At 44.6% G+C, this 144,179-nt stretch overlaps 1 protein-coding gene and 1 long non-coding RNA gene across 2 annotated transcripts; both read left to right on the top strand.

The window, feature by feature from the left end:
* Positions 1 to 4,395: 4,395 nt before the first annotated feature.
* Positions 4,396 to 108,411, top strand: LOC136614393 (leucine-rich colipase-like protein 1). The gene is made up of 6 exons (XM_066594110.1): positions 4,396 to 4,532; positions 27,621 to 27,743; positions 39,491 to 39,610; positions 71,743 to 71,865; positions 106,658 to 106,786; positions 108,217 to 108,411. The coding sequence occupies exons 1-6, from the start codon at positions 4,452 to 4,454 to the stop codon at positions 108,316 to 108,318; spliced, it is 678 nt and encodes a 225-aa protein (XP_066450207.1). The 5' UTR covers positions 4,396 to 4,451; the 3' UTR covers positions 108,319 to 108,411.
* A 27,878-nt stretch (positions 108,412 to 136,289) lies between these two features.
* LOC136614409 (uncharacterized) lies at positions 136,290 to 140,421 on the top strand. Its single transcript, XR_010790955.1, has 2 exons — positions 136,290 to 136,820; positions 140,141 to 140,421. It is a non-coding gene; the product is annotated as an uncharacterized lncRNA (long non-coding RNA).
* Positions 140,422 to 144,179: the final 3,758 nt, after the last annotated feature.

Here is a 144,179-nt window from a genome sequence, read left to right on the forward strand (position 1 = left end):
AACGCTCTGCACGCAGCACACACGTACCCAGAGCCCTGAGGACTGTCAGAGGCAGGCGAAATAGAATTTTTTCCCTTGTTTTTCAAAGGACAAGCCACACTGCGTCTATTCAATGAATAATGTATGTCTTCTGGCCCTGCCTACACAATTCTATCCCTGTAGTATTAATGCCGGGTGCAATGGTCTGCACAGCCGGTTTTGAGAAAAAAAAAACCAAATGCAACACTGCTAACAGCAGCCTGGACAGTACTGCACACGGATAGATGTGGCCCTAGAAAGGACTGTTGGGGTTCTTGAAGCCTACACTCACTGCTAACACTCTCCCTGCCTAACCACCACTTCTGTCCCTATTGCAGGGCGCAATGCTCTGCAGATCCAATTTTGAAAAAAAAAATAATACTGTGCTAACACAGTACTGCACACTATTAGATGTGGCCCTGAGAAGGACCGTTGGGATTCTTGAAGCCTACACTAACTCCTAACGCTCTCCCTACAGCAGCTCCAGCACGATACCACTGTCCCTCAGCTAACTCACAAGGCATCTGAGCCGAGCCGCGGGAGGGGCCGATTTTTATACTCGGGTGACATCAGATCTCCCTAGTCACTCACAGCAGGGGGGTGGTATAGGGCTTGAACGTCACAGGGGGAAGTTGTAATGCCTTCCCTGTCTTGCAATTGGCCAGAAAAGCGCGCTAACGTCTCAGAGAGGAAACTGAAAGTAACCGGAACACCGCGTGGTGCTCGTTACGAGTAACGAGCATCCCGAACACCCTAATATTCGCACGAATATCAAGCTCGGACGAGTACGTTCGCTCATCTCTAGTCACAACACATATTCACAGGCTTTTATACATGCATCTGAAACAAACAATTACAAACTATGACATCGACTATCAGCAAGCCAAAGGAGAAATGCATAATGACAATTTTTTTCAAAATTTTCCCAATTTTGGTGCTTTTAATAAATACACACAATTTCTATCAGTCTATTTTTACCACCTAAATGAAGTACAATATGTGACGAAAAAAACAATGTCAGAATCACTTGGATATGCAAAACCTATACAGAGTTATTCTGTGTGAAAGTGACACGTCAGATTTCCAAAATTTGATCCGGTCATTAAGTGGTTGATTACCAGTTTGTTTGGTAAAGTTTGTGTGTGTGTACGTGTACACTGTATCACTGCCGCGCCATCCTGAACCTGTGTCACACATGACGCTTGCTTCTCTCTCCCTTCCCATCTTTTCCACTCCTGCCTTTGGCTTATTCTTCACCACACTTAGGGCTCATGCCCACAACCGTGTTCTCACCACATATTAGGCATGCGATGCAGGCATTATACATGGTGAATGGAGGAAATGAAAGTCAATGGACTTACATTGATGTATGCACCCCGGCGGTGGACACTGCGTATCGATACACAAGAGAAATAAATGGCAGCATGCTCTATATCTCTGCATATATACGCAGCGTGAGCCCTATCCACTTGTATAGGCTGTGTATGATATGTTCTCCATACTCAATAAACGGACAAGTGTTCTCATACACATCCAGCTCTGAAGCAGCAAGCCATTAAATAAAAAAGAGAATCACACTGCGCATGTCCGTGTGATACCTGTGCATGTGATATGTGGGCATGCGTAATGCCATACGCAGCCGTACGCGGTCGCTGCCAGTTCTCTGCTGGCAGAGCATATATTTGTCAAGTGGGTAAAATGCTGTGTGGAGACCCACAGTACATTACACATACACCCGTGGGCATGAGCCCTTACTTTGCTGCTTGCTCCGACTTGCCACCGGATTTTACTGTTATGCAAGATTTCCACCTGCTGTGCCCTCGCCTCTGTCATATGACTATCCGTGACAGGAGGTGAAATTTTAACTTCTTTACTTATGCCATTAGATAGCGGCGATCACGTGACCAGGAAATGTGTACTGCGGCCCCCGGTCAAATCTTCAGGCTCTCGGCTACATTTGGTGGCCAGAAGCAAGGGGATCCGTTGCTTTTGTGCATGCAGCCGCCATTTTGGCGACATGCACAGAAGCTGCAGTAAGGTCTGCGAATAAATCCAGGGGCCTTAGGTACGTAATTTCATCCTCCCTCACAGATTTTTATATATATATATATTTTTTTTTACTTTACATAATCATTGTTATCCATTGCATAACAATGGTCATGTGACCAGGAACCGCATACCGCATATGCTAGCTGAGAGCAGAGAGACTTAAAATTTCCTGGGGCGCGAGCCCTTCTCTGCAGAAGGCGACACAAGGTCCTGGAAGGACCATATCGCCGCGGGACATCACGGAGGGTAGAGGTGAGTACTTTTACCTCCCCTCATGGATCCAATCCATGAGTGAAGGTGTATCTTTAAACTTTATTTTACTTTTACAACTTTTCCAGCAGCGCTGGCTGCGTTAAAATCAATGGGAGAACATCTCGTTACTTTGGCACAGGGGTGGCAGGGGATTCTTTACTCCCTGCGGGGAATGCCATCATCACTGTTCAGTGATGAGGGGACTCCCTGCGGGGAATATCTACACGCAGCATGGACCTATGTGGTGTAAGCATGTCCTGTCTTTTGCAGGTGCGCACATTTGCACACCTATAAACCACGGACATGTGAACACTCCATAGGAAACCAGTGGTTCTAAAAGATGCACTGTTTTGCACGCACATACATGAATGCAAAACAACGCTCATGTGAACGGGGCCTTATGCAGGAATTCCACCTGCTGTATCCTCGGCTCTGTCATATGACCATGTCTCCGTCTACTCCTCCAATATAAAGTTATGGTAACCCTGACCAGTTAGTGTCAGCTGCATCCTAACAGAGACTACTTCTAGGGTAACAGATTATGGTTGCATGCAGTGAAGGCTCGAGCTTCATTGGTGGAGTTAAAGGATGAAAACCAGAGAACATCGGGCGCTGCCCCTCGATTTCATCCTAGGCTAAATTGGTTTTGTGGCCCAGCAGACCCACATCCAGTGTCTGAGCTGAGTTAATCTGGAATTCACATCAGCATTTGGTGGCTCCTCTGGTAACACCTTAATATATGTAAATGGGAGCAGGGATGAGAATGAAGGGTTCATATTTTCGTGTGAGTGCAGCCCAATAGCCAATGATCGGCACCTAACTGAGAGGATTATCCAGAGAGATGATCTAGGAAGACATGGATTATTTTGATCTGCCGACTGCCATTTGGTTAAAGCAACCCTCCAGTTTCGGGACAAAATTTTGTCCAGGGCCCAAAGGGCGGAGGGGTATCTTACCTGTACTTTATCTTCTCTCCCTGAGAAACTGACCAGATTATTTAGGATTGTAAGTAATAGGTATATGGGATTCTTATGTAAGCTTACATTTCCTGCCATACTGACAGCACATGTGATCTCCAAAAGGATCTCCCTTGACCCCTTCCAATTCACTGTCTGACCTCTGAAGACATTACGATTTAAGGCTGTACAGCTCCGATGTTGGAAGACATCCATCGGGGTTCTCTTACTGTATATTGCCAGCCTCTCTGCTGTCGGAGCCTATCCAACGTGTCGCCTCATGCAGTACTGGCTTTAGCCAGCATATGACGCCGTTGTATAACGGCAGAAAAAAAGTAAGCCCCCTAGAAAAACCAGGCGACAAATTGGATTGGAAAGGGTTAAAAATAAGCCTTTCCCTGATTCTTTTTGTTTTGTTTTTTTGAAAGGCTTGAAATATAAGCCCTAGATGCATTACATAGAAAAAGGGAATGCTTACCTAGCTGGCTCAGTCCAGGTCCTCCTGCTGCTGTCCGGAGCTCCGCCATGTGTTCTGCAGTCCTCGTTCACCCACTGATCACTTCCTGATACAGGATTCATAAATCCCACCTCCAAGAAGCGATGGCTCTGAATGGCTGAGCAGCACTCGAGAACCAATCAATGCAGCGCTATCGAGTGCTGCTTTGATTGGCTGAGCATCGGTAGAAGAACTAATTACGACCATCGTGCTGTGGAGGCTGGAATTTTAAATTGGCCAATCAATGCCGCTGCTCAGCACATCAGAGCTCCGGAGAGCAGCAGGAGGGACCTGGACCAAGCCTGCTAGGTAAGTATGATAAGACAACCCCTGAAAATAAGACCTAGTGCCTCTTTTGGGGAAAAAAATTAACATAAGACAGGATTTTATTTTCAGGGAAACACTGTATAAGTACACGTGGCCATAAAGCTTCACGTGTTTCTGTTTGCTCAGTACGTACATAGCCAAGACTCTATTAAATGGAGGAGCAGGCTGGATGCAGCGTGTGACAGTAAGCTCCAGGCGTTTTACCTTCTTCCTCATCATAAATCTTTGTGACGTGTGACTGAGGGAACTATATACGTCCCATCTGCACCCAGCCTCCTCCAGTCTCCCTGTCTGCCTGCCGGCTCGCTGGGTAAACGCTCCAATCTTCTGCTGCAGCTTCCATCACTACAGATATGGCACAGCATAGCATTATGTCCATCCTGCTGTTTGTGTGCCTATCGCTCTGCTTTGGGGTCGCACAGTCTCAATTACAGGTAAAGTGAATTCTTTATATCAGATTATGTATTTCCTACATAGTATATTTGTATTTATGTAGATATTTCAGGCTTCTATATGTAGCTTCTCTCTGTTAACAAAAGGGGATATTTCTTGCAAAAAACCTATTTTTCATTTCTCTACTCTACCAGCTATAAACTTTCCTGAGCAGATGACCATTTCTGCATGGAGCAGATCCCTCCACTTGTAGCTGCAGGACATTACATTTGCTAATATGGTTTCATTAGGAAACCTGTTATGTTGGTAAACAATAGTCCACTGAAATAACAAATAGTACAACATCTTCAGAGTGAATCTGGTACAAGTGATGTTATGGGTCATGCTGGATGCTTTCGTGTTGTAATCCGGGTTTTTACCCGATCCGGTCCCGTCCACCTGTCCTGGATGCTTTCCAGGAATATGTTGAAGGGGATCTAATATGGGTTTATAAAAGCACTCGTGATCAGGGCTTCAATGATAATCTGTCTGCTGGGAGAGAAAGGCACTTAGTGAACTTAAATCTATGCAGGACATAGTCATTCCTCAAGCAGATAAAGGGGACGCTGTGGTAGTTCTTGACACCCCTATATACAGACGTCAGAATCTCCATATGCTATCTGCTGAGTTTACTTATCATGAGCTCCACGGGATCCACTAAAGAATATCAGAAAGTGTCATTACCTCTAATATATGAAGGTGTTGGTTTGGGTGCACTTACACAAAAGCAAGCCAATGGTCTAAAGGAGCAGCACCCTGTCATACCCATTCTTCACTCATTCCCCAAGTTACATAAGGATGGTTTCCCCCTCCTTTCTGTCCGGTTGTGGCCGGTATAGGGTCATTGAATGAACCCATTTTTTCATGGACTGACTGCTCCAACCCTTGATTCCCTCATTACCGGGATACATACAGGATACCAAGCATGTACTTAGGGCACTAGCTGATGTGTCGTGGCAGGGAAGGGGGGGTTCATGTGGATTACAGCTGATGTTACCTCTATATATACAGTTATTCCCCATTGTTTAATGGACTTGGCATTGCAGTGGTTCTTGGAGATCTACAGCTCATACTCCCTGAGCTCAGATATAACCCGGGTACTGGAGTGCAATATTTGCTCAAACATCATTTTTTTCCCTTTGATTCCAGGTTCTTCTTGCAGCTGACAGGCACCAGTATGGGTGCTAAATTCCCTCCTTCTATTGCCATTATTTACATGGCATAGTGGGAGCGACATTACCTATTCAATGAGGATTGCCCATTTCAGCAACATTTAGTTTGGTATGGCTGTTACATTGATGACCTGCTGTTCATATGGTGCGGCGGTGCGGCAGCCAGACTGACTCTGGTCTCAATAATAATCCATTTAATCTTCAATTCACATTTTTGTATGATCCAATTGACATGTCATTTCTGGAATTGAAGCTGTCAGGCAATGCAATGCAGTCTCTGGTGGAAACGTCCATTTACCACAAGCCGTCTGCTGGTAACACTATATTATATGCTTCATCCTGTCATCCTATTCATGTGTGTAATAGTGTCCCAGTGGGAGAATTGCTGTGTGACAAGCAAAATTGTTCCTCTGATTTGGCTTACCAGATGGAGGAACAATAAGTTATGGAGAGATTACAGCATCACAATTCCCCACAATGGATGTTTTGGGGCCCAAATATTTCTTCTGAAAAAATCGTACTGACTTGTTAAGAGTTAACTCTTTCCAATCCAATTTCTATCCTGGTTTTCCTAGGGGGCTTACTCTTTTTCTGCTGTTATACAATGGCGCTATATGCTGGCTAAAGCCAGTACTGCATGAGGTGACATGTTGGATAGGCTCCAACAGCAGAGAGGCTGGCAATATGCAGTAAGAGACCCCCGACGGACGTCTTCCAACATCGGAGCTGGTACAGCCTTAAATCATAATGTCTTCAGACGTCAGACAGTGGATTAGAAAGGGTTAAACCACATCCATATAGTAATAGGGCATGGCGAGCTTTTTACCCCCATATAGTGTAGAATACCCCTCTATCTGTCAGATTATGCAGATATATCTTCTTTATTGCGTGCTGACGAGGGTTTTGCCAGAATTCTTGATTTAGGCTGTAAATTTGTAGCTATAAAAGCCCACAGCGTGCGACACTTATTATCAACCAGTATAACTATTGACCATCAGAATGAACCTTCCTCCTGGCTTTACTATTCAGGGTGGGTTCACACGCATACGCACGCACAAAAACATGCTTGTATTTACAACAATGCATTCCCTATGGTGTGTTCACATGTCCGTACTTTGCAGGTGTGTGCCTGCAAAGATAGGACATGCGTGCATCATTGGGAATGCATGCATTGTTTTCCATGGAGCTGCGGCTGCTGCCGGCGGGTCCATTAAAAACAATGGTCTGCCGGCACCCCTGCTTTCTTTTTCAGGAAAGGGCTTTACGTATAAGCTCTTCCCTGAAAAAGTAACATTTTCGTGTAAAAAAAAGAACTTACCTCTCCGCCACTGCCGTGACCCTCGCGGGCATGAAGAACACATCTGCTGCATGGGGCAGATGTTTCCTTCACCTCGCTAGTGAAAAGAATTCCCTGCTGCTACATCTGCCACTTCTATGGCAGATGCAGCAGAGGAATTCTTCAATTCTCAACCGCACATGACAGCTGCGGTAGAGAATCCTGCTGCCAGCATCCCCGTCAATGGCTTTTCAGGGAAGGGTTTCATAAGCATTTAAAAAAGTGTATAAAAAAAAAATCAATACTCACCTCTCTTCAGCTGCCGGCTGTTCTCGTCTCTGTAGTTCTGAGCTAATCCCTGCGTGCTGGTAGCTCTGATTGTGATTGGCTCAGCAGTTCAGCCAATCACAATCAGAGCTACCAGCAGGCGGGGATTTTAAATCCCAGTCTGCTGATAGCGCAAAACAACAGTGCAGAGTCGGGGACAGCGGCAGAAGCCGCGGCTGAGCCCCGGCAATTGAGGTTGTTTTTTTTTTACAGTATTCATAAGCCCTTCCCTGAAAAGCCATTGAAGGCTATCGGGGCTTAGCGGCGACGTCTGCCGCTGTCCCAGACTCTATAGTTCTCAGCTATCACTGCTGTTTTGCGCTATCAGCAGCTGGGGACTTTAATTCCTGCATGCTTGTAACTCTGATTGTGATTGGCTGAAGCGCTCAGCCAATCAAAATTAGAGCTACCAGCAGGCGGGGATTTTAAATCCCCGGCTGATGATAGTTCAGAACTACAAAGTTTTGTATTATTAATTTTTTTCCCAACTATTTTAACAGGCTTTTCGGGGAAGGGCTTATGAAGCCAACTGACAACTGCCATGGCTCAGCAGCGACTTCTGCAGCGCTGCTGAGCTATCCACAGCCAGGGATTTAAAATCCCCGCCTGCTGGTACCTCTGATTGTAGTTTGGCTGGCTTATGAAACCCTTCCCTGAAAAGCCATTGACGGGGATGCCGGCAGCAGGATTCTCTACCGCAGTTGTCATCTGTGACACCTGCGGTTGAGAGTTGAAGAATTTCTCTGCTGCATCTTCCACAGATATGGCAGATGTAGTAGCAGGGAATCCTTTAACTAGTGGGGGTGAAAAACATCTGCCGCATGCGGCTGATGTGTTCTTCATCCCCGCAGGGGACACGGCAGCGGCGGAGAGGCAAGTTTTGTTTTTTTTTGCACTAAAATGTTTCTTTTTCAGGGAAGGGCTTATATGTAAAGCCCTTATCTGAAAAATAATGCAGGGGGCCAGCAGAGCATTGTTTTCAATGGAGCCGCTGGCAGCAGCTGCGGCCCTATTGACAACAAGCACGCAGCTGTGTTCACACGTGTTTTTGCTTGTACCTAGGTGCGCACATATATACGCACCTAAGTACGCACAAAAACACGCTCGTGTGAACCCACCCTCAGGCTGTGTGAAATGTGGCCAGAACAGATGGATTTGTTGCTCCGTTGTTCACACTACAAAACACTTTGTGTCACGATGAAACCTTTCAGCATAACTCAATATATAAACTGTAATCCGAGTTCTGTGGTTTATCTCATCACGTCTGTGCTGCCAAGTGCAACATGTGCAAAACTAAAAACTAGGATAAGGAGACACAGATCTGAACACGCTGGAAGGAAGAATGGATCGGCCGTTTCATCACATTTCTTTTTGGTTCATAAAGGAGATTTTTCCTCTCTACCAGTCTGCGGTATTGAAAGAGCTAACCGCCCATTATGGGGTGAAGATCATCTCCCCAAGCTTCTTGTCAGAGAGGCATTTGGATGCATATTTGAACCGCCGACTGGACTTTTCATTGTTACTTTGTTTCCTTGTAATTGTATTTTGCCTCTGGGGTCATGTGTTCTTGTTCCGAGCACCCCATTGGCTTTCTATTGTGACATATGCATTACTCACATGTGCCTTGATTTCTTTGATTAAAGGCAACATGTCGTTATACGTCCCGCTTTATACGTTACTGTATGCGATTCCCAGTCATATGATCGGCATTATTCATCACGTAAAAGTAAAGAAAAAAGTGTAAATGCAGAAAAAAAAAAGTTTAAAAAGTTTAAGTTTCATCTCCTGTCACGGATCATATCCATAAGGGGGAGATTAAATTCCTCACTTAAGGCCCCCAGATTTATCCACGGACCCTAACTTGGCATGCGCAAAAGCCATGGATTGCCGGAGTAATTTAAAATCTCCCTGCTCCTGGTTACCAAACGTAGTCAAAAGTCTGAAGATTTCATGCGGGTCGGCATCATGCAGTACGCGGCCCTTGGTCACGTGATCACCGCTATCCAATGGATAACAGCGGTCACATAAAATTAAAAGAAGCTAAAGTTTCATCTCCCGACACAGATACAAACCGTGAGGAGAGGTGAAATTACTTACCTCAGGCCTCCGGTGATGTCCCCCGATGGGATCCTTATCAATAAGGACCGCTGTGAGGGGTCTCTGATCACGTGATCGCCGTTATCCAATAGATAATGGCAATCGCATGAAAGTTAAAGAAACTGTTAAAGTGTAATGCTCCTTTTGGTTTAGGTCCCATTGTGCATATGGACATAAGATTAGGGCCACAATGGGGAGGTCTCTGAACACAGGACAAACAGGGGTATCCATTTTGGGGTGAAAGTCTTCATTCATACATGTTCTGTACAAAGAAAACTATTTTTAAATGACTCAATTGTCCAAAAAATGAACACAGTAATTTTGTCCTTCTGCTTTGCTTGTAGTCACCGGGGCAGTAATTCTTCAAATAAATTTCAAAGTAATCACCATGAAGAACTTATTAAAATTTACTAACTTTATTAATGAAATTTAAAATGGGACAGAAGAAAACATATATAGTGAAACGTGAGGGCCTTTGGAAATGTGTCTTTTTTGATGAGAAAAAGGCAAATTACTCCTTGGCTCCTCAGTCAGATAAACCGTCTTTTCATGACCTCACTATTGAATGGGTACTGGGTATCCAAGCCACTTAATGAGTATTTATAGTATATGTGAAACAATGTCCTCGAGCCATTAGTCCAGCAGGGTCATAGAGATGGATAAGGCAAAGCCTTTTATATATAGTCTCAAGAAATTCTCCTTAAATCAAGGAATCCAGGACTTAAAAAAAAAAAAAAAAGTTTTTTTTCTGGAGAGTCAGAAAATAGTGTATTGTGGTGTGTTATAGTTCTCACAAAACTGCACTTTTTTGATCTAGTCAAAGTCACCTATCCATGAACTGTAGAAGGAGAACCAGATGTATTGTGTTCCCACTTTTGGTTCAATCACTTCATTGCATAGTGACCCATCAGGAACAATAAGCGCACTTTATAGATATCCAGTGCCCCAGTCCTTTGAGGGTGTGCTGGAAAAAGGAGAGGGTTACAGGAGTATTAGTATTCTTATAGTATGGTGTCACTAAAAAGGGCCATACAATTGCGTATCCAAAGAAAGGTATAATTAACCCTTTATAAAATTCAGTATGCAAATGGCTAAACAGTCTTTATGTCAATTAGGCAAAAATAGAAATCAGCAATATTGAAAAAAGAAAACTAGTTTCCAGAGTCCAACATTAGATTTCCTCCTTTAAGGCAGGTGCTATTTTGCCCCAGGAATGAAAGGAAAGGGTTAATCGTAAGTTGTTGGGCCCCTAAAAAGGAAACATCCCTGGCCCAATCAAATATCCATAGTAAAGGCTGATAGGCCCATGATAATTGTGCATTTGTCAGCTCTGTGCAGTCCAGCGCATAAAGGGTTAATTCTCGGTATGTTAGAAACTTTTAGTGCGCTGGTGATATCCTTCCTTAAGCTTAGAGATCCCCTCAAAGGAGTGTAACTTTATATTACAGGAAGGTCCCTGTTCCCTCTCACAGCCCTAGCCGCTGTAATATAGATGTGACTAGATCGGCATCGGTGTAGCTGCCCGAAGATGGTATCGGGCAGACGACTGATACTACACTAGACTGACTGAAAACAGAGTAACTACCTCACTACACTACGTCATCGACACGTTTCTGCAGCCATATAAGTGAAAGACTGCTACATGAGGATGTAAAATAGTAAAACAGGGAGCGGCCGTGATTACTGGCGGCATCCCAATAGTAAGTACCATGCGTCTCACATAGACAGCGCTTATACATGTAAAGCTCCTCCTTCCCTCATTCCCCTCTGCCACTCCCAAATCCAGGTTGGGATCCCGTCATATCCCTGTTCTTCTTGCTATATACGCTGCTCATCAGCCCAAGCAGGGAGGTTCAGCACTGGACAGCTCCTGCTATTGTGATCCTGAGCGGTGGTGTTTAAAGGGGTTGTCCCGAGAAAGCAACTGGGGTTCAGCACTTCTGTATGGCCATATTAATGCACTTTGTAATATACATCGTGCATTAAATATGAGCCATACAGAAGTTATTCACTTTCCTGCTCCGTTGCTGGCGTCCCCGTGTCCATGGTGCTGTCTAATTTCAGCGTCTAATCTCCCGATTAGACGCGCTTGCACAGATGGGTCTTCTCCCTTCTCTTGGGTCTCAGCACGAGCGGTGTTCTGGCTCCGCCCCCTTCTACACGTCATCGCGTAGCTCCGCGCCGTCACGTGTGCCGATTCCAGCCAATCAGGAGGCTGGAATCGGCAATGGACCGCACAGAGCCCACGGTGCACCATGGGAGAAGACCCGCGGTGCATCGAGGGTGAAGATCCTGGCGGCCATCTTAGTAAGGTAAGGAAGAAGTCGCCGCAGCGCGAAGATTCGGGTAACTAAACGTTTGTTTTTTTTTAACACATGCATTGGGTTTGTCTCGCGCCGAATGGGGGGCCTATTGAATAAAAAAAAAACCCGTTTCGGCGCGGGACAACCCCTTTAAGTGCTGAACTCAGCACTGGACAGCTCCCTGCACACAGCAGTAACGCTGTAGCACAGTGTTCCCCAACTCCAGTTCTCAGGGACCGCCAACAGGTCATGTTTTCAGGATTTTCTCAGTGTTGCACAGGTGATGTAATTATTGTCGGTGCCTCAGACATATCCTGAAAACATGACCTGTTGGTGGTCCCTGAGGACTGGAGTTGGGGACCCCTGCTGTAGCACACTTAGAAGCCTTGAAGCAGGGGATATTAAACATGCACATATAATCATCAATCCCAGCATAATTGGGCTCTGGCTATGTTATGAGGTGGGTGGATGCCATAGAGGGACAGTTTTAGTTAGTAATGTCTGGAAACAGAAAAAATGTGTTTCTCAAGGTTTGGTCAAAAGAAGGGGAGGCGGCATCTCTACTAAAACACTAGTTCTATGGTGGGTGGCGGAGGGCATCTTTATAAGTCCTGTTTTGTAATTAAATAATTTAAATAATTTGGGGGAGGGTGCGGCCTGGAAACAATGTGCCGGGTGAGATTACCGCATATATATATATATATATATATATATATATATATATATATATATATATATATATATATATATATATATATATGTACTAGCTTACCCGTCGCGCGTTGCTGCGAAGGCAGCCAGACATACATACATTTGTTTTTATATATCTAGATAACAACCAATCACAGCGCAGCTTTCAAGTTACCTCAGCGATATAATATATAACAACCAATCACAGCACAGGTTTCATGTTGCCTCAGCAGTATAATATATAGCAACCAATCACAGCACAGCTTTCATGTTACCTCAGCGGTATAATATATAGCAACCAATCACAGCACAGGTTTCATGTTGCCTCAGCAGTATAATATATAGCAACCAAGCACAGCACAGCTTTCATGTTACCTCAGCAGTATAAGAAATAGCAACCAATCACAGCACAGCTTTCATTTTACCTCAGCAGTATAAGAAATTGCAACCAATCACAGCACAGCTTTCATTTTACCTCAGCATTCTCAATTTCCAGCAATTGTCTTGCGAAACATTCAGCGGATGCATCGTTTTGTAGTTAAACACGCATCCCGTTGCTCGTAATGCCTTTTGCCTTTGTGCTTGAGATGGAAATCAAACGGTCTTTGTCTGGGAGGCATAACTGTCGACGATGCTCACACGTGCGCCACCTATCGTAGGATAGTTGTACTATGCCAGTAATCTCCCCAGGAGTGTACTCAGCAACTTCCCAAAGTTTCATGGCGATTAGATGAATGGTGTATTAGCGCAAAAAGGACAGACAGACATACATTCCTTTTTATATATTAAGATATCAGGAAGTGAGAGAATTAGATTCCGTACGTAAAATTTGGACGCTAATTCTTTTGCGCTTTGAATTGAATAATTGAGTTGGGACGCATTAACTTTTCCTATTTTTTACATAATCAATGCTCGTGCCAAATTTCAAGTTTCTATGACATTGGGAAGCGAGAAAATTAGATTCCGTACGTAAAATTTGGATGCTAATTCTTTTGCGCTTAGAATTGAATAATCGAGTTGGGACCGATTACCTTTTCCTATTTATGACATAATCAATGCTCATGACAAATTTCATATTTCTACGACATTGGAAAGTGAATTAGATTCCGTACGTAAAATATGGACGCTAATTCATTGGCGCTAAGAATTGAATAAACGAGTCGGGACCCATTAACTTTTCCTATTTATGACATAATCAATGCTCGTGCCAAATTTCACGTTTCTATGACACCGGAAAGTGAGAAAATTATATTCCGTACGTAAAATTTGGACGCTAATTCTTTTGGGCATAGAATTGAATAATGGAGTTGAGACCCATTAGCTTTTCCTATTTATGACATAATCAATGCTCGTGCCAAATTTACGTTTCTATTACATTGGAAAGCGAGAGAATTCGATTCCATACGTAAAATTTGGACGCTAATTCTTTGGCGCATAGAATTGAATAAACGAGTTGGGACCGATTAGCGTTTCCTATTTATGACATATTCAATGGCCGTGCCAAATTTCACACTTCTATGACATTGGGAAGCGAGAAAATTAGATTCAGTACGTAAAATTTGGACGCTAATTCTTTGGCACTTAGAATTGAATAATCGAGTTGGGACCCATTATATTTTCCTATTTATGACATAATCAATGCTCGTGCCAAATTTCATGTTTCTACGACATTGGGAAGCGAGAGAATTAGTGGCAGTGATGGAAATCGAACTATCTATGTGGGGGGGGGGGGCGTAACTGTCGACGACGCACGCACGCGCGCCATTTATCGTAGCATAAATGTACTATGCCTATAATCTTCCCAGGAGTGTACTCAACAACTTCCCAAAGTTTCATGGCGATCGGATGAATGGTGTAGTAGCGCATAAAGGACAAACAGACAGACAGACAGACACACAGACACGCATACATTCAGTTTTATATATATATAGACTAGCTTACCCGTCGCGCGTTGCTGTGAAGACAGACAGACATACATAGATTTGTTTTTATATATCTAGATAACAACCAATCACAGCGCAGCTTTCAAGTTACCTCAGCGGTATAATATACAACAACCAATCACAGCACAGCAGCTTTCATGTTACCTCAGCAGTATAATATATAGCAACCAATCACAGCACAGCTTTCATGTTACCTCAGCGGTATAATATATAGCAACCAATCACAGCACAGCTTTCATGTTGCCTCAGCAGTATAATATATAGCAACCAATCACAGCACAGCTTTCATTTTACCTCAGCAGTATAAGAAATTGCAACCAATCACAGCACAGCTTTCATTTTACCTCAGCATTCTCAATATCCAGCAATTGTCTTGCGATACGTTCGGCGGATGCATCATTTTGTAGTTGAACACGCATCCCGTTGCTCGTAATGCCTTTTGCTTTTGTGCTTCAGATGGAAATCAAATGATCTTTGTCTGGGGGGCATAACTGTCGACGATGCTCGCACGTGCGCCACCTATCGTAGGATAGATGTACTATGCCAGTAATCTTCCCAAGAGTGTACTCAACAACTTCCCAAAGTTTCATGGCGATTAGATGAATGGTGTAGTAATGCATAAAGGACAGACAGACAGTCATTCATTTATATATATATATATATATATATATATATAGAGAGAGAGAGAGAGAGAGAGAGAGAGGACATCAGGAAGTGAGAGAATTAGATTCCGTACGTAAAATTTGGACGCTAATTCTTTTGCGCTTAGAATTAAATAATCGAGTTGGGACCCATTAACTTTTCCTATTTATGACATAATCAATGCTTGTGCCAAATTTCAAGTTTCTATGACATTGGGAAGTGAAAAAATTAGATTCCGTACGTAAAATGTGGACGCTAATTCTTTTGCGCTTAGAATTGAGTAATTGAGTTGCGACCTATTAGCTTTTCCTATTTATGACATAATCAATGCCTGTTCCAAATTTCATTTTTCTACAACATCGGGAAGTTAAGAGAATTAGTGGCAATGATGGAAATCAAACGATCTACGTGGGCTACGCTCGCACGCGCGCCATTTATCATAGCATAAATGTACTATGCCTATAATCTTCCTAGGAGTGTACTCAACAACTTCCCAAAGTTTCATGGCGATCGGATGAATGGTGTAGTAGCGCATAAAGGACAAACAGACAGACACACAGACTGACACACAGACAGACATACATTCAATTTCATATATATATATATATATATATATATATATATATATATATATATATATATATATATATATATATATATATATATTGTTATATATTGTTATATATATATATATATATATATATATATATATATATATATATATATATATATATATATTGTTGTTGTTTTAGGTCTGTAACATTACTGACTCAGAGATAGCCCGCATATGTTCTAGTGGCAAGTGCCCTGAATAAGGGAGAGGACCAAAGTGGGGCTATTTCAAATGAAGGATGTGTAGGATATCTGCTCATTCAAGCCCGTAGGTGAGCAGGTTCTGAGTCTGTGGATCCACATACATTCTTTCTGTAGCAGCTTTCTATCGAGGTTTCCCCTCCTCCCATTGTGCCTAATTGATTCGATGCCCTGAAATTTAAGGACACTGAGATCATTTGTTATGGTGATCTCTCATGTGGGTAGCGGGACTAGTGTGTTCACCCCACCATAAGTTTCCCACATGGGCCAGTATCCTCCCCCTAAATTGCTGAATAGTTTTACCCACATATTCTAAGGGGCATGGACAGGTTGCCAAGTAGACCACCCCTGATGTTTTACAATTGATGAATTCTCGGATTTCATATGTTTTTCCGGTGTTCAAGCTTGCGAAAGTAGGACCTCTCCTTATAAATTCACAGGCTTTACAACCCGAGCAGGGGTAGGTGCCCCTTATTTTTCTTGAGGTTAGCCACGTAGCTCCTGGTATTTCCGGGGTAAGATGACTATGAACCAGGCGATCCCTCAAGTATGACATGTGAACATACATTAACCTCTTAAGGCCCTTTTCATTTTTTCTTTTTGTTTTTTCTTTCCCCCTTTTAAAAAATCCTAACTCTTATTTATCCATCACTGTAGATGTCTGAGGCTTGTTTTTTTGCATTATGATTTGTATTTGTTAAAGGTGCTAATTAATGTGCCATATAATGTACGGAAAAACTTTAAAAAAACTCTATGTGGAGTGAAAAAAAACAAAAACACAATTCCACCATCTTTGAGTGCATCTTGTTTCTACAGCACACAAACTCCAACAAAGATGACCTGAGAACCTTATTTTATGTGTCAGTACAATTACTAGGATACCAAACTTATATGGTTTTGTTTTTCGCTGTGCAATTTTTTTTTCAAAGGTATTACATTTTTAAAAATTATTTTCTGTCACCAACTTCTGCGCGTAATAACTTTTTTAGATTTCCATCAACATAGCTGTACGACGGCGCATTTTGTGTGGGACATCCTTTAGTTTTGATTGGTACCATTTTTTAATACATAGGAGTTTATCACTTTTTATTACATTTTTTCTGGGGGACAGGGTGACCAAAAAAACCACAATTTTGGCGATCTTTATTTTTTTCCTGACGACGTTCAACATGCGGGTAATAATGTTGTACTTTGATAGATCAGACTTTCACAGACGCTGCAAAACCAAACATGTACTTTTGTATAATTGCTTAGATTATTTTATAATAAATATGGCAAAAGAGATTTTTAAAAACTTTTATTGCTTTTTTATTGTTTTGAATTAGTAGAACTTTAAAAAAATTATTTTTACTTTGCTTTTTAGTTCCCAGAAGAAACAAGAACTTGTGATGACTTTATCATTCCTGCATTATGATGTAATGCCATAGCATTACGTTGTATTAAGATCTGACAGACATTCTGCTATGACAGCCCTAGGCCTCTCAGAAGGTCCCCAGCTGCCATGATACCCGCACGGCAACCCGCAATCTCATCGCAGGGGGGCCATATAAAATCTTGGAACATTGGCCAGGGGATTTAAATGCTGCTGTCAGAACTGATACCATAGAGCTGACAGCGGCATTTAAAGGGTTAACAGCTCTGATGAGCCACGTGGCTTATCAGAGCTGCTGTGAGCAGGCGGGTGTCTGCTGTTAACTATGGAGATACAATTTTTTTCAATTATACAAGTGGCCAGAATCAACTCCATTTTTCTCCTTCTTCTTTGTTTTCCTTTCCCCAACATCTCAGGGAACCCTAACTGCCACCTTCCTTTTACCAATTCAAAAGTGTTATTGAGATATGACTGCCGAAACATAAACGGCATGGAGGGGGCGGGGGGGGGGGGGGGTTGTCGGGTCAAGACACAAGGGTTGTAGGGAGGGGGAGATGGTTTACAGTTGGGCGTCTTCATGTCTGCCTGGCCTATGGAATTCTTCCAACCTCATGGTTTCTCTTGAGTCACTTCCTGTTAAACAGGAGGTGTAGAGGAAACACTAAGAGTCGGTTTTTCCACTTTTGCACCTTAAAGCCCCTTTTTAAAAAAAAAAAAAAAAATCTATATATATATATATTATTTTTCAAACTGAGCTCCTTGTAGGCTTGTTTTTTGCGTGACCAGCTGAAGTTTTTAATTGTACCATTTTAGGTTACATACGGCTTTTTGATCACTTTTATTGTGTTTTTTTTTGTGAGGTAAAACGAATAAAACTAGGAATTTTGCTGTCCATGATAAAAAAAATGTGTTCAATTTATAGAACAGGTGATTAGGAACATCATAATACCAAATATGTGGGGTTTTTCTTAAATGTAATTTTTTTTTACAACCAGGGAAAATTAGCAAAAAAAGTTTAGTTTTTTTACATGTTTTTTTAACACATTTTTTTTAAACACTCTATGTTTCTGTAGTGGACCTGAACCATAGCAGCTATGATCGCTATGATAAGGCATTGCAGGATTTCTGTTCTGCAATGCCTTATCGCTTGTAATAGCTATCATAGGCAATTGCAAGCAGGGACGCCAGTATCTAGCGTCCTGTTGCCATGGCAACCCATCAGCCCTCTGCGATTATGCCACTAGTATCCAATGATGCGGCATATGGGGGGAGGGTTAACAGCGGGCATCGCTGTCTTCATGTGCAGTGGGAAGCTGGCTATTGGTAACAGCCAGCTCCCGCAGCGGGATGGCACAGGCTCAGCTCCTGAACCAGCGCAATCTACAGGGAGTAAGTTTACGTCCTGTTGTGTTAAGTGCCTCACGGCCAGGACGTAAGCATATGCCCTGTGGCATTAAGGGGTTAATATCTGCTCTTACCATCCTTACCTTCCCTCCCACTCTTCCCAATTCAGCGGAAGGAATGAAGCTGTATTTAGCACTATTGTGATTGTGATGGCAGGGTGATAGCGGGGCGGTCTCACACTTAGTGAATCTGGTAGCTGAGGGATTTTTAATTTGTTCTCAGTGCAGAGTATCCATGCATTCCATGACATTAAGGCCTCATTCAGACGAGCGTGTATGATTTAACGCTGGCCGTACGCAGCCAAAAATCATAATAAAGAAGAATAGCCACAATCTAATCCTGAAATTAATTAGTGTTTTCTTGTCCACATCTCTGAGTGTCTGAGAAGCAAGGAAACTATTAACCCTCTCTAGTCAGGGCTCTATACAAGACTGTATTTCCACCCATCTTTGCAAATATACAGTTATTCATTCTTAGACAAAAAAAACGTGGTCATCTGCAAAGTTCTCATGAAGGAAAATGTCAAAAATATGACAGACCGATGTATACAATATAGAGGATAGATACAAAATGGATACATATCTGTTGCTCTTCCCTCCCTTTCCTTACATTATCTAGCTCCACCCCTTGGAGTTTGGCTAATTGTTTAAGCATATTATTCATACTTCAGATCAAGAGCTCCCACAGTACACATCTCATATCTATATATATAAAATTGAATGTATGTCTGTGTGTGTGTCTGTCTGTTTGTCCTTTATGCGCTACTACACCATTCATCCGATTGCCATGAAACTTTGGGAAGTTGTTGAGTACACTGCTGGGAAGATTATAGGCATAGTACATTTATGCTACGATAAATGGCGCGTGTGCGTGTGTCGTCCACAGTTACGACCCCCCCACGTAGATCGTTCGATTTCCATCATTGCCACTAATTCCCTCACTTCTCGATGTTGTAGAAACATGAAATTTGGCACGAGCATTGATTATGTCATAGATAGGAAAAGCTAATGGGTCCCAACTCGATTATACAATTCTATGCGCAAAAGAATTAGCGTCCAAATTTTACGTACGGAATCTAATTTTCTCGCTTCCCAATGTCATAGAAATATGAAATTTGACACGAGCATTGATTATGTCATAAATAGGAAAAGTTAAATGGAAGTTGTTGAGTACACTCCTGGGAAGATTACTGGCATAGTACATCTATTCTACGATAGGTGGGGTGCGTACGAGCGTCGTCGACAGTTATGCCCCCCAGACAAGGATCGTTTGATTTCCATCTCAAGCACAAAAGCAAAAGGCATTAGGAGCAACGGGATGCGTGTTCAACTACAAAATGATGCATCGGCCGAACGTTTCGCAAGACAATTCCTGGATATTGAAAATGCTGAGGTAAAATAAAAGCTGTGCTGTGATTCTTTGCTATATATTATACCGCTGAGGTAAAATGAATGCTGCGCTGTGATTGGTTGCTATTTTTTATATTGCTGAGGCAGAATAAAAGTTGCGCTGTGACTGGTTGTTATTTCTCTTACTGCTGACGTAACATTGCCATGAAACTTTGGGAAGTTGTTGAGTACACTCCTGGGAAGATTATAGGCATAGTAGATTTATGCTATGATAAATGGCGCGCGTGTGAGCGTCGTCGACAGTTACCCCCCACATAGATCGTTTGATTTCCATCATTGCCACTAATTCTCTCACTTCCCGATGTCGTAGAAACATGAAATTTGGCACAGGTATTGATTATGTCATAAATAGGAAAAGCTAATAGGTCCCACCTCGATTACTCAATTCTAAGCGCAAAAGAATTAGCGTCCAAATTTTAGGTACGGAATGTAATTCTCTCACTTCCCAATACCATAGAAAATTGAAATTTGGCAAGAGCATTGATTATGTCATAAATAGGAAAAGTTAATGGATCCCAACTCGATTATTCAATTCTAAGCGCCAAAGAATTGGTGTCCAAATTTTACGTACGGAATCTAATTTTCTCGCTTCCCAATGTCATAGAAACTTGAAATTTGGCGTGAGCATTGATTATGTCATAAATAGGAAAAGTTCATGGGTCCCAACTCGATTATTCAATTCTAAGCGCCAAAGAATTAGCGTCCAAATTTTATGTACGGAATCTAATTTTCTCGCTTCCCAATGTCATAGAAACTTGAAATTTGGCACGAGCATTGATTATGTCATAAATAGGAAAAGTTCATAGGTCCCAACTCGATTATTCAATTCTAAGCGCAAAAGAATTAGCGTCCCAATTTTACATACGAAATCTAATTCTCTCACTTCGCGATGTCATAGAAACTTGAAATTTGGCACGAGCATTGATTATGTCAAAAATAGGAAAAGTTAATGGGTCCCAACTCGATTATTCAATTCTGAGCACCAAAGAATTAGCGTCCAAATTTTACGTATGGAATCTAATTCTCTCACTTTCCAATGTCATAGAAACTTGAAATTTGGCAAGAGCATTCATTATGTCATAAATAGGAAACGTTAATGGGTCCCAACTCGATTATTCAATTCTAAGCGCAAAAGAATTAGCGTCCAAATTTTACGTACGGAATCTAATTCTCTCTCTTCCCGATGTAATTTGGCATGAGCATTGATTATGTCATAAATAGGAAAAGTTAATGGGTCGCAACTCGATTATTCAATTCTATGCACAAAAAAATTTGTGTCCAAATTTTACGTACGGAATCTAATTTTCTCACTTCCCAATATCATAGATACTTGAAATTTGGCATGAGCATTGATTATGTCATAAATAGGAAAAGTTAATGTGTCCCAATGTAATTATTCAATTCTAAGCGCAAAAGACTCAGCGTCCAAATTTTACGTACGGAATCTAATTCTCTCACTTCCCGATGTCATAGAAACATGAAATTTGGCATGAGCATTGATTATGTCATAAATAGGAAAAGTTAAAGGGTCCCAACTCGATTATTCAATTCTAAGCACCAAACTATTAGCATCCAAATTTTACGCATGGAATCTAATTCTCTCACTTCCCGATGTAATTTGGCACGAGCATTGATTATGTCATAAATAGGAAAAGTTAAAGGGTCCCAACTCGATTATTCAATTCTAAGCACCAAACAATTAGCGTCCAAATTTTACGTACGAAATCTAATTCTCTCACTTCCCAATGTCATAGAAACTTGAAATTTGGCACGAGCATTCATTATGCCTAAATAGGAAAAGCTAATGGGTCCCAACTCAATTATTCAATTCTAAGCGCCAAACAATTAGCGTCCAAATTTTAAGTACGTAATCTAATTCTCTCACTTCCCAATGTAATAGAAACGTGAAATTTGGCTCGAGCATTGATTATGTCATAAATAGGAAAAGTTAATGGGTCCCAACTAGAGATGAGCGAACGTACTCGGTAAAGCACTACTCGTCCGAGTAATGTGCTTTATCCGAGTATCTCCCCGCTCTTCCTGAAAGATTCGGGGAGCGCCGCTGCTGACAGGTGAGTTGCGGCGGGGAGCAGGGGAGAGCGGGCGGGAGAGAAGGAGAGAGCGATCTCCCCTCCGTTCCTCCCCGCTCTCCCCTGCAGCTCCCCGCTCCGCGGCGCTCCCCGAATCTTTCAGGACGAGCGGGGACGTATTCGGATAAAGCACATTACTCGGACGAGTAGTGCTTTACCGAGTACGTTCGCTCATCTCTAGTCCCAACTTGAATATTTAATTCTAAGCGCAAAAGAATTAGCGTCCAAATTTTACGTACGGATTCTAATTCTCTCACTTCCTGATGTCATATATATATATATATATATATATATAAATGAATGTCTGCCCTTTATACATTACTATACCATTCATCCAATCACCATGAAACTTTGGGAAGTTGTTGAGTACACTCCTGGGAAGATTACTGGCATAGTACATCTATCCTACGATAGGCGGCGCGCGTGTGAGCATTGTCGACAGTTATGCCCCCCAGACAAAGATCGTTTGATTTCCATCTCAAGCATGAAAGCAAAAGGCATTACGAGCAACGGGATGCGTGCTCAACTACAAAATGATGCATCCGCCAAACGTATCGCAAGACAATTGCTGGATATTGAGAATGCTGAGGTAAAATGAAAGCTGTGCTGTGATTGGTTGAAATTTCTTATACTGCTGAGGTAAAATGAAAGCTGTGCTCTGATTGGTTGCTATTTCTTATACTGCTGAGGTAACATGAAAGCTGTGCTGTGATTGGTTGCTATATATTATACCGCTGAGGTAACATGAAAGCTGTGCTGTGATTGGTTGCTATATATTATACTGCTGAGGTAACATGAAAGCTGCCGTGCTGTGATTGGTTGTTATATATTATACCGCTGAGGTAACTTGAAAGCTGCGCTGTGATTGGTTGTTATTTAGATATATAAAAACGAATGTATGTTTGTATGTCTGTCTTCGCAGCAACGCGCGACGGGTACGCTAGTATATATATATAATATACATATACACACACACCATGGTCCCTTCACACTAACACACCCAAAGTCACGAAACTAACTATTACATCCTAATTGTCTTGTGCAGCAAAAAGCGCACATTTTCAATTCCCATTGTTTATATACGGACAACTTTTAAATTACTGTACATAAACATCCTTTCAATTCCATTTCCTTGTAGCCTCCATCATACACATGCTGACACTTTAATTCACTGTCTTTTCTCAAACATGCTTATTTCTTCACCTGATTCATTGTACACCATAAGCTCCCGCTTTTTTGAAATTCTTATGAATTAATTGTAGATTTAGACGGGTTAAGACGAATTCTCCCATGCTTAGTTATAACCTCAAGATATAGACAGAGTAGGGTGTGGTTATGGAAATAATGTAAGAGGGTTCGCAGGGGGGTCCGGAGTGAATATAGACATACAACAACCGGACACAATTGTAACCATAGAATGTCTGTGTTGATAACCCAAGAACAACAGATGTTCCTTATTGCTATGAGAACACACGACAAAATAGGAAGACAAACATATCTCTTTTACATAGAAATAACAGTCTTATTATGACATTAGTGTTTAAGCATTAAACCACCACAAGTAACTCAATACACTGCACAGCTCTATTCAGCTTAAGCAAGCAGTGTATAGTTCCCATGGGAGACTCATACATCACACTCCCACTACAACATTACTCTCTTTCCCCTCCCTTAAGAATGTGGAGTCCAGTGTTTCACCAGTGGGAATGTAGTAAAATGTAGATGCATTGCAGGAACTTTTAACTATCTACATACAATAGCCTTTTCAGCACTGCTACATCTGCACAAGCAATTAGAGAGGACACAGAACTGATACAGCAAAAAACATTGCACGCCATATAACAAATGCAATGACAATGCTGGACAATCCCCCATCAATGTTGTAGAGTCCAATGACACCAGGCTGTTGCTTCAGAAAGCATAGACACTTTATTGCATCCATATATATATATATATATATATATATATATATATATATATATATATATATGTGTCCTGTTGGAATAGTTTACAAAAGACTGAACCAACAACAAAAGGAATCCACGCAGAGACATTCTTCCATCTAAAAGCAAACTAATTGGTTACATTTCACTAGAGTGTTAAACAGGCGCAGTAATTTTTTAACTATACAATTGCTGTCATCTCCTACTCTAAAATAGGCATACTTCTGCCCTCCTGCATTAACTCTGAGCTGCCGTAGCTCAGTCAATCAGAAGTGGCGCAGGCTGCTCAATGCCGCCAGATGGAGAATGGAGGTTGTGCTGTTAATGTCACCAGCAGCTGCAGAGTGTGAGAGAAAACAAACAGGGCGCCTCCGCTATAGGAGGCCGAGCTCCATGGTCAGGACTCTGAGGGGGCTCAGTCTCTCCTGTTAGTGTTGGGGAATCAGCCGACCAGGATGGGGAGCAGTCAGAGAGCCGAGCGGGATCACAGCAGAGAGAGGCAGAGGAGCTTGGTGAGGTCACTTCAGAGTAAAAGACCCCACCACTTCTAGTCCAGAAAATACAGTGTATGTCACACACACATGTATACATATCACACACTGTATATACCATCTAAACACATATACCAAATAGATGTTGTTAAACAGCACTAAAATTGTATGAAAATGAAACTATAGAGAAATGCACACGTTTCATAGGAGTCATTTACAGTGTTTAACTCTTTCCTGACATTTACCCTAATGAAAAATGTCAGATTAAAAAAAAACTGTGCTGTCAATAAGATCAAAGCAAGCTGCGAGAGGAAGGAGTTAAAAGCTAAAAAGAAAAACCTGCAAGAGCGAACAGGCAGCGTCACACACCCTTTTTGGAAGCATTTCTGACCCTAAAAACACAACTAAAAAAGCTTGAAATTTCCTCACTTGTGTTTTTTAGGCGGCTTTTTTGGGTGTCTTTTTAAGGTCACATTTTTACATGCTTTTTTTTCTACAGAGAAGCCTACACGAAAAAATACCAGAAAAATCGGTAAACCTGCAGCCTGCTGTGATTGCAAAAAATGCGTCTGACCCCTAAATTAAAAATGAATGGTCACAAAGCATGTAGTGTTTGTAGTACATTTCAAATTTCAATATTGACCTACAACTAACAGGTACTGTTGTATCTTATCTCCACCAGAAATACGGATGGAGACATGGGTTGGGTGACAGGGAATGGGCAGGTAACGCAGATGTACTTCCCGCCCTTGTCAAGCCTCCCCGCCCATGTTCTGTGTTTCCCCAGCCAGCTTTGCAATCTCCAGTGGCGAGGCCGCTGGCAATTTGCCTGGTAGTACAGCATAATATCGCCCCTTTCCAGCTTCTGTGACTGTCCCTGGCCTAGGTCTAGCATAATCTCTGTTTCCGACTCCTGTAAATCTCACTGTCCTGTCCTACTAGTAGAATTTCCCCTCCTGATTCCTGTCAATCATGCCACTGCTCTGCTTTGTGCCATTGCGGCTCCTGCGATGTTACTGTCCCTGCTGCTCTGCATTGTGCCATTGTGGGTCCTGTGCACTCGCTGTCCTCGTTGCTGTGGTCTGGTCACTCTGCAGTGCCCCATGAGCCTGCCCCGCTATCACCATGGTTGGATGGATAAACGGCTCCACCGATGTAAACTGCAGGAAGATTAGCGGCACTGCGGTCCCCCGCTGTGAATCTTCGCGCCGGCCTCCCTTTTCCCCTGCAATGTGTCCTGCTGCTATTCTCCACTGTCACTCTTGCTGTCATTGTCTAGCTTCCCCTGGACCAGATTACCTTCAACCTCCGGCAGAGCTGGGACCTGACATAGTGCCACAGAAAGAGACACAGCCGCAAACAGGTTGGGAGCTGAGGGGGGCATTATCAGGGCAGTAAAAAGTCATTACCTCTCACTAGGCAGTTCTCCACCCATATTTTTGGTGGAGACAAGCTACAACAGTAGCCAACTAACAACTGACTGCAGCAAAATGGGGCATTTGACATCCCGTTTCACCAAAACACACTAAAAATGTGGCATTTGATATCCCGGTTGATAATGCGACGCGCACAGACTGTACAATTATTGTAATTATTGCTGCTCTATGCAAAAAAAGTAATATTGCTTAACTGGAAGCACCCCAAAAATGCCCCTAAAGCATCCCGATAACCAGTGTCACCCCTGTATATAAACTGACATACAAGGTTAGAAGTTGCCCTGCTAAATTTCATAAGATATGGGAGCGGTGGATTGAACGCGATAACACTGCATCAAATATGTCTGACTGATTCCTCTAGGGAAAGTTACGTTTTTTTTCTTCTCTTCTTGACTTTTTAAGCATGGTGGGGTAAAGTTAGAGTTTTAGTATGTTTGTATTTTAAATGTTGTATTTTTTATTTTAATAAAGACAAGAGGGTGTTATAAGCTTTAAGGGATTGACACAAATATGATGATTCAACACTGAAGTATTACTGCTGAATCTCTTTCTGCTCTTTTTGTATAGTAATGTATAAAACACCCAATAAAATAAATGTTGCATCTTCCATAAAATACCGTTTGTAGGATAACCCTCTCCCATGTTTTTGGTGGTGTTTTGGATGATGGTTTTCTGTCTTTTCTCCATAGCTTTCTCTATAGAACTTCAAAAATGGCAAGTAATGCAGAAAATGACTCTAGATAAAAAAAAGCACCATAGAAACGCCTGAAACGTCAGATAGTGTTTCATGTGTTTTACAGTGGAATCATACATTTTGTGAGAAGGAGGCCTAATAGCCCAAACCCTTTCAAAAGGCTTGGCAATTTTCCGGAGAGTCTGATAGGTCTCCTTTTTTCCCAAGAGCCTCCTGGGTTTTCTGGTAGAGTTGGCGTCTACAGATGTAGCAAAGTTTAACTTGTCTGTAATAACTTTCTGCTACAAGTTATGTTGTCTTCAGCCATTAAAAAGCTATTGTTCTCTTATAGACGCCGACACTTGTGTCGGTTATTATATGTGGTAGCAGCAGCTCCTATATTGTGTTATTATGGGATGTATGACATGTTGGATAATGACAAGCGTCATCAACGATGTAATTAACAATCAAACTACTAACAACCACTTGTCTGTTTGTATGTATGTATGTCGCCCCTGGTGACATCATAGCCTTGCTCCTGGCTACGTCATAGCTTCGCTCCCTGGTGCCATTACGGCAGGTCCTAAAACACTGAGAATACAACTAAGCCGCTATTATGTCAGTCACAACTCAGCAGTCTTGACAGAACACACTGACCTACCTCCACCATAGAGATCTGGTAGGCTGAAGTCACTGCTGTGGGAGGAGCCAAGTTGTGTTTGTCTTGTGTGGTAATCAAGCTGCTGTGTGTGTGATGTGCCATCAGAAACACTGGTACTATAATGTCCTAATAATTACTAGTCTTTTATAAAAGGCTTCCTTCCAAGAGACTTCAGCAACATGCGGTAGATTTGACAACCGCGAATCCCGGAGATCTCCCGTAATCCTGGAAATCTTAAGGATATTCCGGGGTGACAAGTATGAATCGTCTTTACTTCCTCATGTGAAATAAATGTGAAAACTTATAAACAAATTCACTGAATATTTATTTCCTCTGTTTTACATTTAGCCCGTGGGAGGTCCATGTATGACTAATTCTCAATGTGGGAGCCGATGTTGCGTCAGATCTACTCCTCAGGGCTCCGGTCAATGTGCTGCACGCAACCCACCTTTTCAGAGCTGTTATGGCCCGGTGAGTACCTGTACCCGGTTGTTATATGGTGCGCAGAGGACATACTAGTACGATTCCCCGTTCATGCCGGCCTTAGGCCACTCTCACACACGTGCTTTATACTGTTATTAATGCAGTGTTTTGAACGCCCCGATAATTGAGATACAACACTCCCCTTGATTTCAATGGGGCCCTTCAGACCTGCTCTCGAATACATTTTCTAAAACACGATTTTTGTGTGCTGACTGCTCCATTTTGACGCGTTTTCAAACTTTTTGATTCAACTGGTTTTATTGAGAAATAATATGCAAATTATTACGAGCTGTTCAGCTAGAAAATTCCCCTCGCAGGGGGTGCAATAAAGAAATATCACAATGAAAACAAAACAATTAAACAATTAACTTCCACAGGTCAGTTTATACGAAATCTAAAGTATTTCTGTTACATTTTTTTAAATTCTTCTTTCTCTTCTTTTGAGGGGAATGTGAGACTAAAACTAGAACTAGTAAAACTATGAAAGCCAGAAGGGGGAACTAGGGTCAGAACTACGTTTTTACGGCATATGTCCCGTTCTACACATTCCTTCTGCTTGTTTTCTATCCCATAGTGAGTACTCTGGGAAGCCCAGGTACAGCCAAAGAAAAACACCATGGTTGCCAGGTTTTTAGGAACAACTCCATTTTGTCTTCTCTCATGGCCGACAGTTTTCCATATAGCATCATTCTTGAAACCCTGGCGACAATTGGGTTAACTAGAAGAGTGGGTGAAAGCCATTAAGAGGCAATGTATATTCCAGCAGCCATACAGGTGTACTGCGAGAGTTAATGCTGTTAATTATTAAACCCCATGCGTTTGTCAGCAAGGAGACAAGGGGATGGAGGGGGGGGGGGGATGGTTTGCCCAGGACTCTAGATATAAGGTTAGGCATCTGCCTCCAGAGGAACCTCACCCCCTGGCATGTCCACCATATGTGAGAGGGCATCCCCAGGGAGTTATAGCTCCTGAAACAATTTGGTGCAGTACTTGGGGAACACTTGCGGATTATCGATGGAACCAAATATGTCCTGTGAAGTATTTTTAATGATGTTTCAGCAAGAGTTACCTGATGGCTTCTCTTTGATATAAAGGTGCAGCAGTGATGCCATCAAGGTAGGGAGAGTGAGATGTTTAGATCTGTTTCCCAGCGTAGTATAAATGGAAGCTTATTTCCCAGTGCTGGCTGGTTCATATTGGTGTACAGGGAGGCTATCACGCTGGACTGAAGGGGGGACCATAGACAAAGTCTTTCAAAGCCAGTGGGCTTTGCAGCGGGGTTGTTGTTACTTTTTAGGGTTCAAATGAAACTGTATATTTGTAATAGTTTCATCCAGAGACGTCCTGGGATGCAGTATTTATCTAGGAGTTCTTGTGGTGTAAGGAGTTTGCCCCGTGGCATGTAAATGAAGAATAAAGTTAGGCCTCTGTTTCGCCACCATAGGAGGCTGTTTTCTTGGGAGCTTAAGTCAAATGCTTGATTGGGGATAATGGGTAGCAAGGGGGAAGATTTGACATCAGCGAGAACTTGAATCTGCACCTCCTCCAGATGAGAAAGAGATGGTATGTTAGTGGTGATAGGTGTTGGGTGGCTGAAGCTCTTTGAGGTGGATTGGGGCTATAAAAAATGGTTCTATTTCTACCCATAGAGGAACCCTTAGGCCAGAGGACATTGGGGAATTTGTGACAACTGGGCTGCCAAGAAGTATTTTTGCAGATTAGAGACTGATAGACCTCCAACACTTTTATGGAAGTGCATAACTTTTTGTTTGATGTGGGGTCTCTCGTTATACCAAGATTGCCTGTTGCATTTCCTTTAGGTTGGCGGTGGGAACAATGATGGGGAGACATCTGAAAAGGTAGAGGAGGCGGGATGGTACTGTCATTTTGATGGCATTTCTCCTACCCAGAAGAGGGTGGGTTGGTCCCATTTTTTCATACCAGCTTTGAGTGTGTGTGTGTGTGTGTGTGTGTGTGTGGTTCCATTTATATAGTGAGTCTAGGGAGAGAGATAGTTTGATACCTAAATAGGTAATGTAGTGTGGGGGGTGTCTGAAAGCCGAAGTTAAGCTTTATGAGTTTTTGCGTGTGTGAGGGTAGATTATTAAAAAGGGCTTTTGTTCTATCAATATTGACTACTAGACCAGACGTTTCGGCAAAGGTATCAAGTGTAGCCATTAAGTTTGGGAGTGACGTGAGGGGCTTGGTACGGGTGAGGAGAATGTCATTTGCAAATAGATTAAATTTATAATTTTGTTTCCCTATTTCAATGCCTGAAATGTTTGGGTTACTTCAAATAATACAGACCAGGGGTTCCATTGTCAGGGCAAAGAGGGCTGGGGACAGGGGGCATCCCTCTCATATACCTCCTCGTATGGGTATTGTTGGAGATTTTGAACAGGGAAGTTTCAGCTGTGCAGAAGGAATAGAGTATATGGCATGTAAGGCTGTGACATAAGCTCCATGGATACCAGCTTCTCTAGTACCACAAAAAGATAGTCCCAAGAGAGACTGTCAAAAGCTTTTTCGATATCCAAAGCTAGGACTACCAGTGGGACTTTTTGCAGATGCGAGGCATGGATGACATTTAGTATGTTTCTTACATTGTCTGGGGCCTGGCAAACTGGGATAAAGCCGACTTGATCTCTATGTATCAGAGAGGGGAGATAGCAGTTAAGTCAGGAGGTAAATATACTTGTGAGGGTTTTATAATCTCGATTTAGCAATGAGATTGAACGGTAATTTTTAGGGGAGGCAGGGTCTTTATCCGGTTTAGGGATGACCGTTATGTGGGCGCTCAAAAGTTCCTTAAGGGTATCTGTTCCAGATAATATGTCATTGTAAAAGAGTGCTAATGAATGGGATAGAAATGTACATTTTTTTGTAGTAGAGGGCTGTCAATCCATCAGGACCAGGTGCCCTGCCTAATTTGAGATTTTTAACGGTGCCTTGCCAGGTGCCTTGCCTAATTTGAGAGTTTACGTCTTGGCAGCGGAGTACTTTCCGCAACAGGGCATAAACTTACATCCTGGGGATAGTCGGTCACAGACAGCGTCCCGCTGCAACAGCGGGGGGGCATTGGAGAGTTCACAGAGGGAGGGAAGGAGTTCACAGAGGGAGCGCGCTCCCTCTGTGTCTTCAGCCGGCTCCCGCGATGTTATCGCGAGAGCCCGGCCTGTCGCCATGGCAACAAGACGCCAGACACTGGCGTACTGTAGTGCCAATGCCTATGTTCGCTGTATAAGCGATAGCAGTACTGTGGTCAAAGTCCCCCAGGGGGACACAAGTTGTGTGAAAAAAAAGATTAAAAATGAAAAAAAAGTTAAAAAAAACCCTTTTTTATGCTTTTTCTCATATTAGCATAAAAAAAGGTTAGAAAAAATGTAAACCCCACATATTTGGTATTGTCACGTCCGTAACAAAGCGTACATTAAGCTGCACATGCTTTTGAGTGTGCATGGAAAAAAGCGTAAAAAAAACGCCAAACAAACTGAGGCAAAATGCAAATTTTTAGCATTTTGCCTCCCTAAGGGTGCATTCAGACGAACGTATATTGGCTGGGTTTTCTCTGCAGGGGGGGGGAGGCTGGAAGAGCCGGGAGCAGTGCTCTGAGCTCCAGCCTCCTCTATGCCCTTCTGCACTATTTGCAATGAGAGGAGAGGAAACGGGAGCGGGGCTAAGTTTCGGGAATTAGCTACACCCCTGTCCCGCCTCTCCACATTGAAAATAGTGCATTGGGGTGGAGAGGAGGCAGAGAGGGGGCGGGAGCTCAGAGCACTGCTCCTGACTCTTCCAGCCTCCCCCCCTGCAGAGAGAGATGCTGTATATCGGCTTGGCGTGAAAACCCAGCCGATATACGTTCGTCTGAATGCACCCTAAAAACGCAATAAAAGTGATCAAAAAAGCCATATGTACCCCAAAATGGTACCAATAAGAACTACAGCTCGTGTCGCAAAAAATAAGCCCTCATACAGCTCCGTACGTAAAAAAATAAAAATGTTGCAGGATTTTGAATGCAGTGATTTAGAAAAAAAAAGATTTCCAAAAAAAAGGGTTTTTTATTGCAGAAAAGTGGAAAAACCTAAAAAAAATGTAAGAATTTTGGTGTCCTTGTAACCGTACCGGCCCACAGGAAAAACAGATTGTGTCATTTATGCTGCATGATTAGCGCTGTAAAAAAAAAAAATCTATGGCAGAATTGATGCATTTTCTCTCCCTGTTATCATAAAAAAAAATAAAAGTTTTACAATATAGTCAAATGTACCCAAAAGTGGCATTGATAAAAACTACAGTTCGCCATGCAAAAAACAAGCCCTTATATGGCCGCGTCGACGGAAAAATAAAAAAGTTATGACTTTAGATAAATGGAGGAGAAAATCTGCCAAAAATCATTGCGTCCTTAAGCCCAAAATAGGCCATTTCATTAAAGGGGTTGTCTCGCGCCGAAACGTTTTTTTTTTTTTTTTCCATAGGCCCCCCGTTCGGCGCAGGACAAACCCAAGGCGTGTGTTAAAAAAAATATATATATATATTACTTACCTGAATCCCTGCTCTGCGACTTCTTCCTTTACCAAGATGGCCGCCGGGATCTTCACCCACGATGCACCGCCGGTCTTCTCCCATGGTGCACCGTGGGCTCTGTGCGGTCCATTGCCGATTCCAGCCTCCTGATTGTCTGGAAGCGGCACACGTGACGGGGCGGAGCTACGATGACGATGCGGTGACCAGCTCTCCAGCACGAGCGGCCCCATTCACCAGGCAGAAGACCGCACAGCGCAAGCGCGTTTAAAAACGCCAGAAGACAGCGAAATTAGACGGATCCATGGCGACGGGGACGCTAGCAACGGAGCAGGTAAGTGAATAACTTCTGTATGGCTCATATTTAATGCACGATGTACATTACAAAGTGCATTAATATGGCCATACAGAAGTATATAACCCCACTTGCTGCCGGGAGACAACCCCTTTAAGGGGTTAATAGTCTTCTCCACCTCCCTCAGTGATTGGATGGTTAAGCTGTTTGTTTTGTTGTGAGGTGATTTTTGGGAGTGAGATAGTTTTCAGTAAATCTTATGCAGTAGATGGAGTTTTTTGAGGTTTGTATTTATATAAGGCGCTATAGAAATTGTAGAATGTTTCAGAAATTTTATCTGGGTTCGAGGTGGAAGAGCCTTTTTCAGATCTGATGGAATGAACTGTGCAAATTCTCTCTTTTGTCCTTAGTCTTGCTGCTAAAATTTTGTCTGTTTTTTTGGCAAATCTGAAATAGGTAGCTTGGGTCCAGTGGAGGGCTTTTTCTGCCACGGAAGTATACAGGAGGTTAAGTTTTAATTTTGTATCTTTAATGTCTTTTATTAATGATATGCTAGGTCCTTGCTGGTTGGCTAGTTCCAGCAGAGCGACGCGTCTCTCCGGCACAAGTTGAGTTTGTTTTTTTTCTCTCTTTTATGGGAAGCAATTTTGGAGATTTGACCCCTCATGTAAGCCTTATGGGCCAGCCAAATCCAAACTGGTTGCCAGTTGCCATTACTGTTTGTTGCGAAATATGTTACAAGCTGATTTGTTATCTTTGCAAGAGATATGGGGTCTTTCAGCAGAAATTCGTTGAGCCTCCATCTCCTGGGGGAAAATGGGGTACCTTGGTTCACAAAGTGGGATATGACCATGTCATGATCTGGCCACGCACAGGGGATGTGAGCCACTTGTGCTAGTGCTGACAGAAGGTGGGTGAAGCGTCCAGTCGATACGAGAATATGATTTAGGTGGGGCTGAGGAAAAGGTATAGCCTCTTTTAAGACCGCGTGCCTCCATACATCAGCCAGATGTTCCCCAGGATGGAGGCCAGTGTTGACCTCTGTGATGCACTTAATTTGTCTGGACTGGAAGAGGAACGATCCAGAGCAGGGGAGAGTACAGTGTTAAAATCACCCATCACAGGGTATCTTGTAAGATGATGACTCTGCCATGTGGGTCTATCTCTGCTTTGTTTATGGTGAGGGGGAGTGAGTTGTGTAGGATGATAGAAACAACCTGGTGCTTCTTGGTGGCTACTGATGAGTATGCTCGTGTGTATTGGGAGTGGAAGTATTTAAGGGCTGAAGTGGTGGATAAGTGGGTCTTCTGTAGACAGATGATATCTGGCTTGTATTTAAGATACTGAAAGAAAGCCTTTCTCCTTTTTAATGGGGAATTAAACCCTTTAACATTATGGGAAAGTATTAAGACCATTGTGGCGGTAAGCGGGGAGCTGAGTAAGCCTAGTTTTCCCAGAGAAGAGGCGAAGGTCGTTCGCTACTTGTGTGGAAACAACATCAAACATAAGTAACTCAGCAGAATGAAATATGTGAGCAAACTTAATAAAAAACAATATTAGGTCTTTGGACCCAAGGTAGCCCAGGCTAAGTGCACCTCCAAATAAATATGTGAGGCGCATCTAAATTCTGAATGGGAAGGAACTTCAACTGTTTCTGCCTCGTCCTAGCAAATTCTTAAAATATCTAAGAATTAAACTAAATAACCAGCTAACTGGAAGAGCTGGTCAGTAAACCATTTAACCCCTTAAGGACGAGGCTGTTTTGTACCTTAAGGACCGAACACTTTTTAGGAATTTTACCCATGTGGTGGTTTTACTGCCGTATTTTTTTCCCTTTAGCTATCAAAATTATTTTTGCTGTGTTTTTTTCCTGTGACATACAAGGCTATTTTTTAATATCTTTTTGACTGACTTTTTTTTCCCGTTTTTTTTTTGTTTTATTTGGGGTAAAAAGCTAAAAAAAATGATTTTTTTTTTAACATTTCTAGTTTTTTTTTTAAATTAGTATATTTAAACTAAAATAAAGTATGGGAATAAATTCCTCATTTTGTTTTTGGACGTTTTGATATATAATATGTATGGTTTTGGTTTACAGGCCGCATACAGCGATGTTTTTTGGGCGTTGGCTTTGTGTTATTTTCTTTCTTATGTATATATTGCTGTTTTATTCTGTTATTTTGTCTTACTGATGTATATAATCATGTTTTTTACTATCTATGTCCCCCATGACGTCATGTAAGACCTCTGGGGGACATTCACATGTTTTTTAATTTTTTTATTGGATACTTTTCCACTGTAGCTGGGGCATGCATAGGAGCCCCAGTTAAAGGGGAAAACAACCGCTGCAGTGACATTAGTCACTGGCAGAGCTGGCCAGTGTCTAGTATGACTCTCCAGCTCTGCTGTAGCAGGGAACCATGGCGGTCATATGGCCCCCGGGCTCCTGTAGTGAAAGTGACACTTTACTTTCACTTTCTAGTGCACAGTGCTCATTGAGCACTGTGTACTCCGGGAAGCAGAAGGCAGAAAGGGTTAAATACCCCTCCTGCCTTCTCCTCCGGGTTATCAGCTGTCACTAACAGCTGATAACCGGTTCCTGCCTCTGATTGATTGCAGAGCCAGGAGGCTTAAAGTGCAGCCGTAAATTTACTTTGTCTAGTCCTAAACTGGTTAACTATGTTCGGGATTTAGTAAGCCTAGTATTAGAAAACTTAAACCTTTAAGTATTTAAATAAAGTCTGTTCATACGTATCTTGTTTCAGAGGTTCTGGTTGCGTTGCAGTGGAACTGGCTCATTTCAACGTGGCCTTCTGACTTTTGTCCAGGTGCGGGTTGGCCGTTGAGGTCTAGGCAGTGGGTTACTGCCAGGATCGTAGGGAATTCCTTCCTCTTCTAGCATACATTTCCCTTCTTCCAGGTTGATGCGAACAGATAGTGCAAACGGAAAGTTCCATCTATACTTGATGTTCACCTGTTGTAGTGCTGAGGTGATGGGTTTTAGGATCTTCCTTTTTGCAAGGGTGGAGGGAGCAATGTCGGCGTACAGCTGGATCGAAGGTGGAACGCCTGGAAGCGAGACTGAGTTGCGAGCGGCGGATAGGATTTGATCCTTCATCTCGGAGTAGTGGAGCTTTCAGATAATGTCTCTTGGGAGGTCAGAGTTGGCAGGCTTAGTAAGGAAATGATGAATTCTGTCCATATGGAGGGTTTCCTTGTAAGTCTCCAGAGGAATTGCAGAGAAGAGGTTGGTGGCCACTTCTTTTAAGTTAGTGATGCTCTCGGGGATGCCTTAAATCCTTAACTTTGCCCTTGTGCTCCTGTTTTCGAGGTCTTCACATTTCAGCTCAAGAGCTTCAACCCTTGTTGATTGTTCATCCCATTTGGCTCGCTCTTGGTCCAATGCGTCGATTAGCTCATCCATTTTTTGTTCAAGGTCATTTGTACGATGGCCTACGTCAGAGATTTGCTTAGAGATATCATGAAATGTTCATTGCAGCTCGCCCTGAAACATTTTTTTGATGTAGTTAAAGAGCGTTGAGTCTGCAGTGCAGAGATCTGTAATTTGGGTGTTTTTCACTGGTTCACTAGCTTGCCAACTTGCGGACTGATCTCTTGATTCATTGGAATCAGAGTTTTGAGGAGAGAGAGCCATAGCGGTGGAAACAATAGGCTGAGATCCTGAGAAGAGTTCTGGAAGGGTACTTTGAGCTGACATTGTAAGCAATTTTTTCTGTTCGCTGTTTGTTTTTGTCATTCTGAAGCCATAACCTGGAGGGAATAGCTTGGGAAGTGAGGATTGAAATATTCCAGTCAGCTGTCTAGGACGGAGTCAGGGCACAGCTCAAGGGAGGACGGCAGTCATCCTGAAGTCTATGTATGAGCTCATCCCACAGGGTGGGGGGTGCTCAGGCCAGTTACAGCATGGCTTCCTCTATTATTCACAAGATTTTTACTTGTTGCTTTGCTGAGTAATGGGCAGAGGCGGGAGCCTGATTTGTCCATGGTGGTTATTGGATTATGTTTCTGGGGAGGAAGGGAGGAGGGGATCCCACTGCTTTTTCAAGAGACAGTCCTGCACTGATTTATTTATTTATGTCCTCTCCTGTACATGCTCGTGTGTGTTGCAGATGATGGGGGTCTATTCTTGCAGGCCACTTCAGTCTAGCAAGAGTATATTGTAAGATGCTGTTCCCATAGTTGGCCACTGGGTGACAGCAGAGAACAACAAAGTCCTGCCAGCTGAAGACCGGGTTTCTATTTCTCCCCTCACTATTAGGGGGAGGCCAGGCAGCTTCACCCCTCTGGGCTATGGGTGTTGTATACTTAGGGGCACTTCACTGAGGACTGCCCTCCTTCCCTAGTTCCTCTCCCCTGCTACTTCCTTTCACTTTTCATGCCCCTGCAGCTGCAGGAGTACAACAGGAGGGATGCTGTCTGCAAGATTGCGGCCGCCTGACGGGGAGGGGGTGGGGAGTGTCTGATCCTCCCAGGGTCAGGGTTTTCCTGAAGATGCAGCGATTTAAGGAATGCCGGTCTTGCTTTGCAGGGGGCCCGCTGCAGCAGGGGGCTCACACTAGATGGCGGCTGCCCGGCTGGGGATGATCATCTTAGCTGCATGGGGTGCAGGGTTGTCCAGGAGGATGCAGTGGGCTGCACAGGGGGCCCGCGGTGGCCGAAGGCTCACAGGGCAGAAGCTGTCGGATGGAGCTGCCGCTGGTGGCAGTGTCACCCGGCCACGAGGAGGTAGGAGCAGGCTGCAGCTTCACCACTCCTGGAGCCTCCAGCTGGTCCCCGCTTTGGACCACCTGATGAGGAAGGCTTAGGCCGGGTTCTCCTCGGGTGTTAGCACCCGGTGCTCGCCCTTGTGGAGATGTTCGGGCCTTGCAGGCGCAGTGGATCTCCGGTCTGTTTGGTCCCCAAATGTTCCCCTAAGGCCTCATGCTCACGGCCGGGTCGGATCTCCTTGTGAGATTCATGCAGCGGGATGCGACCTGTGCCCTGGCATTGACCTCATACTCACTCGTCGGGCGTCTTTTCCTCCGCTCTGCACCTTCTTTCGCACAACCGCGCATAAGCAGAGCCGGCGCGTCATCGGTGACATTTCTGTGCCGGCGTCGCAGCATAAATAGAGCTTGCAGCCATTTGTTTACCGCACGGCTTTTTACACGGTCAAATCACGGCAGTGAGCATAGGATGGCATTAAACTAATACCATCCTCTGTACAGCGTGCCATGGCGGAAAAAACACGGCAGAATTTCCATCCGTGGGCATTGGGCCTAACGCTGGAGGGTAAGATGTAGGGCTTTGGGAGCCTGGCTCAGGTCCAGCAGAGGCAGGATGCTGATAGATCTTGTAAGGCAGGGACAGAGCTCTTGGAAGCCCAACTGTTCACCATTGAGACTAGGCCACGCCCCCGTTCATTTTCACTATTTTTAGCATACCTCATCACCCTCACAATGGTGGGGTGAGTTCAGAAATTATGGTAAACTATCCTGGCAAAATGCGATGCCGTGTGTGAGAGTGACCTTAAACTGTCAGATTGGTGCCATATTTTCCTGATGCGGCTCTGACAATTTAACCCACGAAAGATCTCTGAGACTGAGCTCTAGAATTCTGCTGCAGATTCTTGTGCGTGTTCGCACGTGGATGTAACCTCTGTTACGGGGCAGATCCATGTGCGGCCGCCTGACGTGGTTTCATCACCAAGAAATGACGGGTCAATTATCTTTCCCGCAGTGCGGACTTAAAAATCTGCACAAGGAAACACCTGAATTATTTGCCCTACAGACGAGATACGCAGAGCGATCAATAGAATCCTAACATGGCGCAGATTTCACCCCGGATTTTGTCGCAGATTCTGTGCCCAATTCTGTGGAGAACTCCGCCCTGTGAATGAAGCCTGGAGGCCCTCTGTCCACCTCCTGACTGGTTAACAACTAGTTAAATTGTCCAAAAACCATAAATCCAGGAGTGTCTTATCTTATAACCCTACAGCTGTTCCTCCTTTACTCCTCCTGGAATTGTATGATAAATACCTCCTCGGTGCTGGTACACATAGCAGTAGTGCGCCGCTCTTTACTGCTAATCATGTTTTGGGACGCACGGGTTCCACAGGTAACCTTTACCGCCTTGTGTTTTATCTGTACGAGCCTCACCGACAAACTGCATTAAACAACTGATACAACTTGAGGTAAAACCGCGTGCGGCGGGAGATGTAGCGTCAGACAGGACATTCTCGGACCCTGAACCTCCGGCCCCACGCTGCGTCTATTTACAGATAATTCACTGAAAAGGAATGAAATCCATACAAAGATCCTGGTGGCAGTGATTATACACTTCTATTATAGGAATCCCTACTGCAGCCCACAGAAGTAACTACTGGATGACAAGAATTCTCCCCACTTATCTGTCATGGAGATAATACTCCAGCCCGGGGATCAGCTGATGCCTTCACTTACTGACAGGTGTTTGCCCAAACATGGCATAGAAAAGGCACACTTCTACTGCACCTGTGGACACATAGCTCCGCCTCCTGAGGGCCTCTGCCTCACTCCTCACTCATCATGATGTACTGGTGTTTCTATGGGATCTGCCTGCAGGGGCGCCGCTGATCTCCAAAGTGAGGGCAGGATTTATGAGCAAACAAGGTCAGCAGGATGTCAGCATGCCCCTGGCTGCCTGACATACATGCAGTGGCCGGGGGAGAGGAATATTTTTGTATAGGGTCCCTTCCATTAGACTTCAGTGACATACGGCAGATTTGACAACTATTCCGGTAATCAGGTCTCCCTTCTGCCTGGGAGTCTCCCCGATGTTACTGGAGAGTTGGCAAGTCTGTAACAGTCTTTACTTCCTCCTGTGATGTAAATGTGATGCCTTAGAAACAAATTCACTAATCATTTATTTCCTCTTTTACATTAAGGACATCGGAGATGCATGTTCTAACAGCAGTGAATGTGACAGCGGGTGTTGTGTCATTGACCTTGGGACTTCCAAAACCGACTGCGCACTAAAACAACCGAAATTGAGATGCATCGGCCCGGTGAGTACCTGCATGCCGCTGCTGTCCTGGTTTCTCCTCCGCATACAGTAAAAGGTCTCATTCGCACGGTCTATAATCCGTCAGATCCGGGTCAGATTTATCCACGTAGATCTGACAGTTTAACCCTCGGTGGAATATTGCGGCTGAGCTTTGGGGTTCTGTGATCTTTTTGCTTACAGATGGATTTATCTCCTGCCGGCGGGACAAATCCGTGTTCGCCAGCAGATCTCGTCTCCGCGGGAATTGTCAGGACAATTATTTTTGCCGCATTACAGATTTGAAGATCTGCATGAAGAAAAATCTACTGCATGAGCTACAGCACAGATCTGGGGAGCAGCGATAGAACACTAAAATGGCGCATTTCACAGCAAAATCAGGTGCGGAATCTGTGCTCAATTCAGTGGCAAAATTCTGCCCTGAGAAGGAGACCCGAGAGCCGTCCGTCCGTCTGCAGACAGATCTAAGTAACTATTTGTATTGGCCATAAAATAATCCTGGAGGATTGTATCTTGTAACCTACATGGTGTGGTTCCTCTATTACTCCTCCTGGAAGTGTATGAATAGGTACACACTCCACGTACTTGTACGCATAACATTAGCGTTAGCCAGCAGAGCAACATGTGCTGCGATGTAACGTCAGACGGGACATTCTCGGTAACGGGACCCCCGGCCTCACGCTGATATTACATTCTCCAAACAATTCACTAAAAACTATCACTATTGCATCAGGCGGGCTTCCTGCATATGCTAAGTGTACAAAGCACTGGCACCCCGGGCCCCCCAGAATTTACGGGCCAGGCTGCTTCCTGCATGGTGCACTACACGTATCTGTGTGACTGGCCCCCTATACAAGCCTCATCTATGTTCAGGTATAATACTAGCAGCCTCCCAGTGTACGGTAGGTGTGAGAGCAGTCGTCCATCAGTATTCTGCATCGGCGCCCCTCCCCATATACCATTTCTGCCTGCTGCGGGGAGCTGGGGTGTTCCTGCCCTTCTATCTCTATCAGTAAATATGGCTGCCTTCTGGGATTTTAGTTTCAAACTTTTAGAGACAGATTAGAAGCCATAAGTGTCATCATTAATCCCATCATCTATTTAACCTGTTAGAGGCTTCTACAATCACTGCTGCCAGTGTGAACATGGACTTATATGTCAAGTTAACAGATCTATAGCCGGGACCGTAACATACAGTAATAGCGCCCCCATACATACTAATAGTGTCCCCTTTGTGCCCTCACACAGTAATAGGTCCCCCTTTGTGCTGAAACACATAGTAATAGTGCCCCCTTTGGGCCCACCACACACTAACAGTACCTGGACACACACTTACACTGCCCCTTTTTTGCCCCCTACACAGTAATAGCACCCCCTTTGTGCTGCCTGCTGTGACTGTGCCTTAACCCCTTGAGTGGCACGCCCGGAAAGGTTCCGTGACGAGCTCCACTGCTCATAGCAACATAGCCCGGAAGATTTCCGGGCTATGTATCACTATGGGAGCTGCAGAGCACAATGCCACAAGCTGTGACAGTGTGCTCTGCCTGCACAGACCCACACAGAGCAGTGCAAGGGCTTTGAAAAACCAGCAGAAGATATTGCCGATATGTCGGCAATGTCCTGCTTTGTTTACAGGTTGCCATAGAGACCATCGGCTTGTCAGAAGCAAGCCGATGGTCTCTGTGGCAGGGAAAGCTGGTTGTTAGCTGTCAGAGGACAGCTAGGTACTAGCTCTTACAGCAGAGATCAGAGAAAACCTCCGATCTCTGCTGTGTTAACCCTTTACATGCTGCAGTCTATGTGACTGCAGCATGTAAAGGGCTGTCACTGCAGCATGTAAAGGGCTGTCACCATCGGACCCCTGGAATGTGATCAGGGGTCCTGATGGGTCCCTGTGGAAGTCCCCTAAAGGGACAAAAAAAAAAAAAAATTTTAAAAAAATTTAAAAAAAAAAAGTTAAAAAAATAAAAAAAACACTTGTCTCCCTTTACTTTGTAAAAAATCAAAAATACAATCACACATGTGGTATCCGTGTGCGTCGTAATGACCCAGAGAAGGAAGTTAATACATTATTTAACCCCTTAATGACATGGCCCCTTTTTTTCTTTTTCCCCCATTTCTTTTTTTCCTCCCCCCTGTTTAAAAAATCACAACTTGCCCCGCAAAAAAACAAGCCCTTATATGGCCATGTCAATGGAAAAATGAAAAAGTTATGGCTCTTGAGACGCAACTGCAAAACTAGTTGAAATTCAATGATTAGACCATTTTAAAAAACCTGCCCTGGTGGGCACGACAGGGTGGTAGGAAACCTGCCACTCAAGGGGTTAATGAGCTGACGTTTTTATAAAGCGCGCCATGCGGCAGGCTGTGTATCTTGAATCCTCTTCCCGTCATCTCCAGTCTGCCGGTCCGAGGTGTTAGGTGGCGCTGTTACATGTTGTAAATACTGTACATAGTTGTAGCACAATATCGTGGTTGGTGACTGGCCCGTGTAGTATGGCGGTTGGTGGCTGGACTGTATAGTATGGTGGTTGGACTGTGTAGTATGGCGGTTGGTGGCTGGACTGTGTAGTATGGCGGTTGGTGACTGGACTGTATAGTATGGTGGTTGGACTGTATAGTATGGCGGTTAGTGGCTGTACTGTGTAGTATGGCGGTTTGTGGCTGGACTGTGTAATATGGCAGTTGGTAACTGGCCTGTGTAGTATGGTGGTTGGTAACTGGCCTGTGTAATATGATGGTTGGTAACTGGCCTGTGTAGTATGGCGGTTGGTAATTGGCCTGAGTAGTATGGCGGCTGGTGGCTGGCCTCTGTAGTATGGCGCTTTGTTGCTGGCCTGAGTAGTATGGCGGTTGGTGGCTGGCCTGTGTAGTATGGCGGTTGGTGGCTGGCCTGTGTAGTATGGCGGTTGGTGGCTGGCCGCTGTAGTATGGCGGTTGGTGGCTGGCCGCTGTAGTATGGTGGTTGATGACTGTCCTCTGTAGTATGGCGGGTGGTGACTGTCCTCTGTAGTATGGCGGTTGGTGACTGGCCTGTGTAGTATGGCGGTTGGTGACTGGCCTGTGTAGTATGGCGGTTGGTGACTGGCCTGTGTAGTATGGCGGTTGGTGACTGGTGACTGGTGATTATACCTGTAGAGATGGAACGCAAACTGCGCTCCATCTCTCTAACCGGATCTTATCCGACCACTACGTCATTACCACACGCCGGAAGTAGATATGGCGGACAGTGGCTATGGGGTGAAAGGTAATTAACTGTCAGTATACATATGTTTTTGTGTTATTCATGGTTTTGTTGTACTTGAAAAAGGCCTATACTTGTGAAGGTCGAAACGTGTTGAACGGAACAGTACCGAATAAACTTGTGGAACTTATTCCTGTTGCTGACCACGATTTATACGCCTACTGGGATTGGAGGTGTCTGAGCCTAGGCACCCCCGTGAAGTAAGTTGTTTGCCTTATCACCACTTTTCCTATAAGAATACTGCTGTTCTTTTCTCTGTCATATCTTATGATTGGAGCACACGCAGGATGCTCTCCTGCATTGAGGGATATCAACATGATCGGCGGACCTCCCTCATGATTTAAAGATACTCTGTATTATTCATCTACGGACATTTATATCCTTAATTGTTGGTTTTATCGGTTGAAGTTATTTCACCTGCTCTATTAGTCTTGTCTTTCATTGCATTTCCCCTTTCCATCTCCCCTTGGAGCGCTGCCTCAGAACTTTTCACACCATCCACTCTCCAGACGCTACAGGTAGTCGTTCATCTTCCTCTATCTTCACCAACATGGAAGCTAAAGGTGCTTCCATGTGGCTCTGTGTTAGCACACGCTCTTCCTGAAGATGGACTCCCTTCCCGCTCTCAGACACTCACATTATAATCTCACTTGTAGCACATGACACAGTAGGATAGATACATTCAGCGGACAGAGCTGACAGGCAATGATTTTAGCAGAGTTAACTCTTCAGATGCCGCAGCTGTGCAACAGACATATAGAAAATGACATGACAAGCTTTGAAATGACGTGACAAGTGCATCTACATGAGACAATACATGTATGACATTTATGGAGGGGACCAGGATGTTGTTCTGGGACACTACACAAGGTGCCTGAAGGAGATGCCCACATACCATGTTATGTAAGAGTGATGATGATAGGGATTTTTATTATTTTATTTTTATTATTTTCTTCTTTTTTTTCCTTTTTTTCCTTTTGTCTCTTTCTTTTTGTCTTGCTTTTCTTGTCCTCCTGTCCTTTTTTTTTCTTTTTCCCTTTTATTCTTTCCTTCTCTTTTTTTTCTCATAATGTCCAGAAGATTATATATTACGCCGGGTATTATCCATGGGGTGCCTTGTATATGTGAGGGTTTGTGTTTAGATCAACCCTGAGCACTGCTATTAGAGATGGGACTTATTGAAAACAAGGTCTCCTTCTACATGACCGGGATCGCGGTCTGTCTGGTGCACTTGGTGAGTCCCAGCTATGTGTTTACAATTGAGAGTGGTGCGCATGCGCCGGCGGCCGCCGGTTGCTATTGCAACCATTTGCCAGTGTCGACCGGGCGGATCAGCCTGCTGTGCAGGCGCACCTCAGTCTTTCTGGGGATGATTCTCCGAGTACATACGTGCACACAGGAGATATCGCGGGAGTCCTGAAGACTCCCGCACATGCGCAGTCACTCCTAATGGATGCCGAGGCACACAGGGGCTGACAGAGAGGGCCCACCTGACAATCAATATGTCAGTCTTACACACCTGAAGCCCGATCCGGATCTCACCAACGGACAGGTCTGTTTTATGCATTGCATGAGTAGTTGCACATGTGTTTTATTTTGTCAGTTTTCACTGGTGGTAGGGGTGTTCCTTATAGCTTTATAAGGAGTTGTATGTGCACTGTTTCATTGACTTGATAAAAACCACAGCATGTAAGTGGTCGAAACGTTGTTTTCATGCGCTGGGCAGAATAAAGATTTTTTGCATATAAGTATTTCCCTGGGTGCTGCTCCATCCCTATCATCTTTGGTCTACACTTTATCCGGCAGTTTGGATCCAGGACCGGACCAGGAGCGTGCACATTTTTCCGTGAAAATTTCCTCCCTGATATGGAATAGAGGTACGGTGTGTGCTGTTGCCAACCTGTTTATACAAAATGTTATGTAAGAGTAATATAGAGAAGCCCACCAGTAGTACGGTGAGACTGATGTATACACCACTACGTGTGGCTGGAGCAGAAGCCATATTATAGGACTACTTGGCTGTCTCCATCACTGCTGACCAAAGCTGGCCACTACATACAGTCAGACCAGGCAGTGGGGTCTAGAACTAGAGATCGGTGCAGGTCCAAGGTGTTCGCTGATGATGGGCTAATTTTATTGCAGGTCTTGCGCAGAACTTTAGGGCGGGTTCACAGAATTAATTTTCCATCATGTGCAAAAGTAGCCTTATATTAATTGGCAATTTGGGGGGCATGGCCAGTGGCGCATGGCGGAGGATGCATAGTTCTTTACTGCCAGTAGGTACGGCAAATTAGCGGCACATACAGTGACAGGGACTACAGCTCCCTCACCTCTCCTCAGCTCCGCTGATAGCAGAGAGCACAACGTTTTTCCCAGTCAGTGGGACTCCAGAAGATTGCACCGACCAACAGCAGGAAAGTGCGGCATCCTCTCCCTGCGCTACCTCAGGCGGTCACTCACCAGGAGTGAGTGACATGCTGCTGACTGGGACCTTAGGAGGCAGTGATCATGATATCCTGGAATTTTGGATAAAAAGAGGAAGAGCTGAGAAGACTCAGACCTCAAGGTTGGAATTCAGAAAGGCAGATTTTAATGAACTCAGAAAGAGGGTAGGAAGGATCCAATGGCCGGATGTTCTTAAGGAGAGAAATGTCCAAGAAGGTTGGGAAATATTGTGACAATCATTAACAATCCCTAAAAGAAGGAAAAATGGGAAGCATTTAAAGAAACCAGGATGGATGAACACAGAACTCGCACACATGGTAAAAACAAAGAAAAATATGTTTATCAAATGGAAAGAGGGGGGGATATCTAAAGAAGAATATAATGCGGTCTGCAGAAACTGTAGGGCAAGTGTAGCAAGGACACTTCAAGAATAATTTTAACTACCACCCACTGCTACTTGGTGCCAGAATAATTACATATTACAGCACCCAAAATATATACCTTAAGGTGCATTTACACTGAAAGATGATCGCTCAAATGACAGTTTGAGTGACAGTTTTGAGCCATCAGCTTTGCATAACTCTTAAGTAGCTAATTAGCTACTTAAAGAGTTAAATACAGGCAGAGGGGGACACTGCTAATAACTCCGAGAACAGCAGCTGTTTTGTATATTGTGAGGGATAAGGTAGCAACCTGGGCATCAACAGCCAGAGACAGTGACACAAGGAGTAAAGTTCATAGTCCAGGCTTTGCCTGGGTTTATTTCAGCAAAATAAAGCAAAACAGGCCTTAACTCCAGGCCAACATAAATTAACACCTGCTGGTCTGAGCACTCACTATACACAGATCGGTCCTGACTACTCACTGCAAAAACACAGCTTGCTGTGCACAGCCAGTCTGGTCCTCAGACCTTCAGAGGTCTCACCACCACTTCAAGACCTGCAGGCACAGGTTTTTTATAAGGCCTGATACTAGCCTCACCTGGTACGTGGGAGTGGCCATCCCACCCTTCACTTTGACCACTCCAGGAAAAGCCGGGCCGAACTATGCGGCTTGGAGCCACTACATTAGATTACAATGTGCCAGTAACTTAGTGTTACTGACACCCAAATGCTGGCTTCCTCCACCGAGCCCAGGCTGCTCGGTGACACGTATCTGCCCAAGTACTGCCTAATGCCACATAATAGAGCATCCTAGGAGAAATATATCTGCCCTCCACCACTTTGCCAGTCACTGTCTCACAATATGCAAACAGCTGCTTTCTTTTCGCAGTTATCAGCGGTGTCCCGCTGAGCTGATAGCTCCGAGAAACAGCAGGAGCGCTGACAGCTGCTTTGTTCTCTGTGCTTTCAGCTGGCATCCTGCTGAGAAGTCCCAGCAGGATATCAGCTGAAAAAATACCATCAGCGCCGCCTGCTGAGAAAATCAGCATATGGCACTGATAAGAATCTTTGGTGATTTCTAGCTAGAAATCACCAAGGAATGAATAGTGCATGATGGTCGTGCTTAGACATAACGATTATCGCTCAAAAGATGGCTTTTGAGCGTCTTGTTTAAATGGGTTTTCAGTCACTGCAGGCCCTCATAGATTACTTTCATTTAAATGGCAATGGTGAAGTTTCTGACCCAACTCTGTGGTTCGCGCATAAGGCTACTATGAAGGATCATTTTATCAAACAAACATCTTACAATAAAAAAAAAAAAGCAAGGAATTATTACTATCCTTGCAAACACAACTATGCACATTGCACAGATTACACAAAGCATCCTACTCCTTGGATAGAGAGATATTGGCCCTACACCAGCAGCTCCAGGAGCTTCATGTCTATGAATATGACCTAGCTCTAGGGAATTACTATTAACTTAATACTGACAAGGCGATAAAACTGGATCTACATTAGTGAAACAAGCAAAAACTCGTACAGCTAAAACATGCAAACTCTTTCTTCAAGATGCTCAGGTTAAGACATCTGACCCTCAAGGCATTGTTGATGTATATAACTTAACCCCTTAATGCTCCAGGATGTACATTTACGTCCTGCAGCGTCGGGGTAAGTATGAAGAGAGATTGCAGGGTGACCTCTTTTCATATAGTGTGGCCTACAGCTTTTTATTACAGCTGACACCCGCGGGCAATAGCTGCAATTAGCCACGTGGCTGATCAACGCTATTAACCCTTTAAATTCTTCCGTCATTCCTGACAGCTGCATTTAAATCCCCCGAACTATGTTCAGGGGGCCCGTACTGCCCCTCCCCGATGAGATCGCAGGAAGCCGTACGGGTGTCATGGCAGCCGGGGGCCTTCTGAAAAACCACAGGGCTGTCATGGCAGACTGCCCATCAAGCCATCCCCGTGGCATTGGGGCCCAGAAACTTCAAGTTATGCCTCTGCCAGAGATGAAATTTTTCTGCGCTTTAAAGAGTTGGTAGGAGAAGGAATTAGATTAAATGACTTACATGAAGAGGAGGGGGTATAGACCCTAGTTTGAAAATGTCCCCTTCCCCTTTTTGTTAGACCAAGCACATCAGGGATGAAATTGGGCCTAATGAACTTCTAAAGAAATTGTAATTTATCGTTATTTTTATCATGTCTCTTAGAAGAGTATAAAGTCTGAAAATCCAGGACATTCCTTTTGACTTTAATCGTGAGAATAACCTTGACTTTACATATTTCATGGGGGTGACACAGAGTTTTGTCTCGTATCTGTCGAGGACATGTAAAAAATATCGAGAAGCACTATCTTTTATATATCCGTTAGAAATGATAAAATGTGTTCTTAAAGCATTTATAGTTCTTCGGATATACTTAAGGCCACAGGGGGCTCAACAAGATAAATGACATCGCTTACTCCACAGTTTAAAAACTGCCATTATTTAATTGGGTCCTGATCCGGGTTTATAGGAATCTCCTTTCTTCCATGTTGCACATACGGACAGCAGTTGCACCTTTACAAGCCACATCTAAGGAGCCTATGAAGGGTTTCAGAAATGTGTTTCTTTTAAGTAGGTGGATTAATATGAAGACACAGACGTGCTAGGATGTTTTTTAGGGTCCGTTTCTAGCGGAAAACTTTAGGGTTATCTGGTATATCGTTATGTAAAAATGGGTCTCCTTTTAGGATTCCCCAATGCTTAAAAAGCATGTTTTTTATAGAGGCATGCTGGGAGTTGTAGCGGGGAATGAACAGAGTTTTCAAACTAAAGTCATTTTTCTTCGGAATCATGTCTTTTCTACTTTTGTCACTATGGTGATCTTCTTCCAGGACTTTGGTATATACCTATACACTAAGTGTTTTAGGATACCCCTTCTCCTTGAATCTTGTTTTCCTGATTTTGGCCTGTTCACTGTGCGTTCGGGTAGAAGAACAGTTTCTCTTAATCCATTTAAACAGTCCATACTGGATATTAGTTTTCCAGTTCTTCGCTGCAAGAGTTTCGGTAACTATTTAAATCAATGGGCTTAAAGTGGGTTTTAGTTTGGATATTACCTTTAGGAATAAATAATTCCAAATCTAAGAAGGCCGCACTAACAGGGTTCATAGTATTAGAAAACTCGAGGCCAGTTGTTTTTATTCAAATTAACAATAAGAGATGCTAAATCCTCCAAGTCCCCATTCCAGGTCAATAGGATATTGTCAATAAATCCCCTAAAAAATACAATGCAGGAATCATTAAAATTACTTTCTTCAGATGCACCCAGAAAAAGGTTGGCATAGCTGGGTGCAAACTTGGTTCCCATTGCCGTACCTTTTACCTGCAAAAAAAAAAAAAATAGATTCTTAAAAACAAAATAATTATCATAAAGGATAAAATGAATCGAATCCAAAATAAAAAGTTTTTGTGGGTGCGGCGTTAGAAAATCTCCACTCCAAAGTGTTCAACTGCCTTAATCCCTAGATCATTCGGGATATTAAGAGTAGAGAGACTTAATGTCTAGTGTACACCATATGTAGCAGTCTTGCCAAGAGGCTTGGTTGATCAGGGTAAGTAGGTGTCCTGTGTCTTTACCCCTTAGTGACCAAGCCTGTTTGCGCCTTAATGACCAGGCCACATTTTGGAAATCTGACATGTGTAACTTTAACATAGAATAACTCCGTAAAGCTTTTACATATCCAACTTATTCTGAAATTGTTTTTTCACCACATGTACTTCATTGAGGTAGTAGCAATAGACCAATAGAATTTGTGTTTATTTATTAAAAGCGCCAAAATTGGGAAAATGTTGAAAAAAATTGTCATTTTTCACATTTTCAATTGCAATATCTGAAATATGTGCAAACATACTGTAGAAATTTTTTATAAGAAATATATTTCCATCTGTTTACTTTATTCTGGAAGCACATTTGAAAATTTTGTTTTCCTGCACCAAGCCAAGATTGCAAAGGTTCATAGGTGCCAGAATATTAGATCCTCCCACAAATGACCCAATTTTAGAAACTACACCCCTTAATATATTCATTGAGGTGGGTCATGAGTATTTTGACCAACAGTTTATTTCAGGAGTTAATGCAATTTAGAGGATAAAAATATAAAATGTCATATTTTTTGCAAATATGTCATTTTAACCCCTTAATGACGCAGCCCCTTTTTTTCCATTTTCGTTTTTTCCTCCCTCCTTTAAAAAAATCGTAACTCCTTTATTTATCCATCTATGTCGCTGTATGAGGTCTTGTTTTTTGCAGGACAAGTTGTATTTTTCAGTGGTGCTATTTACTGTACCATACAATGTACTGAAAAGCTTTTAAAAAATTTTAAATGGAGTAAAATGAAAAAAAAATTCCGCCATCTTTCAGTGTGTCTTGTTTCTACGGCGCACAAACTGCAACAACAATGACCCGATAACTTTATTCTATGGGTCAGTACGATTGCTACGATGCCACACTTGTATAGTTTCTTTTGTTTTTTTTACTGTACTACTTTTTTTTTCAGGACATTTAATTTTTTAAAGATATTTTCTGCCGCCATCTTCTGCGCGCAATAACTTTTTTATTTTTACGTCAACGTAGTTGAGCGAGGGCTCATTTTTTGTGGTATGTCCTGTAGTTTACGAAAGTATAAATTCGGAATACATACGACTTTTTGATCACTTTTTATTGCATTTTTTTCTGGGAGACAAGGTGACTGAAAAAGTGCTTTTTTTTTTGGACGACATTCACCGCGTGGAGTAAACAATAGGCTACTTTGATAGTTCGGACTTTTACGGACATGGCAATACCAAATATGTAATTTTTTTTATTATTTAGATTTTTTAATTATAGATATGGCAAAAGGGGGCTGATTTAAACTTTTATTACTTTTTTTTTTTACAATTAATAAAACTTTATTGATCTCACCTTCACTTTTTTTAAGCCCCCCTGGGGGACTACAACATGCAATGCTTTGATCGCTCCTGCTTTTTGACAGGCAGTCTATCAACCCACCCCACGGGGATGGCTTGATAGGCAGTATCCTAAGCCAGCCCTGGGGCCTTTCAGAAGGCCTCCGGCTGCCATGACACCTGCCCGGCTCCCCCGATCTCACTGCGGGGAGGCTGTACGGGACCCCCAAGCATTGTTCAGGGAATTTAAATGCTGCTGTCAGAATTCACAGTGGAATTTAAAGGGTTAATAGCCACAACCGGGCGCCGGACGATTGTAGCTATTGCCCGTGGGTGTCAGCTGTAATAAACAGCTGATGTCCGCGCTGTATGGAGAGAGGTCACCCTGTGACCTCTCTTCATACATACCCCGACGCTCTAGGAAGTAAATGTATGTCCGGGAGCGGGAAGGGGTTAAAGACAGGTCTTTTTTCTATAGTGCACACGTTTTGCATCTCAAAATGGATATTCCTGTTTGTGCTGTGTTCAGAAACATACCCAATGTGGCCCTAATCTTCTGTCCATATGCACAACGGGGCCAGAACCGAAAGAAGCAGCCGGTGGCTGCCAGAACAGACATTTTGCTTGAAGCTGTTTTAGGCCCCATTGCACACCTGTAGAGCCCTTAAGCAGCCAAAATGATATAGAACCACCACAAATGACCCCATTTTGAAAAACTAGACCCCTTAACAAATTCATCTAGGGATGTACTTTGTATTTTGACCCCACAGTTTTTGAATGAATCTAAGCAAAGCAAAAGGAAAACATTATGATTTTCATTTTTTTGCAATTGTATCTTTTTAAAAAACGTGTTTTTTTTGCATCGCACACATACAAATGAAGCCTTGCACCCCAAAATAGATACCCCTGTTTGTCCCGTGTTCAGAAACACATGCATTGTTGCCCCAATCTGCATACTGGACACATGGCTAGGCCTGTAAAGAAGTGCTTTCAGGACACAACTGAATAAATTTCAGGCCCTATTGCTCACTTGTAGAGCCAACAAGCTGCCAAAATGATGAAACGCCCCCCACAAGTGACATATATGTTTTATAAAACAGGTGAAAAATAAACGTAATAAAAGTAATAATGTAAAACTGTGTGGTATGTCTCAAAACATGGGTAATTAAAGAGGCCTGGTTGGGATGAGCACATGAGGCAATAAAACCGGGACTAGACCCCTGACGCACGTTTACGACAGCCTTCTTCAGAGGGGTACTGCCATCCACAAATTCTATCCCATAAATAGTATTCAAGTAATTGAATGAACCTGTTAGTAATCCACGCCCCTTGGAAACACCTCTGCACCTTCTTACAATAGTCTTCCTTCATTAAGAATCGTACATCATATGTAAACTTTCACTGTAGTGGAAGAATCTGTTTCTTCACATCTGTGTAGATTCCAGTCTCTTGCTTAAAACCTAACCTTTAATAAATATTAGATTAAAAATAACAAAAATCTGACGAAAGTATAAATTCACGCCGGCAGCCATGACATCATTGAATGGGTGTGATTGCTAACACGTGCGCCTTCAGCCAATCACAGCCATTCAATGCTGTCATGGCTGCCGGCGTGTGTATTAGCTTTCTGGAAGCGGGGATTTCAAGCCCCGCATTCAGAAAGCTATGCTGCGCCGGGGACGAGGAGCGAGCGACAGCCTGCCGGAGCGAGCGACATCCTGCCGGAGCGCGACAGAACGCCGGGGCAGGTGAGTAATGAATTTTTTTTTTTTTACACTTTTTTTTTTTGTATTACCGGCGCATAAGACGACCCCCGACTGCAGAGCAGATTTTTCGGGGTTCAAAAGTCGTCTTATACGCCGGTATATACGGTATCATCTATAATGAGGGAATGACTTTCTGACAACAGTCAGCACAGGACTGAAACTCTGATGTTGCACCACTCTGCTAATCTCATAATTCCAGTGAATTGATGCTGTATTCAATCAGGGTATGGCAGGGGTGAAACCAATTTAGGCCTATTAAGTCCCACTAACTCCTGTCAACCCAGAGGTTACTAACGAAATTGTAAAGAATCACTAGCAGAGTTCTTGAAATTACTATTGAATTACTATGCAACGCTTTTCCACCATGATAGTGTAGCCTCATCAGGAACATGTAATTTCTTTCAAAATAAGTACAGTAGAACCTCATCTAACTTCATTAATCCGTCCGGAAGCAATGGACTTTAGTAGAAATCAATGTTAGTTGAGGACATTGTTTCCATAGGAATTATTGTAAATCCAATTAATTTGTTCTAGACGTTCCAAAAAACACACCAAACCCCATTTAATAGAGATAAATTCCAAAAACAATAACAATACTGAATTAATATAAAACACAACTGTAAAGAATAAATTAACATTGAAGGGACATCATTATAGCAGTACTTATCACTGTGTTATCTGTGGTTTGACATAGGACTGCAGGGACATCATTATAGCAGTACATATCACTGTGTTATCTGTGGTTTGACATAGCACTGCAGGGACACACCCTTTCACTTCCTGTTGCAGGGTGTGGCTCACCTGTGAGCAGGTGCTTGCAGCTCCAGGCCTCTCTCTTTCTCCTCCAGGGCCTGGGACTTTTGCTCTCTCCTACCCAGGGGTTAGTGTGGTCCTGGGCTATGGCTAGAGGGAGGACTACTACCCCCACTCTCCGGAGCCAGACGGCGGAGGATGGGGATGCTTTACAACCAGCTACCCAGGAGGGGCTGAGGAGATCTAGCAGGAGACGCAGCGATGTGTCTCCTGCACCCCTCCTGGAGACCACTCAAGGTGGCCGTCGGGCTAGCCAGGGTGAGGAACGGCGGCCCTCCGGAACCTCGGCTGCTGGGACTTCCAGCAAAGGCCCTCCTGGAGCCAGGCCAGGTACTTCTGGGGGAGACCCCAGTCCTACCATCGAGCACTGAGGAACACTGCGGCCTAGGGAGGATGTTACCGTCTTTGCTGCCAGGCTCGTTTCAAGGACCCAGGAGTACAGTGAGGCCGGTGGCACCATCAGAAGGCTTCAGGAGAAGTTAAAGGCAGCCAGGTCCCTGGCCAACAATTCAGGTGGGTCGAGGGCCCAATACAGCCAGGCCGTCCAGGAATTGAAAAGAGAGATCCTCACCCTGGTTGAGAGGAGGGCGGCCATCTTCAGGGATGCAGGTCCCTTTGCTGAGAAGCTGGGGAATTTTGACCAGTTTGAAGGGTCTCAGCTGGCTCTGGCTGGGGTCTGTGATGATATGAAGGACCTAGTGTCCAACATGGAGCGGGCCCCTGCTGGAGAACTGCAGACAGCGGACAGTCAGCAGTCCCAGTGCAGTGACCTTCCAGCCGGGCAAGCTACTATTATTTCAAGCTCGGACTCCTCTGGGGAAGAGAGCAAGGACAGCGGCCCGGGGGGGGGGGGGGGGGGGCAATTAATGGTGTACATAAGTCAGCTGGAATCCCCTGGAGGCCTGGAGGGTCTCTATTTTGACAATGACCTTCCTTAGCGAGACCCCTAGGCTAAAAAGAAGAAAAGTGGCAAAAAGATCACCCAGGTGGAGTACAGGTACGTCAGCCTCCCTGGGCAACCCTCTGAACCAGGGGAGGGAGGTAGCTGCATGGGTAGCCCCCGGGTCCGACCCAGCCTGGACTCTGCTAATGTGGGTTCAGTGCAAAGGAAGGGCGAGAGTGCTAGGCATCCTGATCTAACACCTCCCCCCCCCAGTTCGTAATAAAAGGAGGGGTGACGGGCAGAAGCTGGTGTCTGACAGCGAGATTCCTAAAAGTGGGGGTCATCCGGCGTCGGATGATCCAGGTAAAATGTCAAAAAAGGCTGCGAAGGTGGGGGTTTATCCGGCGTCATATGATCCAGGTAAAATGTCAAAAAAGGCTGCGGAGGTGGGGGGTCATCCGGCGTCGGGTGGCCCCCAGAAAGGGCCTGCGGTGGGCCTGAGTAAGGGGGGTCACCCGGCGTCGGGTGATCCCAAGAGTTCAGGGAAGGTGGAGGAAAAGGTAGGGGGTCATCCGGTGTCGGCTGGCCCCCAGAAAGGCCCTGCGGTGGGCCTAAGTAAGGGGGGACACCCAGCGTCGGATGATCCCAAAGGTTCACGGAAGGTGGGGGGTCATCCGGCGTTGGGTGGCCCCCAGAAAGGCCCTGCGGTTGGCCTGGATAAAGGGGATTGTCCAGCGTCGGGTGATCCCAAACATCTTGGGAGGTTGGGGGGCCATCCGGCGTCGGGTGGCCCCAATAAAGGCCCTGCGGTGGACCCCCAAAAAAGTGGTTACTAAAAACATCGGAATTCTTTTGCTGGGGTTACGCAGAGTATGATGGCAGGGGGCGGAGCCAAAGGTCCTGAGTGCGTGGCTGAAAGTCCCTTTTTCCCCCATTGCTAAGGGGGGTGGGTCTGGAGGCTTGGAGGGCACTACATTTAAGAAGCCCACCTTGGGTTGCTCCAGTGCAGGCATGGGGGGAAGGGCTGGGAAACCTCCGGGCCGCCTGGTGCCCCTTACTCTTCCTGCCAAGAAAGGAGCCATTACCGGTCTGGTCGCAAAGAATAGGGAGAATGATGGGAGTGAGAGTATGGAAGGCATGGAGGTGTGTGAAAGGGATGAAGGGAGCAACATGATAGCGAGTGGTGTGTGTGAGGGAGAGTCTAGGGGTGTGGGGAATCTAAATAATACAAGATTAAATGTTGGGGTGTCTGCTGGTGGAGGACTATCTGAGGGAGATACAGGTGATAGTAAATTTACAAAAGTCACAAGTGAGGGTGGAGTTTCTGGTAGTTTGAGGAGGAGTGGGGGCCCTGGTCCAGCTGCCGCCCCGGTGGTGACTGCTCCTAGGAGCTACACTAATGTTGCCGCCGGGGTAAGTGGGGGACCTTCACCTCCCGGCTTCAGGGACCCCAGGTCACACAAGCTGTTCCTATCCGCCTTAAAGAGGGGAGAGAGGTCGGTCACTATAGAGGGTGAAAAGCCCGACCTATCCTTTTGGATAGATAGGTTTGGCACAGGGGCCTTCCGAGAGCAAAGGCAGGGAGAAGAGGCATGGTCGCTTCCTACAACCGGGCAGGGGGGGGGGGGTCCAGAAGGAATGTGGTTCGTCTCCGATGGGGAGGCAGTGATGCCTGCCCTAACCGTACTAGGGTGGTGGAGCTTCTCCTCGGGATGGAATTCAGGGCGAGTGACATCTTTGCCCTGATCCACCCCTTTGGGACCTCCCTGTTTGATGTTAGCTTCGTGAGACCAGAGGGGCTCGAGCTTTTCTGGCCAAAATACGAGCTGGCTCAGATGGAGCTCGAGTGGCGGGATTTTGCGGTTCAAGCAATTTCCCGCCAGAATGACACTAAGAGAGTGACCGTTCTGACTAGTAACGAATCTCTCTCTTATGTTGACATCATGACCTGGATCGGTAGGTGTGGGGAGATTCTCCATCCTCCCCAGAAAAACAGGGATGCACACGGTATCTGGTCAGGGGCCTGGACTTTCATGGTAAAGTTGAAACGTGCAGGTAATTCCGTTACCCACATCCCTGCTTTTGCGTTCCTGGGAAGGGACAGGATTCTGGTTTTCTACCAGGGGCAGCCGAAGGTCTGCCACAGGTGTGGAGACCCCACACATTTCAGTGCACAGTGTAAGGTGCTGGTGTGTGCGCTGTGTGGGGGCAGAGACCGCCTATCCTCATCCTGTGGCAGCATTCGGTGAAACCTGTGCAGTGCTTTAGGGCACCCATTCAGTCATTGTCCCTTATCCTTTGCCAACATTGGCCGAGCTCAGTCAAAGGGTCAGCGGGCCCGTCGCTCCGGGGGTGAAGCCGGTGGCAATAGGGAGGAGGAAGAGCTACTGGGTTTCGGTGGGGTGCCTGGCCAGCCAGGGCAGGAGGGGAGTCGAGCTGCTGAGGCCCCAAGGGATAGCGAGGTGGATGAGAAAACCAGAAGGATGGAGAGAGAGGTGGTGGCTGCCAGTTCTGCCGGATCCTCCCGTGAAGAAAGTGCGGACGATGAAAATGAGAAATGGCAAAAGCAGAAAAAAAAGGGTAAGGGATAAGCAAGAAAGAAAAATAGGGGTTCTTTCTCTCTAGAGTGGGATGACTCAGTCCCACTCACTCTGGCACAGATACCAAAGGAAGGCCCCATCAGTTCTCTGACGGTCGACCTCTATAACCGGTACCAAGCCCTGAATAGCACCTCCTCTTCCCTGCCAGGGGGAGAGGCTGGGGGTGAGGTGCCGGAGGTGGTGGCAGAGATAATTGAGGAAGGAACCCCGGGGGACGCTGGGTTTCTTTCTGTGGGGGACCCGGTTTCCTCCGGGAAGGGGGCTACCCTGAAGCCGGAAGGTGAAGGTTATGATGAGAGCGGTGATATGGATGTCTCAATTTCCCTAAAAAGAAACAAAGGAGAGACCTCTTCTTCCGACAGGGAGGAGGGGGACAGTAAGAGGAAAGCCATCCAGCTCGATCACCAATGATGGTGGCACTCACCCTGTTGACGCTGGCATCCATTAATGTTGCCAGCATTAAGTCAGATGGGGCTAGGTTTGCGGCCTTTGATTTTCTCAGCCGAGTTGAAGCTGACATTTTGTTTTGCAAGAGGCTAGGCTGACAGATTTGTCGGTCATGTACAAAGCCAAGCGTGAGTGGAGGTGCGGAGCCTCCTATTGGTCTCTTGCGGCCGAGCCGTATAGCGGGGTGACGGTCCTTTTTAAGACCGCACAGGTAGAATACAGACGGGTTATTGAACTGGAAATGGGGAGGTGCCTGATCTTGGATATTCTCATGGGAGGTCAAGAGTTGCGTCTTACTAACATCTATGGACCCCAGTTAAAGGGGGGGCGCAAAGACCTCTTTATGAGAATTAAGCCTTACCTTTTTACAAGCCGGCAAGTGGTCTTTGGAGGCGACTTTAATAATGTCATGAGGCTCTGTTCCAATAACCAGCTAGGCTATGATAGCATCGCATTAAATAGCGTAGTTAGTTAGGCACACCTTGTGGATGTCCACGTTCGGCACACCCCAGGGTGCACGGGATTCACTTGGTTTAGAGGCAGTTATTGCAGGTCTAGGATAGATAGGTTTTATTTAAAGGTGGAAGCTGTCTCCTCACCGTTATCGGTGGTGGAGGTGGAGTTCTCCGACCACTGTTTGATTCTTTTTTCTCTGAGACCCCTTGGATGGGCAAAGGTTTATGGAAGTTGAATTTGTCACTCCTGGAAGAAGCGGAAATAAGATGGTCCTTTGAGGATTTTCTTCAGAGCCAGGAACCGCTAGTGGGCCTATGCAGCAGTAAGTCAGAGTGGTGGGAGATGTTCAAACATCAGGTAAGAAGGTTCTTCCAATAGATCTCCAACCTCAGAAGCCTGAACAGAAAGCGTATGTATCAGAGCCTGAGGAGGAAACTCGAGCATTTGGTCTCTACTGGAGGTAGCCGCGAGGAGATCTCCAGAGTGAAATCCTTGCTCAAGAGATGTCAGTATGATAGACACGCATCTTTGGTTTTAGAGAGGAACTTTGGGAAGTACCGCTCGCCCAACCCCTACAAGAGCTGTAAGATGTCAGTGAGTTGTAAATTGGTTACGGGTCTGCTAAACAGTACGGGCTCCCTGAAAAGGTCCAGATCAGGGATCCTGGAGGTTGTCAGATCCTTCTACTCGCATCTCTTGGTCGGGAAAGAACTTAATCGGGACGGAATCTCGACTTTCTTGGTGGAAACCGTTCCCGAACCAGGAGTAGACTCCTCTCTTGGCGTTTTGACAGAAGCAATTACGGAAGAAGAAGTCGGACTGGCAATTGATGGGCTTCGGTCCAAAAAGTCACCAGGCCCAGACAGCTTAACATCTGAGTTTTATAAAGCCTTTTAGGAAATTTTGGTTCCCCTCTTGACCGAGGTTTTTAATGAATGTCTATTCTCGGGCGTTCTGCCGGAGTCAATGAGAAAGTAAAGATCCACTCCGTATTGAGAATTGGCGTCCCACAGCGCTCCTCAATGTGGACAGAAGGATTCTGGCAAAAGTGCTGTTCAGTAGGTTGGTGAAATTTGCACCCCAGCTCCTTTCTGGGGCTCAGCACTGCTCTGTTCCCGGTCGAAGCATGTTTAGCGCCATGCTGAGTGTCCGGGAGGCTGTGGAGCAGGGCAGGGCGGGTCTCTGGAAGGGGTTTTTACTTTTCCTGGATCAGGCTAAAGCTTTTGATGGGGTAAACCACGAGTACCTTTGGTCTGTCCTTTTGAGATACAGTCTGCCGGTGGGGCTCGTAAAATGGTTAAAAACAATGTATTCAGGGGCCGAGAGTTTCCCGCTCGTGTACGGTTGGGTTGGCCGTCCTTTTGTAGTTGGGTCTGGAGTCCGTCAGGGATGCCCTCTGAGCCCCTGGCTTTACGTGTTCGCTGTTGATCCCTTCCTCAGAAGGGCAGATGGGGGGACCATTGGCAGGGGTGAGATTGGACCCGGGGGTGCCGGACCCGGCCTTGAGGACAGTGGCGTATGCTGATGACGTTACTATCTTTGTCTCCTCTCATGAGGAGGCGGGGTGGGTGATGTCAGAAGTTGTCCGCTACTCGGAGGTCTCCGGGTCAAAGATCAATCGGGAAAAGTGTGAGAGTCTCTGGCTGGTAGGGGGAGATCCTGCTTTTGATCTTCCGGACGCTCTCCCAGAACCCCAAGATTCCGCTAAAATTTTAGGCATCGATTTCGACCAAGGGAATTATCCCAAGGAAAACTGGGATGGCAGGTTGAGGAATGCCGCTCAAAAGGTGGATCAATGGAAAGGGTGGTCTTTGACCCTGAGAAAAAGGGTTTGCTTGATCAAGACTTACCGGCTCCCTTTGTTAATGTACCTGGGAAGTGTCTGCATTTTGCCAGAACCTCTTTGGTAACGGCTCTACAGCCTGTTCTTCCAGCTGTTATGGGGGAATAGGTTGAACCCAGTCAAGAGGGAGGTTACTTACCATACAAGGAGACTAGGCGGGTTGGGTATGGTCAACCCAGTTGTATTCCTCGTGAATACCTTATTGAAAGCTAATATCACAAACCTCTGGAGAGAGAGGGCTCCTCCGTGGGTATCCTCCTGTAAGGGATGGTTTCGGACGTTCTTCCAGGAGTGGGAGACGGGAGGCCATGTGAAGGACTTTCGTACACTGCACGGACATCTTCTGGCTTACGTTGCACCGGTTCTGAAGGTTTTACGCCAATGGGGGCTGACCGTGGGGGAAGTCAGGACGCTGGCCAAGCGTGTGCTGGACCAGAGGGTTTTGGCAACCCACTTTTAGAATCCATTGGCCCTCAAAGACTGCCTAGGTGGGGATTTGAGAGTGGGTTTGTTTCTTTTAAATTCAGTAAGAAGCCCTCAAAGTATTGGGACTTGACCTGGCGCTGCTTCTATGGTAAGCTGTATGTGGGGGACAACTTGAAGCACAAGAACACCGAAGACAGGGGTTGTCCCCAGGAGGTGTGTGGCAACACTCTGGAGAGCATGGACCACTTCCTGCTTCATTGTCCCTTTAATATAGAGGTATACAAGAGGGTAGGGGCTTCCATCGGTTGGCCTCAGCTGGCTGACCTTACCTACTCTGAGTGGTGTTATGGAGCATTCAGAGATCTGGGTGGCAGGGACCGCTGCACTTTATTTTTAGTAAGTCTAGTGGTTAGGTATTACACGTGGAGCGCACGGTGTTTAGTATCGACGCAGCATAAAATCCTCCTGGAGGACGAGGTAAGTAGGAATATTCTCGATGACCTGGTGAAGGTGCGTTCTCTGGAATTTGAAAGGTTGGGTAGGCCTTGAGCAGCCTTCTTTTGGAGGGGTTTTTGCTTTGCGGTTCCCTAGCCTGGAGAACTGTTTCCCGGTGGGGGTCTGGATTCTTTCACCCTAGCTTTTTGTTTTTTTTAAAGTTAAAAGTTGAATAGAAGGCTTATGGGACCCGAACCAGGGCAGGAGGTAATGGTTATATTTTTTGTTATTTATTTATTTTTCTGTATATTTAGGCTGTGGATTATTATGCATTATATGGTTTTGTGGGTGGTATTATGTGTTTATGGTTTTTTCGTGTGTGGTATCATGTTTCATGGGTGGTATTATGTGTTTTCGTGGGGAGTATTATGTTGAGTTTTTGTGGGGGGGTTATATGATATGTTGTAATATGTTTTGTTATGTTATGTAAATTTTGTTGTGTAAGTGGGATGTGGCCAGACCGTTTTTTTCACTCCTGTTTCTGTAAAATTTTGTAAATATGAATATGTTTGGCTATAATTTCTTGCAAATATTTCTGTTTAATTTCTGTTATTTTTGCAAATATTTCAGTTTTGTAAATGTGTGTATATATGCTTCTTGCGATTGTATTTGGCAAATTTTTCTGTTATTTTGCTATTTTTGTTATTACGCCCTGTGATGTTTTTTACTTTTATAATAAAAAGATTATCACTGTGTTATCTGTGCTTTGACATAGGACTGCAGGGACATTATGGAGAATTCACCTCCAGAAAGTTTTTTCCAAAAGTTTAATAGGAGTGTGGGGAATGGGTTAAATAACTCCTGCTATAAGGGTTGCTTTTTATAAGAAATAATAATAGTCCCTATCAGACACCACCCAATACAGATTCCCCTGCATCAAAATAACAAATAGTATTGTAGCAGCGTCCCCAGCCTTAATGGTCGGCTAGAGATGAATATTGGGCTAAGTGTTGAATCAGTTCATATATAGCCCTAACTCCTCCTATTTATTTAGGGGGTAGAACTGCAATGGGCCAATCACTAGATCCTTCCTGCAATGTTTCCCCGCCTATTGGGTGGCACCCAGCAATCAATACAGTATTCATCCATAACCTGATCCTAAAGCTGTATATTGGCTCTCCAAATGCATCCTACTCTTACTTTATATAACATGTCCTCCCCACATCCATCCGATCATTGTAGCATCTCTTCGATGTGCTCATATTGCAGATCGCATCATCGCTATGTTGCCCGGTATTCGGGTTGCTAAGCAGCATGATGGGGTCATCAAGCTGCTTTATTGTCGTCCCAACCCTCAGGAGGGCGGATCCAGCGGTCTGCTTGGTCACACGATTGACGTGCTGAAGAGCATCTTCCTTGCAGGCAGCGCGGTGAGATCACCACTCTGTCCAACGCCGTCTCCTCTTCCTCATCACCCGGAGGCTGATCCTTTATGCCGTATATCATAGTTACAGCATCTCCGTTACCTGGCAACTTGTAAATAAAGGATATGCCATGCTTCTAAAAGCACGGACATTGTGCCGCCCCGTATTGTTAATAAATAAATAGATTTCACCGATATTGATGTAGATGTACCAACATGTATAGTTGTTTTTTCTTTTTGTGTGCGCGTCACATGTTTTTTATTTTTAATCTAAAATTTATTAAAGGTTAGGATACATCATATGTAAAGGTGTACCAATATGGCACTCATTCAGATTAATAGACATATGCAAGACTGAGTTGGGTCACAGAAAAGGAAAAAAAAAATTTTTTTGTATTGACCAAACTGTCTGACAGTCAGTCTCATATTGATGAAAATCCCTGTCACAGGTGACATAATGGCGCATATCTGGACGGCGCAGGGAAGCCGAGGGCGGCGTGCAGGTCTCATGGAGCGATGCTTAATCAAAGTAAAAAAGACATTGTATCCATACAGAGGCTGCCTGAATGCCACCCGCAATGTCACAATGATCACCATGCACAGTCACGCTCTGACATATGAACAGGAAAAATGGACTACACGCAGTAAAAAGCGTGCGCAAAAAAATTACAACATTATAGCAACCTTAATAGCAATCTCTGTAAGAGAAAGGAGGAGAATAAATAAAAATACATGAGTGAATAAAGTGTGGAGATAATTAAGTGTAAATAAAGCTATGATGTATGTTACTGCAATATAATGATACAAGAGATAAATGAAATCAATGTGAAATGACGGATGAGAGATCCCAGTCTGACTCCATAAATTAAAACACTGTACATATAGGCATTAGGATAATCACAACAGTATAACAACCTTGGCAGCAATCTCTAAGATGGGGAAAAATAAAATGAAATTTCTCATATGTGAAAAAAGCACAATAATGGTGGCCTGATGCAGCGGAGAGAAGTCGTGTGAAGGCTTGCTCCGCTTCAACAAACCCTATAAAGCGACTATCAGCGAACCCAGACCCGTCGGACGGTGCAGAAAAGCCATCTCACACCCGGTAGAAGAGATGCCGAAAAGAAGGAACACAAAAACTCCACTTACTAAAGTGTCGGACTTCTTCTCCTCTCGGAGTTCGGGGAGGCCGCAGCGGAGTACACAAGATGGCGCCGCGCCGCTCACCCGTTCCGGAGCCAGCGAGGAAGTACAGATCTCTCCCGCACATCTCTCGGAGAGAGCGCTTCAGTCAGCTGCTAATAAGGAGAAGTCACGGAGGAAACCTCCGAGGGATCTCTCTCAAGAAGGGGTGAGTGATGACAACGAAGCACTGCATAGCGAGGTAGCAGGCCCATCCAAAATGGCGCCGAGAGGCTCCCGGTCCCCATCTGCCTCCCTACAATCCTCCCCCTCCACAAGCCCAGAGAAGCAGAGACCCTGTCTTTCTCCATCTTCAAACTCATGTCAGCATAAGTTACAGTTTGGAGAGGAGCTTCTCTTAAATGTTCCTCCCTCTGATGCTCCAGCATCAGAGGTTTTCATCAAAAATATGATCCTAGCACTTCATAGCTCTCTGCAAAGAGATATTCAAGCCCTATCAACATCTGCCAATAAAGCACTACAAGAACTAGAAGGGCGCACAGATCACCTAGAAACGAAAATGGGTGAAATCACTTCATCACACAATAGTTTGATAGATGCCCATTATACAGTGGAGGAGGAAGTTGAAGCTATCAAGAACAAGCTAGCAGACCTAGAAGACAGGAGTAGGAGGAATAATGTAAAGATACGGGGCGTTCCTGAAAGTGTTCCTCAGACAGAATTAAAGCAATTTCTTGTCAATTTAATTAAGTCAATTCTACCCAATGCAAACGACCAGGACTGCATAATTGACAGAATACATAGGTTAGCTAAACCAAGCTTCTTACCGGATTCAGTGCCGAGAGATGTGATAGCAAGACTGCATTTTTATCACATAAAAGAAAATCTGATGTTTGCAGTCAGACAAAGTCACTCTTTACCATCGGCTTATGCCAATATAAGCTTATTCGCTGATTTGTCGCAGCTCACGATAAAAGCTAGGAGGGCTCTTTCGCAAATAACTACTTCCCTGCGGACCGCGAACATTCCTTACAAGTGGGGCTTCCCAACAAAAATTTTAATATACAGAAATAACTCTTTGCATGTTATCTCCTCTCTGGAAGCAGGAAAAAAGATCTTACAGCAGTGGAATATTCCGATATTGGAGGAAGCGCATCTGTCCAAGCATCCTTTCTCCAAAAAAGAAACCAGCAGGAGAGCGTTGCCGTCAACTCCATTGACAGGAGAAGCAATCGCCTGATGCAAAAGGCATGGTTCAAGGGTCTGAGCTCACAATTTACGTGAGTAACCGAGGGTTTGTTCTACAAGGCGAACTCTTACCCCTCCCTCACCTTTTAACAGGTTAACCCTGAATACTTTCAGACATTCTTTGTTTGAGGTTGCGCGCCCTCTTCCTTTTCTACTGTTCCCAACTGAGAAAAATGGAGCAGGGGAAGAGTCGCGTAATTGTTCTTTTACTTACAATATGCATTCTATGTTATGTTGATTGTTTTATGTTGCCAGGAAAAATCCAAATCATATGCTTTATCTATATATATCCATGTCTATTAAGATAATCTCGCAAAATGCAAAAGGGCTCAACACTCCCTTTAAAAGAGCAATGATTTGGAGGGATGCAAGAGTAAATAAAGCAGATATTTTATGTGTGCAGGAAACACACTTTACGGAGCTTGCATCGTCCAAATTCACAAATAAACTCTTCCCTCAGGTCTTCTCGGCCTCGGCCCAAAACAAAAAGCATGCGGGAGTGGTTATAGCCTTCAGAGAAGGTTTCCGCTTTTCAGTAGAAAATCAATTTATTGACGTGAAGGGCAGGTACATCATTCTCCAGGGATTACTTAACGAGACCCCTCTTACTATAGCCAATATTTATGCCCCTAATAGTTCCCAAATTTCGTTTCTAAATAAAATAATGAAAAAACTGAGGAAAGTACAGAAAGGAAAATTAATTATATGTGGGGATTTTAACATTATACCAAACAAGGAGATAGACTCAACAGCTTGCCATAGGACAGCACCTATCTTACAACCATGGCTCCTTAGGGAGGGTATGTATGATGCTTTTCGATGCCTTAACACCTCTTCTAAGGAGTACACTTTCTTTTCACCCAGATTCAAAACATTCTCCCGCATCGATCTATTTTTAGTTGATAGATGGACCCTTCCGTCGGTAACAGCATCGTCTATAGGTATAACTACATGGTCAGACCACTCCCCAGTTAGCATCATCCTTAAAGTGGGCCCCCCTTTCAACCCTACTAGAATCTGGAGGAACGACATAAATTTATTTAAAACACCACATACCCAGGAACTAATTACGCAAGACTTACTGGAATACTTCAAATTAAACGAAAATCCCGAAACAGGCAAATTTACAATTTGGAACGCTCATAAGGCGGTGATCAGGGGGACCTTAATAAAATTAAAAAGCATAGAGAGAAAGAACAAGCAAGCCAGAATTACTTCCCTACTAGAAAAAATTAAGATACAAGAAGAAATAGAACAAAAACTCCCACCCCATAACAAATATTCAGAACTGTGTGATTTGCGAAAGGAACTAAGAAATGAACTTCTAGAAAACTATAATAAAGGCCAGGTATTCTCAAAAGCAAACTATTATTCTAACATAGACAAGCCTTCGAAACTGATGGCAAGTCTAGTCAAGAAAAGACAAATAAAAACTAAAATTCCTTACCTAAAATGCCCGTCGAATCCTAATATGCGCATATCCCACCCGCAACAAATCGCGGAACAATTCCAAAAATTTTACGCAAAATTATACAACCTGAGTAACTGCAAAGATACCCCCCAACCCACTCCCGAGACCATAAGACAGTTCCTGGATAGCATATCCCTACCTTCGCTAGGCCCACTAAACACTGATTTAAACAAACCTATTTCATTAGAGGAGGTCAACAAAGTAATTACACTATCTAAGAACTATAAATCCCCTGGACCAGACGGTCTATCGAATGAATACTATAAATCATTTGCGTCTGTTCTATCACCCCGACTGACTTCTATATTTAACGACTTTATGAGCAGAAGCGAGATGCCTGAGGAAATGGCACAGGCAATCATAATAACTTTACCAAAACCAGGCAAAGATCCTATAGCTCCAGCGAACTTTAGACCCATCTCGCTTTTGAACTCTGATACCAAGCTTTACGCTAAAATCCTAGCCTTGCGGCTATTGGAGGTCTTGCCAGAAGTAATTCACAGCGACCAGAATGGATTTACAAAAGGCAGAAATGCAGCTGATGGTGCGCGCAGAACCCAGAACCTGTTGGGGATTATGGACTCGAGTCGGACGCCTTCTCTCCTCCTTTCCCTGGACGCAGAGAAGGCGTTCGATAGGGTCCACTGGGAATTCGCTTTCGCGGTTCTCAAAAAATTCGATGTGGGAGAAAAATTCCTGCAGGCGGTTCGGGCACTCTACGTGAGACCCTCAGCAAGGATTTTGGTGGACGGCGCTCTGTCCACCCCTTTCTATATAACAAATGGCACCCGTCAGGGGTGCCCCCTCTCCCCCTTACTATTTGTAATGGTAATTGAGCCACTAGCAGAAGCAATTAGGACCAACTTAAAAATCAAAGGGATACCTAATAACATAAGACAGCACAAGATAGGATTATTTGCTGATGATGTGGTGCTAACCTTGGAAGATCCTCTAAACTCACTGAGGGAGGTACGGGAGTGCATTACACGTTTCAGTGCCGCCTCTTACTACAGTCTCAATGCGGATAAATCACTAATATTGGGAATAAACATTGACAAAAAACTAAAATCAGACATCCAAAAAGAATTCCCATTTAAATGGCCTGCGGAACTACCATATCTAGGGATCAAGCTATGCCAATCTAAAATAAACATCATTCCATCCAACTTAAACCCACTTTTTCACTCACTAAACCTAGATTTAACTAATATAGCAAAGAAGGAGTGGTCATGGGTAGGTAAAATAATATTATACAAAATGATCTTCCTCCCGAAGATTCTGTACCTTTTCCGGACGTTAGCATATCCTATCCCGAAAACTGCAGTTAAAAGTCTCCAGAAACAACTTCTATCATTCATTTGGGGAGGGAAGAGGCCTAGAGTGGCAGCCTCGATTCTTTATCTGCGTAGAGACCAGGGAGGTCTCGGAGTTCCAAATCTTTGGTCTTATTACCAGGCCATTATAGCAGGTCAAGCTGGTTCATGGCTGAGAGAACCTATGTCCTCACCTTGGGGTCATATAGAAAAACACATTAACCAAAACAGACCTCTAGGTTTACTCATCCTTGCCTCCATACTAGAGGTACTTAACCCTCACATCAGCATACATCCGGTGGTACAAGATCTTTCCCCAATAATGATTAGGACCGTGCAATGCTGGAAGGATCTTGCACATATATATAGAACCTCTCCTAGAACAGGAGTAGCCAAGCTCCCCTTTGAAATCCTTATATACTACATACAAGATATTAACATTAAAGAATGGAGTAAAAAAGGATTTACATGGATATCAGACCTTTTTGAGAAAGGTGAATTACTCACATTTGATAAACTCCAAGAAAGGTTTGGTTTACCCAACTCAGAGCTCTTCTCATACATAAAAGTGGTTTCCTTCCTAAACAGATCCCATTTGGAGAAATGCTCTATCCCTACTCAACTAGAATTATTGCTTCAAAAAACAAGGTCTGAGCAGCGCCTACTGACCAAAACAATTTATGACTGTATTTCTGGGGGCATGAATGACCAAAAAAGAATGCATTTAATAAATTGGGAGAAAGACCTGAAAAAAAGCTTTTCCTCGGCCCAATGGCTGCGGTCGTTCAACTGGACGAACAAAGCTACTCACTCAGCTGGCTTACTTCAGACCCATCAGAAAGTCATCTCTAGATGGTATTACACTCCTGCAAAGATGGCTAGATGTTTTGGAGGGGGAGATGGCGGTTGCTGGAGAGGATGCGGGGGGGAGGGGACTCTGTACCACATATTTTGGTCGTGCCCGGTGGTTCAGCCTTACTGGGGGGAGGTCTTCAATAGGATACAAACCATAACAGGAGTGAAGCTGATGAAGTCTCCCCAAGTAGCTTTACTATTTGTGGAGTGCGAATCTATACCTCCAAGGAATAGGAAATGGATTTGCCATTTCCTGCTGGCAGCAAAAAGTATAATAGCAAGGAAATGGAGAGTGGCGACCCCCCCTACAGTAACGGAGGTACTGGATATGGTAACGGATCATTATTACTATGAAAAAATACATGCAAAAAATAACAATTGTCTACATAAATTCAATGAGATTTGGTGCTCCTGGCAAAAGTTCAAGTTTTAAAGTTGTTTTAAATATCCGGAGAAACACTAAGATCCAGAACAGTTTGCAAACTAACTCTTCAAGTTTCTCAGCAGGATATGGTATTGTTGTTATTTCTTGTTCAAATTAATACTCCTTGCTAAGGTCAAACGTATCTAACATAGCAAACCTATATCCAGTTATATGCTCAAGTGAGGATATACAGTGTACATTTTGAACTGTCTTTGACTAGTGGTGGTAAATATCAATGCTATTATTGGATAACAGGTAAAGGGAGAGATTGGAGGATCTTATGTAACCACTTCTGGACAAAATATGTGAGAAATTGTTGTATTGTTCGTTTTGAAAATGTTAATAAAAAACTATTTGGAAAAAAAAAAAAAAAAAAAAGCACAATAATAAGTGATACAAACATAACAGTGAATTGACAGGAGATATTGAGGTGGAAGTGAAAATTACGATGCTGTTTAATGCAATAAAGTGATACAATGACTAAATAGAATCTAAGCGAAAGAAATGTAGAAAATGCTAGTCTAGTCCACAAAATAAGACACTGTACATAAATTATTAGCGACAGAAACAATTATTTTAAAATACGTCGCCAGTCCTCCTGTCCATAAATGTAGAGCGTGAATGCTTCATGTATCGGACAGATGTGTAGATCCGCATTCTTCTTTGAATATCCAATCAAAAACCAGACACTATAAAAGAGAAAATAAAGAAAGAAACTTAAAAATAAACATAGTAGAGATATGGAGCTATAGGAATGATGAGAAGGAAAGGGACTCATTCAGTCCCTTAGGGAACATGGTATCCAAAGGAACTATCCAAAAACACTCCCTCAGTGCCAACAATCTCTTGATGTCCCCCCACTGATGCCACAACTAACCGTATCAATTCCGCGCACCTGAAGTCCATCTGGATCACAGCCATGTAATTCCATAAATGCTGCGGTATAGTTTTTAAAAGATTCACATCATTGCACTTTTTCGCTGAAGCAATGTCCCGCACATGCTCCCTCGTTCTTGTTTTAAGTTCGCTTGAAGTGAGACCTATGTACATTTTGTTGCATGGACAAGTCACTTGATAGATGACATCGGTAGTACTAGAGCAGATATTATAAACTATCTTGTACCATTGGCCAATTGAAATTGTGAAGTGCGTAAGATGTTCCTACATGAGACACAACCTTTGCAATGGGAAAAAGCCCACCGAAGGGGGTTTTGAAGTAAAAGGGTTTCTCGGTTTTGAGATACAGTGGCTATGAACCAAAATATCACGCAGATTTCTACCACGTTTAGCCTTCAATGTAGACCTCATCGGTAAGACCTGTGCAAGAATTGGGTCAGAGAGCAAAATGCGCCAGTGTTCCTGCAGTGCGAATCGCATTGCAGACCATTTGTCATTACACGTTGAAATAAAACGAATGCAGTTCGCAGCCCGTTTTGGTTCCTTATTGGGGTAGAGCAGCTCAAATCTAGGGGTACTTTTAGCTCTCCAATAACCCCTTCATATATTTTTTGGACTATATCCCCATTATTTAAATCTATTTGCCGGGTCTCTTGATTGAGACTCAAATTTCGAGTTGCTTGATCATTTGCCTCATCCTCAGGAACTGTCCAGCTGGGACAGCCCTAACAGTAGATGGAATATGTGAAGATTTAGCATGTAACAGGGAATTGACGGACGAGGGCTTGCGGTGAACATCTCTGTAAAACATTTTACTCATTTCTCTCCATCACTACATCAAGAAAGTCGACACGTGAATAACGATGTCAACTTGTTAATTTGACGTTGTAATTATTTTGATTAAGACAGTCAATGAAATCCAACAGACTCCCCTCCTTCCCCTGCCAAATCAAAAATAAATCATCACTGCAATAAACAAGCCCTCGTATGGCTACATTGATGGAAAGATAAAAAAATTACAGCTCTTGGAATGCGGGGTCAAAACACAAATGAAAAATCAAAAAGATCTGTACAAACTCTATATCTGAGATCTGACTCTGCACTAAAAGGTTAGAATTAGTGTTGACCAATTGAAATATGGTCAAGTCTCTAATTTCGTTGTCTTCTAGTTTTGCTAGTTTCTAGTTTCACTGATTTTTCAAGCCAGAATTTTGCCTCTAGTTTTGCCGACTGGCTGAGAGGGCTGTCACTCAGCTGATTCAGCCAATTAGAGCAATCTCTTGCTGGGAAGCGGGGAATTCAATCCCCGTCACTAGCAATAAATGCTTTGCCGGCTTGACAAGCGCCCGGCAGCCGGTCCGAAGCTCCGAAAGCAGCGGTGGGGACCCCAAGGGCACCTGAAATGTGAATATTAATTCTACCTGCAGTCCTTGGGACAGATAATGCATCAGATGTGACCTGCAGTCCTATATAACACCACAGATAACACACAGCTCTACATTAGGCTGCTTTCTTTGGTATTAAAAACCATATTTATTCTGTATTAAATGTGGTTTGGTGTGGTTTTCTGGAATGTCTAGAATGAATAATTGGATTTACACTGATTTCTATGGAAATAATTACCTCGAGTTTAATTGGTTTCAAGTTTGGCTGATTGCTTTCAGATGGATTACCAATTAAACTAGAGGTTGGACTGTAATTGGTTTTGCAGTGACCGACTGACAAGATTTAAAAAAAATAATTGTCAATTGAGACTCCCTCCTCCAACTTCCATTAAAATCAATGGCAGCAAAAATCAGGTTCTCTAATTGGCCTTCAAAATGTTCCTGAAACAGCAGTGGAGATGGTGGTGGCCCGGTGGTCGGCACTGCTAATTAAAACGTAGATCCCCAGCACTGCAAGGCAGCCGCACAGCACCAACACTCCCGTCCCCTCTGCTCCAAGTAGAAAGCCAATAGTTTGGCAATTTTTGCCCCTTTGATTTCAATGGGTTTTCACAAAACGGAAAGCAAACGGAAAGCTTTCTTTTTGCTTCTTTTTCATTAGGTTTCTTTTTTTCCACAAGAACACGTAGTGCCGTCTGCAGCGCTATTTATTAATTTAAAAAATAATGTGAACCCAACGAAATGGAAGTAAACAGAGGTTTCTGTTTGATTTCCTTTTATTTGAAAAACCCAATAAAATCAATGAAGAAAAAAATGGAAATGATTATTTCCATTTTTATTTCACTTTTCTTCTCCAAAAATGAAAGAGAAACAGAATTGTGACGGAAGCCCTAAATGCAGGTGTGAATGGGCCTTAAATGTGATTTCAAAAAGTTTTGTCATTACATATGGACTTGTCAAAAGTTTTGATCACTGGGGGTCTGAGTGCCTAGACCCCAACCCATTACTAGAACAAGTCAGCTAAAGCGCTCATCAGTGCTGTCCCTGCTATCTGGCTGAAGACGGGCTCAATATAAAGACTAAGGCCCATCCTCAGCTAACCAGCAGTGACAGCGCTGGGATGAGGCTTTAGCTGCTTCATTCTAGCAATCAGTGGGGTTTCAGCATCTGCACCCCCAGCGATCAAAACTTTTCACATGTTCCTAAGACATCAACAGTTTTTAGAAAGCGCACTGCTTTATGTGACATGTGAAACCTTATAAATGGATTCCTAAAACTTTTCTTTCCTCTGTTTTATATTTAGAATGATGGAAATGCATGTTATTCTAGTGCTGAATGTAATAGCGGGTGTTGCTACAAGAGAGAATTTCCCAGGATATCCTCTTCATGTGGACCAAAAGTAAGAGGTCGGGAATGTGTCGGTCCGGTGAGTACCTGTTACCAGCTGCTGTCTTGGTTTCTCCTCCATATATTCAGTATAATGTCTCATTCACACGGGCCTTGAATTGTTAAATTTGACACCATATTTCGGACATGGATTTCACACCTAATGTGCTGAGACAAACAACAAAATGACACCCCGTCCGCCTTTGAAAAACTTGTGCTGTTTCTGTCAAGAAAGGCACAGGGTGCCGCTATGCCCCAGAACAATGCCCAGGGACACTTGATGACCTATGTTCTAGCTATGGCTAACACTCTGACTTCTGGGATACAGACTGGATCTATCATACATGACACACGACTGTAAAGGTTTTGTTTAGTAGTTCAAAACACAAAGAGCAAGTAAAATAAAATAGTGTTCACTGCTGAGCAGTGGTAAGAGTAAGTAAGTACAGGGACGAATTGGGGACCCTGAGGAGATGCTCTAACTAACAGGGAGGCTAGGGCTCAGGAGTAGATAGAATGGTTAATGGAGCAGTTACGTTTAAAGAAGGGGATGAAAATAGTGGTAGACAGGGATTGGTGGAGAGGGGGAAATGTTAATTAAGGGGAGTAAGGTTATAAAAGTAGGTGGTTTAAGTGAGAGTGCAGTTTTAGAATAAAGAAAGTGAGAAGAGTCCCGCACACCATCCCGTAAGAGAGTATAAAGAGTTAGTGAGTTTATTAAAGGAATTTTAGAGAATAGAATACTTACAAGGGTTTATGGGTGGAAGTGTATTTTCTGTCATAGCAGCCTGAGAGTCCATGTGTTCATCTTCTACACCTATATCTTTTATGGTTCCCATGGACTCTTCTGAAGAAATTGTAACCCTGTAAATTCACCGCCCAATCGCACTTATCAGGCCATGTTTCCGTTATTCCTACTATGTCGTAATTCTCTTCAGAGATTCTCACTTAAAGCTCACCCACTTTACTGATCCGACTTCTTGCATTTGCTGCCATAAAATTTATATGGTTATTGTTATTCTTTATATTCATCGTGCTACTTATGGTCCTGTTCATTGTTCTGTCAGTTCTGACTGTACTAACCCCACACCCTGCTCGACCCCCATTCCCATTACTTGGTCCCAGGTCACTGCCTACATTATTTTCCCCCTTATTGCTCTTTTTGCGCTCCACCCTCCCCTCCCCCCATTCCCTAGTATAAACACTCTGCCAACATTCTAGTCATTTCACAAGTCCTCTATTATAGCTACTGTGGTACAAGTCCCCCATAGGGATATAAAAAGGGTAAAAAGAGATTACAAAAAAACACAACCTTTTTTTGCAGTCTTTCGCCTATTGATATAAAAAAAAAATAAAAGGCAACATAATTGGTATCATCATATCCCTAACAACTCGTACAATAAATTGAACACACTGTTTATCCTGCATAAAAGCGTAAAAAAAAACAACTAAAAACCTGAGGCAAAATGCCTATTTTTTTCATATCCCAAAACGCACAATAAAGCAGGATTCACAAGGGCATCAGTGTTTTTACGTTCACCAACAGACGACGTAAAAACACGTGAGCAGGCGCACAAATCTAACATTTGTGCGCCCGTTCAGACGGCCCGGCACATATATGCCGAGGCCACAATGGCGTTGGGCGGGAGGAGACAGTTTAGCTCTACTGAACTGTGTCTCCTCTTCCCCTCCCCCTCGTCATCTCTCGGCAAGGAGAGGAGGTGGTGTTAAGGACCGCTGCGCGGCCACGTAACCTTTCAAGTCTTGAGGTCCAAATTAGTTTGTACCTGGATGCATCAAGGAGGCCAAAAACTATACAAAGATAGTTATCAGTTCCCACAGATACGTAGAGTTGAGCCGCGGCAAGTATACAGCCCACTCTGCTTAAGGCGCGTACACTGTTTATTCACTTTGGTATAGTTCTAATACAGGAAAGGAACATCATTAGTCACGGGGTTAATCTCATTGGGTTAGAAAAACATTAAGAATCATGCATTGTTCAGCAATCAGCTTAGTGAGAATATATCTGTAATGTTCTCAAGTGTCTGTTTCTCCCAGCGTTATCTCGTCCTCCCTGGTCCTCCCTTGTATCCACTTTGTGATTCAGGTGGCTGTAGTACAGTCAGTTCCTTTGTCCAAGTCTCCGAATGGAGGTGTGGGAGGGCTTCTTCTGATAACAACTGCGTCCAGACTTGGTTCTCATGAAAAAGAACAGAGACACATCATTAGATATTGCACCGAATCTCATGCTCTAAAGCTATTTCTGCTTGAATTATTGTTTCACTACACACAAGCTTATTTACATCTTATAGTGCTCCATTTTGTATCTAGCGGCCATTTTGAGACAGATTCTTCCATTTTATGAGCCTGCACTTTCTCAATCCCCCCTAGAAACTGTCTCAAAATAAACGATACTTTATAACTTCTACAGGACGGGGTAAGGTTTGCTTTCCCTATCTCTAGTTTATGGTCTATGCCCTACCTATCATTGTTGGTCAGCTGTCCAAGGGCTAATCCCTTCCCCGACAACTAATCCTAACTAACTAAATGCGAAGACCTAATAGACACAGAAGGGATCTACAACACACATGCTACTCTATTCTAATGGCTGGGAAACTAGAGTGGTCACCCCTGCTTCTGCTGAGACAGATCCATAAGGGGACAAATCGCTCTGTTGTATTATAGGCATATAGCCATTGCCTGGGGTCTCTACATCTACGTATATGGGGGCGACAGGTACCATCTGATCTGTAAGCTTAGCACAGGAGCGTTTTATGCAGGGCACAATACAGACAGAAAGTAGCAGGAGTATGATATGTGTAACCAGAATCCCTATTCCTATCTGCATCAAGAATTGTTTACATTGTCCGGTCCATGCAAACCACTCATCCCAGGGGTTAGTTATCCCAGAATTACGTTTCAGCTCTTCTGACAATGTGGCCAATTTCTTTATTGCGATAGTCACTTTACCTGTGGGGCCTGTATTATCTGGAATATTCGTACAGCAAGTTTCACCAATCATTTTACAAACACCACCTTTCTCGGCTAGCATCATATCCAGAGCCACTCGGTTCTGGAAAGTCATGGTGGCTGTGGGGCCTAATTGATCAGCAAGCCCTTGAAGTGCATCTCTTGTATAGTTCACGAACCTTTGTTGGTTGTAATATATATCAACATTCTTATTGATGGTTACTATTCCAAATCCGGCCTTAACTTGATCCCTGGCTTTAAACTCATCTGGCACCCCCCTTGGCACTCCTATTGCATCTATATATATATATATATATATATATATATATATATATATATATACACACACACACACACACATGTGGATCAAACCTGCCACCTGGATCGTCAATTTCTCTCTTAGCATGATGCGGTGTTGGATTCTCACCCTCTGTGTAGTCTTATTGATTGTATTAATTTGTTCTGGTCCCTGAAACAGGGGGCTAGTGTACAGTAGTCAAAGGTGTATGTGGCTACTTGTGTGTGTTAAAGGAATTGTACCACAATGTCACTGTGGCAGCCACTTCCGCCCAGGTCCCCAACCCTGCGCATAGCCTGTAAAGGATATGCAGGATCATGAGTTCTGTGCTCCAGGACCCAGGGCCTTTTTTGCAGTGCGAGGTGTGGATCCAAGTGGACTTTCTTTCGAGCTTGACTGCAGTTGGGGTGGTGAACAACATCTGGTAGGGACCTTCAAACTGGGCTTTTCTCTCAAACTTTTTCATATAGACCCTGTCACCTGGTTTCAGATTGTGACACTCGTCTGTAGGACCTGAGAGAGAAGCAGAAACTACAGAATGTGTTATTGACAATTCCTTGGAGAGACCTATGACAAAATTAACAAGAGAATCATTTCCCAAACTTGGATACTGTGGCATGTATCCTCCGGAGAAAAAGAAAAACTAATGGAAGACACTCAATTCAAGATTTGCCCGTTTCCTTCATTGCCCATGGATCTACTTTCCCACTACTCCATGGATGGTAGGGTGTGTGAAAAGCCTGGAATATACCCAAAGCAGACATGATGTATTCCATTATTTCACCTGTGAAGTGTGTACCTTTGTTTGACTCAATCACTTCCGGTACCCCGTATGTGCGGATTACCTCATTCATGAGCTTCTGTGCGGTTACCTGCTTATTTACTTTAGTAACAGGGTAGGTCTTCAACCTGAAAAGACATCAACAACAACAAGCATATATTCATACTTCCCAACAACTGGGAGCTGAGTGTAGCCAATTTGCAATCCCTGAGATAGGTAGAGTGGTCTAGGCAAGTGTTATGTGGCAAATTTACTTCTGCCATGTTGCTTAAGGCAAAGATCATGCAAAATTGGACAAATGATGCAACAGCTACAGAAAACCCAGGAGCCACCTGTCCTCGTTCAAGCGGCGACATCATTGCTACTTTTAGAGGTGCATCTTTCCGGGCATCAGCTGGGCCATCATGGGGCACAGGGACTGTGGTAGGCAAGTTCTGTTGACTGTTCGCCATACACCGTCCTGTTTCTGCTGCTCCCATATTAAGTCCATTTGTCTTTTCCTTCCTTGCTGGCTTGTGACTGTAAAGTCTTTAGCATATCAAAGTCCAAAGTTTTTGTCAATGTCCAAAGTTTTTGTCAAATTCTTCTTTTCTTCTTTTCTTCCACGGCTTGAGGGCCGCTGCCTTTGCTGTGTGGTCTGTGATGGCGTTGCCTCTTGCTTCTCTGATGTACGAATTGGTGTGAGCTCTCCACTTTGTCAGGTAGAAGTAGGGCTTCCAAGAGACTCTGCACCGCTGCACCATTCATACTTGGCTGTCCTGCTGAGGTAAAAAACTGTCTGGCCTTCCATGTTGGGCCGTAATCATGAGCTATGCCAAATGTATACCGGGAATCAGTGTAAATGGTTGCTGTCTTACCTTCTTCCATTCTACACGCCTCAGTGAGGGCCTTCAGTTCCGCTTCTTGTACTGAGACATGCGGAAGCAGAGCTTCTGCTTTTAGGACATCTTGTTGTGTGACCACTGCATATCCAGTGTGGAGTCATCCATCCTCACCCTGGGACCATCTATAAAAAACAACTCAAAATATGCATTGTTAACAGGGGCTTCAGTAACCTCTTAAAACTAAAATTTTCTTGTTGCATCACTGCTAGACAATCATGCTGATATTCTATTTCAAATAGATCAGAATCTTGTTGCAAAAAATTTAAAAATAGCTTACCTGCAATACCTAAATCACCTATGTCTTCTCCCCCCCCCCCCCCTTTGAACTAGGATACTCAATTGGAAAAAGAGTAGCCGGGTTCAAAGTAGTAGCAACATTGAAAAGAATGAAAAGAGCACATTGTAGCCGGATCTGACAGGCCAGAAATAAGTGCTTGGGTTGCACCTGCGTGAATATGCTCCGGATGTCATGAGGGGTGAGGACCACTAAGGGGGGGGTGTAGTCCAATACCAACTCAGATTTGTCAACCATTGCCTGTACTGCTGCCACCGCACAAACACATGAGGGAGCTCCTCGAGCCACTGGATCCAGCCTCATGGAGTAGTATCCAAGTGGCCGTGGTTGTCCTCCGTGCTTTTGTGTCAACACTGCCGTCACATGGCTAGAAAGTTCAGTACAGAAAAGAGTAAAGGGTAAAGTGTAGTTGGGAATACCCAAGACTAGAGAGCTGCTTCAGGGGTGAGAGAGAAAAGAATGATTGAAAGACAGTCATAGAGTGGTTGCATAAGAGAGGAAACCAAATGGATCCATGGGCGGCAGTATGAAACAAGGCCCAGAAAGGTGCGGAGTTTGGCAACAGATGTAGGTACAGGTATGGCCTGGATAGCAGCCTTTTGTTCCTCTGTCAGATGTCCAGTTCCTTGGGCTAAGCAATGACCCAGGAGAACAACCTTTGTTTTGCAGAATTGGAGTTTGTCTTTAGAGGCTTTACAGTCATTTTCTGCAAGAAAAATTAACAGTGAAATTGTGGCTTGTTGGCAGGCTTTCAAATTATCAGCGCACAGCACCTACATGCGGTAGGTGTCTGACTGACACCTCATCAGCACACAGCGCCTACATGCGGTAGGTGTCTGGCTGACCCTTCAGCGTCTTTTCTGGACGGGAAAAAGAGGGGGGTTTTTTGCTGGAGAACGTATCTTGCGCAAATTCCCCATCGGAACCAAGTTTTCCACTTGTTCCCCCATCAGTATTTTTCTTGTGGGAAACTAAGGGGATACTGTTTGACCCAGGGGTGTGTATCCTGGCTTCAGATTTACCATCATAGGGGGTACATTCAATTTCCCTAATTCTGTCTTGGAAGTGGCCTACTATTTGTCAGGACCTGCGGAAAACTAAGTTTCTTTAGCGACTGTCAGGAGAAACACATGAGCCGGATCCACCAAGAGAACAGTTAGTTTACAAAACTCTTCTGAACTGGGACCTGAGGTCTCAACCTGTACCGATCCATCCGGTGAGAATTTGATGGATGCAGATAAGGCTTGTAAGATATCAGTGCCAATAACAGAGACATGAATTACAACAGGGCAGAATAATCTACAAACACCTATTAATATTTGGAATGTGATATTCTTCAAGCAAATTCATTATTAATGTGATCCTGCCTGCAATGTCTCATCAAATTTGAGGAAACAAAAAACTTTTACAAGCTGCTCAAGATTCTCACCCCCTCCTTTGTGAACAAGAGGGATGAAACATTACGTACTTTTACATCATCGAGCTCCACCCCTTCGATACTGGCTGATCGCGTCTTTCTTCACACTTTCATTCAAACTCCACAGTCGTCCCATTCACATCACAGACAAGTAAAGTCCCATGCAGAGGGAGAAAGAACACTTCTATCCCCAGTCAATATCTGCATCACACATCTTACATTCATGAGTCTGAACACGGGTCATTAACTCTCATCCCTTCATGTGGTCAAGTCTGTCTCTCTCATTCAAATGTTAGTAAGAGTTCACACAGGACGTAACGCGTATGGTGCAACTGTCCTCATCTTGCATACAAATGCATTCAATCACTAACACCTCTCCCTGGAATCAGTCAAACTTTAACTGTTTGTAACACTAGAGATGTACACCAGATTCCACAACAACCACTTCATCACTAATATTTTCCATAAAAGGAACACACATTTAGCAATTACACACACGTCCAACCAATCACAGAACTGACATTTACACAAAGAACAGCAAAACTATACCTTAGAATTACCTTTCCTATTTTTAAGACAGTAGGATTCACTGGATTCATTATGGGTTCTATTCTATTCAAGCAAACATAACTACTGTCCAGGGTTCTTCGCTCTAATCTTTGGCCTTGAGAAGCACACATTCCTTCTCTGCGAAGTCAAGGCTTTCACCTCAATCTCATTAAACTCTGAAGGGGGGAGGGGGGTGACGAGGGGGAACAGAGCTTTACACAAATCAAGCATTAACCCTCTATCTATTCCTATATATATATTATCACGTATTGACCCTCTCCTTCCTTCTGTAAGCTTTTCTACTGCCGTCTGCGATCCTAGCGACCTTTCTTCTCAGCAGTATCTGACTTATGAGAAATGGACAACACGTACAGCAATGACACAATGTTAGGACATTAAGACATACAAATTGTCACATAGTTCACAGATCCTGCCTGAACTCACCCCCGGGTTCCTTCTCGCGGCAACTACATTTGTGGGAAATTTTAAGCACAAACCTACTTGGAAAGGAGGTGCTAAACACAGACTGCAGAACAGATAAGCGTGAGAAGGCTGTTTGCAGGCGGGATGAGGGGACTTGAATGTTTCTATGCAAAATTTAGGAAAGGCACTCATCATTGCAGTGCAAAGAATTGGTATGCCAGGTAAAAACATACATAGATGGGAGGTCAGAAGCCAGCTCATTTCTGCTGCGGAGCTAAGATGACATCTGAGCGGTAACTGAAGGTATTGCTACAGCAGATGCTAAAATGGCCGCTGGGCTATGGCTGGCACTGAAATGACCACCCAAGGTGTGGCCTGACTGGGCGATGGTGACGGGGGGTTCCAGGAATACTACATACTAGACACGTATCAAGATATACCGACTGGTATTGGCCCCAATAACAACACGGCCATCTAGGGGCAGGGCAAAGGGGAGAAAAACATCATCCATGACACGGCCGGGGCGGTGCCCTCAGATGGTGAAGAAGAGCTGCCTTCCTTTGTCTTCAACGCAAAGCATATGAATAATTGCCATCTTGAAACTGCAACTTTCTTACTTCAACTTTACATCACTTATTGACTCTACATACTACCAACTGGGTATGCCTAGCCCTATGCTCAATGACACATTGGGAAGAATATCTCTATGTGCGTGAGCCTTTTGCTCAATGACTATACCAACAGTTTCACATAACTTCTTGACTTTCTTCACATACTCCTTACCACCTCTACATGACACCTGATGGACAGGATCAAAAAGACCACTGTTAGGTACCTTAATTTAAACATGTTCCGAAACTAAACTCTGAACCGTCTCTCAACCGGGAGTCCGAAGCCGTATGCTCAATCACGTAATCACAATTGTCACGTCTGATGCCGTTTGCTCAATCACTCCCTGAGAAATATGCTCAATAAACTAAACTTCGAAGCCGTCTCTCAACCGGGATCTGAAGTCCCTGAGAAGTATGCTCGATAGACTAAACTCTCGAAGCCGTCTCTCAACCGGGATCTGAAGTCCCTGAGAAGTATGCTCGATAATACAATTTATAACGTCCTAAAAGATTCTGTCCCCTGGTGTCATAGACCACTCAAGACCTGAGGTAAACTTCTTTACCGATGACAACTATAATACCAAACATCAAACATCCGACTGACATGGGAATCTTTCAATCAACTGAGCCAAACAGACCAACGGCAGACATCATATAATAAATATGACAGCGGGCTGTGTGTGAGGTTGATCAGTCCTCTGGTTTGGCACAGTGGATATATGTCCTCCCAGTCCGATGTCGTGGTCCGATGAGTGACACAAGAGTCAATCGGTAAATCCTGCCGACTACGCCAACTGTTAAGGACCGCTGCGCAGCCACGTAACCTTTCAAGTCTTGAGGTCCAAATTAGTTCGTACCTGGATGCATCAAGGAGGCCAAAAACTATACAAAGATAGTTATCAGTTCCCACAGATACGTAGAGTTGAGCCGCGGCAAGTATACAGCCCACTCTGCGTAAGGCGCATACACTGAAAGTTTATTCACTTTGGTATAGTTCTAATACAGGAAAGGAATACATCATTAGTCACGGGGTTAATCTCATTGGGTTAGAAAAACATTAAGAATCATGCATTGTTCAGCAATCAGCGTAGTGAGAATATAATGTACTCAAGTGTCTGTTTCTCCCAGCGTTATCTCGTCCTCCCTGGTCCTCCCTTGTATCCACTTTGTGATTCAGGTGGCTGTAGTACAGTTAGTTCCTTTGTCCAAGTCTCCGAATGGAGGTGTGGGAGGGCTTCTTCTGATAACAACTGCGTCCAGACTTGGTTCTCATGAAAAAGAACAGAGACAAATCATTAGATATTGCACCGAATCTCATGCTCTAAAGCTATTTCTGCTTGAATTATTGTTTCACTACACACAAGTTTATTTACATCTTATAATGCTCCATTTTGTATCTAGCGGCCATTTTGAGACAGATTCTTCCATTTTATGAGCCTGTACTTTCTCAGTGGGACGGGGTGGGAGCTACTGAGCTAAGCTCCCACCCCCTCTCCTCCCCTTGTTGGAGCCAGTAATGGGAGGGGTGGGATGGGGGCGGAGTTTAGCAGTCATGCTGCTAAACTCCCTGCCACCTCTCTTCTCCGGCAGCTGTCATAGGCTCCCATAGGAGTCTATGCAAGCATGACCGGCGTAAAAGTGCCTGGCCAAAATACGCCCATGTGTACTGACGCATTGTAAACCAATGCATCAGGGGAGCGGCGTATTTCTGCCGGGTGTGAGCTGACATCAAGGTGCAGCTGTATCGAGCTGATAGCATCGTTACATTGTACCACCTCGATAAATCCACCTAATAGCAAACTACACCTCAATAAACCCACCTCATAGGAAAATTCACCTCTATAAACCAACCCAATAGCGAACCACATCTCAATAAACCCATCCCATAGCGAGCTACACCTCGACAACCCCACCACATAGTGAGCTACACCTCGATAACCCCACCCCATAGTGAGCTACACCTCGACAACCCCACCCTATAGTGAGCTACACCTCGACAAACCCACCCCCGTAGTGAGCTACACCTCAATAAGCCCACCCCCATAGTGAGCTACACCTCAATAAACCCACCCCCATAGAGAGCTACACGTCGATAAACCTACCCCATAGAGAGCTACACGTCGATAAACCCACCCCATAGCAAACTACACCTTGACAAACCCACCCCATAGCAAACTATGCCTCAATAAACCCACCCTCATTGAAAAACTACACCACGATAAACCCACCCCCATAGCCAACTACACTTCAATAAACCCACCTCCATAGAGAGCTACACCTTGATAAACCCACCCTATAGCAAACTACACCTTAAGCTCTGTCCATGAAAAAAAATTTTGCAACAGTGCAAAAAAAGGTGGTTTTTTTGTGAAAAAGTGGAAAAACCTAAAAAAAAAATTTGGTATTGTAAGCGCACCGACCTGCAGAAAATATGTATTATGTCATTTATGCTGCTTGATTAATGTTGTAAAAAAAAAAAATAAAACTTTTACAATATAGTCAATGTACCCAAAAATGGCATCAAAACAAATGACAGTTTGCCACATAAAAAACAAGTCCTCATACGGCCATTTTGACTGAAAAATAAAAAAATGCTAGGCCTTTTGAAAAGTGGAGATGAAATCCCTCAAAAATCATTATGTCCTTATGCCCAAAATAGGCCATGGTGTTAAGGGTAAGTGACAAGTTCATTGATTAAGCAACTCAATCTTTTATGGAGAGTACAACTTCTATACACTACATAGGGAAGGGTTAATGTGGTGCTTAGTGATTTAGGGCAAAGAAATCTTAGCTGTCTTCAGGCAAAGACCTCAATTACATCCCCCCTCCCTTCTCCCCCCTAAAAGTTACACCCTGGAACAAAAAGAAAACTACAGCTCACAGCATTTTAAGCCATTTTGTGAAGTCAGAGGAAATTACATTAAGGGCTCATGTCCACGGGCAAAATGAGATTTAAAATCCGCAGCGGATCTCCCGCGCGCGGATCCGCACCCCATAGGGATGCATTGACCACCCGCGGGTACATAAATACCCGCGGATCGTCAATAAAAGTGATTTAAAAAAAAATGGAGCATGAAAAAATCTGGACCATGCTCCATTTTCATGCGGGTCTCCCGCGGGGACGGCTCCCGCGGGCTTCTATTGAAGCCTATGGAAGCCGTCCGGATCCGCGGGAGACCTAAAATAGGAATTTAAAGCATTTACTCACCCGCAGCGGACCGGGAAGCTCTTCTCTTCCTCACGGCCGCATCTCCCTTGCTTCGGCTCGGCGGATGTGCCCGGCGCATGCGCGCGGCACGTCGACGACGTGCCGGCGACGTGCCGCCGGCGTCAGGAATTCATCCGCCGGCCGAAAATGAAGATCCGGCCGTGAGGAAGAGCAGAGCGTCCCCGCCCGCTACGGATAGGTAAATGCTTTTAAATTGCTATTTTCGGCGCTCATGTCCGCGGGGCAGGAGGGACCCGCTGCAGATTCTCCATTGAGAATCTGCAGCGGATCTGATTTTCCCCGTGGACATGAGGCCTAAGGGAATATAAGAACTACAACTCTCGGAATGTCCAGGCTGTTTTATGGGCTATTAAATGATATTACAGTGAGGTGGGTTTGAGAAAAGAGAACTACAACTTCCAGAAGTTCGCGGGCTCTCAGCTCTTGCCCTACAGAAAACAATATATCCCTAACTTTCATATAAAGCTCCGCCCCTTTGTGTCACATGATGCTGATGTCATCACTGTTCTTTCAGTCACCAATTTTCCTCTCCACTGATGGGACATTTGACATTCCTCCTGGGATGGCAGGAGAACCCCCAAAATCCAGGACTGTCCCACAGGATCCCAGACTGCTGGGAGACATGCGTTACTTATTACCGCCACAGAGCACATTTCATTAATACTGTTTGGTGGTAATATTGATACTAGTAATCCCTCAGACTGATGTTCTTCTCTTTGTGACATGTTCCTTCAGTGACTATAAAGGAAAAAATGTTTATTCTGGCAATCACAATTCTTGGTGAGCCATGACCGTACAAACCCCACATTCCCCCCCCCATGGAATACCCTCTCATAGCAAACTACACCTTGATAAACCCACCCCATAGCGAACTACACCTCGATAAACCCACCCCATAGCGAGCTACACCTCAATACACCCATCCTATAGCGATTTACACCTCGATAAAGTCACCACATAGTGAGCTACACCTCGATAAACCCACCCCATAGCGAGCAACACCTCGATAAACACACCCCATAGCAAGCAACACCTCAATAAACCCACGCAAAAGCAAACTACACCTCAATAAACTCACTACAGCTACACCTCGACAAACCCTCGCCATAGCAAACTACACCTTGACAAACCCACCCCATAGCGAGCTACACCTCGATACACCCACCATATAGCGATTTACACCTCGATAAACTCACCCCATAGCGAGCTACACCTCGAAAAACCCATGCCATAGTGAGCTGCACCTCGACAAACCCCCGCCATAGCAAATTACACCTCGATAAACCCACCCCATAGTGAGCCGTGCCTCGGCAAACCCACCTCATAGCGAGTTACACCTCGATAAACCCACCCTATAGCGATTTACACCTCGACAAACCCACCCCATAGCGATCTACACCTCGATAAACTCACCCCATAGTGAGCTACACCTCGATAAACCCACCCCATAGCGAGCAACACCTCGATAAACCCACCCCATAGCTAACTACACCTCAATAAAAAAAAGTACAGCTACACCTCGACAAACCCCTGCCATAGCAAACTACACCTCGAAAAACCCACTCCATAGCGAGCTACACCTCGACAAACCCATGCCATAGTGAGCTACACCTCGATAAACCCACACCATAGCAAGCTACAGCTCGATAAATCCACCCCATAGCGTGCTACACCTTAATAAACACACCCCATAGCTAGCTACACCTCGACAAACCCACCCCATAGCGAGCTACACTTTGATAATCCCACCCTATATTGATCTACACCTCGATAAGCTCACCCCATAGCGAGCTACACCTCGAAAAACCCATGCCATAGTGAGCTGCACCTCGACAAACCCCCGCCATAGCAAATTACACCTCGATAAACCCACCCCATAGTGAGCCGTGCCTCGGCAAACCCACCTCATAGCGAGCTACACCTCGATAAACCCACCCTATAGCGATTTACACCTCGACAAACCCACCCCATAGCGATCTACACCTCGATAAACTCACCCCATAGTGAGCTACACCTCGATAAACCCACCCCATAGCTAACTACACCTCAATAAAAAAAAGTACAGCTACACCTCGACAAACCCCTGCCATAGCAAACTACACCTCGAAAAACCCACTCCATAGCGAGCTACACCTCGACAAACCCATGCCATAGTGAGCTACACCTCGATAAACCCACACCATAGCAAGCTACAGCTCGATAAATCCACCCCATAGCGTGCTACACCTTAATAAACCCACCCCATAGCTAGCTACACCTCGACAAACCCACCCCATAGCAGCTACACTTTGATAAACCCACCCTATATTGATCTACACCTCGATAAACTCACCCCATAGTGAGCTACACCTCGAAAAACCCACCCCATAGCGAGCAACACCTCGATAAACCCACCCAATAGCGAGCAACACCTCGATAAACCCACCCCATAGCGAGCAACACCTCGACAAAACCCACCCCATAGTGTGCAACACCTCAATAAACCCACCCCATAGCGAACTACACCTCAATAAACTCACTACAGCTACACCTCGACAAACGTCCGCCATAGCGAGCTACACCTCAAAAAACCCATGCCATAGTTAGCTACACCTCGATAAGCCCACACCATAGCAAGCTACACCTCGACAAACCCACCCCATAGCGAGCTACACTTTGATAAACCCACTCCATAGCAAACTACACCTCGGCAAACCCACCTCATAGCAAGCTACACCTTGATAAACCCACCCTATATTGATCTACACCTCGATAAACCCACCCCATAGTGAGCTACACCTCGAAAAACCCACCCCATAGCGAGCAACACATTGATAAACACACCCCATAGCGAGCAACACCTTGATAAACCCACCCCATAGCGAGCAACACCTCGATAAACCCACCCCATAGTGTGCAACACCTCAATAAACCCACCCCATAGCGAACTACACCTCAATAAACTCACTACAGCTACACCTCGACAAACCCCCGCCATAGCGAGCTACACCTCAAAAAACCCATGCCATAGTGAGCTACACCTTGATAAGCCCACACCATAGCAAGCTACACCTCGACAAACCCACCCCATAGCAAGCTACACCTCGACAAACCCACCCTATGGCGAGCTACACCTCGAAAAAAAGCACCCCATAGCGGACTACATCTTGATAAAATGTAAAAAGATAAGAAGTGTTCAGCTCACCTCCTCTATAACAGGAAAGTCCAGAGTCATACGTGCATATACGTACGGTGCATTAGACACAGCCGTCCTGAACAGCAATTGTAGACATCAAACATGACAAAGTGTCCGCTCTGCTTACAAAAATGCTTTATTTTTTTTGTAGACGGGACATCACATAGCACAGAAAACACATTTCTACCGACAAGCGGTCTTGATCACATCTTCACCTCGATAAACCCACCCCATAGCAAACTACACCTCTATAAACCCACCCCATAGTGAGTTGTGCCTCGGCAACCCACCTCATAGCAAGCTACACCTCGATAACCCACCCCATAGAGAGCAAAAGCTCGATAATCCCACCCCATAGCGAGCAACACCTCAATAAACCCACCCCATAGCGAGCTACACCTCAATAAACTCACTACAGCTACACCTCGAAAAACCCACCCCATAGCAAACTACACCTCGACAAACACAGCCCATAGCGAGCTACACCTCGATAAACCCACCCTATAGCAATTTACATCTCGATAAACTCACCCCATAGTAAGCTACACCTCGCTAAGCCCACACCATAGTGAACACCTCAATAAACTCACTACAGCTACAGCTCGACAAACCCCCGCCATAGCAAACTACACCTAGACAAACCCACCCCATAGCAAGCTACACCTCGAAAAACCCACCCTATAGCGAGCTACACCTCGAAAAACCCACGCCATAGTGAGCTACACCTCGATAAGCCCACACCATAGCAAGCTACAGCTCGATAAATCCACCCCATAGCGAGCTACACCTCAAAAATACCCACGCCATGGTGAGCTACACCTCGATAAACCCACACCATGGTGAGCTACACCTCGATAAACACACCCCATGGCAAACTACACCTCGACAAACTCACGCCATAGCGAGCTACACCTCGAAAAACCGACCCTATAGTGAGCTACACCTCAAAAATACCCACGCCATAGTGAGCTACACCTCGATAAACCCACACCATGGTGAGCTACACCTCGATAAACACACCCCATGGCAAACTACACCTCGACAAACTCACGCCATAGCGAGCTACACCTCGAAAAACCCACCCTATAGTGAGCTACACCTCGACAAACAGTCGCCATAGCAAACTACACCTAGACAAACCCACCCCATTTTAAGCTACTCCTCGATAAACCCACCCCATAGGGAACTACACCTAGATAAACCCACCCCATAGCAAGCTACACCTCGATAAGCCCACCCCATAGCGAGCTACACCTCGATAAGCCCACCCCATAGCGAGCTACACCTCGATAAGCCCACCCCATAGCGAGCTACACCTCGATAAGCCCACCCCATAGCGAGCTACACCTCAATGAAGCCGCCCTATAGCAAACTACACCTCAACAAACCTACCCCATAGCAAACTACACCTCAACAAACCTACCCCATAGCGAGCTACACCTCGACATACCCACCCCATAGCGAGCTACACCTCGACAAACCCACCCCATAGCAAGCTACACCTCGATAAAGACACCTCATACCGAGCTACACCTCGATGAACCCACCCCATAGCGGACTAGATCTTGATAAAATGTAAAAAGATAAGAAGTGTTCAGCTCAACTCCTCTATAACAGGAAAGTCCAGAGTCATAAGTGCATATACGTACGGAGCATTGGACACAGCCGTCCTGAACAGCAATTGTAGACATAAAACATTACAGTGTCAGCTCTGCTTAGAAAATATGCTTTATTTTTTTTGTTGATGGGAGATCACATAGCACAGAAAACACATTTCAACCGACAAGCGGTTTTGATCACTTCTTCACCTCGATAAACCCACCCCATAGCAAACTACACCTCGATAAACCCACCCTATAGTGAGCCGTGCCTCGGCAAACCCACCTCATAGCAAGCTACATTTCGATAAACCCACCCTATAGAGATCTACACCTCGGTAAACTCACCCCATAGTGAGCTACACCTCGATAAACCCACGCCATAGCGAGCAATACCTCGATAAACCCACCCCATAGCGAGCAACACCTCAATAAACTCACCCCATAGCGAACTACACCTCAATAAACTCACCCCATAGTGAGATACACCTTGACAAACCCACCCCATAGCGAGCTACACCTCGACAAACCCGCCCCATAGCGAGCTACACTATGATAAACCCACTCCATAGCAAACTATACCTCGACAAACCCACCCCATAGCGAGCTACACCTCGAAAAACCCACGCCATAGTGAGCTACACCTCGAAAAACCCACACCATAGGGAACTACACCTAGATAAACCCACCCCATAGTGAGCTACACCTAAACAAACCCACCCCATAGCGAGCCACACCTTGACAAACCCACCCTATAGCGAGCTACACCTCGATAAGCCCACGCCATAGTGAGCTACACCTCGATAAACCCACCCCATAGCGAGCTACACCTCGATAAACTCACGCCATAGTGAGCTACACCTCGAAAAACCCACCCCATAGGGAACTATACCTCGAAAAACCCACGCCATAGTGAGCTACACCTCGAAAAACCCACACCATAGGGAACTACACCTAGATAAACCCACCCCATAGTGAGCTACACCTAAACAAACCCACCCCATAGCGAGCCACACCTTGACAAACCCACCCTATAGCGAGCTACACCTCGATAAGCCCACGCCATAGCAAGCTACAGCTCGATAAATCCACCCCATAGCGAGCTACACCTCAAAAATACCCACGCCATGGTGAGCTACACCTCGATAAACCCACACCATGGTGAGCTACACCTCGATAAACACACCCCATGGCAAACTACACCTCGACAAACTCACGCCATAGCGAGCTACACCTCGAAAAACCCACCCTATAGTGAGCTACACCTCAAAAATACCCACGCCATGGTGAGCTACACCTCGATAAACCCACACCATGGTGAGCTACACCTCGATAAACACACCCCATGGCAAACTACACCTCGACAAACTCACGCCATAGCGAGCTACACCTCGAAAAACCCACCCTATAGTGAGCTACACCTCGACAAACAGTCGCCATAGCAAACTACACCTAGACAAACCCACCCCATTTTAAGCTACTCCTCGATAAACCCACCCCATAGGGAACTACACCTAGATAAACCCACCCCATAGCAAGCTACACCTCGATAAGCCCACCCCATAGCGAGCTACACCTCGATAAGCCCACCCCATAGCGAGCTACACCTCGATAAGCCCACCCCATAGCGAGCTACACCTCGATAAGCCCACCCCATAGCGAGCTACACCTCGATAAGCCCACCCCATAGCGAGCTACACCTCAATGAAGCCGCCCTATAGCAAACTACACCTCAACAAACCTACCCCATAACAAACTACACCTCAACAAACCTACCCCATAGCGAGCTACACCTCGACATACCCACCCCATAGCGAGCTACACCTCGACAAACCCACCCCATAGCAAGCTACACCTCGATAAAGACACCTCATAGCGAGCTACACCTCGATGAACCCACCCCATAGCGGACTAGATCTTGATAAAATGTAAAAAGATAAGAAGTGTTCAGCTCAACTCCTCTATAACAGGAAAGTCCAGAGTCATAAGTGCATATACGTACGGAGCATTGGACACAGCCGTCCTGAACAGCAATTGTAGACATAAAACATTACAGTGTCAGCTCTGCTTAGAAAATATGCTTTATTTTTTTTGTTGATGGGAGATCACATAGCACAGAAAACACATTTCAACCGACAAGCGGTTTTGATCACTTCTTCACCTCGATAAACCCACCCCATAGCAAACTACACCTCGATAAACCCACCCTATAGTGAGCCGTGCCTCGGCAAACCCACCTCATAGCAAGCTACATTTCGATAAACCCACCCTATAGAGATCTACACCTCGGTAAACTCACCCCATAGTGAGCTACACCTCGATAAACCCACGCCATAGCGAGCAATACCTCGATAAACCCACCCCATAGCGAGCAACACCTCAATAAACTCACCCCATAGCGAACTACACCTCAATAAACTCACCCCATAGTGAGATACACCTTGACAAACCCACCCCATAGCGAGCTACACCTCGACAAACCCGCCCCATAGCGAGCTACACTATGATAAACCCACTCCATAGAAAACTATACCTCGACAAACCCACCCCATAGCGAGCTACACCTCGAAAAACCCACGCCATAGTGAGCTACACCTCGAAAAACCCACACCATAGGGAACTACACCTAGATAAACCCACCCCATAGTGAGCTACACCTAAACAAACCCACCCCATAGCGAGCCACACCTTGACAAACCCACCCTATAGCGAGCTACACCTCGATAAGCCCACGCCATAGTGAGCTACACCTCGATAAACCCACCCCATAGCGAGCTACACCTCGATAAACTCACGCCATAGTGAGCTACACCTCGAAAAACCCACCCCATAGGGAACTACACCTAGATAAACCCACCCCATAGTGAGCTACACCTAAACAAATCCACCCCATAGCGAGCTACACCTCAACAAACCCACCCTATAGCGAGCTACACCTCGATAAGCCCACCCCATAGCGAGCTACACCTCGATAAGCCCATCCCATAGCGAGCTACACCTCGATAAGCCCACCCCATAGCGAGCAACACCTCAATAAACCCACCCCATAGCAAACTACACCTCAATAAACCCACCCCATAGCAAACTATACCTCGACAAACCCACCCCATAGCGAGCTACACCTCGAAAAACCCACGCCATAGTGAGCTACACCTCGAAAAACCCACCCCACAGGGAACTACACCTAGATAAACCCACCCCATAGTGAGCTACACCTAAACAAACCCACCCCATAGCGAGCCACACCTTGACAAACCCACCCTATAGCGAGCTACACCTCGATAAGCCCACCCCATAGTGAGCTACACCTCGAAAAACCCACGCCATAGCGAGCTACACCTCGAAAAACCCACGCCATAGTGAGCTACACCTCGATCAGCCCGCACCATAACAAGCTACAGCTCGATAAATCTACCCCATAGCGAGCTACACCTTGATAAACCCATGCCATAGTGAGCTACACCTCGATAAACCCACCCCATTGCAAACTACACCTCGACAAACCCACCCCATAGTGAGCTACACGTGGATAAACCCCGCAATAATGAGCCACGTCAGAATAAACCACTGAAGGGAATGAAAAACTAACATAAATCATAACCTTTATTAAATATATTAAAATTCGGAGAAGTTATGTGTATATACAGTATAAAGTGATCAATCGTCACTAATCCTCACAATACTATTAATAATTCATCACTCAATAATGGCTTTACTAAGGAGGCCCAAAGTATCTATGTGGACTTAGAGAGATGGTCCCTCTGTTAGACCCAATCTCGCATATATCCTATCAAATGGCTAGACAATTCACCTTCGTCAGATATTGGTACTCATTTGAGCCATAATAATAGCTCCTAAAGGGACTCCACTTGAATCATACAGCGTCTTAGAGTCAGCTTAATCTCTGAATTCTTCACCCTGACATCTAGTTCAGATAACTATCTGGGCAGCTCTACTGTTCTTTTCTATTTGAGTATACAAACTCAATAATAATAGGAAGTGATATCTAGATCTAGAGTGCAACTAGTCAAGGATTACCAATCATATGTCTTCCATATGCATATAACTGTGCTTTTATTAATACGGTAGGTCCACTGTACAAGATTATATGTAGATACAGGAGACCTTTTACTTATGAGCTAGGGAGACCTTATTAAATGACCTACTGTTTTTATTTGGACACCACCACTCGGAGTCCAAAGGTTCCTATATCTTTTAATAACAGGGCCTCTCAGTTACCCAGATTATAGGGGCCAGGATAACTCAGATGACATCAAGGATATCCAATACCCTTACAATCATATGTCATACCTAAAGATACCCCGTAATGTTGTAGGCATTTATATAGATAATCCTAAATAGATTATGCAGTGATGATTTACAGCGCAGTCTACCTCACAGCAAGCCAGCCTCACAGCGAGCTATAGATAATCCTTGAGAGATTATGCAGAGATGACCTATCATGGTAAAGCACAATCTGCCTCACAGCGAGCTAACCTCATATATGATTAGTATGTCAAAGTGCTTATCATGCTTGGAAATGGTAAGTAGCCAAGCATATACCACCTGCATATACTCATACTATTTTGCAGATAACAGATATAATAATTCGCTGACAATAAATACTGACACCGGGGGCGTAACTAAAGGCTCAGGGGCCCGGGTGCAAAAGTTTAGCTCGGGCCCTTTTTCCCCTCACCCGGTACCTATGCCTGAGGGCCAATGTCAACCTGCGGATTTTATTTATAAAAATAAAATCGGGAGATTGGTGCGTCTTGCTGCCCATAGGGATGCATTAGCATCGGTAGGGCAGCTAAAAGCATGCAGATGTGATTTTTTCCCGACGTGCGGGTCACACGCACAGAAAGAAATCGCAGCATACTCCATTTTCCTGCGGATCTGCCGCACGAACGGCTCCCGCGGCTTCTATTGAGGACTATGGAAGCTGTTCGTATCCGCGGCACAGCAGCAAGCTGTTTTTGTGCTGTGCCACGGAGACGCGGAAGATTTTTTTTTTAATTGGTGCGCATGCACGCGGCACGCTGCCGGCGTGCTGAGCACGTCCGCCGACAGGAAAAACAGAAGATCCGTCCTGCACAGAGGAGAGCCCCGCAGCGTCCGGAGAGGTAAGTGTAATGTATTTTCCCTCTCCACGTCCGCGGGCATGCACGGATTTCACTGCGAGATTCAGCACCGTGCGTGCAAGTGGGCATGAGGCCTAAGAGAGAGGGATAGATAGATACATAGATGGATAGATATGCGATAGATAGATAAATAAATAGATAAATATGAGAGAGATTCAGAGATAGGACATACATAGATAGATATGAGATAGATAGATATGAGATAGATAGATATGAGATAGATAGATAGATATGAGATAGATAGACATTAGATAGAGAGATAGGAGAGAGAAAGATAGGAGAGAGAGATAGAGAGAGAGAGAGAGAGAGAGATAGGAGAGAGAGAGAGATGAGATAGATATAGATGGGACATAGATAGATAGAAAGATATAGATAGATATTAGATAGATAGATAAATAGGAGAGAGATACATATAGATATATAGATAGATATGAGATAGATAAAAAGATAGATAAATATGAGAGAGATTCAGAGATAGATAGATAGATAGATAGATAGATAGATAGATAGATAGATAGATAGATATAAGATAGATAGGAGAGAGAGATAGATAGATAGATAGATAGATAGATAGATAGATAGATAGATAGGAGAGATAGATAGATAGATAGGAGAGATAGATAGATAGATAGATAGATAGATAGATAGATAGATAGATAGATAGATAGATAGATAGATAGATAGGAGAGAGAGATAGATAGATAGGAGAGAGAGATGGATAGATAGACTAGATGATATACCCGGCTTCGCCCGAGTTAATTTGGTACTGGTGTTTATCTGGTGTTCACACGGAAAATCTTATGAAGTTGTGGTTACTTTAGAGATACCGGGAAAAAAATATGTTCACCATTTTGCATGGTTCTTTGCGTTACCCAGGAAAAACCACGTGGAGGCAACCATGCGACGTTTCCTTTATATAAAACTAGCTGATATACCCGGCTTCGCCCGAGTTAATTTGGTACTGGTGTTTATGTGGTGTTCACATTGAAAATCTTATGAGGTCGTGGTTACTTTAGAGATACTGAGGAAAAAGATATGTTCACCATTTTGCATAGTTCTCTGCGTTACCCAGAAAACACCACGTGGAGGTAACCATGCGACGCTTCCTTTATATAAAATGACATCAGGAAGTGAGAGAATTAGATTACATACATAAAATTTGGACTCTAATTCTTTTGCACTTAGAATTGAATAATCCAGTTGGGACCAATTAACTTTTCATATTTATGACACAATCAATGCTTGTGCCAAATTTCATGTTTCTATGACACCGGAAAGTGAGAAAATTACATTCCGCACGTAAAATTTGGACGCTAATTCTTTTGCGCATAGAATTGAATAAAGGAGTTGGGACCCATTAGCTTTTCCTATTTATGACATAATCAATGTTCGTGCCAAATTTCCCGTTTCTATGACACCGGAAAGTGAGACAATTATATTCCGCACGTAAGATTTGAACGCTAATTCTTTTGCACATAGAATTGAATAAAGGAGTTGGGACCCATTAGCTTTTCCTATTTATGACATAATCAATGTTCGTGCCAAATTTCCTGTTTCTATGACACCGGAAAGTGAAGAAATTACATTACGCACGTAAAATTTGGACGCTAATTCTTTTGCGCATAGAATTGAATAAAGGAGTTGGGACCAATTAGCTTTTCCTATTTATGACATAATCATTGCTCGTGCCAAATTTCATGTTTCTATGACACCGGAAAGTGAAAAAATTACATTCCGTACGTAAAATTTGGACGCTAATTCTTTTGCGCATAGAATTGATTAATCGAGTTGGGACCCATTAGCTTTTCCTATTTATGACATAATCAATGCTTGGGCCAAATTTCACGTTTCTATGACACCGGAAAGTGAGAAAATTACATTCCGCACGTAAAATTTGGACGCCAATTCTTTTGCGCTAGAATTGAATAATCGAGTTGGGACCTATGAACTTTTCCTATTTATGACATAATCATTGCTCGTGCCAAATTTCACGTTTCTATGACACCGGAAAGTGAAAAAATTACATTCCGTACGTAAAATTTGGACGCTAATTCTTTTGCGCATAGAATTGAATAATCGAGTTGGGACCCATTAGCTTTTCCTATTTATGACATAATCAATGCTCTGGCCAAATTTCACGTTTCTATGACACCGGAAAGTGAGAAAATTACATTCCGCACGTAAAATTTGGACACTAATTCTTTTGCGCATAGAATTGAATAATAGAGTTGGGACCCATTAGCTTTTCCTATTTATGACATAATCAATGCTCGTGCCAAATTTCACGTTTCTATGACACCAGAAAGTGAAAACATTACATTCCGCACGTAAAATTTCGACGCTAATTCTTTTGCGCATAGAATTGAATAATCGAGTTGGGACCCATTAACTTTTCCTATTGATGACATAATCAATGCTCGTGCCAAATTTCCCGTTTCTATGACATTGGGAAGTGAGTGATTTAGATTATGTACGTTAAATTTTGACGCCAATTATTTTGCGCTAGAATTGAATAATCGAGTTGGGACCCAATTTCTTTTCCTATTTTGGAGATAATCTATGCTTGCGCCAAATATCATGTTTCTACGACATTGGGAAGTTGGAGAACTTTTGGCGAGTCAGTCAGTGAGTCAGTCAGTCAGTGAGTGAGTCAGTGAGGGCTTTCAGCTTTATATATATAGATGACATCAGGAAGTGAGAGAATTAGATTACGTACATAAAATTTGGACGCTAATTCTTTTGCACATAGAATTGAATAATTGAGTTGGGACCCATTAACTTTTCCAATTTATGACATAAGCAATGCCTGTGCCAAATTTCAAGTTTCTATGACACTGGGAAGTGAGAGAATTAGATTCTGTATGTAAAATTTGGCCGCTAATTGTTTTGCGCTTAGAATTGAATAATCGAGTTGGGACCCATTAGCTTTTCCTATTCATGATATAATCAATGCCCGTGCGAAATTTCAAATTTCTTTGACATTGGGAAGTTGGAGAATTAGATTCCGTACGTAAAATTTGGACGCTAGTTCTTTTGCGCTAGAATTGATCAATTGAGTTGGGACCCATTAACTTTTCCTATTTATGACATAATCAATGCTCGTGCCAAATTTTAAGTTTCTATGACATTGGGAAGTGAGAGATTTAGATTATGTACGTAAAATTTTGACGCTAATTCTTTTGCGCTAGAATTAAATCGAGTTGGAACTGATTTACTTTTCCTATTTTGGACATAATCTATGCTCTTACTAAACTTCATGTTTCTACGATATCGGGAAGTTGGAGAATTTTTGGCGAGTCAGTCAGTCAGTGAGTGAGTCAGTGAGTCAAGTCAGTGAAGACTTTCGTCTTTATATATATAGACTAGCTGATATACCCGGCTTCGCCGAGTTAATTTAGGACTAGTGTTTATCTGGTGTTCACACGGAAAATCTTACGAAGTCGTGGTTACTTTAGAAATACTGGGAAAAAAATATGTTCACCATTTTGCATAGTTCTCTGCGTTACCCAGGAAACACCACGTGCAGGTAACCATGCGACGTTTCCTTTATATAAAGACTAGCTCATATACCCGGCTTCGCCCGAGTTAATTTTGTACTGGTGTTTATCTGGTGTTCACACGGAAAATCTTATGAAGTCGTGGTTACTTTAGAGATACCGAGGAAAAACATATGTTCACCATTTTGCATAGCTCTCTGCGTTACCCAGGAAACACCACGGTAGGTAACCATACGACGTTTCCTTTATATAAAATGACATCAGGAAGTGAGAAAATTAGATTCCATACGTAAAATTTGGACGCTAATTCTTTTGTGCTAGAATTAAAAAATCAAGTTGGGACCCATTACCTTTTCCTATTTATGACATAAACAATGCTCATGGAAAATTTCATGTTTCTATGACATTGGGAAGTGAGAGAATTAGATTCCATACGTAAAATTTGAATGCTAATTCTTTTGCGCATAGATTTGAATAATCGAGTTGGGACCCATTAACTTTTCCTATTTATGACATATTCAATGCTTATAGCAAATTTCATGTTTCTATGACATTGGGAAGTGAGAGATTTAGATTATGTACGTTAAATTTCGACGCTAATTCTTTTGCGCTAGAATTAAATAATCGAGTTGGGACCCACTACCTTTTCCTATTTATGACATAATCAATGCTCATGGCAAATTTCATGTTTCTACGACAACGGGAAGTGAGAGAATTAGATTCCGTACGTAAAATTTGGATGCTAATTCTTTTGCGCTTAGAATTGAATAATCAAGTTGGGACCCATTAATTTTTCATATTTATGACACAATCAATGCCCGTGCCAAATTTCAAGTTTCTATTACACCAAGAAGTCAGAGAATTAGATTTCGTATGTAAAACGTGGACGCTAATTCTTTTGCGCACAAAATTGAACAATCGAGTTGGGACCCATTAAATTTTCCTACTTATGACATAATCAATGCTCATGAGAAATTTCAAGTTTCTCTGACATCGGGAGGTGAGAGAATTAGATTCTGTACGTAAAATTTGGATGCTAATTTTTTTTGCGCTAGAATTGAATAATCGAGTTGGGACCCATTAGGTTTTCCTATTTATGACATAATCAATGCATTTGCCAAATTTCATGTTTCTACGACATCGGGAAGTGAATTAAATCCTGTACGCAAAATTTGGACGCTAATTCTTTTGCGCTAAGAATTCAATGGTCGAGTTGCGACTCATTAGCTTTTTCTTCTATTTATGACATTATCAATTCTCGTGCCAAATGTCACGTTTCTATGACACCGGAAAGAGAAAATTACATTCCGTACGTAAAATTTGGACGCTAATTCTTTTGCCCATAGAATTGAATAATCGAGTTGGGACCCATTAGCTTTTCCTATTTATGACGTAATCAATGCTTATGCCAAATTTCACGTTTCTATGACACCGGAAAGCGAGAAAATTACATTCCGTACGTAAAATTTGGACGCCAATTCTTTTGCGCATAGAATTGAATAATCGCGTTGGGACCTATTAGCTTTTCCTATTTATGACGTAATGAATGCTCATGCCAAATTTCGAGTTTCTCTGACATCGGGAAGTGAGAGAATTACATTCCGTACGTAAAATTTGGACGCTAATTCTTTTGTGCATAGAATTGATCGATCGAGTTGGGACCTATTAGCTTTTCCTATTTATGACATATTTAATGCTTGTGCCAAATTTTAAGTTTCTATGACATTGGGAAGTGAGAGATTTAGATTAGGCCTAAATAACCCCATATAGCTTCCAATATCACCATATGGGGACCAAATAACCCACATATAGCCTCTAATATCACCATATGGGGACTAAATAACCCCCCATATGGCTTCTAACATCACCATATGAGGACTAAATACCCCCCGATTTAGCTTCTAATATCACCATATGGGGACTAAATAACTCCCATATTGCTTCTAATATCACCATATGGAAACTAAATAACCCCTATATAGCTCCTAAAATCACCATATGAGGACTAACCCCCCCTCCCCCCCCATATAGTTTCTAATATCGCTATATTGAGACTAAATAACCCCCCATATAGCATCTAATATTACCATATGGGGACTAAATAACTCCCCATATAGCTTCTAATATCACCATATGGACACTAAATAACCCACATATAGCTTCTAATATCACCATATGGACACTAAATAACCCCTGTATAGCTTCTAATATCACTATATGGAGACTAAATAACCCCCAGTATAACTTCTATATGGGGACTAAATAACCCCCCTATACTATCCAAGATCACCATATCGGGACTAAATAACCCCCCACATATCTCCTAATATCACCATATGGGGACCATATAACCCCAATATAGCTTCTAATATCACCATATAAAGACTAAATAACCCCCCATATAGCTTCCAATATCACCATATGGGACTGAGTAACCCCCATATAGCTTGCAATATCACCATATGGGGACTAAATAACCCCCATACAGATTTACATTTCACTATATGCAAACTAAATAACCCCCTAATAAAGCTTTCAATATCACCATATGGGGACTAAATAACCCCCATATAGCTTCCTAGATCACCATATGGGGCCTGAATAACCCCCATATAGCCTCTAATATCACCATATGGGGACTAAGTAACCCCCATATAGCTTCTAATATCACCATATCGAGACTAAATAAACCCCCATATAGCTTCTAATATAACCATATGGAGACTTAAAGGGGTTGTCCCGCGCCGAAACGGGTTTTTGTTTTTTTTTCAACCCCCCCCCCCCCCCCCCCCGTTCGCCGCGAGACAACCCCGATGCAGGGGTTAAAAAAGAACACCGGAGAGCGCTTACCTGAATCCCCGCGCTCCGGGTGACTTCTTGCTTACCTGATGAAGATGGCCGCGGGGATCTTCTCACTCGGTGGACCGCAGGGCTTCTGTGCGGTCCATTGCCGATTCCAGCCTCCTGATTGGCTGGAATCGGCACGTGACGGGGCGGAGCTACACGGAGCCGGCATCCAGCACGAGCAGCCCCATTGAAAAAAGAAGAAGACCGGGACTGCGCAAGCGCGGCTAATTTGGCCATTAGACGGCGAAAATTAGTCGGCTCCATGGAAACGAGGACGCTAGCAACGGAGCAGGTAAGTGAAAAACTTCTTATAACTTCTGTATGGCTCATAATTAATGCACAATGTACATTACAAAGTGCATTAATATGGCCATACAGAAGTGTATAGACCCACTTGCTGCCGCGGGACAACCCCTTTAATAGCTCCCCATATAGCTTCCAATATCACCATTCACCATATTGGGACTAAATAACCCCCCATATAGTTTCTAATATCACCATATGGGGTCTAAATAACCCACATATAGCTTCTAATATCACCATATGGGGAATAAATAACCCCCATATAGCTTCTAACATCACCGTATAAGGACTAAATACCCCCCCCCCCCCCCCCATATAGCTTTCAATATCACCATTCACCATATGGGGACTAAATAACCCCCCATATAGTTTGTAATATCACCATATGGGGTCTAAATAACTCACATATAGCTTCTAATATCACCATATTGAGACTAAATAAACCCCCATATAACTTCTAATATAACCATATGGAGACTTAATAGCTCCCCATATAGCTTCCAATATCACCATTCACCATATGGGGACTAAATAACCCCCCCCCCATATAGTTTCTAATATCACCATATGGGGTCTAAATAACCCACATATAGCTTCTAATATCACCATATCAAGACTAAATAAACCCCCATATAGCTTCTAATATAACCATATGGAGACTTAATAGCTTCCAATATCACCATTCACCATATGGGGACTAAATAACCCCCCCATATAGCTTCTAATATCACCATATGGGGTCTAAATAACCCACATATAGCTTCTAAAATCACTATATGGAGACTAAATAACCCCCCATATAGCTCCTAATATCACCATATGAGGACTAAACCCCCCCCATATAGTTTCTAATATTACTATATTGAGACTAAATAACCCCCCATATAGCTTCTAATATCACCATATGGACACTAAATAACCCCTGTATAGCTTATAATATCACTATATGGAGACTAAATAACCCCCAGTATAACTTCTATATGGGGACTAAATAACCCCCCTATACTTTCCAAGATCACTATATGGGGACTAAATAACCCCCCACATAGCTCCTAATATCACCATATGGGGACCAAATAACCCCAATATAGCTTCTAATATCACCATATAAAGACTAAATAACCCCCCATATAGCTTCCAATATCACCATATGGGGACTGAGTAACCCCCATATAGCTTGCAATATCACCATATGGGGACTAAATAACCCCCATACAGATTTACATTTCACTATATGCGGACTAAATAACCCCCTAATATAGCTTCCAATATCACCATATGGGGACTAAATAACCCACATATAGCTTCTAATATCACCATATGGGGACTAAGTAACCCACATATAGCTTCTAACATCACTATATGAGGACTAAATCTTCCCCCCCCCCCCCGGTATAGCTTCTAATATCACCATATCGAGACTAAATAAACCCCCATATATCTTCTAATATAACCATATGGAGACTTAATAGCTCCCCATACAGCTTCCAATATCACCATTCACCATATGGGGACTAAATAACCCCCCATATAGTTTCTAATATCACCATATGGGGAATAAATAACCCCCATATAGCTTCTAACATCACCATATAAGGACTAAATACCTCCCCCCCCCCCCGATATAGCTTCCAATATCACCAAATGGGGACTAAATAACCCCCCATATAGTTTCTAATATCACCATACGGAGACTAAATAACCCCCATATAGCTTCTAATATCAACATATGGAGACTAAACCCCCATATCGCTCATAATATCACACTATGGGGACTAAATTACCCCCGTATAGCTTCTAATATCACCACATGGAGACTAAATATCCCCCCATATAGCTCCTAATATCACCATATGGGGAGTAAATAACCCCCATTTAGCTTCGAATATCACCATATGGAAACTAAATTACCCCTATATAGCTTCTAATATCACTATATGGAGACTAAATAACCCCCATATATCTTCCTATATCACCATATGGGGCCTGAATAACCCTAATATAGCTTCTAATATCACCATATGGGGACTAAATAACCCCCATATAGCTTCTAACATCACCATATGAGGACTACATACCCCCCCCCCCCCCCATATAGCTTCTAATATTACCATATGGGGACTAAATAACCCCCCATATAGCTTCTAATATTACCATATGGAGACTAAATAACTCCCCATATAGCTTCTAATATCACCATATGGACACTAAATAACCCACATATAGCTTCCAATATCACCATATGGAAACTAAATAACCCCTTTATAGCTTCTAATATCACTATATGGAGCCTTAATAACCCCCCATATAGTTTTTATTATCACCACATGGAGACTAAATAACCTCCCATATTGCTTCTAAAATCACCATATGGGGACTAAATAACCCCCCATATAGCTTCTAATATCACCATAGTGAGAATAAATAACCCCCCATATAGCTTCTAATATTACCATATGGACACTAAATAACCCACATATAGCTTCTAATATCACCATATGGACACTAAATAACCCCTGTATAGCTTCTAATATCACTATATGGAGACTAAATAACCCCCAGTATAACTTCTATATGGGGACTAAATAACCCCCCTATACTATCCAAGATCACCATATGGGGACTAAATAACCCCCCTCATAGCTCCTAATATCACCATATGGGGACCATATAACCCCAATATAGCTTCTAATATCACCATATAAAGACTAAATAACCCCCCATATAGCTTCCAATATCACCATATGGGGACTGAGTAACCCCCATATAGCTTGCAATATCACCATATGGGGACTAAATAATCCCCATACAGATTTACATTTCACTATATGCGGACTAAATAACCCCCTAATATAGCTTCCAATATCACCATACGGGGACTAAATAACCCACATATAGCTTCTAACATCACCATATGAGGACTAAATCTTCCCCCCCCCCATGTAGCTTCTAATATCACCATATCGAGACTAAATAAACCCCCATATAGCTTCTAATATAACCATATGGAGACTTAAAAGCTCCCCATATAGCTTCCAATATCACCATTCACCATATGGGGACTAAATACCCCCCCCCCCATATAGTTTCTAATATCGCCATATGGGGTCTAAATAACCCACATATAGCTTCTAATATCACCATATGGGGACTAAATAACCCCCCATATAGTTTCTAATATCACCATATGGAGACTAAATAACCCCCATATAACTTCCAATATCAACATATGGAGACTAAATAACCCCCATATCGCTCCTAATATCACACTATAGGGACTAAATTACCCCCGTATAGCTTCTAATATCACCACATGGAGACTAAATAACCCCCCATATAGCTTCTAACCTCACCATAATGAGACTAAATATCCCCCCATATAGCTCCTAATATCACCATATGGGGAGTAAGTAACCCCCATATAGCTTCTAACATCACCATATAAGGACTAAATACCTCCCCCCCCCCATATAGCTTCCAATATCACCATTCACCATATGGGGACTAAATAACCCCCCATACAGTTTGTAATATCACCATATGGGGTCTAAATAACCCACATATAGCTTCGAATATCACCATATGGAAACTAAATAACCCCTATATAGCTTCTAATATCACTATATGGAGACTAAATAACCCCTATATAGCTTCCTATATCACCATATGGGGCCTGAATAACCCTAATATAGCTTCTAATATCACCATATGGGGACTAAATAACCCCCATATAGCTTCTAACATCCCCATATGAGGACTACATATCCCCCCCCCCATATAGCTTCTAATATTACCATATGGACACTAAATAACCCACATATAGCTTCTAATATCACTATATGGAGACTAAATAACCCCCCATATAGTTTTTATTATCACCACATGGAGACTAAATAACCCCCCATATGGCTTCTAAAAATCACCATATGGGGACTAAATAACCCCCCATATAGCTTCTAATATCACCATAGTGAGAATAAATAACCCCACATATAGCTCCTAATATCACCATATGGGGACTAAATAACCCCCCATATAGCTTCTAACCTCACCATAGTGAGACTAAATATCCCCCCATATAGCTCCTAATATCACCATATGGGGAGTAAGTAACCCCCATATAGCTTCGAATATCACCATATGGAAACTAAATAACCCCTATATAGCTTCTAATATCACTATATGGAGACTACATAACCCCTATATAGCTTCCTATATCACCATACGGGGCCTGAATAACCCTAATATAGCTTCTAATATCACCATATGGGGACTAAATAACCCCCATATAGCTTTTAACTTCACCATATGAGGACTACATATCCCCCCCCCATATAGCTTCTAATATTACCATATGGACACTAAATAACCCCCATATCGCTTCCAATATCACCATATGGAAACTAAATAACCCCCATATAGCTTCTAATATCACCATATGGGGACTAAGTAACCACCCCATATAGTTTCTAATATCACCATATTGAGACTAAATAACCCCCCATATAGCTTCTAATATTACCATATGGGGACTAAGTAACCACCCCATATAGTTTTTAATATCACCATATTGAGACTAAATAACCCCCCATATAGCTTCTAATATTACCATATGGGGACTTAATAACTCCCTATATAGTTTCTAATATCACCATATGGAGACTAAATAACCCCCATATAACTTCCAATATCAACATATGGAGACTAAATAACCCCCATATCGCTCCTAATATCACACTATAGGGACTAAATTACCCCCGTATAGCTTCTAATATCACCACATGGAGACTAAATAACCCCCCATATAGCTTCTAACCTCACCATAATGAGACTAAATATCCCCCCATATAGCTCCTAATATCACCATATGGGGAGTAAGTAACCCCCATATAGCTTCTAACATCACCATATAAGGACTAAATACCTCCCCCCCCCCCCCCCATATAGCTTCCAATATCACCATTCACCATATGGGGACTAAATAACCCCCCATATAGTTTGTAATATCACCATATGGGGTCTAAATAACCCACATATAGCTTCGAATATCACCATATGGAAACTAAATAACCCCTATATAGCTTCTAATATCACTATATGGAGACTAAATAACCCCTATATAGCTTCCTATATCACCATATGGGGCCTGAATAACCCTAATATAGCTTCTAATATCACCATATGGGGACTAAATAACCCCCATATAGCTTCTAACATCCCCATATGAGGACTACATATCCCCCCCCCCCCCCCATATAGCTTCTAATATTACCATATGGACACTAAATAACCCACATATAGCTTCTAATATCACTATATGGAGACTAAATAACCCCCCATATAGTTTTTATTATCACCATATGGGGACTAAATAACCCCCCATATAGCTTCTAATATCACCATAGTGAGAATAAATAACCCCACATATAGCTCCTAATATCACCATATGGGGACTAAATAACCCCCCATATAGCTTCTAACCTCACCATAGTGAGACTAAATATCCCCCCATATAGCTCCTAATATCACCATATGGGGAGTAAGTAACCCCCATATAGCTTCGAATATCACCATATGGAAACTAAATAACCCCTATATAGCTTCTAATATCACTATATGGAGACTAAATAACCCCTATATAGCTTCCTATATCACCATACGGGGCCTGAATAACCCTAATATAGCTTCTAATATCACCATATGGGGACTAAATAACCCCCATATAGCTTTTAACATCACCATATGAGGACTACATATCCCCCCCCCCCATATAGCTTCTAATATTACCATATGGACACTAAATAACCCCCATATAGCTTCTAATATCACCATATGGGGACTAAATAACCCCCATATCGCTTCCAATATCACCATATGGAAACTAAATAACCCCCATATAGCTTCTAATATCACCATATGGGGACTAAGTAACCACCCCATATAGTTTCTAATATCACCATATTGAGACTAAATAACCCCCCATATAGCTTCTAATATTACCATATGGGGACTTAATAACTCCCTATATAGCCGTTCTCATACAGCTCTTAGGCTGCTTTCACATAGGCAAGAAAATCGTGCGATTTCCGCGCGATGCGAGAGTGAGTAAAAATGCTGAATTATGAAATCAATGATTTTCAATGGTTTCCTTCACATTTGTAATGTTTTCACTCTGCGATGTTGCATGAAGAAAAAAATCTTTCCCCATGTTTCCCCATGGAGTTTCCTTTTTATTGCATCGCAAAGGACGAAATTGCGATTGTCGTGCAATGTGTTTTTAACATTAGAAAGTACTATTGACTTTTGCGCTAAAAAAATCACCGCAAAGCCCGTGTGATCGCGCCTTATTCCTGTTTATGGAGGCGTTGTTCTAAAAAAAAACTTCTATAGGAAAAGAAGTCCATAACACTTGAAATTCCGTATGAATGAGGTCTAAGGCTGCGCTCAGACGGATGTTTGTGTGTGACAATCCAGGGCCCAACTCGCAGCGGACCGCACGCGGATGTACGTCCATGTGATGTCTGAGCGGCGGGTAGCAGACATTACATATCCTGCTCATCCATGACACGGACCGGAACAGGACAGGATCCACGTGAAATAACACTCATGTGAAGAGCCTGATTGTCATATATGGGTCCGTGTGCCGTGAAATACACGGACAGCACAGATGGGGAACCACCGCCTGAACTGTCCCTAACAGCCTCTCCTTCCCGGTGTGAAGTAATAATTGTGGCCGATCTCAGGAAGGAGAACAAAGAGACAAACAAAGAGAATAACAATCACATCACATTTATGTCTCTCTTACTTTTAGAACAATGGAAATCCGTGTAATCTAAATGCAGGATGTGACAGCGGATGTTGCCGTACGCTAAACCCAAGGGATCCTTATAGACGTATATGTCAATCAAGAGCAGCAGAAAATGCGACCTGTGACCTTATTGTGAGTATCTGTAAGCAGCTGATGTATCTGCTTCTCCCTTCGTTGTGTACAGAATTCCGGGGTGCCGCTCCGATCACATGGGCGCCCCATCCGTGTGTTGTGTGATGTGCGGGCACCACAGATTACATGTCCTGTTCTCATGTGACACGTAAATAGAACATGTGGTGATTCTTCAGCCTCCACTCCTAATAGCACAAATACGGTTATTTCCCTTCATTGTCGGCTTTACTAAATATTTGCTTTGCCCACAAAATAAGCATCCTGCAGCCTCTTATCTTAGAGCTCTACATGCTGCGGTTCCTCTGTTACTCCTCCTGGCAGTGTATGAATACCTACACACTCAGGTACTTGTACCCGCAGCAGTGAGGTGACAGGAGCCTCTACTATAAATTACCACAATCTTTGTCGCCCCCTAAAACCTCCTGTTCCGTCTCTACAAGCTGCGCAGCCAAAACCTGCGCTGAGGAGCCGCGATATTATTCACACGGAGGAGGTTAATGCTCAAGTGTGAAACGGACAGAATTTGGACAAAACTTGGAGCAATCAGGGCCCATTCACACCGCCGTATCCCCTGTCCGCACAACACGGCTGATCTGCATGGGTGGAGTCAGATGTAGACATGTGATGCGGATGTCCTGCTGTCACCCCGATTTACAGACCAAAATCACCAGGAAAGAGCGGAAAAAATTACATCAATTGGTATTTTTTGCGGTTTCTTTTTTGTGCATCTAAAACCACAGTGAATAGAGACGCAATAAGCAAGCAGAGAAACGTGCAAAAACATCCAACATACACGGGCGGAAACAACGGTGCGCTCTTCATGGACTAATACTGCGTTCACTGGTGTGAATGAGACCTTAAAGGCGATGTATTTATTTACATTATATATATATATATATATATATATATATACACACACACACACACACTTTTTTTTTTTTACAGACCGAATGTCTTTTCCCTTTTTGATTCTCGGACCAGAATCGCACATTAAAATCAGTGGATGTGTTTAAAATATAAAACACCCTTGCACGGCGTGGGCGTAATGTCTTCTTTATTTACGCACCCATTGAATTCAATTGGAGGTTTAAATTACATCATTTCGTGCGCCTTCCGTTTTTTTCTCCCGTGTAAAGAACGGATTGCAATCAGATGACATTTCTGCATTAAAAACACAAACCCTTATGTAAAACGCACCGACAAAGGGACCTCAGTCATTGTTTTCTGACTAAAATCCCGCTTGTCATGTCAATGAGGACTAATTCAGTGTAAACCGGCGTGCGGTGGGAGACGTAGCTTCAGACGGGACATTCTCAGTAACTGGACCCCCGGCCTCACGCTGCGTCTCCCACCGCTGAGCCTACATGTTACTGACAGATGTGGTTAGGAGTCACAAGTGTCTTCATTAACCCTATCATCTCTTTCTTTAGCCTTTTTTCGGGAAGTACAATAACTGCCTGTGTGAGGGTGGATTTACATGTAGGAGGAACCAGAATAACCGTTTCTCCTGCCAGAAGCCAAGCGGCAAATAACTGAGTCTAAGATGAGAAAGTATCCGCCTGTATCTACACGGATCTACAAGAAGTTGTGAATCTTATGGAAATAAAGCTTCTACAACTTCCTTATATGTTTTGTCTTTTCTCGCTGTTTTTAAGATCTCTGCTTGCTGTCAGTAAATGAAAACATTGCCATTCAGAGGCTGAGAAGCCGTCCTCTTGTCTGCCTCACACAGCAGCAGTTTGTTACAATATAGCAGCCAGGAGTCTAGAACAGGAGTAATAGGTGGGCTGCTGATGTGTGGAGCTCATAGAGGAGTCTATAAAGGGCTTATCCAGACGGACTGGTTCTCACATCCGTGTGCTTAGCGTGTTCACAACTGACTTCATACTTACATTACACTGACCTGTTACAGTCAATATGACTCTGCAGACAGGTTGAATTTATTATGCTGTTCTCCTTTCCTGTAGCCCTGACAGCAGCACATATAGATATGGGGATCTATTCCCCTACCATGAGCCTTGGAAAGTTAATTTAAATTTTGTACTAACCCTATCAGAAGGACTTTAGCTCCTCCCCCTTGTCTGTTTTTAAAGACTACAAAGAGATGTAGAGAAAAATACTTTATTGGTTGGGTAGATATGTGCTGCTGTAAGATCTCCAAAATAACATAATAACTTCTGGCTTCCTTGGGTATCCTCACACAGCAGTCTTCTCCATAGAGAGGTTCTTCTTACACAGTAGGTGTGTTGTGTGCTCCATGTGCCGATGCTCTCAGCCAGATACCGCATCTTCTGCCCCTGATGTTGCTGTGACTCTGGTATAGCGAGTCTGACGTCTTCTGGACGGAGACCTTCACTTTTATATGAAGTTATAACAGGGTCTCTCGGTCACCTAGATATGGTGGGCTGGGGGGATTTCTCCCTTTCTTTGGGCTCTGTGTGAGCACAGACAACTGATCTGTCCAAACTCTCAGCTGTGATAGGTCTATTCTCGGACAGTGCCCCACATCTGGTGTCTACGAGCACCTTTCCTCCTTCCAGGTAGGTTTAGCACAGAAGGCCGGCAGGACAATTACCTGATTCACATTGAGAAAAAATAACCAATGAGCCTGAATAATGGCCTTAATATCACTGTATCCTCATGGAAGGATAGATAAGGCCCATAGATCATAGAATAGCAAGTCTGTTTCCAGTAATGGCTAGAAGGAGTGCTCACATAGCTTTCAATTTTGGGAAAGGGTTGACTTTAGCTGTCTTCAGTCTCTCAATGGCCATTATGAACCGCTTTGTCAACCACAAGTGTCTTTAGCTAGAGACTTACCTTAGGCCTTTCTCAAATCCATCCTGTGAAAAATGGAGCATCACTCCTAAATATCGTTCCTCTACTAAAAGCTTTCCTTGTTCACACTATTTATGAAGATGGACACTATACAGGTATAGGCACTTTTAGTTGCCATTTCTTGGGTGGCCAACAGAGTTCAGGTTTCTACCTGATTGTTACATCTGTGCAAGCCATGGGAACAACGACCTACATGAACGCAACCCAAATAAGACAGGAGAGAAAGAATATGCAATCGGACACCAACAACATACATAAATCAAACATACAAACAACCAGATGCTAAAATGCTTACCAATAGTACAAACCCACATAGGCAGCTGGAATTACTAATATGTATGAGGTATTGGTCTGTATTTTGGCCAGAATACATAAGTTCACAAGCCCACTTCAAGGGTCTTTGGTGTCTTGTGAGTCCCTAGGGAACTCTGCCTACAAGCAGGGTGATTCTCTCAATAGGGATGGCTCCACGCAGGAACCTAGGGGCCCCGGCTAATCCTAGATGGTAACAGACAGGAACACCATACAGGGTAGATAAAACAAAACACACACTGAGCATGGCAATTCACACCAAGTATAGTCAATACCTACAGACTAAGACCCCCTGCACACAGGCGGAAATTCCGCGGCTGGATTTTCTGCACAATTTCCGCCCGTGGAAGCTGCCATATGATTGCATTAGAAAACGCAATCCTAGGCAGACGTCCATGATTTGTCTGTGCAAAATCATGTGCAGAAAACAAATCACGGCATGCTCTATTTCTCTGCGGGGCTCTGGTCTGCGCATGCGGGACCCGACCCGAGCCCCTGCAGAGACCAGCGCGGTGCTCACCTGCTCTTGCGGCTCCGGCTCTTTGATGTGCCGGCTGCCGGCGCATGCGCAGACCAGAGCCGGCAGCCGGCACATCAAAGAGCCGGAGCCGCAAGAGCAGGTGAGCACCGCGCTGGTCTCTGCAGGGGTTCGGGTCGGGTCCCGCTGCGAGAATTCTTTTAGCCGAATATTTCCCCTTTGCATCTGCAGGTGGCCTTACACAGAACACGACCTTGTTCACACCAAGTGACTGCAACACAGAGGGAACACCACACAGAACATGTCATTGTACACACCAAGTGCAGTCCCCTCCTTCAGACCACACTGTAGAAGTCATTGCTGCCACATGAAGTCTGCTCACCTCACAGAGGAAAACCACACAGAACAAGTCATTGTACTCATCAAGTGCAGTCCACACTTTCAGACATACACTGAACAAGTCGTTACCACATGAAGTCTGCTCATCTCACAGGCAGAGCGAAGCCTCATTCAGAACCTCATGCATGCAGAAATATCTTACAGACAGTGAGTGTGGACCCACTGTGCCAACCAACTGGTTTGGCTTTGGGTTAATCCAAAGAGCATTATCCTGACTGTTCCCCGGTATTCACCCTTTGACCCATGTACAGGGATCTGGAATTTGCTGCAGGAAACCGAGCAGACCACTACCTGCTGGAGTAGTCCTGGTGTTGTTGGGAGCTGATCCATGGAGGTCAAAGGGACCGGTGCAAGGCACCGCGAAACAGGCCAAACTGTAAACAGAAACCGGTTCAATGTCTGGCCGGGCAGAGAACAAAAGTAATCCAGGTAAAAGTCCAGGAATCAGGACAGACACAGAAGTCAGAGACAGGAGACCCATGCTGAGTGACCGAGGCAAACTTACACCAACACTTAGGCAAAGGAGAAGGATTCCCAGCTGAGCAAATAGAATGGCAATAGCCTATTACCCTTCAGCTGGGCGGAGAACTCTTGCAGTGCTGATGAAAGTATACAGCTAAGAGTCCATTCATGCAGAAGGAGCAGAGTGAAACATAAGTCTACCAGGAGTAGCTAAAGGGCAGCAGACATGGGTAGCCGGCCTAACAAATAAGACATGAGTTAGTTCAAGTGTCCACACACCAAGAAAGGTGCAAGAGCATTAGACACCAAACTAATATAAAATGAACATTTTGGTAGATATCACCCACCTGACAATGTATAGGACATCAGATGTCTGGGGACCACACCTGATAAAAGGGAAGGGAGGAGAGCCATAGAACCTGCTGATAGGAGATCAGGTGTGCAAACCATCTTCAGGGAAAGCAACTCAAACTAGCAGCATGCATAACACCAAGCGTTGCGGTGGAAAAGGATAGTGGATTAATGACCAGCACCCTCTAGTAAGAGGGGCTGGTATTTATGGGCACATCATGATGGTGATTGGCTGGCTAGAGAGCTCCACACTATCAGCCAGCCAAATCCACCACACCTACAGCAGTGTGATTCTGGAAACCCATAGTCCTACAGGTCCCAGGAGCACAATGTGACACTGATAATCACATTTTCCTTAGCAAAGACCTCTAAATTTTCATGCCAACATGATGAATACCTTCAGGCTTTTCAACAGCTTGTCTGAGTAAAAACCTACCATGGTTTCCATGACTAGTCCTCCAAAGCAGGAGAAATCACGCTGCCTTAGGCCAGAATGTTAGGCTTAGTCTTGCCTGAGAAAGTCCCAACTCTAGTTGGAGCAAACCTCTCCGGATGAAGAATTGTCTGGAAATGGCTGAAATGATCTGTCCACAAGTTTCTCTGACATTACTGAGAAAACTCTCACGCGGTTTGGAGTACGGTAAGTCGTCTTGTAGGACAGGCAGACAGCATATTAGAGACTAACCCGTCCTCTCTGCTATTGAGTCTTGGCATCAGAATTTACCTCACTTGCCCCTGACACTACATTTCTCCTGGATCATCTGTATGAGTTGCCCTGGAAAGGGGATAGATTATTATTATTATTATTTGCCTAATATATTTCCCCTTTGTATTGACATTTGGGGGAAATCCTGAATCCTTCTATTCTTCCTATTGAGACTATTTACTGGAAACACGCAGCCTAGTGTGGTGCAGAGTGTGAAAGCCCAAGGGATGTGAGGCGTTTACATGTGATAAAGGCCTCACATCACTCAGGGGATGAAGGGATCCTTATGACAGCCGCAGCAGAGGATCGCAGAGGTCCCCCATTGCTTTCACTGGGGCCGGCGAAATCACGCAGCAAGATAGAGTATGCCGTGATTTGTTTCTCGCACAGAATCTCATCACATAGCAGTGCTATGCAGGAAACCATCGCTCATGTGTATAAACCCACTCCATAGAATGGGGTTCAAATTTGTGGGTCTCGCAACGCACAAATCTTGCACGATTCTCTCGGCCCTCTAAGTCCCTGAGTCATGCTGCCCGGCCTTCCATCACTGACGTCGGCCCATGAGAGGTGCTGGAATGCTGGAGGGCTGTGATGAAATGCTGCATGACTCGGGGCTCGGGTGGTCCACCTTCATGGCTTATAAGAGGGAGTTATTAAAAGTGAGTTTTTACTAAAATACAATGCTTGTACTAATAAACATGCAGATTTTGTGTAATCTGCCAGAGAGCGCTATGGGGCTCATGTAAATTATTCTTAACCCCTTAAGGATGGGGCCCAGTTTGGTATGTTGGTACAAAGACCAATTCCCAGCATGCAGGAGGACAACCACTAACCCTCCCCCCCCCCCCCCCCTGATGTACGGGAGGGGGGCTGCTTAGTATTATACTTGTGCACAAATAGGGGCCACTGCTACAAGTACATGTTACTATGGGATAAAAGGACATGGAATCTTATGCTCTATAACATTACTTACCATAAACCTGAAATAAATAGACAGACTCCGGTGTGGCATCTTAAGGCCGCGGCATTTATTTTTTAAACGGGGTTACCATAACCTTTAATAACAAAATCATAACCAGATATATAACAGGTAGACTCAGTCCTAACCCGTCAGGTCTACACCAATAACCCATTTAAAACTATCTTTATAACCACCTGCAGGAGGCGGGCAGCATTCCCAAAAGGCCATGCAACCACTAAGGCCACTACCAGCGGAAATAATTCTACCAATGTTGCATTCTTTACAAGACCTTTGGCAACCCAATTGAGATGCCAGCCTTCCGCAGACCACTCCTCACCAAATGTAGCTGCATATCCTGTTTCAGACGATCCCAAGTGCAAATGTAAAACCTCAATATCACAAAATTCCGACTACCTGACAGAATTCCCATTGTATTGTGGCAAAAACTGTAACCAGATGCACATATTCCCCCTCAAACTTGCTGACACCCTGACATGCGAGGACGGTGACAACAGCACTTTCATAGAAACGAACAAACATCGCACAAAGATCCTTTCCATGGGTTGTACCCGGCATTCAAACACCGGCTGCCCGGCAATCTGCTGTAGTTCTCTTAATGTGAGCTTCTTTCTTACCGCCGCTCTGAGCAAGACACATAGCCTCTCCACCTCGCTCTCAGGCAGACAAAATTCCATTTTTTCGCTATCAATTACTATATCTAAAAACTCCAGCTCCTTACAAGGATACATAGTTTTATCCTGTGCCAACGGGACTCCAAAAAACTCCATCCATGACACAAAACCTTCCAAAACATCTAGACATCCAATATTGTCTGAAGCTCCAACAAACAAAAAATCGTCCAGATAATGCATGATGCCTGAGGAAAAGCCTTCTGTGCCCCCAACTCCAGAAAAGAAGAAAACAACCCAAAATAATAACATGACAGCTTGAAACCCAGAGGTAACACCATGTCAAAGAAAAAATAACCAGCGAATTGAAAACCCAACGAATTAACCCTTTCCAATCTAATTTGTATCCTGGTTTTCCCAGGGGGCTTACTCTTTTTCTGCTGTTATACAACAGCGCTATATGCTGGCAAAAGCCAGTACTGCATGAGGTGACATGTTGGATAGGCTCCGACAGAAGAGAGGCTGGCAATATACAGTAAGAGAACCCCGACGGACGTCTTTCAACATCGGAGCTGTACAGCCTTAAATCATAATGTCTTCTGAGGTCAGACAGTGAATTGGAAAGGGTTAAAACCCGCAGAAAAACTGGTAAGAAGCGGAACGCTGACTGAATGTCGGGCTTTGCCATCAAAGCATTTTTCCCAGCATGCCTCAGCAGGTACAATGCAGCGTCAAAAGACGCGTATTTCACCATTGCCTCTACCCCCGACACCTTATCATGTAACAACAGGTGGTGAATAACCCTAAATGCATTAGTTTCTTTTTTTGGAACTAAACCAAGAGGAGATAAACGAAAATCCTGAAAGGGGGGCTACAAAAAGGCCCAGCCACCCGGCCGTCCTGCAGCTCCTTCCAAATTGTATCATGCACTATCTCCGGCTGCAACAATACTGAGCTGAGATTTTCACCCCATGAACAACCCGAGCCCTTAAACTCCGGGATGAAAAAACCACTTCGGAAACCCTCCTCAACGAGGCGAGCCTTCTGGCGGTCTGGGTACTGTTCTAACCATGGTAGCATTCTTGACTGGGTTGGGAATTTGCTGCTGCAGCCTTACAAAAACATTTAGCCGCAGGGTGCAACCCGCCGCAAAAACTACATTCATGACGATATTTACAATTTTGCTGTCACTTGCACTGACTTTCATTGAAAGCAAAGCAAACGCCTCTCTTAAACCCTGAATTTGCTGCTACCTGCGGCCGAACACTGTAAGGCTGTCTAGGAACCATTAACTCCTTAGTGACCAAGCCTGTTTGCGCCTTAGTGACCAGGCCAAAGTTTGCAAATGTGTCACTTTAACACTTTAACATGGAAAAACACTGGAAAGGTTTTGCATATCCAAGCGATTCTGACATTATTTTCGTCACATATTATACTTCATTTAGGGTGACGACCCACTACAGGTTTTTTTTCACTGCGAAATTCGCAGCGTTTTTTTCCTGCAGGAGTCCATGGGACTTGTAATGTTAAAATCACGAATGCGCAAAATTGCAATTTACCGCAAAATCGCGGTAAATTGCGATTTTGCGCGATTTTAACATTAAAAGTCCCATAGACCCCTGCAGAAAAAAAAACGCTGCGAATTTCACAGTGAAAATAAAACTGTAGTGGGTAGTCACCCTTTAGGCGGAAAAAATAGACCAATAGAATTTGTGTATATTTATTAAAAGCGCCAAAATTGGGAAAATGTTGAAAAAAATCATTTTTTTCACATTTCCAACTGCAATATCTCAAATATGTGCTGACATAATATGGAAATTTTTGATAAGATATATATTTCCATCTGTTGGATGCATATTTGAAAAACTTTTGCTTTTTTTTAACCATTTAGTAGAGATGAGCGAGCATACTCGTCCGAGCTTGATGCTCGTTCGAGTATTAGTTCCCGAAAATTCATCCCGCGCTAGCCGGCAGCCCATTGCTTTCAATGGAGCCGTCTGTATTGCCGGCTCCATTGAATTCAATGGTCAGTGCTCGTTTAATCGAGACGAGTACTGCGTGGTGCTCGTCTCGAGTAACGAGCATCTCGAGCACCCTAATACTCGAACGAGCATCAAGCTCGGACGAGTATGCTCGCTCATCTCTAATGTTAGCCCATTGAATTTAATGGAGCCGGCAATACAGCCGGCTCCATTGAAAGCAATGGGCTGCCGGCGATCGCACAATGAAGTTTCGGGAAGGGCTTAAATATATAAGCCCTTCCCTGCAATTCATCCAGAAATGTGTAAAAATAAAAAAAAAATATATACTCACCTGGTCCCGGCAGACGGAGTTCAGCTGCGGCCAGCTGGCAGTTCTCCTGAACTGCTCTCTGTAGTATTCAGCAGCCGGGGATTTAAAATCCCCGCCTGCTGAATGAGCTGCCTCTGATTGGTCACAGCCTGACCAATCAGAGGCAGATCTCACTCACAACCATTCATGAATGGGTGAGTGAGTGCTGCCTCTGATTGGCTCAGCGCAGCTCTCAGCTGAATGACAGCAGTTCAGCACCACAGTGCAGGGGACGCAGCTGAAGGGAGGTGAGTATCTATTTTTTTTTTTTTCCTTTTTAAATCACTTTTAATTCATTTCCAGGGAATGGCTTATATGTAAAGCCCTTCCCTGAAAAAGAATTCAGGTGTGCCAGCGGACCATTGACGTCAATGGAGTCGCCGGCAACAGCAGCGGCTCCATTGAAGAGAATGCCTGCATTTTTATTCTTTTTTACACTAAAATCTTTCTTTTTCAGGTAAGGTCTTATATTTTTAAGCCCTTCCCGAAAATTCATCCCGCGCTCGCCGGCAGCCCATTGCTTTCAATGGAGCCGGCTGTATTGCCGGCTCCATTGAATTCAATGGGCTAACATCGTTCTTCTCTGCCACAGCTGTTACAGCTGTGGCAGAGGAGAACGATCGTTATGCTGACAGTGGGAGGGGGTACAATTACTTTTTTGACTTCACAGGTTTTGAATGAATCTAAGCCAAGCAGAAGGAAAAAATTACAATTTTCATTTTTTTGGTAATTCTGTCATTTTAAAAGCAGTTTTTTTTGTACCGACCATATATGAATGAAGACTTGCACCCCAAAGTGCTTACCCCTTTTTGTCCTCTGTTCAGAAACATACCCATTGTAGCCCCAATCTTCTTAGAGGATGCATGGCTAGGCCTATAGTGAAGGGAGCACCCGTTTGATTTCAGGGCGCAACTGAATAAATTCCAGGCCCCATTGCACGCTAGTAGAGACAATAAACTGCCAAAATAATAGAACTCCCCTCACAAGTGACCCAATTTTGAAATCAAGACCCCTTAGCTAATTTATCTTGGTGTGTACTGGGCATTCTGACGCTACATTTTTATTTTTTCTAAATAATTTTTTTCACTTTTTTGTCCCTTTTAGGACCATTCTTTTTGTTTCAAGCGGGAAAAACTGGGGAGACGCACTAATAAAAATAAAATTGACTCCCTAAAAAGACCCCCCCCCCCCCCCCCACACCGCCTTTTGGCATTTCTTATATATGAAATAAAATTAATAATATAAAACTGTATGGTATGTTTCAAAGCAGGGGTAATTACAAAGGCCAGGGTGGGATGGACACATGAGGAAATAAAATCACGTATCCCTCCTCCTCCCTTGTTTGGTGCAGACGCGACACTTTTTTGCAGGGTATTTTTTGCCCGCAGTCTCAGGGATGGGATACAGAAAATGGCGCTCTGTGAGCCTTCACACCTCCTCAGACTGTAATGCATCCTGAGGTGCGGCGGTCTCAAATAAAAGATTCTCTACGAGCGCCTCCTGAAACTGGAGGAAGCTCAGCGTGCCCCCGGACGACTTAGAAATGCGTGCGCGTTATACGTAGCGATCTGTATCAGGTAGATCGCTATCTTCTTATACCAAGCTCTCGTCTTACGTTTCACAAGGTATGGCTGTAGAGCCTGGTCGACAGATCGACGCCCCCCATGAATTTATTATATTCTGTGACGCAGACCGGTTTAGTTTTCTCCGCTGCAGCCCCCCTCTCCCTAACTGTAACCGAGGTGTCGGCGTGCACAGTGGACAGCATAAAAACGTCCTTTCTGTCACGCCATTTTATGGCAAGCAAGGGAAATAATTTCCTGGCTCTGTGTTGGCTGTTACATCACCGCTGTATTCCAGTCCACAGTGCAACAGTCTCCAGTTATTTTACATACTCCAGGGCCAGTAGTGGTGAGGCACGGACAGAAGACAAATATTTATTGAATATAGGCAGTGGGCCTTTCCAAAAACATTTGGAAAAAAAATCTATTTGGGCTGCCTGTGACTGTCCTCAGTGTACTGGGTCTGTGCTGGGTGTAGTTGTCCTCCTAATTCATACGCAGCCAGCTAAGTGTTACAGCAGGCTTGCGCAAAATTATTTCCTGGCTCTGCTGTGCGTTCCGTAAGCGAAGTCAGCCTCCAACCACAGGCCAATAAGCGGCACATTTAATTACAACGTTCTGTTTCTGCACTACTGGTAATACACCATGCTGAGGGGTAGGGGTAGGCCTAGAGGACATGGATGCGGGCGAGGACGCGGAGGCCCAAGTCAGGGTGTGGGCACAGGCCGAGCCAGTGCGGTGGCCAGGGGTAGAGGCAGGGCCAGACCAAATAATCCACCAACTATTTCCCAAAGCACCCCCTCGCGCCATGCCACCCTGCAGAGGTCAAGGTGCTCTACGGTGTGGCAGTTTTTCACAGAGACGCCTGACGACCGACGAACAGTGGTGTGCAACCTTTGTTGCGCAAAGCTCAGCCGGGGAGCCAACACCAACAGCCTCACCACCACCACCATGCGCAGACATATGATGGCCAAGCACCCCGCAAGGTGGGACGAAGGCCGTTCAGCGCCTCCGGTTTGCACCCCTGCCTCTCCCCCTGTGCCCCAACCTGCCACTGAGATACAACCCCCCTCTCAGGACACAGGCACTACCGTCTCCTGGCCTGCACCCACACCCTCACCTCCGCTGTCTTCGGCCCCATCCAGCAGTGTAGCTCAGCGCACCGTCCAGCCGTCGCTTGCGCAACTGTTGGAGCGCAAGTGCAAGTACGCCGCCACGCACCCGCACGCTCAAACGTTAACCGTCCGCATAGCAAAATTCATCAGCCTTGAGATGCTGCCGTATAGGGTTGTGGAAACGGAGTCCTTCAAAAGTATCATGGAGGCGGCGGCCCCGCGCTACTCAGTTCCCAGTCGCCACTACTTTTCCCGATGTGCCGTCCCAGCCCTGCACGACCACGTCTCCCGCAACATTGTACGCGCTCTCACCAACGCGGTTACTGCCACGGTCCACTTAACTACGGACACGTGGACAAGCACAGGCGGGCAGGGCCACTACATCTCCCTGACGGCACATTGGGTGAATTTAGTGGAGGCTGGGACAGAGTCAGAGCCCGGGACCGCTCACGTCCTACCCACCCCCAGAATTGCGGGCCCCAGCTCTGTGGTGGTATCTGCGGAGGTGTATGCTTCCTCCACTAAAGCACCCTCCTCCTCCTCCTCCTCCTCCTCCTCCTCCTCTGTCTCGCAATCAAGATGTGTTAGCAGCAGCATGTCGCCAGCAGTCGGTGTCGCGCGGTGTGGCAGCACAGCGGTGGGCAAGCGTCAGCAGGCCGTGCTGAAACTACTCAGCTTAGGCGATAAGAGGCACACGGCCCACGAACTGCTGCAGGGTCTGACACAGCAGACCGACCGCTGGCTTGCGCCGCTGAGCCTCCAACCGGGCATGGTCGTGTGTGACAACGGCCGTAACCTGGTGGCGGCTCTGCAGCTCGGCAGCCTCACGCACGTGCCATGCCTGGCCCACGTCTTTAATTTGGTGGTTCAGCGCTTTCTGAAAAGCTACCCACGCTTGTCAGACCTGCTCGTAAAGGCGCGCCGGCCCTGCGCACATTTTCGCAAGTCCCACACGGACGCTGCCACCCTGCGCACCCTGCAACATCACTTTAAGCTGCCAGTGCACCGACTGCTGTGCGACGTGCCCACACGGTGGAACTCTACGCTCCACATGTTGGCCAGGCTCTATGAACAACGTAGAGCTATAGTCGAATACCAACTCCAACATGGGCGGCGCAGTGGGAGTCAGCCTCCTCAATTCCTTTCAGAAGAGTGGGCCTGGTTGGCAGACATCTGCCATGTCCTTGGTAATTTTGAGGAGTCTACCCAGGTGGTGAGCGGCGATGCTACAATCATTAGCGTCACCATTCCTCTGCTATGCATCTTGATAAATTCCCTGCAAACCATAAAGGCAGCTGCTTTGCGCTCGGAAACGGTGGCGGGGGAAGACAGTATGCCGCTGGATAGTCAGGGCACCCTCCTGTCTATTTCTCAGCGCGTACAGGAGGAGGAGGAGGAGCATGAAGAGGATGAGGAGGAGGGGGAAGAGACAGCTTGGGCCGCTGCTGACGGTACACCGGCTGATTGCCTGTCATCCTTTCAGCGTGTATGGCCTGAGGAGGAGGAGGAGGAGGAGGAGGAGGAGGATTCTGAAAGTGATCTTCCTAGTGAAGACAGCCATGTGTTGCGTACAGGTACCCTGGCACACATGGCTGACTTCATGTTAGGATGCCTTTCTCGTGACCCTCGCGTTGCACGCATTCTGGCCACGACGGATTACTGGGTGTACACACTGCTTGATCCACGGTATAAGGAGAACCTGCCCACTCTGATTCCCGAAGAGGAAAGGGGTTCGAGAGTGTTGCTATACCACAGGACCCTTGCGGACAAGCAGATGGTAAAATTCCCAGCCGACAGCGCTAGTGGCAGAAGGCGCAGTACCGAGGGCAAGGTAGCAGGGGATGTGCGTAGATCGAGCAGCATGTACATCCCAGGCAGTGCAACAGTCTTTAAGGGCCTGGCCAGCTTTATGGCTCCCCACCAAGACTGTGTCACCGCTCCCCAGTCACGGCTGAGTCGGCGGGAGCACTGTAAAAGGATGGTGAGGGAGTACATAGCGGATCGCACGACCATCCTTGGTGACGCCTCTGCCCCCTACAACTACTGGGTGTCGAAGCTGGACACGTGGCCTGAACTAGTGCTGTATGCCCTGGAGGTGCTTGCTTGTCCTGCGGCTAGCGTCTTGTCGGAGAGGGTGTTTAGTGCGGCTGGGGGAATCATCACAGATAAGCGTAGCCGCTTGTCAACCGACAGTGCCGACAGGCTAACACTCATCAAGATGAACAAAGGCTGGATTTCCCAGACTTCTGTTCTCCACCAGCGGACAGCAGCAATACGTAAGCAATACGTAGGCTGCACCCGCGGATGGAAGCTACGTTCTCTCTCACCATCCAAAACGGGGACATTTCTGCTTCATCAATCTGTGTCTAATATTCCTCCTCCTCCTCCTGCTCCTCCTCCTGAAACCTCACGTAATCACGCTGAACGGGCAATTTTTCTTAGGGCCACAAGGCTCACTCAAATAATTTTTCTGAACAATTTTTATAAGTTTCAATGCGCTTAAAAGCGTTGGAACTTTAACTTGAACCAATTTTTCGTTACACTGGGCTGCCTCCAGGCCTAGTTACCACTTAAGCCACATTAACCAAAGCGATTAATGGGTTTCACCTGCCCCCTTGGCTGGCCATGGCGAATTTTTGGGATGTACATTAGTACTGTTGATACAGCAATTTTTGTGGGCCCTCGCCTACAGTGTAATCAAATTAATTTTTAGTCCACCTGCATTCCAGCTGACGTTACCTCAGCTGTGTTGGGCAATGCAATGGGATATTTTTGTGTACCGCCGGTGGGTTCCAGGGAGCCACCCATGCTGTAGGTGCACACAGAGTTTTTAATACATCTGTACACTTCTAAAGAACCCCAGTCTGACTGGGGCATGCAGTGTGGGCCGAAGCCCACCTGCATTACGCACGACATTACTACCTCAGCTGTGTTGGGCAATGCAATGGGATATTTCTATGTACCGCCGGTGGCTTCCTGGCACCCACCCAGGCAGTGGGTCCACAGGGAGTTTAACCTACATGTGTCCAATTCTAAAGAACCCCAGTCTGACTGGGGCATGCAGTGTGGGCCGAAGCCCACCTGCATTACGCACGACATTACTACCTCAGCTGTGTTGGGCAATGCAATGGGATATTTTTGTGTACCGCCGGTGGGTTCCAGGGAGCCACCCATGCTGTAGGTGCACACGGAGTTTTTAATACATCTGTACACTTCTAAAGAACCCCAGTCTGACTGGGGCATGCAGTGTGGGCCGAAGCCCACCTGCATTACGCACGACATTACTACCTCAGCTGTGTTGGGCAATGCAATGGTATATTTCTATGTACCGCCGGTGGCTTTCTGGCACCCACCCAGGCAGTGGGTCCACAGGGAGTGTAACCTACATGTGTCCACTTGTAAAGAACCCCGGTCAGACTGGGGCATGCAGTGTGGGCCGAAGCCCACCTGTATTACGCACGACATTACTACCTCAGCTGTGTTGGGCAATGCAATGGGATATTTTTACGTACCGCCGGTGGCTTCCTGGCACCCACCCATGCTGTCGGTCCACAGGGACTTCACAATAGGGAGTTGTACCTGCCTGTGTCTATGAATTAAAAAGCCCGGTCTAACTGGGGCATGCAGACACCTTGACAGAATGAATAGTGTGTGGCACATAGGTTCCCCATTGCTATGCCTACGTGTGCAGCTCCTGATGGCGGTGGCACAGGATTCTATTTCTCATTGCTTCTGTACAGCATTGTGGGCTATCGCCCCGCCCCTTTTAAAGAGGGTCGCTACCTAGCCGTGCCAACCCTCTGCAGTGTGTGCCTGCGGTTCCTCCTCATGGCAGACGCACTTCTAAATAGACATGAGTGTGGCGTGGCATGAGGGCAGCTGAAGGCTGCGCAGGGACACTTTGGTGTGCGCTGTGGGGGGGAGGGGGCGGTTGGGCAGCATGTAACCCAGGAGAAGTGGCAGTGGAGTGTCATCCAGGCAGTGATTGTGCTTTGTTGTAGCTAGTGTGGTGCTTAGCAAAGGTATGCCATGCTAATGAGGGCTTTTCAGAAGTAAAAGTTGTTGGGGGGGGGGGGGCACTCTTGCCGGTATTGTGGCTTAATAGTGGGACCTGTGAACTTGAGATGCAGCCCAACATGTAGCCCCTCGCCTGCCCTATCCGTTTCTGTGTCATTCCCATCACTTTCTTGAATTGCCCAGATTTTCACACATGAAAACTTTAGCGAGCATCGGCGAAATACAAAAATGCTCTGGTCGCCCATTGACTTCAATGGGGTTCGTTACTCGAAACGAACCCTCGAGCATCGCGGGAAGTTCGTTCCGAATAACGAACACCCGAACATTTTGGTGTTCGCTCATCTCTACCTGTTACATAACACACAATACCTTTCAATGTACACTAATAGCAGCGCTACAATGCCACCCATAGTCATATAAAGCACAAATATAATGCAGTTCAGACCCAATACAATGCTTAATAATCAGGAGCCACTCATGGCAGACATTTTCTGAACAGCAATTTGCATGTAGATTTTAATGCTCATTTTGACTGCAGATTCCACTATTGTATTGAATACATCCACATGAGCACACTGTGATTTTAAAATCTGCAGCCTGGCTATTTTCTGCTGCTTATTTCTTCTGTTGTGAGTTAGTGGAGTTTGATTAACCCCATTCACTTACACTGTACATTGTCGCAGAATTTCCGCATGCCATTCTCAACAATTCTACCAAGGGGGAAACTAGATGCACCTTGTTCCTACAATCAGTAAACTAGAAAAATCTGTTACGTCCTAAGGGCTCCCACCCACTAGCGTTTTTTTACTGCGAAATTCGCAGCGTTTTTTTTTTCTGCAGGGGTCTTTGGGCTATGGGAGTTGTAAAGCTAAAATCGCGATTGCGCAAAATCGCGATTTCGCGGTAAATCGCGATTTTGCGCGATCGCGATTTTAACAATACAAGTCCCATAGACCCCCTGTAGAAAAAAAAAACGTGCGAATTTCGCAGTGAAAAAAAACGCTAGTGGGTGGGAGCCCTAAGGCTGGATTCACACAAACGTATATCGGCTCGGTTTTCACGTTCACGCCGAGCCGATATACGTTGTCCTCATCTGCAGGGGGGGGGGGGGATGGAAGAGCCAGGAGCAGGAACTGAGCTCCTGCCCCCTCTCTGCCTCCTCTCCGCCCCTCTGCACTATTTGCAATGGGGAGAGGCGGGACGGGGAGGGGCTAATTCTCAAAACTTAGCCCCGTCCGGCCTCCTTTAATTGCAAATAGTGCAGAGGGGCAGAGAGGGGGTGGAGAGGAGGCAGAGAGGGGGCGGGAGCTCAGTTCCTGCTCCTGACTCTTCTATCCTCCTCCCCCTGCAGACAAGCACACTGTATATCGGCTCGGCATGAAAACCGAGACGATATACGTTTGTGTGAATCCAGCCTAAGGCAATGAAAAAACACACGCTTTATTCTTCCAAAATGTGACTTTTCGACCATGACAAAGACCTCAAGAAGTCAAAACGTCACATTTTTTGGATATGGATGAATAAAGATAACAATATTAAATATGCACCATATATGATGCCATCTTTCTAAATTATTCTTTGGTCTTTATTGGAGTTGGGGCTCAGATTCCTTGGTGGTTTGGCATATGAAGATTTGCATGCCTCACCCTTTTGGGTTAATCTATTTGTGTGCTGTTGACAAAAATTTTTACTTTGCATCTGACTAAATCATAGTAATGTGACTCCCATGAAAAATGGTTGGTCCTTCTCCTGCCACCCGGCCTCAATCAAGGCCAGTCGAGTCAGACCTTGACCTGCTGCCTGATTCCCATGTGCACTGTAATAGACTGAGCACTTGCTTTGTGGTAGGTCGAGCTGCAGTCCATATGGTCACATTGTGTTTCTTTTTGAGGCCTAATGGATAAATGAATGGTCAATTATTTACCGTATATGTTTGTTTGAAAAATAAGAACTGAGAATGTAATACTGGCAATAACTATAGGCTCATGGCAGCGATCTGGTCTGACATCTATTGTTTTATCTTGCATACATAGAATTTAAAGCGGTTTTCCAATTTGCACACAACTTGCCTTCAATAGGGCTGCATGTAGTAATATAATAAACTGAGCATTACTTACCACTCTGCTGCGACCAGGATCCAGCACTGCAGCCCCGCTGTGGTCCCAGTGTTTGTAACAGCTGACATCACCTGGAGTTAGGTGACCATTGCAGCCAATTAGAGGCTTCAGTATCACTGCTCATTCTCTTGACATCAGTGCTTGCATGCTTAGCACCATGAGTTTGGAAACGTGACGCTGACTTCTGGTGATGTCCCTACATCATCATCAGTTTTATTTGTGTAACAACAGGTGGTGGATTTAACCACTACCTCCCCTGCAAGTACCAACCCCTCAATATACTATAAATATTACCTTGATGGTTGTGATTTTTTTTTTTTTGGCCCAACTATCATGCCACAAAAAGAAAGGGACAAAGAGTGATGAAGTCAGACATAGAGGACTCTCAGGATGAGGTGCAGGTTATTAACCTTTAATTTCACATACTTGGTGTTGCCCAACATTCTGTATTGAAAAAAGGTTTATTAATTTCACATACGACAAAAAGTTTCACACTTCGATTTGCTCAAAGATATCCATATTTGTCCTTGTAATTGGATAGGTGGCGCTCACTGATCAGATGTCCACAGGCATCCTTATGGTTAGAGATGAGGCAGTGTAAATGTTCCTCTTGATAACGTAGAAGGAAGATGTACCCAAATTTATACAGACAATGGTAGTACTGTAGAGCAGCTTGAGGAGGCTCCAATCATGTAAATGGTGGAGTAAATATAAACAAAGAAAAAAAAAAAAGAAGAGAAAAAGTCCTTCATCAGGTACTTGATGAAGGCCAAACGATTGTAAGGCCGAAACGCGTCTACTATCATTCAATAAATCGTGGAACTAACCGCTGTTGCCGACGGTAATTTGACATGCTGGCTGGGATTGGGGGCGTCTGAGCACAGACGCCTCCGTGAAGTAAGTTATCTGCTATTCCATCCCTACATCTCCCATCATTTTGTACCCTTATTTGAGCGCTGAGGACTTTTTCTCTTCTTTTTTTTCTTTGTTCATATTTGTCCTCGAAAACTGGTCCTCCATAAATGCTATTCATCCAAATTCTTAAATTCTACTCTTACATCTCCCAATGACTTGGAATCTCTGAAGATGCTACAGCATACCTCGAGGGAAAATGAAAAGAGTGCTGTAGAGATGCAGGGCTCCTTTACCAAGCTTTACCCCGAGACAAAAAACACCCCGACTTTTGCTCAGTTTGACAGCCTTGATGCATTCATGCGTTTGGTAACAAAGGACGTTCTGAAATTTTAAGCCTCATAGAAGTAAAATTTATTCCAATTTAAAATCTCAAGAAGTGATAGCCCTGGAGGACCTAAAATAAAATATATGACAAAGGAGATATTATAGTGATTATGAACTAGATTATATTGTAACAGCTGTCAAAGACAAGCGGCCGTATTGAACCCTGTCTGGCAATCCCACAAGGCAGTTCATCAAAAACTTCAGGTCAATCCTTACAGAGGAACATTTATTATCTTTAGATGAATTTAAATTTATCTTCAATAAAAATCCTACTACTGCTACCACTGGTGTAACTATAGAGGATGCAGGAGATACGGTTGCACCCGGGCCCAGGAGCCTTTGGGAGCCCAAGAGGCCTCTCTTCTCCATATAGAGAGCCCAGTACTATGAATAAAGCATTATAGTTGGGGGCCCTGTTACAGGTTTTGCATTGGGGCCGAAGAGCTTCAAGTTACACCTCTGCATTATGGAGCTAAGAGAAGTTGGGGGGCCCCAGGATAAACTTTTGCACCCAGGTCCATGAGCCTTTAGCTACCCCCTTGACTGCTACGCTGTATGCGCTGCCAAAAATGCATAAAAAACAATGCCCACCTAGGCCGCTCAATAATTTCAGGTAATAATTCCAAAGTGAAGACCACTACCTAATATTGACACACTCTTAAGACCATTTGTAACAAAACTGCCTTCTTACCTCCAAAACATGAAAGACACTAATAACAGAGTACATAAAATATCTATATCGGAAAACATCATTTTGCAGCCATTGACGTGGAGTGACAGCATTCAAATAACAGGCAAGATCTGAGCCTGAATGCTACTGATTATTTTCTGTCCACATAAGTCGAGATGAGCGAGCACCAAAATGCTCGGGTGCTCGGTACTCAAGTTGAACTTTTCGTAATGCTCGAGAGCTCGTTTCGAGTAACGAACCCCATTGAAGTCCATGGGCGACTCGAGCATTTTTGTGTGGGACCGATGCTCCGCATAGGGGATGATTTGTGAAACACCTGACAACATAGGGAATGGCAGGGGCAGCATGCATGGCTGCATTTGAGGCTCCCAGATCCAACTATTAAGCCAAAATGGGGGCAAGAGCCTGGCGGTCACCTCCCTAACTATTTACTTGGGACAGACCCTCATAAGCAAGGCACATCCGCTGGCACATCTTAGCTAAGCACCACAGTAGCTACAACCAAGGACAATCACCGCCTGCGGGTGACACCGCTGCCTCTTCTCCTGGGTTACACACTGGCATTGCTGTCCAACTCCCCCGCACGACCCTGCATCCACAGAGCACCCAAAATTTTCCCTGTGCAGCGTTCAGCTGGCCTCATGCCACACACTCGCTTCATAGCCACACCACCCTTATGTCGATTTCTAAGTGAGTCTGCGATGAGGAAAAGCCGAAGACACAAACTGCAGAGGGTTGGCAGGGCCAGGCAGCGACCCTCTTTGAAAGTATGGGCGATAACCCACAATGCTGATTACAAATGATAATAAATTATCATACGCTGATCATTCCAATCCCGTGCCACCTCCGTCACAAAATTGTCAGGAGCCGCAAACGTGGGCATAAAGGGGACTCAGGTGCCAGCACTTCTACACATCTCCATAATGCAGCAGCACATACTAGCACCAAAGATTGGTTTGAACCAGGAGGTGTCGCAAAAGTAACCACCACAGGTAACAGTGACACTGTGAATGTTTAATGAAATCACTAACACTTCTTGTGAATGCTCCAATCCAGTATCTCGGATAACTGTGGTTACGCTCCCCAGACCCCAAGCAGGAGGAGGAGGTGGCATAATAATCCCGAGATACCATGACTGAGGTAGGACCCGCAATACTCTGTGTATGAAGCACGTAAGTGGGCCCAGGGTCAGGCTGGGTCACAGCCTTCACTTTGTGCGATCCAAGGTGCCGCGAGTTACATAGCAATGGGAAATCCATATGTCCCCACACACTTCATTCTGTGTAGGCTTCAGATAGCTGAACACCGCAATGGGAAAGCCTTCTGCTCCCTACCAAAGTCAGTCAGTGTATTTGTGCCAGATAGCTAAAACACCGCAATGGGAAATCTTTGTGCACCCACAGCATAGGCGAGCCCATGAAACTCAAAGACAGTAATAAACATGAAGAAAAGAGAGTGCCCAAACATGGCAGTTTCACCCCGCCCAGCACCTTGGCCCACACTTCTGCCCTAGTCAGTCAGTGTATTTGGGCCAGATAAGTAAAACACTGCAATGGGAAAGCCGTCTGCACCCTAGCCAAGTCGGTCAGTGTATTTGTGCCAGACAGGTAAACCAACGCAATAGGAAGTCTTTGTGCAGTCACAGCATAGGCAAGCCCATGAAACTCAAAGACGGTATTACACATAAAGAAATCAGAGTGCCCAAACATGCCAGAATTTTACCCCGCCAAGGACCTTGGCCTCAACCCACACCCTCAGTAATTGTGGGCATAAAGCAGACTCAGATGCTAGTACAGCTGTGAACATCTCATTAATGCAGTAACGCTCCTTTTGTTTGGCCCAAACCACTGTCTCAGATAACTGTGGTAACACGAGAGCAAATACATGTTGCCAAGCGCTGATCCCCAGACCCCAAGCAGGAGGAGGTGGCATAATAAGGCCGAAACACCATGACCGAGGTAGGACCCGCAATACTTTGTGTGGAAAGCACGCGAGCGGGCCCTGGGTCCCAACCTCCCCCTTGTGTGACCCAAGGTGCCATGAGTTACATAGCTATGGGAAATCCATGTGTCCCGACACACTTTATTCTGTGTATGTGTAAGGCAGCTGAACACCACTATGGGAAACCCTTGTGCACCCACAGTATAGGCGGACCACTGAAACGTTTCTGTAGCAGGAGTGTAGGTGAACCCCTCAAACCTTTCTGTAGCAAGTGTATAGGCGGACCCCAGTTACATTTCTGTAGCAAGTATATAGGCGGACCCCAGTAACATTTCTTTAGCAAGTGTATAGGCGGACCCCAGTAACATTTCTGTAGCAAGTGTATAGGCGGACCCCAGTAACATTTCTGTAGCAAGTGTATAGGCGGACCACAGTAACATTTCTGTAGCAAGTGTATAGGCGGACCCCAGTAACATTTCTGTAGCGAGTGTATAGGCGGACCCCAGTAACATTTCTGTAGCAAGTGTATAGCCGGACCCCAGTAACATTTCTGTAGCAAGTGTATAGGCGAACCCTGGTAACATTTATGTAGCAAGAGTATAGGTGGACCCTGGTAAAATTTCTGTAGCAAGAGTGTAGGCAAACCCCTGAAGCATTCGTGTACAAAGAATATAGGCGAACACCTGAAAAAATTACCAAGAGTGTAGGCAAAGGCCGGAAAAATTAGTTGGATAACAGTATAGGCAAAGACCTGAAAAATTGGTGTACCAAGAGTACAAGTGTACCCCTGAAAAATTGCTCAACCGCAGAGCCTGGAGGCAGCCGTCCGAAAAAATTGGGGGTGGGGTTGGAGGAAGTGGCATAAAACGCCGCAGATACCAGCACCGAGGTAGGACCCGCTATTCTGGGTGTGGGTAAGACGTGAGCGGTTCCAGGCTCTGACTCGATCCCAGCCTCCACCAAGTTCACCCAATGTGCCGTCAGGCAGATATAATGTCCCTGCCCACCAGTACTTGTCCACGTGTCCGCGGATAAGTGGAGCTTACCAGTAAACATATTGGTGAGGGCACGATTTATGTTGCGGGAGACATGATGGTGTAGGGCAGGGATGGGACACCAGGAAAAAAAGTGGCGACTGGGGACCGAGTAGCACGGGACCTCCGCCGCCATCATGTTTTTGAAAGCCTCCATTTCCACAAGCCTGTATGGCAGCATATCCAGGCTGATTAATTTGGCAATGTGCATGTTTAACCCCTTAAGGACCAGGTTGTTTTGTACCTTAAGGACCAGACACTTTTTAGGGATTTTACCCATGTGGCGGTTTTACTGCTCCATTTTTTTTCCTTTAGCTACCAAAATTATTTTTGCTGCGTTTTTTTTTTTTTTTCCGTGACATATAGGACTATTTTTTTAATATCTTTTTCACTGACTTTTTTTTCCGTTTTTTAGTTTTATTGGGAGGTAAAATGCTAAAAAAAATGATTTTTTTTTTTAGCATTTATAGCTTTTTTTAAACATTATTTTTATATTTACACTAAAATAAAGTATGGAAATGGGTTTCTCTATTTATTTCGGACGTTTTGATATATAGTATGTATGGTTTTGGTTTACAGGCCGCATACGGCAACGGTTTTTGTTGGTGTCTGCTTTGTGTTATTCTCTTGCTTTTCTATGTATTGTTTTATTCTGTTGTTTTGTTTTAATTATGTATGTAATTGTGTTTTTTACTATCTATGTCCTCCATGACGTCATATAAGACCTCGGGGGACATTCACTTTTTTTTTTTTTTAACTTTATTTGACACTTTCCCACTATAGATAGGGCATCCATAGGAGCCCTAGTTACAGGGGAAAGCAACCCCTGTGGTGACATTAGTCACCTGCAGAGCTGCCAGGGCCTAAGTCTGACCCTCCAGCTCCGCAGTAGCAGGGAATCCCAGGAGGTGACATGACCCCCCGAGGCTCCTGTAGTGAAAGAACATCTTACTTTCACTTTGCCCATACAGTGCTCATTCCTCACTAACAGCTGATAACCCGTTCCTGCCTCTGACTGATTGCAGAGCCAGGAGACTTAGAGCACCGCCGTAGTTTTACTATCGGCGGTTCTCTAAGCCCAGGACCAGCCGCCGTATATTTACTGTGGCTGGTCCTAAATGGGATAAAGCTTGTGCATGGGTGGCAGCGTATTTCCGCTTTCGCTCTAACGCTTGTGTTAGCGACAGCTGAAGGCTGCGCTGAGAGACATTGCTGGATGGGGTGGAGAACGGTGGAGGTGAGGGTGTGGGTGCAGGCCGGGAGGCACTCGTGACTGCGCAATGGGAGTGGGATTGGATCTGTGTGCCAGGTTGTGGCACAGGGGAAGAGGCAGTGGTGTGACCCGAAGGCTGTGAATGTCCTTCGTCCCACCTTGTGGGGTGCTTGGCCATCATATGCCTGCGCATGCTGGTGGTGGTCAGGCTGGTAGTGGTGGCTCCCCGGCTGATCTTGGTGCAACACAGGTTGCACACCTCAGTTCTTTGGTCATCGGCGCACTCACTAAAAAAACATCCACACCTTTGAACACCTAGCCCTCTGCACGGAGGCTTGCCGCGAGGGGGTGCTTTGGGAAACAGTTGGGGGATTCTTCGCTCTGGCCCTGCCTCTACCCCTGGACACTCCACTGCCTCTTCCAACCTGTCTTCCTGCTGCACTTGCCTTCCCCTCTGAAGCCCTGTCCTCAGTAGGTTGAGCAAACCAAATGGGGTCAGTCACCTAATCGTCGAGCAGCTCTACCTCCGAATCCTCTGTGCGCTCCTCCCTCGGACTTACTGCCCTTACTACTACCTCACTGATAGACAACTGTGTCTCATCATCCTCATCCACAAAAAGCTCTTGAGACAGTTGCCGGAAGTCCCCAGCCTCATCACCTGGACTCCGGGAACTTTCCAAAGGTTGGGCATCGGTCACGACAAACTCCTTAGGTGAGAGAGGAACCATATTTTCCCACTCGGGGCAGGGACCCAAGAACAGCTCCTGGGAGTCTGCCTGCTCAGAATATGTAATTTTGCATGGAGTAAGGAGGCTGGGAGGAAGGAGGAGCAGCAGCCAGAGGATTGAGAGTTGCAGTCCCTAGGCCGGGAGTAGTGGACTGCGTAGAAGACTGGGTGATCGATACATTGCTGGACGCGTTTTCTGCCATCCATGACAGGACCTGCTTGCATTGCTCTGTTTGTAATGAAGGTCTACCACACAGACCCATAAATTGTGATATGAAGCTGGGGAGCCCAGAAATGTCTCTCTCCTAATCCCTCAGCAGCCGGCTGTGATTCACCTGGACCAGGAACTCGGCCTGTGGCCACACCCTCACTTGGACGCCCGCATCCATGTCATCGACCCTTACCCCTACTCCTCATCATGGCGGATTAAGGGCGCCCACCCACTGGCGTTTTTTTACCTGCGTTTTGCGTTTTGCGTTTTTCCTGCACAGGCATAGAGATAACATGTGTTCCTGTCCACTGGCGTTTTTTTTGCGTTGCGTTTGCGTTTTTAACATAGGAACTGTCAGTTGCATATGTGTCCTTATTTTTCTCCTAATGCACCCATGAATGTCAATGGAAATTAACGGAAAAGCCGCGAAAATGCCGCGAAAAACGCGCGGAAAAATCGCGGAAAACGCAAACGCCAGTGAGTGGGCGCCCTAAGAATCGAGGAAATAAATAACCCCACTTTACAATGCTGACAACTGTGGCTTAATTCACCGCACACAGAGACTTGTAGATAGCGGAGGCTCTATGCTGTGACTTGAAAAAATTAACCCGCTGTCTTGCACTGATACCTAGGTATCATTTACTGCTCAGAGACTTGTAGATAAGAGAGTCTGTATGGAGTGGGAAAAGACTTTAAAGCCAGTGGATAGTGCTGGTAACTGCGGCTATCTCAACCCCACTAAGGAAAGGGTATCGTGAGACGCTCTGCACAGCGGCGGAGCTGAAATACTTTGCAGTGGCCCCGGTAATATTACAGTACTGTTCAGCGGTGAGACCTCTGTCTAATGCACTGCAAACCTAGAACGATGTAACTGAAATAGTTTGCAGTGGCCCAGGAAATATTAGAGTACTGTTTCGCAGTGAGACCTCGGTCTCATGCACTGCAGACTGAGAACGGTATAACTGCAAGGCTCTGCACAGGGCTAGATGTGCTAAAAAAAATAAGGGGGTACTACTGCTCCCAGCCAGCCACACCTATATTGCACACGGTGAGGAGTACCCTAAGAAGGACCGTTGGGGTTCCTGTAGAGAGGATCCTGACTGTAAAACGTTCCCTATCTCAGCAGCTCTGTTCCTAAACTCTGCTTAATGCACTGCAGACTGAGAATGCTATAGCTGTAATGCTCTGCAGAGGGATAGATGCTTTAAAAAAAAAAAAATTGGTGCACTACTGCTCCCAGCTAGCCTCAACTGTAATGCACACGATGAGGAGTACCCCTAAGAAGGACCATTGGGGTTTTTGTAGAGAGGATGACGACTGTAAAACTTTCCCTATCTCAGCAACTCTGTCCCTAAACTCTGCCTACGTCACGGCACACACAGAACAGTATAGCTGAAATGACCTGCACAGCCCTTGATGCTTAAAAAAAAAAATTTTGGTGCACTACTGCTCCCAGCTAGCCACAACTGTAATGCACACTATGAAGAGTAGCCCTAAGAAGGACTGTTGGGGTTTTTGAAGACAGGATCCTACTCTAACACTTTCCCTATAGCAGCAGCAGCACTTTCCCTAACCTCTGCCAGCATGCGTCTGCGGCGAGCTGCGGGCAGGACCATTTTAAGTACTCGGCGTTCACCTGATCCCGCCAGCCACTCACTGCTGTTGGCGGACAGAGGGCTAGCACTTCACAGCATGAAGTGGTAATGCCTTCCCTGCATGTTTGTTGGCTAGAAAATGGCGCTAAACATGCAGGGAAGGGAAATAAAATTGACTTGAGTACCTGGTGGTGTTCGTCTCAAGTAATGAGCATCTCGAGTAACCTAATACTCAAACGAGTAACAAGTTCGCTCATCTCTACACATGAGGTATACAATATTCTGCTCACAACTGTTTAAATCACCGTTTACTTCGCTTTGTATTTATGCACATTTATTTCTTGTGTAACATAATGTTTTATGTACAGATATGTGGTACTGTACGGGCACGTCTTGTGTGCCCACTTATACAAACCTTTTCTTTAAATGGTGGAGGTCTACAATTGTTTTCACGGATGTCATGGAAGTTGTCACGGATGTCACGGATGTCATGGAGTTTTATCAATGTATCTTAGATGGCACGCTTATTTTATGTGATGGTGATGGGTCGTCGTTTGAGCACTTTGTTTCCGTTCTGAATCACAAATTGTGCACTCCCTTTCTTTTGTAAGGGCTATTCAGACCTTTTACGTTAAGGGACAATACCTTCAAAGCCATTTAACATGTGGTAGAGATGCATTGGCAGTGCTATGAGTCGACAGTATAGACGCCTAAAATGCAGTTTAGTATAATATAAATTTACACTGTGAGATACCTTTGAAAAAACATAAAACATTTGAAGAGAACTTACAAAGGAACATACAATTGTGCAGTGAGTCATACTGCGCAAACTTTGGGGAAAGTTTGCGAGAAAAGTGTGGCAAACCTGTGGTTGTCAAGCGGGAATCAGCGTGAGAGTCTCTTTAGCTTGCATCCCTCCACTCTTGTGGAATCTTGGGAGAGGATTTATTCTCTTGGGTCTTGCTTTGGTCCGGACATGTTGGGCAAGGCATATTTCATTTCCGTAGAAGCTCTATACCTTCTTCGGGCGTGACAATTACGTGAGTTTTTCCGCTCTTTGTAATAATAATTTTTGTTGGAAAGCCCCATTCATATCTTATGTCATGGTTTCGTAAGGTAGCCGTTACAGGGGCAAGCTTCTTTCTGGCTGTTAATGTGGCTTGGGAGAGGTCGGTGAAGAGTGTGATGTTCTGAAAAGGTGCTGGTAAAGCCGGCAGTTGTCTTGAGGCCTGCATTAGTTGGTCTTTAATGTGGAAGAAGTGGATTCGAGCAATTGTGTCTCGTGGATAGGAAGTCGGAGTGTTCTGCGCTCTTGGGAGAGGTGGAAGAGGACCAGCTGTGGAAGAGGACCGCAATGCTGTCCCATTGCTTTCAATGGGGCCTGCGCTGCTGCCACCCCATTAAAAGCAGTGGGATGAAGGCAACGCCTGCACAGTGATGATTTTTGGGGCAGGGGTCTTGAATGACAGCTGAGCGCTGCATCTGATTGGCTGAGAGCTGTGACCAATCAGATGCAGCGCTTTTTTAGGAGGCAGGAATTTTTCAATTCCCGTCCACCAGAAAGACAGAAGAAGACTGCTGGGGATTGGGGAGAAGAGCCGGACAACGCTTCTAGGTGAGTTATGATGTTTCTTTCTGCAACTAGGGATGATGTTCAGGGTACGGCTTATAATTCAAGCCCCCCCCCCCCCCGCAAAAAATATAATTGCTCTGGGTGTTGCCCTCAGCCCATCGCTTCCAATGGGGCGGCAGCAGAGCCAGCCCCATTGAAACCAATGGGATAGCATTGGCAGGAGATGCTTTCATCCCGGTGGGGAGTCTCAATATCACTGAACACTGTGTCAGTGCTGTCACAGTGTTCAGTGATAAGGGTACTCAGAGATTAACAGTACCCTCAGGAAGTCTCCTCATCCCTACGGTGACTAAGGAGTTAACAGCAAGACATTTAAAAGGTGTTTCTGGTAAGAAACACCTTTTAAATGCCCTGCTGTAAGCAGCTGTGAACCTATTGGCAGTGCAGAAGTTTCCATTAACTCCTGCTCCCATAAGAGTCAATGGAAACTCCTGCAGTATGAGAACCAACAGCGTGCACCATGTCTTACCTTTTTTAGGTGTGTGCTGTTTTGTGCTTCAAATTCCGTGCATATGAACACCTCTGTAGAAACGCATTGGTTCCTTTAAATAAAAGCGTGCATTATGAATGCACAAAACACATGCTCATGTGAACAAGGCCTTATGGTTTTCCAATAGAAACTCTATAGAACCAATGCGTAGCACCGAAATCCCTTGGCCAGCAGAACAACTTTAAATGATAATTAAATGCCTCAACAAGAGGCATTTGTCATTGCTCAGCAGCACTAGTCATTGCTATACTCCCCCCCCCCCCCCCTCCCTTTGCTGTATGGCTCTCATAGACTCCTACAGGAATCTATGGAGTCTCCTGCATTGGTCTGCCAAAAGAAACAACATGTCCTATCTTTTGATGTGATTGAACAGGCGTGTGTTATTTTAATACCAATATTTGTATCTATCGACGCACAATTTTTTTAAGGTGCGTCAAAAAAAATCGCATGTCTGGAGGAACCCAGAGAAAACCAAAATGACGCTCATGTGAATGAGCCCTATGGCTGCATTCAGACGGACATTTGCAAGTTGTGCATAAGAATCTAGGGCTCGACTCTGATGTCCATGTACTGTCTGAGCAGTGGGGAAGTAGACATTACATATCCTACTCATCCAAGATACAGTCCAGAATCGGACATGGTCCCCGTGAAATAGCGCTCATGTGAATAGCCTAATTGGGAAAAATATGGGTCCGTGTGCCGTGAAATACACGGACAGCACAGATGGGGAACAACCGTCCGACTTGTGTGTGAAGTAATAATTGTGGCCGATCTCAGGAATGAGAACAACGAGACAAACAAAGAGAATTACAATCACATCATATTTATTTCTCTCTTTTACATTTAGAAAATCGGAGATTTATGTTCTGTAAATACAGGATGTAACAGCGGATGTTGCCGAACCTTTGCTGGTTCAAAAAATAAGTATAGAGGTACATGTAGGCGAAAACCAAAAGAAAATGACTTCTGTAACCTTGCGGTGAGTATCTGTAAGTGGCTGCTGTACTGCTTTACCCATACCGCCGTATTCACACAGCTAAGAGCGAATTGCGCTTGAGATTCTGTTGGTTTGACTTCATCAGAAACAGCGAGATACAGGCACAAAAACAATAACAAGGAGACGTCTCACACTTTTTGGTTATGTTGCACGCTTGTCCGAAGCTGTTCCGGCCCACGGTGCTCTAACAGCAGCAATTGCTGGGAAAATCGAGAGACGACCCCCTGCCGAATGGCGGAGGCCCCCTGGTCGTCCGCGGCACTCGTGGGTGCAACAGTACCTCCTCTGACATCAATACCGAATGGAACAATGCTCTTGGTTGTGATCATTCTAGATACCCTCGTCGTCCAAGCGAGATAACTAACACGCATCGCACAGCACATGGACCCTCCATCCTTGTACTGTGGGGGACACCACAAGTTATAGGTCCCACTATTATGCGAGATCCACACCTTAATAGGACATGCAGCAATTTTTCAATTGGACTATTGGTCAGATTGAAAATTCCCTCATGTGAATGAACCCATTGAAGTAAATGGGTTAATTTTCCATGGACATTCTGTCCACCTGAGAAATGGAAAGAACCTGCACAGTAATATTAGCGGTGTGAATACGGCCTCGCACATATGTGAATCCTACAAGGAGCTGTCGCCTCTCCTCTCATGTCTGCTCTACTAAATACTTGTATTGCCCACAGAATTAAAAACAGGAGTATCTTGGAACTCGACATGGAGCTGTTCCTCCTTTATTCCTCCTGGCAGTGTATGCATACACACATTGGGTGCTTGTGCGCGCAGCAGTGATGTGACAGGAGCTTTTCTGCAAATTACATTTCTTAATGCACCCTAAAACCTTGTGTTCATCTCTACAAGCTGCGCAGCCAAAAACTGTATTGAAAAGCTGCTGGAATGGTTTATTCACACGGATGATTTTATTGTTCCAGTTCTGCCCGAAATTGAAACTCCCAAAACCTCAACCCTATGGGGTCCATTCAAACGGACGTATTTTCTATCCATATTGGGACTTCTTTACATGACTGTATTTGCACGTTTTTGTGCACGCAATATATACACAAAACACAAAGAACACATTCATTTCAATGGGTTCGTTCTCATGAACGTATTTTATGCAAACACAAACAAAATAGGACCTGCTCTATTATCCTTTGTATTTGTGCACCATAGACCCAATAGTAGTCTATGTGAGGTACGTAAATATACACTTATATGTGTGCAATTCTACGGGGAAAGGAGACATCTAGAGCTCAATAGGCTAAATACCCTTGAATCCACAAAAGGGGTGTGTCACGCGTTTGTAAACTGGCGTTGTGTACTCAAAAAGTACAATACTATGTGCAGACGTGTGCAAATCAACCTCATTTATGTGCTAATACATTGTGCTGATGCAAGCGTATTTGAGCATATGGTCATGTGAAGCCGTCCCTAATGGCAATGTGCTTAGGTGTTGTGGTATAAGGATTGATCCAATATCAATCAGCTGCCATTCAGGACACTAGTGAAGCTGAACTGACATCCCCCCTCCCTCACAACTGCCAGGCTTTTGATGACCATGTGGCTTTATAAAGTGTTATGTTTGGATGACAATAACGTTAAGGCAGTGACAGAGGATGTTAATTAACCCCCATGTCGGTGAGGTGTGACACATTGGATGGTTTTCAGAGACATCCTAGCTCTAAAATGTTTGTTTTAAGGGAAAATATCTGAATGAGGTTTATTAATCGTGTGAAGCTCAGAGCCCGATATAAATTATTAATTTTTGGAATTGGGCGGGACAGCTTACATCTACATGTTGCAGTACGGGCCCGAGAAGACCCCCAAATGGCGTATCTGCTTATTTGGTTATAATTTACGCGTCATGCTTGATGTCACTGAATAGTAACATCATGACCTGAAATATGCCAGGAATATGTTCCCGATTGGAGGAATATGGCCAAAATTGGGAATTGTGGTTTTTCAGAGGTCATCCACATTTACCCACCCTTCTGTAAATGACCTCAGAGGGGGCAGGGGAAAGGTGTGTTCTGGGGAATCTTTTATAATTTGGCGCTCGATGAACCCCTATTGTCAGACTTCGGAGATATGCTACGGCGTAAGGTTTTCCCGTTTGCTTCAATAACTCTGCAGAAATCAGAACCTTGGCGAAAATATGGTACCTCTCTTTATTTTTCCCTTGTTTTATTTTAAATTACTGCCTGTTGTGTATGCCTGTAAACCTTATCTCCATTAAAGCATCCTTTTCTGTATACCTTTTGGAAAGATATAGATATTTAGCGCTGCTAGTCTTTTTTAGAAGAATCCGGCAATTTATTGGGAAGCCTTGTCCATTTTAAAATGAACAATAACTGTTCATAGTTCATAGCTTTGGTTCCAGCTCACCAGTTGCATACAAGCTAGTCGTGGCAGTGGTAGTATATTGTAGAGTGCTGGAGACAATAGACTGACCAGTGGGTGATTTGCATGCAGGAGCCTGGGAAAGCTTGGTACAAATCCACCTGTGTTCTAATGACTCTGCGCTTGCAACCCTACTAGAGTAGTAGAGAAAATGTAGACAGCAACACTATTGTGTAGAAAACCGAACTTGGTGAGGGGTGTTTCTTTAGACAAAGAATGCTTGCACTTCAGAAAGGGTGTGGACCATAGACTCAACGCAGGATGTCAAAGGTAGAGATGAATGCGGCAGCAGAATATTGTAAAAATATCAAAATTTTATTCCTCCAATGATGATAACAGAGCGGCATTTTGACTAGTGATGGTCTTTATCAGTTTAAGCTTGATAAAGTCCATTTCTGGTCGAAATATCACTATTTTATGCACAATGGAGGAATAAAGTTTTGATATTTTTACAATATTCAGCTACTGCACTCATCTCTACTTTTGCAAACCCGCTAGGGTGATCGATTGAGGCTCTGCCATGACAAGCGGTCATAATGGCAACAGCACTCAGAGTAGTTGAGCCTTGTGTGGTGCAGAGTGTAAGCTCTCACCTACGACCTGAAGGTTGCAAGTTCAATCCCCGCATGAATCTGGTAGCCGGCTCAAGGTTGACTCAGCCTTCCAAGGTCAGTAAAATGAGAACCCAGCTTGGTGGGGGGTAATAAGTAATAATTACCTGAAAGCGCTGCAGAATAAGTTGGCGCTATACAAATACCATGATTTGATTTTGATTTGATTTAGTTGATCCGTGACAAATCCGTAACAGAGGTGGGATTGTTTGGGGTTCTCCCTCTCTTTTCCTGATAGAAGTCATAAGTGTCTTTACTAACCCTATCATCTCTTTTTCAGCCTACTCCTGGGTTACATTATTATTGCCCGTGTCAGAAGGGACTCATATGTGAAATTGACAGATCTCCAAATAATACCGTCACAACGGAACTCAAGAGGCTATTTGGAAAATTCTACAAGCTAAAAATCGAAAAATACTTCAAGACCTCAAAAACAAATGTCTGCAAGAAGCCAAACAGCAAATAAGTGAATCTAAGAGCTGAGAAAGTATCTGCCAGTATCTTCACGGATCTACAAGAGGTTGTCAGTCTTATGGAAATAAAGCTTGTACAACTTCCTAATATGTTTTGTCTCTCCTCGCTGTTTTCAAGATCTCTGCTTGCTGTCAGTAAATGAAAACATTGCCATTCAGATGCTGAGAAGCTGTCACCTTGTCTGTCTCACACAGCAGCAGTTTGTTACAATGTAGCAGCCAAGAGTATAGAACAGGAGTAAGGGCTTATTCACACAGGCATAAATATATTCCATATTACACACATATACGGGATGTAAATAACCCATTGATTTTAGTAGGTTTTTTTCACATCTGAGTATGTTTCACATGATTTACGGTCATGTAAAAAAAAAAAAAATATGCAGCACGTCTTATTTTGATGCATATTACACACAGAAATAAGCCTTAAAAGTGAATGTGACTGAACAAATACCCAGTGAATCTGCATGAAATGTGTATTCACTGCATACTTGCGCATCAAAGCAATTGGCCCAACTCACGTTTCTTTGCTCCCATAAATAAGTAATGATTACATCTGCAAAAAAATCTCAGCAGAATGGCCAAAATAGGCACAACATTGATGATTTTTGGTCTGTGAGCATTCTGCTATTTACAAACTGAAATACACATGCGCCCATGTGAATGAAAACTAAGGCCTCATGTCCACAGGGAAAATAAGAATTAAAATCCGCAGCGTTTTTCCCGCATGCGGATCCGTGCCCCATAAGAATGCATTGACCACCCGCGGATGGTAATTAAAAAATTTCAGGAGCATGAAAAAAAATGGACATCCTCCATTTTAGTGTGGATCACGCGTGCGGGAGCTCATAGAGCACATAGCTCAATTGATCTTCCGCATGAAAAATAAAAGACAATTACAGTGCATCCGCAGCCCAAATCCGCGTTACAATTCTGCAGCGGATCTGATTTTTCCTGTGGACATGAGGCCTCAGGATGGCTTCTAGAGATGAGCGAGCACCAAAATGCTTGGGTGCTCGTTGCTTGAGTCGAACTTCCCGCGTTGCTCGAGGGTTCGTTTCGAGTAACGAACCCCATTGAAGTCAATGGGCGACTCGAGCATTTTGTACATCGCCGACGCTCGCTAAGGTTTTCATTTGTGCAAATCTTCAAAACCAACAAAAATGATGGAAACAACACAGATACGGATAGGGCAGGCGAGGGGGAACATGCAGGGCTGCATTTCAGGTTCCCAGGTCCAACTATTAAGCCACAATAGCGGCAAGAGTGAGCCCCCCCTAACAATTTTTACTTCTGAGAAACCCTCATTAGCAAGGCACACCTTAGCTAAGCACCACACTACCTCCAACCAAGCACAATCACTATCTGTGGTTCACATCGCTGCCTCTTCTCCTGGGTTACATGCTGCCCAACCCCCCCCCCCCCCCCCCCCCCGCACGACCCTGCGTCCACAGCGCACACAAAAGTGTCCCTGCGCAGCCTTTAGCTGTCCTCATGCCACATGCTGGCTGCATAGCCACACCACCCTCATGTCTATTTATAAGTGCGTCTGCCATGAGGAGGAACCGGAGGCACACACTGCAGAGGGTTGGCAGGGCCAGGCAGTGACCCTCTCTGAAAGGGGGGGGGGCATAGCCCACAATGCTGTTGAGAATTGCTAATAGATTGACGTTCCATCTTCATTCCAATCCTGTGCCACCTCCGTCAGGAGCTGCAAACGTGGGCATAGCTATGGGGAATCCATGTGCCCACAATCAACACTGCAAGGGGAAAGCTATCTGTACTCTGGCCCCTACCCAAGTCAGTCAGTGTCTTTCTGCCAGATAGGTCAAACACAACAATGGGAACTAAGTGTGCACCAACAGCATAGGTGAGTCCTAGGCAACAAGATATGAACAAAAAATAAATCAGAGCGGCCAAACATGGCAGACTTGCACCGCGCCGACGACATAGGCCTCGGCCACAGCTTCAGCAATCGTAGGCAGAACGGACTTTCACTGCACCCAGGACATAGGCCTCTGCACAAACCCTCAGCAATTGCGGGCCTAGAGCGGACTCCAATGCTAGCGTAGCTGTGAACATCTCATTAGCGCTGTATTGCTCCTCTTGTTTGTCCCAATGCAGTGCCCCGGATAGCTCAGCTTACGTGAGATAAAGTACAGGTCGGCTTCGGCCCACACTCCATGCCCTAGTCAGTATGGCCTTTTTTCATAGTCACAGGCAGGTACAACTCCGCTCTGGGAAGTCTGTTTGGACCCACAGCATGGGTGGGTCCCAGGATGCCACCGACGGTACATTAAGAAATCCCATTGCAGTGCCCTGGACAGCAGAGCAAACGTCAGATTAAATACAAGTGGGCTTTGGCCCACGCTGCATGCCCCAGTCAGACTGGTTTTTTTTATAAATAGTCACAGGCAGGTACAACTCCGCAATGGGAATTCCGTGTGCACCCACAGCATGGGGGGTCCCAGGAAGCCACCGGCGGACCATAAATAAATCTCATTGCAGTGCCCCGGACAGCTGAGCTAACGTCAGATTAAATACAGGTGGCCTTTGGCCCACACTGCATGCCCCAGTCAGACTGGGGTTTTTTATAAATAGTCACAGGCAGGTACAACTCCCCTATGGGAAGTCCGTGTGGACCCACAGCATGGGTGGGTCCCAGGAAGCCACCAACGGTACATAAATAAATCCCATTGCAGTGCCCTGGACAGCAGAGCAAACGTCAGATTAAATACAGGTGGCCTTTGGCTCACACTGCATGCCCAAGTCAGACTGGGTTTTTTTATAAATAGTCACAGGCAGGAACAACTCCACAATGGGAATTCCGTGTGCACCCACAGGATGGGTGGCTCCCTGGAACCCACCGGCGGTACATAAATAAATCCCATTGCAGTGCCCTGCACAGCTGAACTAACATCAGGTTAAATACAGGTGGCCTTTGGCCCACACTGCATGCCCCAGTCAGACTGTTTTTTTTTTATAGTCACAGGCAGGTACAACTCCGCAATGGGAATTCCGTGTGCACCCCCAGCATAGGTGGGTCCCAGGAAGCCACCGGCGGAACATAAACAAATCCCTTTGCAGTCACCCGGACAGCAGAGCTAACGTCAGATAAAATACAGGTGGTCTTCGGCCCACACTGCATGCCCCAGTCAGACTGGGATTTTTTTTATAAATTGTCACAGGCAGGTACAACACCGCAATGGGAATTCTGTGTACACCCACAGCATGAGTGGCTCCCTGGAACTCACCGGCGGTACATAAATAAATCCCATTGCAGTGCCCTGCACAGCTGAGCTAACGTCACATTAAATACAGGTGGGCTTTGGCCCACACTGCATGTCCCACTCAGACTGTTTTTTTTTTTATAAATAGTCACAGGCAGGTACAATTCCCCTATGGGAATTCCGTGTGCACCCACAGCATGGGTGGCTCCTTGGAACCCACCGTCAGTACATAAATAAATCCCATTGCAGTGCCCTGCACAGCTGAGCTAACGTTAGGCTAAATACAGGTGGGCTTCGGCCCACACTGCATGCCCAAGTCAGACTGGGTTTTTTTTATAAATAGTCACAGGCAGGAACAACTCCGCAATGGGAATTTCGTGTGCACCCACAGCATGGGTGGCTCCCTGGAACCCACCGGCGGTACATAAATAAATCCTATTGCAGTGCCCTGCACAGCTGAACTAACGTCAGATTAAATACAGGTGGCCTTTGGCCCACACTGTATGCCCGTCAGACTGGGGTTTTTTATAAATAGTCACAGGCAGCTACAACTCCGCAATGGGAATTCCGTGTGCACCCACAGCATGGGTGGGTCCCAGGAAGCCACCGGCGGAAC

The sequence above is a fragment of the Eleutherodactylus coqui genome, chromosome 1, assembly GCF_035609145.1.
Source record: "Eleutherodactylus coqui strain aEleCoq1 chromosome 1, aEleCoq1.hap1, whole genome shotgun sequence".
NCBI classification, from domain to species: domain Eukaryota; kingdom Metazoa; phylum Chordata; class Amphibia; order Anura; family Eleutherodactylidae; genus Eleutherodactylus; species Eleutherodactylus coqui.

Coding starts and splice junctions, on each gene's coding strand:
- LOC136614393 (XM_066594110.1), top strand. CDS start 4,452: ATGGCACAGCATAGCATTATGTCCATCCTGCTGTTTGTGTGCCTATCG. Junction 4,533..27,620: donor TCGCACAGTCTCAATTACAG/GTAAAGTGAATT, acceptor TTTTACATTTAG/CCCGTGGGAGGTCCATGTAT. Junction 39,611..71,742: donor AATTGAGATGCATCGGCCCG/GTGAGTACCTGC, acceptor TTTTATATTTAG/AATGATGGAAATGCATGTTA.